The sequence below is a fragment of the Callionymus lyra genome, chromosome 1, assembly GCF_982586985.1.
Source record: "Callionymus lyra chromosome 1, fCalLyr1.hap1.1, whole genome shotgun sequence".
In the NCBI taxonomy this organism is placed as follows: domain Eukaryota; kingdom Metazoa; phylum Chordata; class Actinopteri; order Syngnathiformes; family Callionymidae; genus Callionymus; species Callionymus lyra.
Genome location: NC_141818.1, coordinates 11,437,475 through 11,581,653, shown reverse-complemented (window position 1 = coordinate 11,581,653; position 144,179 = coordinate 11,437,475). Strand labels below are relative to the sequence as shown.

Genomic DNA, 144,179 nt, shown 5'->3' with positions numbered 1-144,179 from the left:
ATACGAACAATCCAGACTGAGACGTGGACACAACAGTCGAAGCATGAAGTCGAAGAACGACTGAAAGAAGAAACCGAGTTCGTCCGAGCGACGCCTGAAACAGACACAACACCTGAAGTCGAAGACAAAACACTCGCAGCGGAACACAAAAGACAAAACACGTGTCGAAGAAAAAGAATGTTAGAAACCAAGAACACATAACAGTCGCTGAGAAAACGCTCCCTGAATAGAAGACACAACTCGCACAAAGAACACAACGTGCGAGGCAGACGACGACAATGGCATTAGGAGACACAACACCCAAAGAAAAAAGTTAAATAAAAGCTGATGGAAAAAAAGTTTGGACACACAAAGACACAACAGAGGCGTCTGAGTTGAGCTCGACTAACATCACTGAACTAAAACGAATGAAGTAGTTTTGCAGAAGAAACACTTTCTATAATTTACCAACTACAAAGTGTGACCAATCATGTTGATTTTAATGGATCAGTGGATTGATCACAAAGTCTGATCATCGAGGCGACACATTTCTTTGTGTCTCTCCAGGTTTACGTGACGAATGTCTGCTTTATCTCCAACACTTGAAGAACTCTTTCATCTTATTGATATATAAAACATGGCCCCAATTGACGGCGCCGCCTCCGCCGCTGGTTTTTATTGCACACATCTGAGACGCATCACTCGCTCCTTGTTCTCCGTCATGCAATGGTATCATGGCACCGTATTGATCCGGTCATTGATCGCGTGAAGACGGCACCTGCAGCACGCCGCCATCCCTCAGTGCCAGCAGCGCTCGTCTTTAATTGCAGACTAAGACGCTGCGTTTCTACCTCTTGTTGTTCTTTGAAAAGCCTCATTGATTTTCATCTTTCATCCTCGCTGCAGATGTTGGAAGAATGCAAACAGAAGTGTTTTGTCTTTTACAGCCGATTGTGATAAGAAAATGATCAATGAAACTACAATGACAAACTTTAACAAAAGCCTTGGACGGAGAAACTTTTTCAGTCATGAAATTATTCTTTTTTCTCTTAAAAAAAGAAAGAAAATCAACTGAAGAAGTCGAGTAGAATCATTCATTTGATTTATAGATGTTTGATATAAAATCAGAAAAATCTTTATTATAAAAGTTGCATATAGGGCTGCAGGATATATCGAAAAAATATCTATCGTGATATTGGCATGTGCGATATTCATGTCGAAAACATATTGGATAAGCATTTCTTAAATCCACACTTCGATCAATCAGTGTCAGGTTCTGTAAAGTTGTCAATTTGTACTTCTATGTCTTGTTGTCGTTTACGTCTCCGTCTGTCTGTAAACTGTGCGGCGCAGCTTGCTAGGCTCGGTTGCTATGGTGACACGTCTTGCTGGCTCGCTGACTTAGATCGGCTCAGTTTATAGACGGAAGTAAGACTAACTTATGATCTACTTAAACGCAAGTCCGTCACTCATCTCTTTCAACCCTCTTTGCTAAAGCAACATATTGTTACTTTTCATCTTGTCTCAGTTGTTTTCTTATAAGATCGCGGACCAAACAAGTGTAAACCTCAGTCCGTCTTCGCCGTATGCTAATGAGCTAAGTTGTTAGCGTCAGGTCATTTGTCAACTGTTATGTCTGCGTGTACAAGGAGGTGGATTTATTATTGATTTGGTGATATCACGACGTGCCGGCGGCTCCTCTCTGATGTCACTCAGTTGCGCGGTAAACCGATGCAAGTCCCGTGAAACTGAGCGTTATAAGTTATATTTTTCTCCGATCATGTCGGCACCGGAACATGGAAATAAACAAAAGGTAAATATCTCATCGTTCTCCTTCTCTAAACCCCGGACCTTCCCTAGAGTACTCTCTTGCATGCATGCGACTATATCTTTAGGTGAAAGGAATAAATATTGCATTAATATCGATATCGCAATTTAAGACTACAATATCGAATATTACATTTTTTTCCAATATCGAGCGGCACTATTGTATTATGTATTTGAAAACTTCATTATCGATCAATAAATGAACAATATTGGCTTTTTTCTCAAGGAAAGTGAAATAATTTCAAAAATGTATATTATTCTCAGAAAAAAATTCAATATATATATTTGAAAAACATTATTTCGAAAAAAAGCTGTTTAGTATTTAAAGAAAAAGATCTAATAATAAAAAATACAGCCAATTCTTTCTCAGTTTTCAGAAGTAAACAACAAAATGTTTAATTCAATAAAAAAAAAAAACGCTATAAGGCAAGAGTACTCAAGTGAGACGTAGTAAATATTGTTATGAAATCCATATTTGTGAAGTGAAAACCAAAGAAAATTGGAAAGATTTTTTTTTTTAAAAATCCACGAAAATGGAAGCAAAAAAAAAAGAGAAATCCTGAAATGAATTCAAGAGAAAAAGAAATCCATAACGGCAGGTACAAAAAGTTGTTTGATGATACTATGAATCATTAACCATCGTCACCGACGTGACTTTGGGCATATTTTGTAAAGTCTGTTACTAAACAGTTTTTATACTTTGTTTGTAGCACTAAGAAAACTCTCAGTGCCAACAGGATATCAGTGTTACAGTATTTACTAGATCTATATGACAAAACTGACGCCTCACTATGTTCCGAAGAAAGTTTAACAAATTTCAAATGCTGTCAAATTGTAAAGAAAAACCATGGAGAACTGGACAAGCCAGCTGTAATCCTTTCACTGTTGATTGTTGTTGAAGCTACCGACAACTAGCTATTGGAGTTTCCATGTTCTTCATGTCTCCTTCTGTCACTCTGTTATAGTCCTGTCATCCGGTATCCTCTACCTCTTCCCCTGTGTAGCTGGGACATCTGTAATGGCAGTGATCAGAAGATTACGAGTGAATTGTTGACTCTGTAATTTATATTTTGAATGCATGTGAGATTAATATACTCGTAATGCTGGCTTTGCTTCTGCATCTTGAACCAAGGAGCTATTTTAATAATCCATAAATCAAAAACGCCGCTGGAACACAACCGCACGAACACAATCGTGCGTACGAGCCGAAACGGAAATATCCTAAATGAAATTTGATTTGCATTAATTGGAGCGGCGGCTTAACTATCGCACATACTTTGAACTTAAAGCGTGGAATTAGAAATGGCTTCTCATCATTTCTCCGGGATCGCAGCCAATTCGCGGGATTCTGTTTCTTCTTCGTCAGCTGGCGCCGAGCGGAGGATGATCTCCAAAATTGTTGGTGACGGCGTTGTGATTGATGACCCATTACGACGTCGGCCAGATGTGGTTAAAGACACGGCTGTTAGGTTGATAAATCAGGCCACAAATGGAAACATAAAAAAGCTGCCGGGGTACAAACACTGTGGGTCGGACGCTCGTGCGGCTCCGTCTGCGGCTCCTGCAGTCGTGTAATTACGACGGGACAGGTAGGAGAGTTCATATTTCACTCTGCCGCGTTCAAGATAACATCTAATAATCCAAAAGCGTTGCAAAACTGCTATCTGGTTGCTCATGCATTATGAATGAGGCCCGTGATTGCTTCTTTTGCATAGATTAGCAATCATTTCACAGGAATCTTCCGTGGAAAATGCTCGAGGAGGGTTCAACCTCTTTTCTTTTTTTTTCTTTTTTTCTGATGAGTTTAGGTGCGACATCCCACCACTTTGTGAGATAAGACAGATCGGGTGATAGCACGCCCCCCCCCCCCCCACCAACCCCCCGACTCCCCCGCTGTCTCACTCTCTGATTTACTTTGTACACAATCACGAGGGAATGTGCGTAATTATGTGACCGCGCCGTAAATGATTGCTTGTTTAGTGTATATCCGCAGCGGCCTCCGTGCAGATCGCTCGACAGGATTCTCTGGGCGTCGCAGTAAACATTGGGTCGTCCAGAAGATTTGCTTGGATCTGCATGTTGGCTTCTCGTTGACCTTGGTTTTGTACTATCAAAGCGGCCTGTGTGGTCTGGTGGTTAGGAAAATAGTTGGCCCCGCAGATTCCTGCGATTTCCTGTCAGGCAAATGTCCTTTAAATGTCTCGTTTATCTTTCAGGAAATCCTCGTTTCAATTTGCTTGTCGGTGAGGCAGAGACGCTGGTTTGAATCTGAGGATGAGGCAGACGACGATTCATGAGCTTCTTTCTTTATTCACTTTAGATTTGAACACACAGGAAATAAAAACATCAGTCACACACTTTGAATTGGTGGCTGTCCAATGGTGGGTCTGGACCAGTTATGTCCCCATTTGTTACCGGCCGCAATGAAGAAGAAGAACAATTTGTAATAGTGATTATTACTGACGGAAATTTGATGAAAAGATGGCATTTTGTCCAAAGTAAAATGAGTGTTTGGCTATTGACATGTCAAGACACTTGTTGTGGTCAAGTTTATTCATTTTATTTTTACCTGTAAGCTACTGAAACTGTTAAAACACAAACTGAATGTAATTTATTTTTTAACAGTTTTCATATGAAGGTCGGACCGTGAATGTAATGCCAACATAATACCGGTGGTCCGTGCTACAAATTTTTACCAGGGGCCACATTTGATATAGTGGCTGTTGTGAGGGGCCATCAAGCAAAAAATAAAGGATCAAAATTTTAAATCAAGCTTTATATGCTAAAAGTATTATTTTATGTAACTGTTATGAAATAGTAATAAAAAAATTCAATAATTAATAAAACTAAAAAAAAATGTTTCTACATGATCTTCGACCTCTCAAGGGCCATAGAAATACAGTCAAGAGACTACACTTCGCACAGGTCTGCCCTAAACTGTGTTCAATTATTAGTTACTATTTTAATGTTCAATTAATTCAACAAAATCCAGCTACGATAACAACTTCTCTGAAGGCTATTAAATGTCAACAATTCATCTGGAAAATGATAAAAATAAAACTAATATTTGTGTAGAAAAAGTAACATTCTCTTGTGGACCTCTGACGGTACTATTTTTGCATTTATTGGAGGTAAAAAGTGTGTCTAATAATTAAATTATAGACGCATAGAATTCTGATTAAGCTCCTACTCACTGTTAAAGACCCTACAAAGCACATAAATATTTTCCAGTCAAGACTTTGAATGAGTTTTAAATGTTGGCCTCTTGCTTGGTCAAAGTTGACACGTCTGTTTTAAAGCAGGGTCATGATTTAAGAGAGTAAACATCTTTTATTTAGACAGCTCTGCAGACCAAATGAAACAAACATGGCGACCCAATCATAGTCAGTCTGTCCTTATTTACCAAGCAGCTAGCAAACAAACATCAAACTGTCAGAAATTCACATTTTTAGACACATTAGTCTGTTGGAGCCACTTACTATATATTGAATTACTTCTATAAAACATCAACTGCTTGATTTGAATCCCTTAATCATCATTTACTTTTATGTTATTACTTTTTTAACTAAAAATAGTGTAAACATGTGAGGCTAACAGTTAGCTTTTTTTTGCTAGCTCACAAAAGGTTGAGATTTTTAGGTAACATGCAACATCAGGATCATTAAAATTGTGCTAATATACTTGTTAATGTGTATTATGGGTAAAATTACAAACATTTGTGTGCTAACAGCTAGCTTGGTTAGCTTCAAAAATAACATTTTAGCTAACATTGTGAGAGGTTAACTGGAACTTAGAACTAAGTAAGTAAGTAAGTAAGTAAGTAAGTAAATGTTATTTGTAAATTGCTTTCTAGACCAGAGTCACAAAGCACTTAAACAATCAAAAACAATACACAGTTAAAATATATACTTAAAATAAGACAAACAAAGGAGTTCCAGAAAATCAAGGAAAAGTCTGCACAAATAAAAACGTCTTATAGATGTTTCTTGAAGGAGTCAGTAGATCATCAAACACAGAGGAAGATCGTTCCAAAGCTTAGGAGCAACAGTCTGGAAGGATTTCTCTCCTCTGGTCCTGAAGCGTGTTTAGGAACCATCAGTAGATTCTGATCCACAGACCTCAGAGCCCGAGCTGGGGTGTAAGGCTGGATCAGATCACTGATGTAAGGAGGAGCCTGACCATGATTAGATCTGAAAGTAAGAACCAGAATTTTAAAATTGATCCTGAAAGAAACTGGAAGCCAGTGAAGAGTTTTAAGGATCGGAGAAATGTGAGTTCTTCTACTAGAGCGTAGTGCGAGTTTTGTATTAACTGCAGGCAAGACAGATTCTTATTTAGACACTAAAATAAAATGTTACAAAAGTCTAAACGAGACACAGATATGGATTATAAGCTCCAGGTCATGTTGTGACATCAACACGAGTTCTTATTCAGTTCTTTATTCAGAATTAAGATCCTGGTTGATCGACGAAAAGGAGGATAAAAAGTGTCACCGGTGCAACTTCCCATCTCCCCGAGTGACCTTTGGCCTTTGGCCCCTCCCCGCGCCGGGCAGCCTCTCAGCCAGGGCCCTGTGGAGGCTGCTGCCCTCTGCCTGACAGGCTGTCACTGCGCTGCGCTGGTGACTTTCTTCTGCAGGAGATGGTGTCTGATTGGGAGCAGTGTGTGAATAGCCCTGTCACACTCGATAAGCCAGCAAGACGACCTGTGACGGGGACATATGGCATGTTTGACAGCGAGAGAGGGTGCGAATCGCACTGAATGATAAAATGCTGTTTTTCCCCCTTCGGCAATGTCATGCTTTCAGGCGAGCGCGCCGACCATCGCTCACTCAAGCGACTCGGACTCCGGCCCCCTCCTGGTGACATCTCCTTCAAGGTCCCCGGGATCCTCCTCGGCGGTCTGGGGCCCCGGCGCTGACGCGGGCGAGCGCTCAGCTGCTACGCTAGCGCGCGGCGGCGGCGGCGAAAGCCGACATAATTGGATATCAGTTCAGTTTAGAGATGCAAGCTGTTTTGTCGGCGCTCTCGCCCGACTCGGCGGCCGCCTGTCACCCTTCCTCACTGGGCTGATTAATGCTCGCGTCGTCTCATCAGGACTCTCTAATTGATGGGTTCAGGACCCCGATTTACTTAAACGGCCCCCGCACCAGAGGAAAGAAGGTTGAATTCTGCGAAGTGTTTGGAGTCGAACTGCACTCGTCAAGTCTCGACTCGCGGTGTCGCACTCTCGACTCTCCCCCTCCTGTCAGGAGCTACAGTGTGTTCGCGGCGGTTGACGGATAGCTCAGGTGTCACGCTCAGGCTTCAGTGCACTTTGGGGGCCACCTCTGCTCCCGGTCCCCTGTGGATCACAGCCGGAGACACAGCGCAGTCCAGTGACCCCGCCGCACCCCCGGCGTGTCTCGCTCTCCGGAGCCTCCCTGCAGCGTCGTCCGCTTCATTATCAGAGGAGTGGAATCATGTCATGGAATTAAAAAACACTCGTATATCACTTTATTTTAGTCGTCTTTTGTGTTCCATATATTTCTCCGATGATGTTCGGCCCATTTCTGACGTGTCACGAATCATTGACAATGATCATAACTCTTGATTAAACGGTTAGAAATTGAATAATAATTGGTTGTATGTTGTGGTCCATCTAAAATCTACACCTTTTTCTAATTGTTTACCTTGAGCATGGATGATTATTCAATACCACATTAAATGAACGCCGTATGTATATGGACATATACACAACATATATACACTTATATTAAGTTACACAGTACACATATTCAACAAAATAACAAAAATTAAATGATGAATAACAATTGCTATACAATGAAGAAAAGTGTACCCCCTACGGACATACCTTTTTTATCTAAAAAACGGACGATTTACTTTAAATACAATCCCAACTCTTTGTCGATATACGTTAAGGGTGAGTAGAAAGTCAGTGAAATTTTTAACTTTGGATAAACTATCACTTTAATAATTTGAGGTTTTCCATACAACACAGTAACAAAAAACACACTGTTGCTGTGTCTCAAATTGCGCACTTCTCTAAGTGCACTGCTTTACAGTACACTGGAAGTTAGTGCCCTTACTTGCGCAGTGTGCAAATTTCGACAGGGTAGTACTGTCTCAAACACTTACTGTATATAACTCGACAGCTTCTTCTTTTTATACTACTTTGCAACCAGCTGTTGCATCCCTATCGCCGACAGCACAGCACTTTTAGCCAATTGAAAAAGGCTTATTAAGTTGTGTTTCCATTGTGACGCGTCGTCAGTGACGTGGCTTCCATTTAGCGTCATCTACGTCACTAAGATGGCGGCCGCTGAGGGTGGAAAGTGTCCATCGATCCACACTTAATTTTATGGCCATTTGAGTGCTCATTATGCACTACATTTTCGCACACTGCTCATCGGGACGCACTTGTGCACTCAACATATTAAGTATTAGTGCAGAAGTGTGTGTTTAGAGGGTGCACTTTTTCTGAGAGTGATGTCACAGTTAACAGATGACATCATTAAAAAAAACTCACAGGAGCCAAGGTCTTAAACAGACGGGTAACACAAGAAATGTGAAACTGTGAAACAAAAAATACAACAACTGTAAAATGAAGTCGATTTTAAACGGAATGCTAGTTAGCTAGCTTAGCTAGTGGATAAGAGAGCTAGTCATAGGTGGAATGTACGTTACGTGAGTATATTAATGGCATTAGAATAGTGATGGTTGAATTTTTGTTGTTGAAATATTTTGAATTTTTTTCAGTCATGTGATCATCTGTGCTCTCATGATTGGTTGAAAGTACGATCAAGTAGCTCTGTACTCTTTTGGTATTGTCTGGTGGCGCTATTATACCAATATTTTTATATTGAATTTATAAAATGTATTTTCACATTTTTGGAATTATAATATTAAACTACTTAATTAATTACTTTATCTTTATTAAAAATCAACTTTTTTAATACAAATTATTGAATTTAATTGTTTAAAAAAACATTTCAGTGTCAACCATTTGAAATGTTAAATCCAACCAGTCGTTATTCTGATGCCACTGATATACTTCCATACACTAAACAAAACCTTTTTTATCTTAGTTTTGTGATAAAAACACTTCATGTTTTGAGTTAAACAAAAGCATTAGGATTAAATGGGGCGTTAAAGATGAACTATTTATAATGAATACTTCAATTAAAAGCATAATTCTATTTAAAGAGGGGGACAAAACATGAACATCCTGCTCACGGATGATTGTTTTAAAGTATAGAGTTGAAATGGCAGCAGTTTGTCGAATGACTCTTGTGACAGCAACACTCTGTGAGTCGAGCGGACGTCGACCTTCACTCATTTACCCCATTTTTCCGTTCGCTCTTCTGTCAATAAAGCCTGAGTGACAGGCCGTGTCACGCCGCCTATCTTGGATGCAAAGTGAGCCGGCACGGCCTTGCAGCGATTGATGACCTCAGCGAGTGCACTGGGTGGCAGTGACCGCGCGGTGTGTGTGTGTGTGTGTGTGTGTGTGTGTGTGTGTGTGTTTGGTGACCAGCACAACATCTGTGGTCCTCTAATCACAATGTTGTCAGCCTCTCTTGAGTCAAATGACCTTGTTGGATCTTTGTGTGTTTACCAAGATTACCGTAGAAATATTCAAGCCCGACAACGTTCATACATATGCACCAGGCTCTGTTAGGCACTAGACGCACAAAAGTGGCCACTTTGTATGATTGCAGTCACTTACGGCAGCATTGTTATGGATGCCATTTTAAACCATTGCCAAATATTCCACCTCCGTGATTCGCTGTCTATGCATCTGCTTTTTGGTCCCGCTGGCCCCCGGAATTCTGTTAAAAAAAATATCCGCTAATAAAGTCGCTGATTTAATCTGTTGATCATCATCATCATCATGGTTTTATTCGTCTTTAACAGGATTGTTTCAGTTTCAAGGACATCTAGAGGTCGTCCAGTATAGTCTGAGTGTAATCTCTCCGTCTGATCTTGTATCATTCTCACCGTCACAGTACCAGAAAAACTTGAAATCCTCCCCAGTTCTACCAGTGGTACCCACAACCATCCTATCTATTCATCTACTTTAAAAATGTTGAATAATTTAAAAAATACCATTTAATCAACAGTCAACATACAATCTTGCTGGTGGTGTAAACTCATTTTGCCACTGGGAAAACTGTAGAAGGGAACATGTGTATGATAAGATACGTATCACAATACAGGGGCAATGATTCAATATATCGTGATACTGTAGTAACAAGGATATATTTGTAGTATTGTCCAGTACTTGACTCTGGTGTTGCAGCATTTACAGACCACATGACTCTTGACAAAGCCGTAACTACTTTCATTTCTTTTGAACCAAAATATGTCCAAACGTCAGCTTTAAAAACTGCTGGAGCAGACTGTATCCTCTCATCCCCAGTCACCGCTGTTATTTCATTTCCTATTATTGGAAGGACTGACTGCTGCCATCTGTTGGCCGGACTTTTAATTGCAAAACAACAATGAACAAACTCTGAATATTTAAATCTTTACATTCATTCATTCAATCGTTCATTTTGTGTGCTACTGAATCCCTTATGCGGGTCATGGGAGGCTTGAGTCTATCGCAGTTTCATCAGGTGACATAACATATGAAAGACAAAAATGAAATGTGTATATATATTGATCGAGTATAGCTGTTGAAAAATATTTAAGTGTTTCCTTATTTTCTCACAGTCATGTGATTTAATGACAATTCTCATAAAGATGTATGGCTAATAACTGTAGTGTTGGATGATCCAACACTACACCCTTTGAACCCATGCTAGCTTCTACATTCTTGAAGCAGGAACAGAAGACGAGGTCAGTTGACAGGGCTCACACGACCAAAAGAGTCTTGGTCTTAGAAGTCAGTTTGTAGATGAGTTCAATTACGATCAGAAGGGATGGATTATTTGTAGTGTCCATGTTTACAGATGCTTTGATTCTACATCTGTGCGACTAGTGCTTTCACCAAAAGTTAATTCTAACCAGAAACAAGAAGATAAAAGACGACACAGATAGATGAATATATGCAATAATATAATATATTTCACTGGTACATAGAAGAAGTTGCTCGGTTCTAATGTTCCATGATGAGCATACACACCTGCATCAGGTTTAAATAGAGCAGATTTAATACCTGATCAGAATCAATTTGATAAAAACTAATAATAAAAACCTCTCTTGTAGCGGAAGCTACAAGAGAGGTTTTTAGTGAATATCTTGCAGATGTGACAGCGGCAGGAGGAAGAACATGTTTTGTTGCTCATGAGCACGAGGTCTGGAGGGGAAGTTGAACCTGACACTGACCTGCAGGATTGGATCAATAATTAAAGGAAGGATTTCTATGGAAGTAAAGCAGTGCCATCAGAATATTAAATACAAGTAATTATTATTTGTTAAGAACCTTTCTTAGACCGGGGTTGAACCTTTCAAATGTTTTATTTATTTATTGACATTATGTTTAGGATAATTGAATTTGATAAATAATTAAATTCCTCACTTATGGTTAAAGGATTTCTATGGAAGTAAATCAGTGCCATCAGAACATCCAATGGCAGATGTTGAATTTATTTATTGATATTATTTTTGGAATAATTTAATTTTATTATTTGTATATTTAAATATTTAATTGATTTTTTTTTCTTCAAAATTATTATTATAATAATTATTTTATCATTTATAATTTAGCACTTTAATTTCTAAATGTTTATATTTTACCTTCAAAAGAAAAAAATCACATTGGATTTACATGTTTTTTTTAAATTTCTGTGTAATTGAATTAACTTACATTTTTTTTTAATATTTTTTTTTTAAACAAAAACAAATCCAACCTTTCTGTATCGAAGTGATTCAATTTTTTTTTTTTTTATAAAAACAAAACTTTTCATGTAGTAAAGATTGTATTATTTAATTCATTCTTTATAAAAAATATTAAATTTAAATACTGAATGAATACACATTTAAACTTACCATATAGAAATGGTTGGATTGAGTTATTTAATAAAAACTAATTCAAAATTTCTTTATAAAAAATAGAAAAATTCAAATATTGAATTAAAAACAAATTAAACTTTACTTATGGAAATGATTGAATTATTCAATAAAAGCAAATTCAAACGTTCAATATACAGATTCTTGAATAAAATGATTCAAAAATAAAATTAAAAAATAAATCATTTTATTCAATAAATACAGTCAGAGTTACAACATTTGAAAACTTGAATTCAACCACTCAATGTTGAGATGCCACTAATATACTTATATACGCACAAAAAACCTTCCAACATCTTCTCTCCTTCAGCGTAGAAGATTCCTCTCTCTGTTCTGCTCCAGTGTTCCCTCCATTATCCGAGCGTGGAAAGTCTCCAGCATGAGGACGGACACAAGTATTTAGAGCTCATCTGTAGTCAGGAGGTCAGCGCCGCTGATGAGCCCGCCCGGGGTCACAGCACTTAACTCTCTAAAGGAGGGACCAGCGCCGGTAATCACGTAATACGTAGCATCGAGTGCAGCCGACATTCGGCAAATGAATCCCCGAGTCTTTGCGTGAGCGGCTCAGGTTGATAAAACCCTGACTATTATATCTAGCACGGCAGATGGATGCTGCAGTGTTTTGCATTGTTTTGCAGTTTAGGAATTGAACCCAGGGGGGCCGAGGCTGCTCCCCCCCCCCCTCTCTGTGTAATTAAGAACAACATTTAGCGTGGGATCACGAGGGGACCCTACGTGCCACCGAACCGGTCCGTCTCATTAATAAAAGACCGTTGATTTCACCGGAGGAAGGCGGGAATTCCAAAATGACTCATAATTACACATTAGAAGTGTGAAAGGCTTCGGCCTGAATCCTCTTCGGCACTAACAACCCCTCCCTGACGGAGAGAGGGGGTGTGTGGGGGTCCGGCCCACCAGCACATTAAAAGTGCTCCCAAGAGAAGCTAATTCCAGACAAACCCAACGGCACAATCAGTGGCAGATGTCAGGAATCGAAGACGATGAATTATGAATGTCCCGGAGATGTGGATAAGATACCCGTGTAGGATTCCTTCCTTTTTCCTGAGCCATTTAAAGCAGCCAAAAAATGCTGACAGATTTGAGGGGGGGGTTCAGATGGTGGGGGGGGCAGAGTGCAGCAGTTGGGGTGATTGATTCCTCATTCACTGCCATAAATGTGGTTTGCCTGAAATTAGATGTTTTAGTGGAGCTGTCAAGGACCTGGTGTGTTGGATGGGAGGCAGCTCGGGAAACTCTGCCCAACAGTGATAGCGCTAATAACTTCCTCCGGGAGGTCAACCTAAACACCCATTCAGCGGCAGAGCCACTTCCCAGCATGCAGCAGTTTCTTTCATGCGCCATCAGAGCTAAATAGTTATGAGTTCGAGGCAGCAGCTCCCGACACGCTCTCGTGCCATATATCTTAACTTAACTCCTTACCTTAACCCACCCTGGTCATGGTGTGTCGTTCATAGTGAGGCGAGAACGCTTTTAGGTCAGAACTGTCACTATTAAATCACTAATACCCATCTTTGAGACATGTTCCACAGATGGCCTGGTTATTTATTTCCTTCATTCATCAGGCCCCAGCAGAAACGGAACAACAAATGTCCTCAATTCAAGTTTAAGTTGTCAGATTGTAACTGGTTTATGATCATCGTTGACGATGAATATTTGTCTAATAATGCTAATGAGCTACTGGAACGTCTTCCTCAGTCAAGAAGCTAAAGAAAGCACGTCAATCTTCTGGGTCTAATGTCAGTGGAGAGTCAAAATGACTGAATGTTGATAGAAAGAAGTTTATTAATATCTTGGGAAAAGAAAAAAACATTAAATCTTTCATTATCAGACAGAATCGGTTCTCGATCTAAAGACTAATGATGGTTATTTCTAGACCAGGGTCACAAAGCACTTTAACAATTAAAAACAATACACGATTAAATATATATACTTAGATCAAGACACAAATGACGAACACAGGATTCACAGAAATTCAGGGTAAAGTCTGCGCAAATAAAAATGTCTTAAGAAGTAAAGTTTATATAACAGTGTAAATGTATTGTTCCCTCAAAATAACTCCATAAACAGCCATTAATGTTGAAATCACCCCTAAGAGACGACACCCCTAAATGTCCAAATTGAGAACTGCTTGTCATTTTCCCTCCAAAATGTCAATGTCAATGACTCGTTATTGTTACTAGGGCTCAGGTGGGCACAGGGAGCAGGTGTGTTCGATTTTGAAGACCGCTATACACACTATATTTGGTGTGTCCCAAATTGCGCACTTCTGCACAGACTGTAAATGTCTCGAGAAAACACTTATTTTACCACAAAACAACAATAATAACACAATGAAACACAACTTGATAACTTGTTTCTATTGGTGAAAAGTGCCGTCAAAGCGTTAAAAAGTAGTAGAAGAAGAAGAAGCTGTCGAGTCATTTGTGGTGAGTGTTTAGCTACAGAGTTTGATTTGAGACGGTACTACCCTGTTTAAATTTTTACCTAACAGGAATCAGGACCTTGATTTTTATATTACATTTGCATCAACTGAGGCTAAATATATCACTGTTTACTTTTAAAAACCAAACAAATTCCTTCAATTCAACATCATTTTCACTCTTATTTTTGACAACAATAATCTCTGTTCCTTATTTTAGAAACTGGCATCTTTAAAGATCATAATATAAACACAAACGTTAATGCCTTGAAGACATACTCGTATGTATCATCTTCAGTCTAATAACTTTTAAAAATGTTCTTCTCCTGTGTCTGGATCAAAGTGAGGCGACGACATGAGATTCGACTTCCGATGCGATGTTTGATGACAGGCCGTTGGAAATACCTCGTCAAAAAAAAAAAGAGCGAACGAGTGAACGTCCAGACTTCAACGTGGACGTCCATCAAAGGCGCTCGAGTCTCGCCGAGCGTCGGGACTGATGAGCCGAAGTGTGAATCCGCACCTGGACATCTGCAGGAGGTCACGACCGCGGCGCTAAGAAGGTGAGGCGTGCCGAGCCAGACTTCCCCCTTCATCACCTCTCACCGAGAGCACCTCGCTACACTTCCTCCTCCTTCCTGTCGTTCATCACCGCGCTCGCCATGACGGGCGAATTCATCTGAACGGGGGGGGGGGGGGGAAGAGGAGCTAATCCTCCATTTCTGAGACAGTGATGACTCTCTGCTCCACATGCTGCCGGACCCATGAAATTAGTCAGAAAATCGCCGCGGGGGCTTCACAGGAAATTGGCCTTGCCAATCATCCGCCGAGCGGAGTCAGTCCTCGACATCAGCTTTAACGTCAGTCGGCATCTGTCCGTTTATTCTGCCCTATTTTTTTTTTTCTCACAGAGCAAATGGATCCGAGCGCGTGATTGCTCTTGGCTGTAGAGCCACTAATGTGATGCAAAGATGCTCCGAATCCATTACTCTGGACCGTCGAGGTAAACAGGCGCTCGCTTTGCTCCGCACTAAAAGATCAAGTATATATTATTTTAGATGTCTCCAACTCTTTGCCGCCTCTATCGAGGTACTTTCCACCCATTTTCGCTGATGAGTGCTCGGCTCCGACGCCCACGCGGCTCCTCGTAATCGCGGCGGTCAGCATGTAAGTGGGCTCTCCAGCGGCAACTCAGCGATATTGAAAAAGTGAAAAATCTATTCATCAACTCTTTTTCCCAGTTAACAATAATCGGGGAGTGTGGAGTGGCGTCCGGGATGGGGTTGGAGTCATCGCTCTCCTCGGCGCGATAACTCCATTAAACGGCTCACCGAAGAGGGATCTTGATCCTTTTTTCGACGACGGATTCTTCTCCTCCCTGAGCCGCAGACCCTCTCCTGCCGGGTCCCGGGGCTCCCGGGTTCAGGTCCACTAATGCTGCCTGCCAGGTGGATTGGTGAGGAGACCAGAGGTGATCGTTCCTTCCTCTCTTTCTACCCCCCCCCCCCCCCCCCCCTCAGGTGACACTCTGAAATATATTTTGTGTGCCCTTTCACTTCAGACGGGCGCAGTGAGGGGAAGCCCAGAGGAGACTAATGAGCGAGTGCGGGGGTACAGCGCCGTCTGCCTGCACGCCTCATTTTTCTTGATTCCAGCCGCTCTAGCGTCGGCACGAGCTCCTGCTGGTCAGGTGATGGCGCTGCCAGCTGGTGCGTCCAGCTCAGATGGACGGCGATTCATCCCCCCCCCCCACCATCCCCCCCACACGCCGGTGATTTATGGCGAGCGCCGAGGAGCCGGCGTACGTGGCACCAGACCGCCCGAGTTAGTGATCTGTCCGGACCCCGCCGCGCTTAACCACACAGCGAGGACCCCGGACCGCCTGATTTACGTCGCCCAGACAGTAACATACATCACTGAGCGGGTCCTGGTCGATGAAGATGGGTGATCTTTGTCTGGAGGCGCAGTCGATTCTGCTCACGTGGTTCCACGGATCCCAAGCGGGTGATTCTTCAACTCTTTGTCAGATGGTGAACGTTAACTCGGGCTAGCTAGTTAGCAAGAGCGTTCAGCACAATCCACACCAAATACCAGCGATCTGTTAAAGCGGTTCTATACGACTTTAAGTCGAGCGACCCCAGTGGACTAAAGTGGTAGTGTTTAGGCCGACGGGAGACCACATTTCCCATGAGCACTCGCTAAAACGAATGACTGTTTCCAGACTTCCTTTGATGAATGAAGGATGGATATCAATGAGCTAATGAATCAGAATGTGGATAATGAAATGTGATATGCGTTATAATGGCTTTGTAAACTTTAACTTTGCTTTTGTACCGTAATTCGTGCCCCCCCCGACACAACCAGCGCGATATGTAGCATGTTCACACCATCCCCAAGAACTTTTACAGTGAAAATAAAAATCGTACAAAACACCTCAAGTCATTGTATATGAGTCATTCGGCTAGTTTTAAGTTGATTTGCAGTTATTTTAGTACAAAAATATTAAGCTACCCAAAACTACCTCGAGCTGCTTTAAGACGATCCCGAAATCTCTTTATTATTTGAGTGAAATGGCTCCATCTAGAGGAAGTAGTTCAAATAACAGACACTTCATTTGTCAAAATTCTATTTATATTTATGTATTGTTTCTGTCAATTCACTGTAACTTATAATTATTTGTAGGTGATTGAATTGCAAAATGATACAAAACGTAGTTGCTAAATGGTGGATTTCGGAATATCATTCCAAGGTCCGCAATTACCCCGCAGGCCATGAGTTTTTGTCATCTTGGTAAACAGTTGAAGGCGTCACAATAAACAGTCACAGTTGTATGTTTAATTAAATTAAATTAAATTAAATTTTATTTAAAGTGTCTTATCATAACAAAGTTATCTCAAGACACTATACAGTTGAAGTAAGACTATAGTTGATTAAGGAAAAACAGATCCCAGGCTATAGAAGGAAGTGATAATGTGGTACGAGGAAATGAGAACCAGCAACTCAATTTTATTTCCATAATACAAAAATAATAAACATTTTTGATGCTACTTTTGTGCCTGTTAAAGCTAGAACTGTATGTCTTGAGTTGAATTTCAGTTCTAGTTTATACTCTAGGATGTTGAGTTCTGCCTTTCAGAGTCAAAATAACTATCAGTCACATTTAGGGAGAATAACTGAACCATCGTGTTCTTAAAGCCCAACATTGCACACATTTTAGAGAAAACGCCATTGCAGGAATGTCAACAAAATACTTCTACAGCAGCAACTAAATGAAAAGTTGAAATTACAATCCATACATCTATCTACATAGATGACAAGAAACAAACAAACGAAGAAGGTTGATGGAGTCTACTGACTCCTTTAAGAAACATCTTAAGACGTTTCTATTTGTTCAGGCTTTTCCTTGAATTTCTCGAACTCCTGTGTTGTTCTCGGTGTTGTCTTGATCTTTGAAGTATGTACTGTTTTGAGTATTGTTTTGATTGTTAAAGCGCTTTGTGACCCTGGTCTCGAAAAGCGCTATATAAATATATATTACTTACTTACTTACTTACTTACATTTTTTGACAATTACAAAGACAAGTATGTGTAATTTAGGCTCCTAGAAATACTACAAAGACTCAAAGTATGTTGGGAGATTGAGTTGGTCAACATTGAATAATATCCGCATCTATGTCTTCAAAAAGGTCCAAGAAAAAAGAGTTTCTGTGAATCAAAACATCTCTTCAATATTTGATTTGTTTCAAAACATTACATCACTCAGGGGGTTTGATTCTGACCTCTTCAACATCCCAGATATTTTTGTTCGCATCTGCAGATGTAGCAACTCACGGAAGATGTTGCTAGGATCGACAAATCTCAACAAAAAGGCAACACAGGGACGAGCTGAGAGACAACGTTGTTTTTGTTTTGTGTTCTTGTGGATGATTTACAAAGAAAAATGTCGTGAACACGTTCATTGCTTTGTATGAATTATCGGACATCTTTTTTTTTGTCGTCTGTCGACTTTCAACATTTAATATGAAGGTTTATTTTTTTCTTTAATTTTCAATTTTAAAATATTTCCAAAGATTGTTTTTAATTGAAGGTGAAAAAAGTTAATAAGAGTTAACAAAATAATGTAAATGATAGACGATAAATTCACTTTTTATTGAAGTGAAAAGGGGTTTAAAGCCTCTTTTATCTTTTTGAATGAAAAATATTATCAATAAGAAAATGGTTGGAATGTATTTATTTATTTATTTTTACTTTCAAACCCCTTTTTTCAGTTTAAAACGTATTTCTGGGATTGAAGCATTTTTTGATTTTTATATATATATACTGTATATATATATACTGTATATATATATATATATATATATATATATATATATATATATATATATTTAAGCATATTTTTAATGGATGCATTTTTGATAAAGAATAATAAATAAACAAATCTTCTTTATTACATTATCAGGATTAGATTTTGGTGTTTTTTTTTTAGTTTTATCTTGACTGGGAAAGAGTGTTGGAGGTAAAATAGAAGAACAAGAAAATTCAAAAATCAACTAAACATTACATGCGTCTATTTTGACAGAATGATATAATTGTTGTTTTGATGTTCATAAGGTAAGACTAGGTAGAGGTTTCAGGACTGGAATGCAGAAGAGCTGATGTCAGTCGTTGTTCACACCCTGAGGCATGAGTTACAATCTCAATGGGGGAATTTTTTTTTTACCTTGAGTTACTGAAATTCTTCATTGATTAAAGTAGATTGACATTTTTATGTTTAAAGGTCATGTGAAATGATGCCTTTGGCAGAGGTTTGACTTGTTTCAAAGCTTATCTAGTAATCAAGTATTTCTCCTTTTCACAGAAAAAGCCCAAAATCCACGTTGCTGATAATAGAAACAGCTGTTATGGAACGTGATTGACGGGTCTGACTGACAGCTCGAGGAGAGGGAAATGAGTGGAGGTGGTGATTGCCAGCGAAGGGTATAGAAATGATGCTGGGAAAGCAAAACAAGAGTATATAATATAAGCCACGGCAAACATATTGAGTTTCCAAGATTAATATTTTAATTTCCTCTTCTGTATTTTTCCACTCATTACACTTTGTTGCGTTGACATTTTCCCCCTCTGAAGTGAGGCGACTCAGTTAGAGAGCGCCGGGCTCCAGAGGTCCATGCCCTTCTGTTCAGAGAGACTGAGGGAGGTCACAGTAGGTATCTCCCCGGAGCCATGGTGTATTAATGCCCGGGCTGACCTGGCTGATAAGAAGGACGCTTCAGGCACATGTTTGATTCATGAGTCCATCCTCAGTGGACCCTGGGGGCCTTTTTTCCACTGCTGTCCTTTTACCGGCGGGGTGGAAGTTTGCTGCAGGGGAGATCAGCGCTGTCTGTCACAGGCTGGATGTGATAGAGGCCTGAGAGTGGGCCCTGATCAGCCCCCGTGTCAAACACCAGCCATGACTTAATGGTGGGCGCCTATGTGACAGTTGAGGGTTGAAGGACGCTGGGATAGATACGATGGAATCTGTCAACATCGCAAGCTTGCTCCTGCCTGGAGGAGAGTGTCCAGGAGAGGGAGTTGAATGGCATGATAAACCTTTGGTTCGATTTTAACTCAGGGTTACTTAAGTGCACTCTAGGTCAAAGTTCGAGCTACGAATTGGCTTCCGTCATCTAGAACCGCCTTAGGAAAGTAAGCAAATAAGTAAGTAAAGCTTATATGTAAAGGGCCTTCCAGACCAGGGTCACAAGCGCTTTAACGACCAAAAACAATACATAGTCAAAATATATACTTTAGCCAAGACACACAAGAGTCCCAGAAATTCAGGGGAAAGCCTGAAAAAATAAAAATGTCTTCAGATGTTTCTTGAAGGAGTCAGTAGATCATCAAACAGAGAGGGAGAGGAAGATCGTTCCAAAGCTTAGGAGCAACAGTCTGGAAGGATTTCTCTCCTCTGGTCCTGAACCGTGTTCAGGAACCATCAGTAGATTCTGATCCACAGACCTCAGAGCCCGAGCTGGGGTGTAAGTCTGGATCAGATTACTGATGTAAGGAGGAGTCTGACCATGAATAGATCTGAAAGTAAGAACCAGAATTTTAAAGTTGATCCTGAAAGAAACTGGCAGCCAGTGAAGAGTTTTAAGGATCGGAGAAATGTGAGTTCTTCTACTAGAGCAGGTCAGAATTCTCGCTGCAGAGTTTTGTATCAACTGCAGGCGAGACAGATCCTTCTTGTTAAGACATTAAAATAAACTGTTGTAATAGTCTAAACAAGAAGACACAAACACATATATTATAAACTCCAGGTTATGTTGTGACAACATTTTCCTAAATTTAGAGATTTTTCTCAGTCGAAGGAAAGTTTCTGGGTTTTACTGGTGTATAAACAAACATACAAGTCACACATTTCCTACACCTTTTATTTTGTTATTACTTTATTATTTATAACATTTCTTCACATGACCAGTATAGGAAAGTTGAGCCACACAGACTAACGATGTGTGATATTTTTTAATCTTGTAATGTGTTCATAAAATACCTGCTCTTATAAATAATGATAAAAATGATGATTTACTAACATCCATTAAAATTCACCATTTTCCATTAAATAATCTATATTTAACACAAACCTACCGTGGAACTTAAAATTGTATCTATTCTAGTGCATCATTTCTGTATTTGTATTCTGTAGACATCCTTTAAATGTTTAATGTAATGATTGATCAGGAGTTTTGTTAATAGTAGTTTTAAAGTATAAATACATTATATTTATGACCATAACTCGCCATAATTCCCTTCATCAGACGCCGACGCTTGTCGCCACCGCAACAGATGATTAGACTGTGGATGGACAATTGCATTTCTGAGGGGGCCCCAGTTTGACCTGGGACCATTGTGAGGGGCTCATTAAAACAAAAGACAAAGAGAATCAATGAGAATAAGCCTTAAGGCTAGATTATTGGTTTATATTTATTTCATTTTTACTTTAGATCTTAGATTTGATATAAAATAAAAAATATAAATCAGTTAAGGTTTTCTATTCAAGGTTGTTAATAACTCGGTAACGAGAGAAAATATCTCTTTTAACAATGTTTTATACATCAATGGTTAAGAAAACTCAAACTGAAATTTGCAAGCTTAGCTTTTCTTTCGACACTTCCACATGATCCGCTCTGTAGCTCTGACTTTATTAGGGCCACATTAATCCAGACAAAGGGTTGCGTCCGGCCCCCCTGACCTCACTTGGTCCAGGTCTTCAGAGCCGTAGTTCAACCTATTTGTGGTACAAAGCCGCCTCCTACTCCTAAATGGTCCATTAATCCTGATGAAATCCATGTTCCATGCTGACACGTCGAGTTAATCTAAATTCTTGGCTGAAATAATGACCCCTTCCAATGACATCAGCGCCTTTCCATAAGCGGCGGCGTTTGGCTAGCTGGCGTGCTCGCGTCATGCTAATCTTCTCTGTCTGGATACGTTGAATTTCTCGATAGCATTGTGCGGCTGTTGGAAGAAAAAAAACAAAAAAAAAACAGGTTGCGTCCCGTCAGACACTTTAGAGCTGCTAATACCAGCTGTGTGAATATGGCTGTGTAATACATAATCCCGATTTGTGTTCCATTCAGTCAGCAAAAGCTCGGCGTACACCTCAAAGAGACTTGTCAAGGCTTTTCACTTCGCATTGCTTCACAATCAAGTCAATGCTTGTCAACGCCGCTGCTATCAAAATAGTCACAGCGGGGAGGAGCAATCCACTTTTCACATATCACGTTCCTGTCACCTCCTTCTGCCCACCACTAATCTTTATAAGCTATTTGCAGTTTTAATATAGATCTCAAATCCCGCGTCTCTCTCTCTGTGCCCGCTGTACACAGATGCACTCATTGTTCTTCTTTTGTGGTTCGCCGGGAAAGCCGGGAAGAGCATTTCATCTTCTCTCAGTGCGTTCCCATGGTCATGCTTTTGTTTTAGCTAAGCTGGTGCCCTCCAGATTAAACGGGGAGAAAAAAATAATCCTCCTTTTATTGTTAATTTTGTTTGGGCTGCTGGAAATTATCTGATGGTTCCTTCGCTCTCTGGCAATTTATTTCTCATATTTGTGAGCTCAGGTGCAGATGATTTCCAGCAGAGATTGGAGCATTAAAGAAGTATTACGTGTTTAATAAATCAGACCGGGCGGTCAATCCTCCGATTCGTGTCACATGGCTAATATTAATGAAGTCATCGCTTCAGTCAGGGAAAAATCAATAGTCACTCGAAATAGTGACCCAGTTCCCACGTGATTCTGGGTTCTGCATTGTTGGATTCTCCCAACATCTGTGGCTCCGGCACAATCATATTTATGCACCGGAGCTCAGTGGAATGCAAAGCAGCGACGATTATATGAGGAGGAATTGGGGCAGCTGTAATTTCTTTGTCTAAACGTGGCAATCAACACCGCCGCAGCGAAGTGCACACGCCGATGCCTCGCACAAGCAGCTGAAGCAACATTATTCCACGTCATTAGCCCAGGAAAATAGAGGCAGGAAGCATCCACCCCGCTGCTGCTCCGGCCAGAAGGCAGGGGCCAAGTGAGGCCAACAGGTTAACCTGGATTTGGCAGTAAACAGCTCGGCTGTTATTGTCGGGGGCCTCTCTGTGTGTGAAAGACCCCGGCGGCTTTCTGGGGTGGAGAGGGCCACGCAGAGGTCAGCAGGTCCCGGTGGTCAACAGAACCATGAGGTGATGCTCCTCCAAGCCGTTAAGTACAAACACAATCTTAAGTGGGTCTTAAACGTGACAACAATGGCACAAGCATGTAAGAGCTGAAACAAAAGAGTTGTTCTAGATGAGCCTTAAGCCCCCCAGAAATCCAACAAAAGGGGTCAAAATCCTGATGCTACATTCTTTGCTATTAAGTATTCTTTTAGGAAAATCCAGACCTAGTTTCCACGACTGTGATATGAACACAGTCACGCTTGCAGCCAGTCCTGAAAAGTAGCTGGAAAAATCTAGTTTCAGGTCCAAGGGTTGGCTTTTATTCACACATCAGACCTTTGCATGATTCGTGGGCCATACAAGGCCCTTTGAAGACTTCTAATAAGATCAGGAAGAAGAAAAAATACATCATCATCTCTCTTGCAAATTGTGGTCAATTATTATGTTGTTGTTGCTTATGACATAACAGTCCACGAACTGGCCAAGAAGTGTTAGAAATAAGTGCAAAAAAAGCCAAAGGAGTTACTTTACTTATATATTGAGCTCTTATGCCTTTATTTCCTGAGCTCCAGTAGACACAGCTATACAGTAGATGTTGGCTCTGCCTTTTATGGCTATATCTCTTTTTATTAGCATGATTTTGCTGATTTATATGCGTCTTGACCATCAATAACATCAACTACACAGAGGTTAAAATACTTTCTGACCTGTCATTTGTCATTTTTAGCCTTCTACAAAAAAATATTGATAAATAAATTGATAAAATTGGGCGAGGCATGGAAAAGCTTTCTTCATGCAGCTCCATAAATTGTCAAGACCATAGTGAACGAAACAAATAAATGTGTTACCGTACCTTTTAACAGGCAACCAATGTGAAAACCGAACTTTCCTGACTGATGTTTCAAATGTTGAAGTCTTCCTCTCCAAGATGTAGTAAGTTCCTCATCATGATGATGTTTTGAAATCTAAGAAAAACTCCTGTCTGAAATCTAGGCGAACTTGAGGTTACAAGAGCCCATTATGACATAATAATGGCGTCACTCCTCCTCCAGCCAGATGTAATCACCCCGCTTTCTTTACACAACGAGTCATTGGGGGTGAAGACTCCCGGAATTGATTACGTGCAGTGACAACCCTTGATGTTTGACCAATCACAGCAGAGTGGGTGTGTTTATGGTGAACAAGATTTAATCTCCAGAAAAACAGTGTTTTCAGTGGGCGGGGCTTAAACACATTTTCTAATGTAAATATTTCAATGAAAAGAGAGTTTTGTTTAAAAAGAAAAATACTACTGAGTACAATAGAGTCTAAGATCTACTTAAGACACACTTTAATCAAATAATTAGTTGAACTTTGAAGAATATTAAAAATAGCTTTTTTTGTTTGTTGTAGTAAGTAAACCAAAATTGGACCTAGCATGTCTGAGTGAATGCTAACTGTTAGCATAATATACACACATTAGCAAATTTAAACTGCACTTAATCGTCTTCTATCCATTCCTTCATCTTTATTTCACGTATTTGTTCATTTCTAAAGTACTTAAGTGAACTTAACACCTCGATATAAACAACATGATTCCTGAGACAGCGGCCGAGTTTTATAATTTCATCTGATGTGTTCACGACCGTCCTCGTAACGCAAGAGACGCCGCCTGTTTTGAAATGAAAGCGTCTTCATGTGTCTGCACAGAAGTGGCATTAATGAGCGCAGCTTATTAATAATGACTCTGCACAAAGCGCCTTGATCTGTCTGTGGGGCTAATGGAGGAACACTGATGCGAGTCAGCATCTCTTCTGTGGGCTGTCGAGCAGATGAAGCCAAAATACAGTTATAAGAGACAGCCTCGTCCTCGGGCCAGGCTCAAACACCCAGATGCCAGTACCCACCCCCTCAACTCCCCGTGGCAAATCTTCCACGTTCTAATCCAATAGTGGGCACACGGCTTAGGGAAATGATATTTAGAAGACAAGGATTGCCCTGCAGAGGGAGAAGATGATTGTGGCGATTAGAGTGTGTCTCTGAAGTGGTTTTAACTCCCTGACTGATGGAGAGTAATTACACTGGCCTACTGTGATCTGTTGCTCATGGGCGATGAGACGGGAGAACATCACAGCTCCTGGATTTTCTCGTCTTCGGACTCCTTTTCCCGGCTCTGAGCTAGGATCAGTTCTGTGTGGGCTGTTGTTCAACCCACTTCTGAGCGCTTTGATGAGTGTAAAGGGATGGAGGTGGACGACTGCAAGAGCTTTTCCTGCAACCAAGATGATGACTTTTCTGTCTTGAAGTTAGGACAAAGTCTCTCTTTCATACACGAGACATGTACACAGGATGACCAGAATCACCATCATCTTCTAACCACACACCTGCACCCACTCTGACAGCAGGAGAGACCCCTGACCTCACACAGTGAAGGAAACCAACCTGGATGCTACATGAAGAAACAGAATTACTTCATTGAATTATCCTTTATAATCCATACTTTTAAACTCTGGCAGGATGGTTATGAGATTTGTGAACAGATTTCAAAAGAAACTCCTTAAAAAAACGACGTACAATTGTGACAAAAAAAACATGAGATTCCATTTTTGTAATCTGGATCCAGAAATCCTTTGAAGGTTTCCTCACGTTCTCCGTAATGAACAAAGAGTTACTGTGTGTATTATTTAAGATAGTTCTGGAACCATTTAACTATAGAAGCTATGACTGGTATTTCAAGTACAATATAAAATAAATGTACGCCAGTGATTTTGGTTAGAAAGAAAACGGCAATGTAGGTTAAAAATGAGCTGCTTGGCAGAGGTCTGTGGTCTGAAAGCTTTTTTAGTTGTCACTTGACATGAGATTAATCCTTCCGTATATGCTTTTCATATAGATATAAATATTTATAGTATTGATGAACAATCTTTGAAACCAAAACGAGCTTCTGAATAATTGATTTGCTAACAAAGCTGATACTTTATTTGGATTAGATAGACTTTATTCATCTCTCTAGAGATCTCTTTCGAGAAATGAGGTTTCCAGTTCACAGCAGACGATAGAAAGTACAGCAAGTTTCATAAAAGCAAGAACAAGAACAAAGTGCAAATAAAAAGAGCAAAGTGCAAAGAGATGACAAAGTGCAAATATAAAGAGCATAGATCAAAGGAAATATCAAAGAATTTGCTCAATAGATGTCGGATATCCACAGTTACAAATACGTGTTTTTTAATTGGGTATCGGTAAAGGGGTCAGGGGTCACTAACCATTTAGATATTGTTAGATAACCTGAGAACTAAGTGATACAAAAGACAACAAGTTTTCGAATATATAACTAATGCTTTATTAAATACATCAAAGACACAATTGTTCTTTACAAAGATTCACAATTATTCAGATATGAAACTTAAAATCAAACATTATAAAACGGTTTATTAAGGGAATGCTTTGGGGTCTTACTTTCATGGTCCCTGGGTGACTACAGTATTTTGGTGACCCCTGGTATTGGTACTATAATCACATTTTCCATAATAAATAATAGTAATAATGCACTCAAGGACGCTGAAAAAATGACAAATGTTCGAGATGTATTTAAAATTTTAGAGACATGTCAGTGATCCAGGCTCTCGAACACGCATTTAAACTCGCCTTTAAATAACCTTGAAGCACACAATTTTGCCAGAAAATGGTGCTGTCAGTATTTAACTCATTCTGTTAGTAGTGACGATATCTATCCCACAAATATTACTGATTAATTCCTTTTCTTTTTTTCATAAATCAAAACTGGTTATAAGTTTTAGAGTTTCACCTTGACCACATTTGGCCCCTGGACCACACTTTGTATAGGTCTGTCATAGTCCCTGAGTCTGTTAGTGTTGCATCATGGGAGGAGCATTCGTTCACTCCATCTGCTTCTCTGCTCACTGATGACAGTGTTCAGAAGGATGACTGTCATCATCCATGATGGACAGTAGTTTGTTCAATGATCTCCTCAAAAACAACTGTCACCAGTGAGTCCAGCTTCTCCTTCTGATCAACCTGTCCGACCTGTTGACACTCCTCCTGGACACATTCCCACCCCAACACACCACAGCATAGAACAGGACACTGGTCACCACAGACTGGTAGAACATGCAGAGGAGTTTCCTGCAGATGCCATTAAACCATTTTTAACAGACTTTATGAAGTTCTGTCTTGGTGGTGTGTGATTGTGTCGTGGGCTGGGATGTGGCCTTGAGTCTGACATGGCCACCATTAAAAAAGACCAAATGATGAAAATCAGCCTCTCCTCTGCAAAAAAAGACTCTTGATTACCAGACGCAGCCTCTTGATACTTTCATGTGATTAAAAAAAAAAAGAAGAAAAATCATCAAAGATAATTAAGCATGAAAGTTTCTGCCCTTGAGCGAGACACTGATGCAGGTGGCTGCTCCACCACTTGATCTGCATACGATGTATATTCAATTTTTCTATAAAGAAAAAAAAAAAAACCCTCTTTACCATAAAAGAAAAGTGCTGAAACATATTTCAAACATTTATTCAAATGTATTCAACTGCGACGCGCGAGGCGTGTGAAGCGACTTAAAAAGGAAAATGTTCGACGAGTCTTTGGAAAAGCAGCCTCGAAACAAACACCTTTTGTTTGTGTATTAACCTGAAATATTCGCTCTGACCTGCTGACGCAAGCGTTCGCTGGCTAATCATTTATTCACGTTGACTCTCTTCTGCCGCCTTGTATATTAATGGAGCTTTGAGTCATGGTTGACAGACGTCTGTGGAGAAGGAGACCACACTCGCTCGGTCTTTTAAGAACGCCTCATCCCCGGATGAAGAACCGCGGCGGTGACACTTCCTGTCAGTGCTGCAGGTGAGAGAGAGAGAGGCGTCTCAGAATGTATTAAAATAGCAAACAACAGCTGGGCAGAGGCAGACACATGTGGATAATGAATCATTATCACTGCCGCGCTTTGACTCGGGTTCGGGGGTGTGGAGCCGGGTGAAAGGGTCAGCAGATGTTTAATGGGCCACATCATGAATACATTATGAACTATTAAAGCCACAAATGAATATGGATGCTCCGGGCGCAAACATCCGTGATCATCAGAGGACTTCTGTGTGGAGAGCGAACTTGTTTTAACGTCCACTGGTTTACAGTCAGTAAGTAAAGGGCCTTTATGATCATTTTTGAGACGACACCCAAGCTGTGTCTCAAATCACATACTTGTGTACTAAAACTTTTTTAGTGCATAAGTGCTTCTCAATTCTTAGTATGCGAAATGTAGTGCGCCATGCACACTAAATTGGTGTAAAACTTAGTATGGATCGATGGATACTACCCTAAACAGCCGCCATAATAAGTTATGTGACTACAACGCAAATGGAGGCTTCAAGAGAAAACGTTTAGAGCGACACCCCCTCGGTAAATATTTCATCTTAATAAGTTTTTAATGTCATATTTTTCGTTTCTCATATTTGTTGATCCAAACTTGCAAAACGTGCTGCCAGTAGGTGTCAGAGATAGTGTTCCTATAGCTGGTTTGTCATCGTTAAATAGTAGAAGAAGAAGCTGTAGCATAATTTCGGGTTAGTGCGTAGCAGCAGTGTTTGATTTGAGACATACTATCCGTCGCGAATTTGCGTACTAGTTAGTATGTACACTATCCTAATGCATACTAACCGCCGTTGCACTAAGAGAAGTCTGCGATTTGAGACACAGCACAGTGCTGTGTCTGCACTTACACTTAATATTTTGAGTGACCAAGTGCGTCCCGATGAGCAGTGTGCAAAAATGTAGTGCGCACTTAGCACTCAAATAGCCAAAGAATTGAGTGTGGATCAATGGACACTTTCCACTCTCAATGGCCGCCATCTTAGTGACGTAGATGACGTTAAATGGAAGCTACGATACCAGCGTAAATGTCTTGAGAAAACACACATTTTAACACAAAATGATACAACAGTAATAACAAAATTAACACAACTTAATAGCTTGTTTAAACTGGCGAAAAGCGCTGTCAAGCTGTCAAGTAATTTCCGGTGTGTAGCTGCAGTGCGCGATTTGAGGCATAAGACAAGTGATGTGTCTCAAATCGCACACTTCTCTTATTGCACTGGCGGTTAGAATGCATCAGGATAGTGTACGTACTAACTAGTACGCAAATCCTCGACAGATAGTATCAAGAAATATGAGTAACGGAATATTTGCGAGATATTTACACCGGTATCAGCACCGAAGATGTGTCATCCTCCTACTGCTGGCCGTTTGCAACGTCAACATCACTAAAAGGGTGGCCGTTCAGGGCAGAAAGGGTCCATCGATCCACACTCAGTTTTGTGGGCATTTTAGTGACAATTTAGTGTGCATAGTACGCAAGTATGTGATTTGAGAAACAGCTCTGACATTAGCATGACAGACATTACTGTAGTGTTTTATTATGTCTCTCAAATCGCGCACTCTAAGTGCACTGATTTACAGTACGCTGTAAGACAAAGTGTGTACATTTCTACAGGGTATTACTGTCTCAAATCCAACACTACCGCTACACACTTACCGGAAATGACTCGACAGCTTCTTCTTCTACTAATTTTTAACGCTTATCGCAACCGTTGGAACTCTATCGCCGACACTGTTCACACACACTGCTCTATGTGATCGCACTTGTGTACTCAAAATATTAAGTGTGAGTGCAGAAGTGCACAATTTGGAACACCATTAGTGACCCAGAGCCACCTTTAGTACATGTTATGTTTAATATGTTATGTTAATATGTGCTTTATATTTGCACTTTGTCATCCCTTGCACTTTGTTCTTATTTTTATGAAACTATCGTCTGCTGGAAACCTTCAGAGGGATTAATGAAGTCTATCTAATCTAATCTAATGGGTCAAACCAACCAGCACATGAACAATACCTCTGCCAAGTAGCTAAAAAGAAAAGAATACAGCATATGACAAAGATCAAAGTTATCATCTTAAGATCACATTATCTTAATAGTAGTGATTTACAACCTGTGGTCCTTGGACTAGTACTTGTCCGTTAGAAATGTGTTACCAGGACACATGAGTAACATTCCTAAAGTAACTGTGACTCTTGACACTAGTTTGAGTCCATTTTGCTCCAAAAATAATTAGGTAAACTACTGAAAAGGTGTGAAACACAAACTTTTGAATGATTCATTTTTACTGTATTTATCTAAATGTCGGTCTGTGAATATAGTCCAGACATTAAACTGGTCAACAGTGGGAAAAAAGGTTGGAGACCCCTGTCTTAAAGTCACTTTTGTAACGTAATGAAAGTTTCACCGTAATAAGTTTTCAGTGACATAATGATGTCATTATTACATATCCTGTTTACACTTTGTGGTACTTTTAACTACTTCTGAGGACAAGTTTTGCCAAAAATATTTACTACTTTAGTGGCATAAACCTGCAAACCTGCACCACAGGTCGTTAGCTTTTTAGAATTTCAGATTGATAAAAAAAAGTAGCAGTATTTAGGAAATACCTTTTTAAATAGATTTTTAAAAATCCATGACCCCCATGGCAGAGGTATTATGTACACAATAGGGCTGTGTATTGGTAAGATTCTGGCGATATGATACGTATCACGTGTGACGATACGATATATTGCGATATATTGCAATACTGTAGAAACAACGATATATTGTTTCTTTCCAAATAATTGAAATGTACAAAAACCATCATAGTATATGCTATGACATGAGTAACAAGTCAGATATAGAGAGAACACATTAACACAAGAAGACCAGCTGGTCCACATACTGTAGACCACATGACTCTTATGTTGTCGCCACTATCTTACTTGGTTTTGAAGCCAAAATGAGTCTAAAAGTCAGCTTTGAAATCTGCTGGAGCCTTGTTGTGTCCTTTCTTTTTCACTCATCTGCTGCCAGTTCGCCGGTTTTGTTGTTCCTTTAGCATGGAGGAAATGGCGAATGTTGCCAACTAGTGGCGGGAGGTTTAATTGCAGCACACAAATGAATACTCGCTGTAAATTTTCGAGTGTTAATTGTAAATAAAATCGACTGATTGTCTTTTATACACACACTATTAAAATATATACCATAAAATAACTATGAATTAAAATAGAAAGATTCAGAATATATAATATCAAATAGAAAAGTCAGAAAAAATTAATTGAATTAGCTGTAACACATCAGGAAAAAGCAAATCATCCCTGATACACATACAAGACTCTTATTTTGCTTTGTTAAATGAGTAAAATGTTTTTTGAGTGATGAAAATATTCATTAAATATTCTCATGCACTAACATATGTTCACGTTGCACAATTATCTAACGTCTCACAACAAACCTTGGTTCTTCGTCCTTCTTTGCCACTTGAGCTCGATGCATTCTTGGCAGAGAAAAGCATGTTGGGTTCCTTTTTTTCTTCTGGTGCTTCTTTGAAATCGGGATTTAGGCATTTAGGTCAAACTTAACCTCGGGTCTTGCAGCCATCTGCTCTCGGGATGTGGGCCAAGGCCACGGGGCAGAGTTCTAGTGGCTCAGAGAAGGCCTGGCGCCGCTCATGACGAGGCCTGACCGGGCTCAGATCTTTTCTGACTCTTTCCACCGCTTCGGCGTTTCAGGTGCTTTCCCTTTATAGCCGCGTCCTCCGGGGAGCTCGCTCTAAAATGGATGATTGCCTGCGACCGCCGCATTAAAAGCATTAATCCTGCTCTTATCAAGCAGCGAATGATGAATTAGGAGCGTCAGCTCTGGGCTCACCTTTGTTGTCATTTGAACAGAATCAAAGCCTTAAATCACAGGGCTGCACCTGGTAATGGGAGGGGGGGCGGCGTTCTAATGCTGCCTGTGTCAGAGCGCCGTGCAGCCCCTTGATTTAATAACTGCTGGCAGTGCTGGACTCCAACACATCTGAACGGTTGAAACATGTGAAAAAAAGATGTTCTTTCCCGACTCTTTCAACGCCAGAGAGACATTCTCCCATTATTAGGCTTCAAGCGATAGTTCACGCAAAACTCACTCATTTTCTACCCACCCTCATGTGGACCAAGGGTTGAGATTATTTCTAGAGTAATTTTAATGTACCTTTTGTATTGGATTAAAACAAGTTTATATTCTAACCTTGTTATTTAGCTAAAAGGCTTACATGCTACACGGACAAAAAAAATACAGTGTCTACACTGGGAGTCAATTTCCAAATAATTTTCTGAACAAGATACTCTCGTCCTGGCTTCATTACAAGAGGTGAATTACAGACGAGAAGTTTGGATGTATTTGAAGGTTTTAAGTGTGTCTTTTTGGACATACATTTCTGCCTATAACTCCAAAAAGACACAGATTACTGTGAAATTAATCCCAGCCCTTAGTCGTCATGAATTTTGAGTTTGAATTTTGGGTGAATTCTTACTTTAGGTTTAGTTTGTATTTCCACTGATACCTTTATTTATGATTTAAATGGTCGTGGTTTTTCTTTTTGTTTGTGTTTTTTTGGGGGGGTTGTTAGCATATGTAGCGTTTAGGCTAAATGTGGCAGTAATATGAGCAAACTACATCCCTGCCCCTTGATAATATATATTGTAAAACTATCTTATCATTACAAAAAAAAATGGTGTTTTCAAAACCATAATAATTCCTTCTATAAATAAAGATTCAAAGTAATGTGATGGAAATGCACACAGCGCTAACCATTCAATAGCATGAATACTGAAGAGCTCTTAACATATATGGGAAGTTATTTCAATAAAACATACAAACACAAGCAAATAAAACATGTATTGTAGTAAAACATGTATTTGTTAACATAAAAACATTTATATTAAACATAAAAGTTAGGTTTAAACGCTACTATCACTAAGCTACCAGTTAGCTTAGCGGATGATCATCCCTGTTTCAATAGTAGTTTTCCATTAAAATGAACATTAAAGGATTAAAAGTGTTAAAAAAAATGTATTAGGGAACGTAACTTGCATATACTCGTTAGAAACTTTATGTAAGGAACATATTTTACAATCTGAGTCAAACTCATATAAAAATATTTTTAAAAAGTAATAAATCATTTTACTAGCCAAGGTTATAGTTTGTACAATAAGTCATTTGACAACAAAAAAGTTACTTACTTTAATTAGTTAAAGTCTGATAAACTTGTTCAAACTAATTACTGTAAACATGATCGACACCACAGGGAGGCGTAAACGGCAACAACAAACAAGTGCACATCCGTTGCCTTGGTTACTGCTATGTCGAACGTTATCAAACGCATCATGTCGAATTGAGACGAGCATATTTTCGGCAAAAACACGAAGCGGCGTTATGATAAGTAAAGGATACGTTAAGCAGGGACGACATGAAGGCAGCTCTGAGCCGGCGTGAAGAAAGCCAGGCTTGTCTTTGGAAGCATCAGACGGATTTTAAAGAGTTTCACCTGGAAAGGTTATGATCAAAGGTGATTTCTTTTTGAAGGAGAGAGCGGGGAAGTCGCACCGCAGGGGGTCCGACAGTCGTGCTGCGCCGCGGGTGCGTCTCCATCACCGCTGGTCAAACGCTGGTGAAAATGCAGGAGAATTTGATCGCTCGGAGAAATAAATAAATAAATAAACGGAAAAAGTTGATACAGTTCTTTCTCTTTCTTCCACCCAAATAGCTGCGGTTCTGTTTGCATATTTTAATAGGATTGAATCATTTATGAGCTTCATTTAATTAGCTAACCTCTCTGGTTTATGGAGTGCCGCCATGTATTCATGATAAAAACACACATGAAATTAAGCATCCACTTTAATGAGGGAAGACAACGACGGCGCATTTCGCCAAATAATTCCAGCGCGCTCATTTCCGTACATTCACACATCAAAGCAGTTCATTACATTTTTTAATTTAGAACTTGGAATAAATGAACCTTACTTAAACATGCAGGAATAAGAGGGCTTTATTGAAATTTAGATTGGACTTTGCTTCTCCAACATCTGAGGCAATTAAAATGCGTTATTCAATTTCTCATTCATATTAGCATATTTCTCTTCTTCGCCGAACTTCTTTCACCCTTTTTTTTTATATCTTTTCCAAAGAACCCACAAGGTCTTCGGCATCTTCCCGCACGCACACTTCAAGAAGAAGAATGGGGGCCACTTTCCTTTAGAGTCAGTGAACACTGCAGAGAAATATATGTGAAAAAGGTAGTTGCCTGAGAACGAACGACTTGCTCTCTGGTAAACAGAAGGATTCAGCTGACGTGTAGCCAAAGACATAAATTAAATCTGCAGAGGTCACAGGAAACATTAGCAAATTATCTACCCAATGCCTCCCAAGATCTCGCCGCAGATAACGGGAAAGCCAATCTATTCGGCTGATCGGTATCTTATCGGCATAGGCTGAGAAAAGCTCACAGTAATTTCGCTTGATATGATGGAAGATTTCCCTTCACTTTGAGATTAAGTTTGCCTTCAGGGGGGGGGGGGGGGGCGGCGCTATAATTGTGAGTCCCTAACAAGGTGAAACTTTATTCTCCATGAAATGAAATGTGACGGCAGCGTCGAGCGAGAAACAAACAAACGTGACCCGTGATTATGCAGAGACAAGTGCTTCGGAGCTTTATAGTTGTGAACAAATTATGAAAAAAAACACACGAAAAAAAACAAACCCTGTTGTGTAATTGTCTCCGCTAGCTTACGTGCTGCCAGTATTCCACAGAGGCGGCCCGGGAACATTACCTGTGATTAATGTGGGCTCAGGTTCACCGATAAGGAGCGTCAACAATCCGCAATGTTTTTCTCAGATGAATGTAAACTATTAAAGCTCGTTATTTTGTTGTTGTTGTGTTTGTCAGTTTAACACATTCGCTGCTTCAGTGAATTTAAATTGAACCATTTTGCTAGTAACGACAACATAATACACAGTTTACACATAGTAGGGTCCCTCTGACACTCCTCTACGGTGGCCCTGAAGGGAAACTTTTAGGTGTCATATATTTTTCAACGTTAAGAAATCCTCAGGCTAGATCTTAGCGACTAACAAAGCTTCAGTACACACCTTTTTTATTATTATTCTTCGCGACAACTTACAAACACACGACAATTATTTCCGAGATGTTTTGATGGATCTCTCTCAGAAGGTGTTTTAATATCCCCGCCGTCACTCAAATGAGCGGTGCGGCACTTTTTATCTGCTTTAGTCAGTATGTCAATCAAACACGTCATCCATCAAAAACTGTCTGTGACACCAGATGTTCAGAGCAAGTGGAGGAAAATTAATAAAAAGTACAGTTTTCTTTGCTAATAGTTTGTTAAAACATGCTCAAGGTATTGTTATCATCACCGAAAACCATACTTTGTTCGTCACAATGCAAATAAAAGTGTATAATATGAAGTAATTACTAGGTACACTAACTTAACTGAAAAACGAAATATTGCTGTTTATCAACAAACAAGGAAAAAAACAAAACAAATATTGGCAGCAAAGATTAAAATCTCATTTTGACATATTCACCTTAAATAAGTGTTTGTTTGTGGTGATAAATGCTTCAAGGGCTGTTGGTTAACAAACACGATTTACCGCTCAGTGTTTGCCTTCACACCGACCCACTCAAGTCACACACACACACACACATCATCGTTGTAAACTCAATATTATTCCCCCACGCATCTTAAATTTTCCTTATTCCACTGTTTCTTCTATCGCCTTGATCCAACCTTCAACGTTCTCCGGCTCATTTCTTCTTCAAAAGTCATCGTTCTTTCCTCGGCGTCGTCGCCGGCGCAGGGTTTGATGGATGGAGGTTTGCTCGAGTAAAAACGTGTCCTTTGGTTGCGCAACATGTCGGATCAGAAGGTCTGAACGGTGATAAATGATGAATTGCCGCGTGTTGCCAGCGACCTCAAAGACGTGGAAATGAGCCACTGCTGCACGGCGAAGCCATCTGTTGCCGAGCGAGGGGTTAACCGGAGGAAGACGGGAAGAGCAAGACAGACGGAGGAATCACACACTAATCTTCTGTCTATTAACTGTGATTCCATCAGACTGGTGTCTGCCCCGGCCCCGTATCGCTCTGCCCTCTGAGGTTCTGTTCCAGTCCATCCCAGCTGAGTTACCTTCGCGGGCACGAGTCCGTCTTGACAGGAATGAATCCTGGCAGCTGCGGCTCCACGGTGGAAATAGAACTGATGTCCTGTTTGGTCTCTGGACTCCCCGTCGGATCTCCAGGGCCTTTGAAGCAATTGAACCGGGAACATTGATCCAACAACACATTGAATTCCTTTCCAGGAGTCTGACTTGTGATGAATTACAGAGAAGTTTTTCAAAGTAAAAATAGATTACTTGAAAATTATACATCTAGAAATGGTGTTTTTATACACACTTTGATAGTCCAGTGACTTGTCCAGCATGTCTCCACTTGTTGTCCCGAAAAAGCTGGGACAACCAACCCTGGTCATTTATTTTCTGTGTGGCCCCCAGACTGCCATAAAGGGGTTATATAAATATAAATTACTTACTTACTTATTATGTCAAAGAAGAAGTATCAAACTGAAGAAAACGTTTCTGACGGCTTAAAAAACATTACTATTTTTTAAATAAATAAATAATAATGCAAAGAGTTGGTAAGTAAGTCATTTTTATTTATATAGCGCTTTTCCAGACCAGGGTCACAAAGCGCTTAAACAATCAAAACAATATTCAATAAAGTATATACTTTAAAGATCAAGATAAAACTGATAACACAACAGGAGTTCCAGAAAAAAAAGGAAAAGCCTGCATGAATAAAAACGTCTTAAGATGTTTCTTGAAAGAGTCCGTTTTTATTTTTCCCGTTATAAAAACCTGAAAATGTCAAAACAGAAAGTCTATTAACTAGAGTATTTCATGAATTAAATTGGTTAAATTTTAATCAATTAATAAGCAATTACACACATCTTAGTTGAACGAGAATTCCCATCATTTGGCTCAATATAGTGTGGCCCATTAGAACAAATTAAATTGTGAACCAAATACTTGTCGGTTGTAATAAAGTTTCTCAACTGGTGGGTCACAGCCCAAATGTAAGTAAGTAAGTAAGTAATTTTTATTTGTATAGCGCTTTTCCAGACCAGTCTTAAGTCCTTACTTGGGTATAGATTTTGATCATGTAAATGGATGTTTTTTAAGGAATGGAAGATACTGCTCTATAATGGTCATTTTTGACATTAAATTTCTTCCAAATATAATATTTACCTAGTAATGTTATTATTCTTATCATTAAACTATTTAAACAAACTTTTTTCTTGATTGAAGCTTTTATTTTATGGGCAACAGTGTATCCCTAAGACATTTCAGCTAAAAAAAAAAACGACTTTTAAAGTGTTAGTTCACCTAAAATGTCAACTTCAAAACTACAAATTTTCTACTCACCGTCATGTCGACTAAGGGTTTGTATTATTTTCAAAGTTCTGTTCCTTTTTAGAGTTAAAGGCAAAAATGTATGTCTATGCTAATGTAGCTACTAGAGCTCAGTTATCTTCATCTTCATCTTCATCTTCGTCCAAAAATAAACACTTAAAAACATCCAAATACCTCCATACAGCTCGTCCGTAACGTCCATCTTGTATTGAAGCCTCGGCAAGAGGATTTGTTCCGGAAAACTTAAACAATTCTATTATTTAAACATGTTTTAGCAGACGCTGCTATCTTAGACAGACAGGAAGTGTTTGTGGTAAATAACGCAAATATCTTACAGTGAACTTTCAACACTAGACGAAGATGAAGAAAACTGAGCTCCAGTAGCTACACTACAAAGTACTTGTATTTTTGACTATAACTAAAAAAAAACATTGTTATTCTGAAAATAATCCCAACACCTAGACGACTCCGAGGTAAGTAGATATCGAGTTTTTAAATATGTGAACTATCACTTAAAGAATAGCTAACAATTATTGCTAACATTTCTTGCTAGCGGTTGGTGCTAATGCTAGTTAGCATCGAGATCTCTTAGCGGTTTTAAAAGTTTTACTTGCTAGCAGCTGTGAAAGTAAATATGCTGCTTTAAAAAAAGTGTGTTTCTCTATCTGTTAAGTGTTAAAGAAAGCAGTGATGACGGGGAGAGAAACTACCTTGACCATGACCTCAGGGTTGGGTTTGAAATCAAAAACAAAATCATGAAACAACTTTAGCTTTCTTGAGATACAAGTTTGTTCGTCCATCATTCTTTCATGGAATCTTAAAGTGCACTGAGTTTAGGTGTGACCTCCAAAAGGTTACAAAGAGTAGAATTGCGGGTTACATGTGTATATATATTTATTTATTTTCACATTTTAGACGATTCAAAGGTTGTTTCTCTTCACAACGACACAAAGACCCTGAAGTGTGCGTGAATTCAGCTACCCTTTTTTCAAGTTTTTTAGGGGTGTGTGTGTGGGGGGGAGATGTGTGAGTGTTTGAAAAGTGCACGTTTGAAGAGAGTGTCATGTTATTAAAAGCCTGCGTGCCATACGCTCTGCTCGGAGTGACCTCCTCCCACCATGCAGTGCAGCAAGTGTTCTGGGGTCACAGCTGCAGTGCGCGTGGGATGCCGGTGCAAAAACCTGGACCTGAGCGGAGAGCTTTTAATGACCATAAAAATATTTAAAAAAACACAGGCTGTCTCCCGGAGTTAGGGCTGTAGGGGATGGAAGTGGAAGTGGTATGAAAAGCAGCCGCTTGAGCGCTGACCTGTGAGGGAAAGTGTTTCATATATAAGACCCATCGGCGCCCCCTGTGCTCTGGATAAACCCCCCCCGATAAGCAAGCACGTGTCGATGTTTGAGGAATTATTAAACAATCTTTTCACTAATTGAAGCCTTTGAAAAAAATGCCACTTCAATGTTTTCACAGGGTTTTCATCGGCAGCTCGCAGCGTTTTTTTTCTTTTTCAGACAAAGTCCTTGTCATTCTTGTCGCTGAACATAAAAATGACTTTCATTCATCCGCTTTTCCCTCACATTTTACCGCAGCAGAAAGTGATCGTCACTCGTGCGTTTGAAGCCATTTATGCGCTAACAAATAGAACGTGAATGCTACGACCAGACTTAAATTGTCACGTTTTTCTTCCTTTTTCAACTCTTAGAAAAAATCTTTCCACACACACCTCGAGTTGTGATGAGCAGATTTCTCCGTCTCTCTTCCACGCTATCAAGACATAACATCATTTTAAAATTTAAAACACTACACTTGAGCGACCCCTCTAGTTAAAAGAAACATATGCCGAACAAATCTCCGGTTCATTCGGGTTCTCCGTCCTCCGCTCGCCCGGTTCCACCCTTCGGCTGTAAATCTGCCGCAGAGTGCCGGCGCTGGACGCCAGTGAAGCGCCGCTGACGGCTGGAAGCAAGTCTGCAGAAATTATGTCTTTTTGACAGCCAATTAAATAAGATGGATGGATCAATAAGATGTAATCAAGAAAAGAAAAGAAAAAAAACCCTCTTAGATGTAGCGGGCATGTCAAGGTGTAATTCAATATTTTATTTTTGGGGCTGTCCACTGTGTGTCAAAGATGGCACCTCAAATCCAGGCCTTGAAAGTACACTTTAGTTAAAACTGGATTTAACTGTCAAACTGACATTTTGGTTTTTGATTCATGTGACAGTTAAAGATATTCAGACTCTTAAAGTTCAACTAATGTGTTGATTTAAGTGTGTCTTAAATAGATGTTTTATCATCAGTTTGTGTCTGTTTCTAAATAACTCTATTTTCATTCAAATATTTACATGATAAAATGTACTTAAGCCTCGGCCACTGAAAACACTTCTTTCTGGAGATGAAATCTTTGTCACCATAACCACGCCCACTCTGCTGTGATTGGTCACTGCGCGTCAAAAATCCTGAAAGTCTCCACCTCCAATGGACTCATTTTATAAACAAAGCAGGCGTGATTACATCTGGCTGGAGGAGGAGTGAAAACCTTATTACGTCATAATGGATATCGCCCTTGTAAGACAGGCCTGAAAACAAATGTGTTTGAGGTATCCCTTGTGTTATCATAGGGTCAAGGTGACGCACACGTCCTAAAACAAATGTGTTTGTGGTATCCCTTGTGTTACCTTGACCCTTAGATAGGGGTTAATTTTTTATCTTTTTGTGACAAACACTCATTTTTGTATCGATAAACAATGTTTTAGTAAAATATAAGTTCATTCTAAGATAAACAAAATGTATTTTTAAATGTAATGTAAGATAAAGTTTGACGTTGTCTCTGGGTCAAAGTGACCCGAAGGCCAGAAAACAAATGTGTTTGTGGTATCCCTTGTCTTGTCTCTGGGTCAGGGTGACCAGGAGGCCCGGAAACAAATGTGTTTGTGGTATCCCTTGTGTTGCCTCTGGGTCAAGATGAACGACCTCCACCACTGCATATGTATTTATGGAAGCCAGGGAGGTCGTCCACTTTGACTCTGAGACAACACAAGGGATACCACAAACACATTTGTTTCCCACGCCTTTGGGTCAACTTGACCCTGAGATAACACAAGGGATGAGCCAATACCAAACAACAGAGAAAAGATGATGGAACATCTAACTTCCGTATCAGTCCCTCTCTTACTCATGAGGTTTATTTTCATTTTAGTTGGAGATGACACATGCGGCTGATTTGTTTACATCTCTGTGCTCTGCTTTACTTCCTGAAACGACATAAATCCGAATCGTCGTTGTCACTTTTACAGCCGGCGTGTGCGACGACGTCAACCGGAGACGAGGCGAGCAAACCTCTGGTGTGTGAACGCGAGCGCCCCCGAGTTATTCCGCTGCCAGAAGAGAGACGAGGACTCGGAGGGTAAATGAGGCGTGACACACACCCGGGCCCCTCACACGCCACTTGTTGCTCTGATGAATCCCAGCGCTTATGGGTCTCCAGGTGGAGAAGCGACGCCACGTTCCCCGACGTTGACTGTAAATATTCCGCCGCTGTTTACACGACAGGACTCTCTTCTTCGGGGGTGTGTGAGCAACAGCTAGATGTCTATCTTGTTGTGTCTTCGTGGGAACAATGGAGGAGATGCTCTCCGATTGTTGGTCCACCTCAAATATTTCAACTTTATCTCTGGCCGTAGATTACAAACATCTGTCCCGGTGCCGAGGCACCGGCAACAGCTGATCCGAGATATGCTTCTGCTTAAAAAAAAAAGGAAAAAGAATCACCCCGGAACACAAACATCTCGCGGATGAAAAGCACAGTTTGTTCCCAGAGAAATCAAAGAGCAACCTCTAGCCTCCCGCGACGTCGGTTCAGGCAAAGATGACATTGGTAATAAAATCAATTTGTTTTCAATCAGGTAGAACATATTGTGCAGAGATTCTTTTGTGTTGGGAGAAACGGGCCTTGATTATTGTTCTGTCCTCACCTTCAAAGGCGGCAACAATAGCGTCGCCTCGCTCGCAGATGTCAAAAGAACAAGGTCTCCGAAGCGCACTGTCACATTCTTTCTCCGGCTGTCAAATTATTCTTCTCTCTTCGTCGTTGCACTTTGTTTGCCATCAAAATAGCATCAAGCCAGGGCCACGTGTTGTTTTCCAGCCCTCTCTGTGTGTGTGTGTGTGTGTGTGAGTGTGTTTGGATGTGTGTGAATGGATGCATTTTGTGTGCACTCAAACATTCAACGGCTTGATTGATTCCTGAGATGAGGAAGTGTAGGTTCGTGGTCACGTGAACGGACGATCTCAAACCTTGTGTTGCGTCTTGTTCTTTAAAATAACTAGAGCAGCTCGAGGTTGTGTGTTTATTCCACTGTGACATGTGTCTCGACACACATTCATTATGCAGTTAAAGTAGAAAAAACAACAAGTAAGATTCACATAACGACCGTCCAGGTACTTTTGTTTTCTTCACACACACTGAGAAGTTGACGCAGAGGCGACTGTGCTTTTTTCGGGGAGTGCTGCTCACAGGGTGTCATGTGGGGTCACGTCTCCAGTCGACCTGGTGTGACACGGATGCCACATGTGGTCCTTCTTTTATGAAACTCAAACTGATCTTGAAAAAAATGTTAGTGTCAAGTTTGTTCACTATTAAAAAAGGTTCATTTTTTAATATATTTTTGTTCATTTATTTAACTGTCTACAGGCAACCAAATCAGTTTTCTCCACCGGGTTGGGGCTCTACTTTACAGATAACAGGAGTCATCTTGAAGAGCCTCAAGGATGAGCTACTGTCAGTAATATTTGCATTTTATTTCATTTTATTTGAATGAGAACTTGTTTGTTTCTATTCCATTTTTAAGATAACTTCACCACTGTATGGTGGCCCAGAAGTGCAAAACAAAAAAAAAAACATATCTACAAAGTGTGAAACAAAAATTACTATTTTCTGACACAAATATCAAAACCATTAATCAAAATAAGAATTTATTATAAGAAATTCAAAAACTCATATTTACAAACTCTTTATGAAAGAAAATCCTTAAACAAATATACAATTATTTGCACTTGTTGCAAGAGTTTTGAAATTTGTTTCAGAGTTTATGATTAGTTTTTTTCTATAGTTTACGCATTTGTTTCAGGAAAACGACATTTTATTTTCAAGAAATTTGTAAATTTGTTTCAGGAAATTGTAATTTTACTTCAGAGATTGAAGATTAGTTTCAGGAAATTGTTGTTTTGTTTCAAATATTGTACGTTTGTTTCAAAATGTCCAGGATGTTTCAGAGTTAATAACTTTTTTACAGGAAATTTTAATTTGTTTCAAGAGTTTCTAAATGTATTTTTTCACTTCTGGGCCTCCGTAGTCTACTGTACAGCGGCGGGGTTGTATTAAAAAAAGGAATATAAGCAGAAAGTTCATACTCAGATTAAGTAAACTACAAATGTCAAAGACTTTTCACAACTCAAGATGCAGTTGCTCTACTCCGGGGTTCTCCAAGATGCTCACCTTTCTTATCTTATCTCTAAGGGAGAGACCCCCTGTGGAGAAAACTAATTTGTAAACTTGTAAATTTCCATACTTACTAATGTCTTACCGTCTTTTTACATGAAACAATAACTTCAACCTCAGGATTTGACCTGCAGTTTCTCGCAGATCATTAACTTTTCGCTGTCCATCGAAGTTGACAAAACACCGGGACCAGTTTAGGAACATTCAAAGCTTTTCTTTAAACCCTCTCTAAGTGGAACTCGTGCTCACGTCTGCCACGTTGGTTTAGTTTTGGGCAAAACACAGCGACGACCTCTGTTACCTGCCTGATCTTCAACCCCCGGCGCTGAAGATTCTTCCGACACCGCCCTGATCGGATCAGTCCTCGTCAACGTCCCGGACATGAATTCTGTGCTCACTCACCGAGAGAATCATGTCTCCAGTCATTCATGCCTTGAGCTGCTCGCTGACGTGTTCAAGTCTCAGCATCAGATAAAACTCGTCAGTTACTCGTCAGTGAAAGTAATTACGAGTTAAACAAGGTACCAGTGCTGGAACCCTGCAGGTGTTTGTTGGAGACTTTTTTAGTCAACTTGTCATTAAAGATCTATTTTCAGTTGACCAAACAAGCACTTTGTTTACTGCAAACAAGTCAACGTCTCTGGGCTGATTATTGATGTGTGTGTTTTGGCTTTGGCAAGAAAAGCAGATGAAAGAGTGTCAGAACATTCTTCAGGTTACAAAACTAGCCGTGAGAGATTGTCGACTTCACAGTGGAGATTGGAATCGGTTCAATATTGGCGAGTGTTCAGTGTATGTTTGGAATGTTGAATAACAGTCGTGACAGTTCTTGATAACGTATTCGGCAAACTCCAGCTCAGGGGCCAATTCTGGTTTCAACAAGATGGTTTTGTTGTCACTCGCAAGAGCTTCAAACATCTATTTAATGCTAGTTCAACCCTTGCGTTATCTCAGGGTCAAGGTGACCCAAATGCCGAAGAAAATTGTGTTTGTCTGAGGTATTTATTCCAGAAATAGATGTGCATTGGTGGAGGTCGTTCACCTTGACCCAGAGACAACACAAGGGATACCACAAACAAATTAGTTTTTTGGGCCTCCGGGTCACCCTGACCCATAGACAAGACAAGGGATACCACAAACACATTTGTTTTCGGGTCTCCTGGTAACCCTGACCCAGAGACAAGACAAGGGATACCACAAACACATTTGTTTTCTGGCCTTCGGGTCACCTTGACCCAGAGACAACGTCAAACTTTAACTAACTTACTTTAACTTACATTTAAAAATACTTTTTGTTTATCTTAAAATGAACTGATATTTTACTAAAACATTGTTAATCGATACAAAAATGAGTGTTTGACACAAAAAAAGATAGAAAATTAACCCCTATCTAAGGGTCAAGGTAACACAAGGGATACCACAAACACATCTGTTTTCAGGCCTGTGGGTCACCTTGACCGTGACATAACACAAGGTTTGATATCCAACAAAGGTCAATCATGACCTGTCGTCAACAAAGGAATTTTAATTTTGTCGAGACCAAGAGTCATATCGGTTTTTTTTAGGAAGGTTTTGTTTCAATAAGAGGCTCAATAGTTTTTTAGGTTTACAATTGGTCGCCTTGAATTGAATTACGTTGTTGTTTATGGATTGAACTAATCATCTTTCTCCATGAAAGTTCTAATGATATTTCTCTGCACAGAAAATAAATCAGGTTCCTCTTCTTTTTTTCTTAAATTAAAAAAGCACTCACATTTCCATCTGGCTGGACTTGAAATTGAGCTCTTACCTCTCTCACCTTTTTCAAAAAACATTCTTCTCTCTTCACCACTCAGACTTTCAGTCTGAAAACCTTGACCAAGAGAGTTCATTTTCTACAATCGGTCTTTCAGGGGAGATCCTGACAGTCTACGATCCACTGAAGTGTCTTTCTCTCAGGACCAGCATCTTCAGCACATGAAACTATCTTATTCTCCAGGAGGACAACTCAGTCCTTGCCTGAGACTTCTTCATGTTACATCTTTTGTTGTTCACGTCCTGCTTTTAGAATAAAAGATCTGCTTACGTCAAACTTTCTTACTATAAAAATATAGATGTGCGTCGTAAAGCAGCGTCAATCTCTACAGCATGTCCCTGGTCTGCCCCAGGGCCTCCTCCCGATTGGATATGTCGTGAAAAGCCCAACCAGACGACAGACTACAGTCTGAATCCGTCTCACTCCATCTTCGCTCCGGCAACCCTGCAGAGGAATTACAATTCAAATGAATTTCTCTCAAACAAGGTCAGTCACATATTGAGTGATTTCCAGTCCGAGTGACTTCTGGTCGCTTTAACAACTCCGTTCAGAGGGTGTGAGAAAGAGAGTGACAGGTGTTCGGTGTAGTCTCTTCGTGTTGCCTCTTCTTCCTACATTATAATCCCCCCCTTTTTTTTCTTACTTGTTTCCTCTCCGGTAATGGCCCCGGTGTCCTCTCACCTCTCCTCCCCCTGAGGGCCTTCTCCTTTTTCTTCAGTTCCTCCCTTATCTGCCACATCAAAGGATCTCATTACACGGCGTGACACCGGCCCCGCCCTCGCCGACCTTCTCCTGCCGTCAGGTTTAAACAGCGGCACATTGTCGGCGTAATAACTAATGTCATGCACGCTGCTCTCTGATGTCTCCCTGTTCCTTCCCCTCTCTCTCTCCCTCTCTCTGCTCTCTCGCTTCTTCAAGCCGGCGCGCCGACAGACGCCCCTCTATAAAATTCCCTTTTATTTATAGCTTGTTTGCTTTTTATACGGCAGCTGCGTCGACCAAAGTCGCTCGTCTTGTTTGATGTGCACATCCCTCATCAGTGATTACCAAGTGAATCTTTTAAAGAAGGACGAGCTGTTAAAGTGGAACGACTGGAGTGGAGGCTTCCTCGCAATTTCGGGGCTCTACCCGAGCGAACATTAAACCTGTTCGTCGTGAACTATGGCTCACCTGAGTTCTGGACACCAACCAAAGAAGAAAGGGTCTTCCTTCCGCCTAGCCCCCCCCATTTAAGCACTTCATTTATTTAGCGAACACAGCGCCGTGGCTTGGCTCCAGCTCCAGTAATTCTCTCTTCATCGCCTGTTAAAGAGCCGAGCTCCGGTGCCGCCTGGTAAATAAACCCAGTGGCAGACTTTACTGGGGCGGCTCGGCTCTCGGCTGGAGGTGGATCCGATCGTAGCCGCATGACGTGGAGATTGTTGTGAACCATCGAGAGGATGGAGCTGTGAGCCAAACACGACTCTTGATGTTTTTAATGTCTGTAAGTGCAGCGTTTTATTGAGCGGCACGATGAACAAGATTATGTTGTGATCGCAACAATTATTGGGAGAGATGGCGCTTGAAATAAGTCCAGGCCTTCCTGCTGAAGATGCTGCCCCCACGACCCGACCCTGATGAAGTGGTTGAAGACCAAAGAGACTCTTTTTATCCTGTTTTATCTCAGAGAGAGAAGGTATCTTTTATTGCGGCAGTTGATTGAGCTTTAAGGTCTTCTTGGGTTCTATTTGGATTTAGGGCTTTGAAGGGATCATCATTGACTTTTATGACTCTTTAGAAACACCACTGCTATCACACTAGTGTGTTTTTCTGACCAGGATTTCTTTCTTTTTTTCACAATGAACCAAAATTGTTGATTGAAATGTGTGAGAATCATATACAGTGATTCTTAATTAATTAATTAATTAATATCTGCGAGGGTCAAGTTCTGAAAACTCCCTGCAAAAACTGCAAAATGGCGAATCTTGAGGCCTCGTAATCCCTCGTTCCATTAACAGAATGTCAAATACATTTTCCACATTCTCACACTGTTTATACACTCTCAAGAGATTAAATCTTGTTCACCATAACCACGCCCACTCTGCTGCGATTGGTCAAGAATGAAGGTTCGTCGCCGCGCATCATCTCCACCTCCAAGGGACTCGTCGTATAAAGAAAGCGGGGCGTGATTACAGCTGGCTGGAGGAGGAGTGAAGCCATTATTATGTCGTAATGGACTCCGCTCTGGTAACCTCTCGTTCGCCGAGATTTAAGTCAATGGAGAACTTTATAAAGTAACAAGTTCAAAATCATCGCCGAGAAAAGCATGTCTGTGTTTTGGCAGTTAGTAAATAAAGTTACGAAAACTAGAGACAGTTTTGGAGCCGTGTCAACACAACAACAACAAAATATTTCATTATGCAGTACAATGTGTGAAAAATAGGGGGCAGAGTGGAGCAAGAAGGTTGCAGGTTCACTTCCCAGTTGAGGGTTAGGCAACTTGTAACCTTTTCTGTGTGGAGTTTGTATGTATGCGTTGGTTTACTCCGGGCACTCCGGTTTCCTCCCACAGAAAAACATACAGAGGTTGATTGGAAACTTGGGGAAATTGTCTGTAGGTGTCTGAATGGTTGTACGTTTTAATGTGCGCTGGTGTCCTGTCCAGGGTGTCCCCTGCCTCTCGCCCGAAGAAACTGGGATAGGCTCCAGTTCCCCTGCTTCCCTAAAAAGGAATAAGGGTACAGGGAGAAGTTACCTGCTCCAAAGTGTTGCTGTAGACGGTTGATGTCTCATAACCGACAGCGTTGTCGCCATATTTGAAAAAGTACGTCCAGGAAGTGGTAACAAGATTCTGCAAGCTAGTAAAATGTTGAAAAGTAAAGGCAACAATTTCTTTTGATGGATTGGAGGAGTAACTACGAGCAACACCGGAGCAGCTTTTGTATTATTAAAGGTCATATGAATGACGCTGGAAGATGGATGGAACTTTGAGGTGGCAAAGATCCAATAAGGAATCGGACTGGAGCTACAACGGGGTTTCCACAGTAACTGATTTTCCACCGAGTTAAAGTTTTGTCCTGGACTGGAGTTTCAAGTTTGTCTCTTGTGTCAGGATGAATTACGCCAGTGTCGAGCGCGACCCAGACGACCCTCTGCGCTGACCCCCGGCTCCTGCAGGTGTGTTTAGTCGCGAGGTGAGGCCGAGCGCAGACGGAGAAAACGACGGCAAGGACGACTTCACCGTCGTCTTCTAGACATTTATTCGACGCTTGAGAGAAACAGATGAAGGTTGCAGCATTTTTGGAAGGCGATGCTCGACTTTTACTTCACAGGATGCTTTGTTTTTCCCACAGAGGATATGTTTTGGCAGGGTTGTTACTCACAAGCGCTGCTCTTTCCTCCCTACTCTCTTCTCCTCTATCTATCTCTGTCCTCTCTTCATCTCCATCCTTTATTTCTCTCTGAGGCCATGTTTTTTTTTTTTTTACTGCCATCCCGTCTGTTTGATAAACTTTGGAGATTTTGTGTAACAAAGCGCCCAAGAATCAGCAGAAAAAAAAGGACAATCAGGCTGTCAAGGTGCTTTGAAGAGCAGAGCAGCGCGGCGGCAGATTAATGTCCTCATAAAGCCGAGGAGCTGATTTTGATGGAGAACTGTATAGATTCGGTGGGTGGACCACATCCTCGGGGTGATATTTCTTCCCTTCCCGTATTGTTCTACATACTTGAGCGAGGCGGCGCAGGCTCGGTGGCGACAGTGACAATAAGCAGATCAGCGACACAGTCACTCATATATATGAAAATCTCTGCCTTGTGGGAGGACGCCGTGTTGTTGTGGTGATTGAGCGTCAGGAGATATATCGGGGTACACATCACCTCATGTTGTCACACCCTGAGCTGCAGTTTACTCACCGGCTTATCCACGCAAACACACTTGATATCATGACTGTCTATACCCCGGAATTATATTCAGACAAACAAAAACAAAGACTTTTACAACCTCGAAAAACATCTTTCGCGCCGAAGTGAGCTACCAAAATAGTATCACGACAGGTCAAATAAGAGTTTAAGAGATGGTCCTCTGAAATATCTATTTTGGTTAGACCTTCTACTTCAGTCCAGGCACTTCCTACATGATGAAGTCAGAAGCTGCACAAGCTAACGTCTTTTTTAAAAGTTTGAACAGAATTTGAACTGAGCGAGTGAAGGACACTTTCTACCACACATTAAACATTTACCGTATTTTCTGCACTATAAGGCGCACTTACAATGACTCTGTGCCGACTGAGCCGACACCCTGTGGGCGAGATTACGTCATTGCGTCATCACTGGGTGGGATAAACGACGCACGTTACATCATGGCGGACGTCTATGGAGTAAGATTACTGCCACCGTTTCGAGCGAGTGTGTCTTGGTTGTTGTACACTCAAAACATTTTTTGGTCGCAAAATCACTCTGCTGCGCGCTCAACCAGTCATACACGTGCGTTCAACATGTCATACACGCGCGCTCTAGCTGTCATACACGTGCTCAACTGCGCACTCAACATTTGTCTGCTCACAACACCAGCCTCGCGCGCTGCTGCTTGAAGCCTTTTAAACATCATTTAAACATCGTTACCATGGGACTGAACGGAGTTGTCAGAATGCTTAATAAAGTTTGACTTTATCCAACTATTTTGTTGACATTCCCTTTAGCACAGCTTTATCTAGTGGATGCATAACACAACCCCAGTCAAACGTTTGACTGTATCTTTCATTCTATGCGTTTTATAATCCGGTACAAACTATTTATGAAAACAGTTCTAATATAGGCCATTCATTGAAGGTGCGCCTTATAATCCGGTGCGCTTTATAGTGCGGAAAATATGGTATGTCAACAAATAACCATCTTCTTCAATCGGATCAATTTCCAAGCATCTGTCTGTCTGTCAATTTCTGGTCTGGTGACACAATGTGACCAGAATGCAGCATGTCACTAAAGTAACACACTTGTAGCTGTACAATGCAATATAAACATCCAAGTAACTAGCAGGGCAGATAACTGCTTTAGTTATACAACTAAAACTGTTGAAATGTAGGGTAAATCATCTAATATTTTTTAAATTAAATAATAACAACCTTTTTTCTGCTTTCTGGTGACCCATGCAGGATTAGTGACCCATGACCTTACATAATTATAATAAACCCTCTTAAATGTCTCTAAAACTTTTAACACTTTGCTACATTGAAAAATAAAAATCCAATAAAAGCCCCTTTTGTTTACTCGCCTGGGAAAAGCCCCTCACTCATTCCATCACACACAATTTCACCCCTAAATGAAACCCAAAAAAGCGTTCATGGGGAAATGTAGCTGGTGAGGTTCACAGGGGGCAGCGACTAACTCTTAAGTGACAAAGTCCATTTGCAAGTTTTGCCCACAGCAGTGCAGAATTTGGGTCAGTTTGTCACAGTCATTGTCAGTGGGATGGTAGCGTGAGGTTGTTGGACACGTGAAGCACAACGAGGACACAAGGTCTGAAGAGATTGCGGAGAACCATTGAAGCTCACTTTATTTCCCGTCTGGACATTAGATGTCATTTGATGGAGATTTATAGATTGTTTGCCTTGAATGACAAATGATTTGGTGGAGCTCGATAGTTTTCTTCCGGCAAGGAGGGAGGATTGTGACAAGGCTTATCGCAAGGTTGGGTTTGAACAATGAAACATCATTTCAAAAAGCTGACTTTTTGTGGTCGGAATCTAAATCAAGGTTTTGTCGGTTCGGGGGCAAGATTCACTCGCACCTGTGACCACATCAGCCTTGCTCATGACCAATGTCCCTTATCTGTCTATCAATGTTATCTTAAAGGGATAGTTCACCCAAAATTCAATTTTCACTCATATTCTACCCACCCTCGTGTTGACTAAGGGTTGGGAATATTTTCAGAGTAATCCTTTCATTTTTGGAGTTACAGTCAAAAATGTATTTCAACGTTAATGCTGCTACCAATGCTCAAAATCGCCATCCAAAAAACTTACTTAAACATCCAAACACCTCCATGTTGTGCGTCTAAATTGTTCCTCTTGTTTTCACTAATCAACAAGTGTAATTGTTTCGGAAAAACAGAAGCAGAAGTTTAGTTACAAACAGGAAGTACTAAGGGTAAATATCGCCAGCGCTTCCACTAGGCAGTAGTTTAGACAGTAGACTGGAAGTGCTAGTAATATTAGTACTTCCTGTTTGCAGCATGTTAGCCATTGAACTTCTGCTAAAAAAAAACAGACTTGTTTACCATTTTTCGTAAAAATTCCACATGTTAAGGCTTCGATACAAGATGGACGTTACAGACGAGCACCATGAAGGTATGTTTTTAAGTGTGTTTTTGGATGACAGTTTTCACAGCATTACAATGAACATGAACATTTTTGCTCATAACTCTTAAAAGGAACAGATTACTCTAAAAATGATACCAACACAAAGTCGACATGAGGGTGAGTAGAAAATGAGTGAAGTTTGGATTTTGGGTGAACTAACTATTTACAGTGTTTCCTCATTAACTTTGTATCTTTTTTATAGACCTCTAATGAACCCCCACAAATGTATTGTAGTCAGCTTCGAGTCTGTGACCTTTTTTTCTCCATCAACTCAAGGATTGGTAGAAGAAAGAAAAGCATCACAAAAGATGATGAAAAGAAGAGCAAAGATTTTACCTTTTCTTTTTTTTTTTTTAACATTAAAGGGGTTCACCGTTAAGGCTCAATTATTTTGGATCCTTTCAATAAGACTTCTGCTCCAAGACATGTATGCTGTCATGCGGATGAATGATAACCTCAGATGGTGTTTGCTTTTTTAGAATCAAAAGCAAACAAAAGCCTTTTTTTTCCCCTCCGACTCTGTGTGATTGCACGTTTGACTGGAGGGCGAATGGAATACAAAAGCATAATGCTATAGCTTCCCTTTTTTTTTTCTTTCTTTGCTGGAGCCCTTTGATGAAATTCAATTTGATGGCCCAAACAGCGGTGAAAAGAGAGTCTTGATGGAGCCGAGTTGAGTCGGAGCCGGTGCATGGCCCGGGTGAGGAGACCTCCCTCCAGGCCTGGCAGCCCGGGCCACTCTATCGATTTCCTGTCTGCTCCTTCAATATCTGGAATGTGGCAGGGGCCGATAGATTATGACAAACGTGCCGGCGGAGAGCAGCCGTCCTTTAATTGAACCTGATGGGGGTACAGATGAAGGATCAGAGGTTGGGAAAACCTTCGGCGGGGTCTCTTATTGTCAGACTCCGTCCAACCAACCGACCTCACTTCGCTTCACTGTGGTCGTAAAAAGATTCCGCGCATGGCTGAGCATAATGGAGTCGGTGCCTTACAATAACAACCTCCTGCCAAATGCACAAAAGACAAGGCAGCAGATAGGCTCAGTGCTCTATTTTGATGAAAGTAACAAGCACAGCTTGTTGTAAATAGGCTTTCTGAAGCCCGAGGCAGCTTTTCCTCCCCGGGGGACGTGCTTCCTGCGTCTCTCCCGGGGTTGCTGTCGCAAAAAAAACAACAAAAAGGTTCACTCTGTATGGAAAAAAACGACGCAAACAAAAGTTGCTTTAAGGTACAAGCAAATCATCCCCTGAGCGGATCGGACTGCAGCCGGCGCTCGAATGTATTCAAATCAGGGAACGCGGCGTTTTTTCGCGAAGGATCGTGTTCCGTCCGACCCAGGATGGCGGGGTCGGAGGAGTCCAGGTGTACGAACGGTACAGTGTCGAGGTTTTTTCTTTTTCCGTGACTGTGGGAGAGAGAGAGAGAGAGAGGCAGAAGCTTCCTGATCTCCGATAACTCGGATGTATGCTTATTCAAATGAATTCTGCTCCGGGCACCCTCTTGCAAATCAGGTGCCATCCGCCCTGCCATTGTCGCGCAAATTAGAAACGGATGTTTTTTAGGACCCGGGCCTCGGCTGCAGTCTATGGAAATATTTGCTTCTGCTTTCGTTGACAGAATCACGCGAGATCCTGGGAGTCGTATAAAAGTGACTCTGTCTCTGACATGCCACACACCAGTTAGAGTTTTTTCCCCTCCTTTTAATAAATCTCCTCTAACCTCTTTTCAGTTACCTTTCTCCCAAATGCCTATAAGCCCCTCTGATCCTTTCCAATAATAATGGCATTGCCAGCCAATCTCTCTGAAAATGGGTTCAGCGCATACCTAATCCCATTTAATTACTTAGACACACAGGGCTCAGGACACACTCCTCGGGCGGTGCGCCCCCCCTCTGTAAGCATGCCCTGTCTGCACCCCATCCACCTCCACTCATGAATTATGGATCCCGGTGGTGTGGGGCGATCGTTGCGCCTGCTCTGTGGCGAGGCTCAGCGCCGGGGTCTCTGTGTAAATATGGTGCCTGTCTGGGGCTGAGGTGCCCTATTGTGTGTGGTATTAAAAGCTCACCACTCTTCCCTCTCAGTAGCTCCACCGCCGCGGCGCTAGCAGCAGGGGCACCTGGGTAATCGCACAGACCTTTCTAGCATTCTGCTGCCGGGCTCACGCTGACCAGCATTATGGCTGACAGTCATCATACCTGGGCGACGGGGGCGGTGGTGGGTGAGGGGAGGGGGGGGGAAGAAAGAAAAGAAGATAGAAAGTGAAAACTGGAGAAATAGGCTGAATCAGCTCCGGTTTACTGTTGATTTGTCAGCACAACCGCCGGCTCACGCAAGTACGAAAACATCAACAATTTCAGCGTGATCAGATGTCAAAGTCCAGCCCTCTGTTCGGCTTGATATAACGCTGATATAACCCCGGCAGACAGTCCCAGAATGATAAGGGGCCTTTTTGAGTTCCAGGCAGCTGCTGTTTGCGGTTTTTCACAGGAAAAACTTTCATCATCATTTCCCGATTGCTCGGCCTCGATGAGAACCCGAAGCCTGAGTTGGTTCTTCAATGCCTTTCACGCAACGTGGTGGTGTTTGAACATCCAGCTGATAACTGAAGGCATTAGTTTCACAATTTTGCACCCTAGGAATTCCCAGTATTTTTTAATAATTTCACAACCTTCAAGATTTGTACCAAGAATGCAATCCCATGATCATGAAATACTGGGAATAAAACCGTAAATACTAAATTAATTTAAACAGAACGACAACAAATCCAGTTGTGTTCATTTAAGTGTGTCTTAAGTAGATCTTAAACCTCTATTGTACTCATCAGTATGTGTCTGTTTGTACAAAACTATCTTTTCATTGAAATATTTACGTTAGAACATTGTTCTTAAGCCCCGCCCACTAAAAAAGGCTTTGTTTTTTGTAGATGAAATCTTGTTTACCATAACCACACCCACTCTGCTGTGATTGGCATCGATGTTTATCACCGCACATCATAAATCCTGTAAGTCTCCACATCCAAGGGACTCGCTGTATAAACATAGCGGGGCATGATTAAAGCTGGCTGAAATCGGCTCTCGTAACCTCTCGTTCGCCAACATTTTGAAACAAGTTGAAAACATGGTCATGATGAGGGACTTACTGAATCTTGGAGAGGAAGACTTTATCGTTTTAAACATGTGAGTGAGTCAGGAGAGTTGGGTTTTCACATTCGTTAATCTATAAATATCTCAAATTAATTCTCATTGTACCTTTAACAATAAGCTAAACCTGATAGGTGGGAATTAAAAAAGGTGCCATTATCACGCCATAACATTATGTCGGAGGAAATGTTACATCATAATGACTGGTATTCCTATCGGAAAAAATTATGGTTTTCAACTGTTTTTCTCAATTTCTCAACAGTTTTCAGAATAACTATGTGTAATGCAGTGGTAAGTTTGGCCTTAAAGGACCATTTTTAACTACTTGACTATTTGCCTTTCTGAGATCTTGGCTCCTGCCAGAGTTTGAATGATGTCATCGGCTGTCTGTGATGTGACTCAACAAAACAGTGTCTTTGTAGTAGCCAGAAAATGCACATGTTATGGATGGATGGTGGATATCTAAAACTGTATCATTTTTTAAAAAATATTATAATAAATGCTTTAATTAAAAAAAAACTAAAAAAACATAATTCTATTGTTGATTCTATTGTGAAAGTGATTAGATCGTGGCATAAAATGTTTACTTTTTGTTGAATATATCAGCTGCTAATTCTTCGTGGGACTTTCCAGACATGGAGAATTAATCCTTTATAAAACAACATGTAGGATTCACGATGATTAACATGCATTAGTGTTATTCACGAAACAGTTTTCATTCTTTTGAATACATTTCCTGTCACCTCAGTAACAAATTATGCTCAATACTTCCAGATTTAAATACAAAACAAGTACAAAAAGTAATTTTGCAGATAAATGCATTAATATAACTATAGATATCTATTGCATAAAAGCAAAGAATATTATCATTCTTTGAAACATTTATTTGAAAATAATTATTATATGTATCAGAGAAAATGGAATTTTAGTTTGTGATTTATTTTAAATTTCTAATTAACAGCACTTCTTGATGAAGAAGTGTTTTTATCACTGATAAAATGAAAGATGAGTGCATTACAAGGAGAACAGAAGCTGCCCTAGAAAGTCCTTCAAGTTCTGAATATATCACCCGCTTCCAAGAAACTCAATTAAGTACAACATTTGAAAGAAAAATAAATAAATTTGTTTATTAAGGAAAAAATAATTTTGTTTTAAAAAGCACTTTGTACTCTTGAGAAAAGAAAAGCCTGAAATAATTGTATGAATATTTAATTTGTACGCTAATTATAACATATCACACTATTATCCCAAAATATTTGATATATATAAGTTAAAAAAATACCTATATTAAAAAAAAAGAAATATATTTCGTTTTAAAAACACGCCATCTTTCCAGCCTTTCTGGGAAATTTAATTTTGATGAAAATGAATCACAGTGCCCCCTGTGTTTCAGGAGGGTCTTAGCACTTGATGAATTTCTGTATTTAAATAATTAAACATTAGCAGGTGGAATAATTGTATTTATTTATTTAATTAATAGGTTTATTTATTTATATAATTTTTTAATTATCTTACATTTTATCTTATTTCATTTTTAAATGTAAATCTTATTTTGTTTTAATGTATTCTATTGTGTTTTATTATTATGTTTTTATTTATTTATTTCATAATATTTCATATCTATATTCTGTAATGTGTCATCACAACAAATACCAACCCTTGCAATACAAGTTTTCTGATTCTGATTCAGAATATTCTTCAGAACATTTTAATAAGTTGAATCAAATCTAAACATATATATATTGAAACGTTAGCTGTTCAACCTAAGTGTCAGGTTTGTGCAGGATAGCATTAGCAACATTTTCAGCCTCGTGAAACACAAGCTTTAATTTTCTTTATATCCACTAAGTGCTCTCTAAATGAATTTGGGTTCAAAAACAGACGGTTCTTTGGACGGAGATGCATGGAGCTGTCATCCTTTGACGGATGTTATTGAGGAGTGATGGCTGGTGTTTGGTCCCGAGAGCGAGAGAGTGCGCAGCGTCTTCTCGTGATAGATCACAGTGGTCGGGTCGAGCCTCGGCTCCGCCGACACGATCAACGCCTTTTGTGTTTCCTGCTTAAACTGCAACCGACGCCTGAACACGCCGGTCTTGATCCTGAAGGGGGGGAGGAAGAGTCGAGACATATTTATTTAGCAGCAGCTTCGGCACCTCGGCTGCTAATGAGAGCGCGGGACGACCACCTAAGAAGTTTATAATTGGCGAAGTCACAGATCTGCCCCGGGAGGATGATGTCTGTGTCAGCGCGGAGGTGGTTGGATGCTGTCTGTCAGGCCCCACATTTCCCCGAGCTTGATATAGACGGGGGCTTGTCTCGCTGCCCTCAGCAGGCAGACAGACGTCTCATCTTTATCTCCCAAGATTTCTACCTAATCTCTTTCTCTCCCCTCGGCCTCTCTTCATGAATCTGTCATAAATCTTCTTCTTTTTTTTTTAGGGATTCTGTCCCTGTTTCCACAGACGCTTTCATAAAGGCAGAGCCGGGCATCAGATATCCCGGCTAAATAGCGATCAAATTACACAGGATATGAAATGCTGTAGTTTTGGAATCCATTATATTACTCAATATAAGTCTTCTCACTGTAATATGTCAGCTCGGGCCCCGAGGCACAGAAGCACAGATGGTTCTGGATGTGTGCAATATGCATAAGAGTGAGCAGTCCAATAACTGTGCTTGACAGCTGAGGGAAGCACACATTCGAGCTAAGTGCTCACAACTTCTCCACCACGTAGCCCTGACAATGCATGCGTCTAAATAAAGCTGATGTGTTTTCCTGGAAAAGTAACCCAGTTAAGAACATCTGGATTCATCTCGCATTTCGAGATGGATCTCTGTAGTCGCTCAGTCGGGCTCTGATGAAGAGGTTTTTTTTTTGCTTTATCGTACAGAAGCTAAATTCTCAATCAATAAAAACCATTCTATCGTTTCGGTATTCGGACTCCAGCTTCTCGATGACGTCCTCTCAGCAGCACGACTTAAAGCACCGTGTGACATCCCCTCCTCGAGACCCCGACGACTGCAGTCACGCGCCTCATCTCCAGTCTGAAGCTCATAATCTGTTGATGAAGCTTTAAAAGATTTAGCATCAGCAAGTAGAAGGTCAGCATTGTTTGAAGAGAATAACTCAAATGTCAGAGAGGACTTAACGCTGAGTTCTTGACACGTGCGTCTCCTGATGGATTTTTTCCACCACCTTGAATCTCAATTCTGTTTTTTTATGTGAGCGAGAACTTCGTCTTGTGATGGTTTCATGGCGACTTTGATAGAATCTGAGACGGGTGTTCGTGTCACTGCTGACTCACTGCTTTTGAATTTAAAATGTCATTTTCGTATTAACCAAACTTCCATCAGGTTTGTGTTTCTTTATTCAAGCATGTTCTGCTTGTATTAACCCTTGTGTTACATCACTTATCATCACAATATATTTAGACGTCTCTAGTCTAACAGCAGATAAAGAGGAAATCTTTTTTCATTCTATGAAAATGTCCTCCAAACTAAAAGTTATCAATGTTGTAAAGTGAAAATATCTGTCAGTTCATTAATGTTCTTATCTTGTCTTTATGATTGAAACATGAAAACTCGGCAAACGAGAGGTTACGAGAGCAGTGGCTTCACTCCTCCTCCAGCCAGCTGTAATCATGCCCCGCTTTGTTTATACAACGAGTCCCTTGAAGGTGGAGACTCCCCGGGATCATGACGCTGTGCTAACAAGTCTCGATGTTTGACCAATCACAGCAGAGTGGGCGTGGTTATGGTAAACAAGATTTCATCTCCAGAAAAACAAAGTGTTTTCAGTGGGCGGGGCTTAAGTACATCTTCTAATGGTAATATTTCAATGAAAAGAGAGTTTTGTACAAACACACACATACTGATGATACAATAGAGTCAACATCAATTTAAGACACACTTAAATCAACACATTAGTTGTACTTTAAACATCTGTTTTTCTATAAATGTTTTCAACTCAAAGGAAAAATAATTTGAAGGCACTTTGGCATATATTGCATATGTTTTATTTTGACTAAAAAAGAAAGAAAAAACCCTAAAACCACTTTAGTAAGGTAAATAAAGAAGTGAAATGATCATTGAAATATCGCCAAATAAAGTGGTTTATAAACTGTTCTACATTACTTTTGTAGTCTTAAATAAACATGCAATCATGTGGCCCCGTGGGTGAGCTCCGTCCAGGACCTGTGGGAGGAAACCAGAGTGGCAGGAAATACAAACAGAAAGTTTCAATCCCCCCCCACACCTCCAATGTTTAATGCTTCTGATGGTTTCTCCTTCCAGACACGTGACTTTATAAACATCATCATATTTTTTGAAACGTTGAAATGAGTTTGCGGTTGTTTTTCCAGACGCCCACACCAGCTGCTCTTGACCGCAAATGAGCTCCATCGTCGCTCGGCTTTACTGCTTCTATTGATTGTGCAGGTTAATTACAATGTTTTGCTGTTGTTCCTGCACTCACACACACACACACACACACACACACACACACACACACACACACACACACACACACACACACACACACACACACACACACACACACACACTTGCCCCTCGTTTTACGGTTCACATAAAAACAGCTAATTACGCGCAGTAGCAAAAATAAAGTAATGATCTCGGTAAATGTTCCGCACCTATCTGCCTCCTTCTGTTTCGAGAGAGCACCTTTTTTTAAAAGGACTCTCTACTCCGACGAGTGTTATTGAAAGAAGGTGGTCTCCATGCCGACCGCGGACTCATTACATTTAATCCAGTAATTGCTAACTAGCGTCACAATTGGCGATAATTGCTTCGGGGACAAAGTTAACCCCGTCGGTCGGAATGCGGAGCAGAGCGGCGTCTCCCGGCGTCGGACAAAGGCCAAAGATTGAGCGATGAAGCTCCGCCTGCAGTGGAAAAAACCCCCCAAAAAAACCACTCTGTCCTAATCATCCAAGCATTCCTAAATCTCCCTGCGCAATATTAATTAATGAGGACGGTTGCCATGGTGATTGATCACCATACTCTCTGTCAGCACTATTTAGTCAAATGGGGCCTGATGTTTGTTTGTTAATGGAGCTGTAAACAATAACGCTGGAAGTCCTTTATTAGCTGGAGGCAGCTCCGGCTGCACCTGGAACCTCCTCAACCTCCCGTCCTCGCCTGGAGAAGAAACGCTCCAGATGTCGTGACGCCATGAACTGCACGGCGAGTGTCGAGGCGTGAACTCACTGTTAAGCGTGAAGCTCACGACTATGTATTCGACTCAAAGGGCAGGATGAGGATTTAATGATGGTGGATATTAGCGACTACTTTATTAGCAAACCTGGAATATGACAACGGAGTCCGTGTAGGTCGTTGTGTTCATGACCAGGATCTTTAAAACCGTTTATTCCAAGACACTATCAGAAGAAAAAGGAACAAAAACTAAAAAAATGATTAATTTGGTTTGTCTCGCACGCAGATGAAATGAATAAGAACTTTTGTTACAGAGTGAAATTTGATTTAAACAGTTGTAGCGGTTACTAAAATGGTGGCTAAAGGTCAACTAATGTCAAACTCCAACTCTCCTGACTCACTCACATGTTTTAAACATTAAAGTATTTCCCTCCAAGAGGCAGTAAGTCCCTCATCATGACCATGTTTTGAACTTATTACTTTATATAGTTCTTCCCTGTCTGAAATCCCGGCGAACGACAGGTTACGAGAGTGGAGTCCATTATGACGTAATATTGGCCTAACTCCTCCTGCAGCCAGCTGTAATCCCGCCCGCTTTGTTTATACAACAAGTCACTCAGAGGTGGATCGACAGGCGGTGACAAAACTTGACGTTTAACTGCTCAGAGCAGAGTTGGTGTGGTTATGGTAAACAAGATTTAATCTCCAGTGCTTAAGGTCATTTTCTAATGTAAATACTTCAATGACAAGAGAGGTTTGTACAAACAAACACATACTGATGATACAATAGAGGTTCAAGATCTACTTAAGACACACTTAAATCAACACATGAGTTGAACTTTAAAGTGTATTAATGAACAAACAGAAATCTGCTTTTTTTGGTTTAGTCACAACCGTTTATGTAAGAACCATTAAGGTAGCGTTCAGCAGTACATATCCACACCCATCAGTGAGGAAGTTGTTTTATGTATGTTTTGACTTTTTATTGCTCTTCAGCAAATGCTAAAACAATGAATGGACATCACGTCCATTTATCTGTAGACCTGATGCTACGTTAGCTAAGTTAGTTACGTTAGCTACGTTAGCTACCTCAGCTACGTTAGCTATTAAATTAACTCGGGCTATTAAATTGTACAATTCTGAGTTCGGGGGCAGGAGTGGAGTGAAAGTATCTGGATGTTCTGTTCTATGTTAGTCTTTGTATCCTTTGTCTTTGTTGTTTTTCTTTGATCTATGTTCTTTATCTTTAGACTTAGATTGTGTCATCTTGTTCTTTCTCTTTATGTTCTTGTTCTTCTTATTTTATTTTGATTTATTTTTTATTTTTTATTAAAAAAAATTGCTGAATGTATTGGCTATTGGAAAAAACAATTTCAATAAAGTTTTACCTTACCTTACCTTACCTTACGTTAGCTATGTTAGCTTCGTTAGCTTCTCCTTTAGCCAAACATCCAGAAATTGGCCTCCATTACTTTTACTTCAAAGTTCCACATGAGTCGAGTCAAATTAGCAGTTTACAGTTATTGTTCCAAATTTTGTGGAATTTTGAGATGGTGTTCAGAGTGAATGGTGTAGTGCAGAGTTTAAATTAAATAAAAGCATAAACATTGAACTTTTATTTAATCTGAATTTAATTAATAATTCATTTTAAAAAGACATGATTGTCTAATAAGATGAAGTAACTATCCTCACTCTTAAATATAAACAAAATTAAAATTGAATCAAAATATCAAAATAAATCAAATCAATACATGTTTTATGTTTAAATGTGACTAAAAATCTATGACTTATGTCCTTAAAACCAGTTTAGTGTTCCAGTGTGACAAGACAGAGTGTCAGAATAATCAAGATGAGTTTTAAAAAACAACTAGAGAAATGAGGGCAACACGACGGGAGAGTAGTTTGTGCTGCATTACATCATGAAAGTCCTGGTTTTTATCTTCATGTGTGGACCCTGTTGTAACTCCATCTGATGTCGGTCAGTTCAAGAGTTGTGCGTCTTCACTAACAAACCACCACACATCTAAATATTGTCACAAAGGAAGCACACATGGCCCGGGGAGGTAAAGTGCATTAAGAGGCTTTGTGTGTTTGTTCCTGTGTGTGTGTGTGTGTGTGTGTGTGTGTGTGTGTGTGTGTGTGTGTTTCACATGTGGGCGTAAGAGTATTCTTTAGTGTGTGTATGAGTCGGGGCACTGGAAAAAAAAAGAAGCAAACCCCTTTGAAGAGTGAAAGGCTCAAAGGATGGAGAGGCAATCCGAGAACTTCACAGGCACAGAGGGGAAATTGCCTTCAACCTGGAGGTGTATGAAAGTGCAATTTGTGTCCCATCTGTTCTGCTTCCCTTCCATTAGTGGGAAGGTGCTCTAAGGCCACCGAGGAGAGGGAGCGCCCCGGCGAGGGGCTCCGGGCACAGCCAGGATTTGCAGGATTTAATTTGCCAGACGACTCATTCTTCTTCCCCTCTCTGTATTATTACAGCTTGAAATTTCATTACCTCGGTAATTGTTTGTTTTTTCAGAACAAAAGGTTTTGGATTTTTTTTTTTTTTACGCAATCAAGGCAGTTCTAGTAAAAGAGAGAGTGATCGTGTGACTCGACTCCCCGGAGAGTTAGTTGTCGGCAACAGTTGAGTCAAAGTCAACGAGAAAACAAGCGATAAAGAGACGCTTTTGAGCGACTTGATGCATCTTTATTGGACAGTTTGACTTCCTTGAACGTCCATCAACAAACAGTCAAACTCAGTTGAGCAAAGATCGAAAATAGAGTCTATATAGTAGATTTATTTAGTTTTTCTATGACTGACTTACATACATTTCACTGTTATTTAAGCTTGATCTGTTGCAGTGCATTATGGGACGTGTAGTTTGAGTGTTCAGAGTGACATTTATTTTGTATGTGATATCACGATTAATTATAAATGTCTTAATTTTTGCAACTATGTCTAATTATTAATATTCATTACAGGTCGGTCCCATAATGCAGTGCAACAAAAAAGATTTTGATAAGGGAGAGTTTCACATCTGGTTTTATTGGATACAAATAACAATAAAATGTATGTATTGTGATGATGGAAGTGGTTGGACTGCAATGTGTGTGTGTCTTTGTGTGTGTCTGTGTGAATGTGTGTTTGTCTAGCAAAATCCTTATTTTTACATTTACAATAAAATACAAAAATTACATTGAATTTTCATGTTCAATTTTAAAGATATTCAACGTTTTTTGTAAAGAAAATTAAAAGAAAATTGCAGCTCCGTGGCAAAAATAGTTGCTTCCAAATATCAAATGGAGTCACAGAGGAATTCAACAGAGACACAACTAACTTGTTTGTAGTTCCTTGAAAAATGTGTTGAAAATAAAAAAACCTAAATCAAAATTCTGGCAAAATTAGTTTGTGTCAATTATTGTTTTTAAAAACAAGCCATGAAAGTTTGACATGTCAATAGACAGCCACGTGCTCTTATGGAATTGCAGTGTGCCTTGAATTTTAAACAATTTTTAAAGTGCAGTTTAAAGGACGGTCGAGTAAATGAATGAAATAAAAGTCTTCTTTCCTGTTAGTGGATGGCGAGGCAGACAAACGTGTTTGCTAGGAGTCGGCAATTACCGACTCCAATTTACACAAAGAAGAAGAAGAAGAGCATACATTTCCCACCGGCAAGTGTGAAACAAATGGCATCAAAATGGAATAATTCAGTCTGGGGGAGGAAGTAGTGGGATTTGCACACAAAGACTGACTGACAGACGGAGCGAGCGGAGAGGCAGCCAACCTTTAACAGAGTGGGAGAGAAAAGACTGTAAATGGCAAGTTAGATTAATAGATTGGCAAGGTCTCACTGAAGACAGGGATAATAATTCAGCCGGCAGAAGAAAAAAAAGGCGGCTTCTCTCCGAGGTCAGAGTTGAGTGAGGAAGCATGATGAAGATGGAAATATGAATCCTGAATAATGCAGGCGGGATCTCTCCTTGAAATAAGAAAAAGGGATTAAGGGTGCGAGGGTGGAGTCAGAGGTGAGGAGCTGCTGTGGAGACGGACAGAAGCGGGTCAGCCGGAGGAGGAACGCTGTGAGGAAAACTCATGAACAAATGTCTGAGGAACATCTGGGAAGCCAGCGAGAGGTCAAGGTGTTATTTTAATCCATATTTTTCACCTCCGTCTCCGCACAGCCGCTAATAAGCGGCACCATCTCTGACGGCTGGATCCCTGAAAGCCTCGCTGTGGCGGGATGTCTAAATATCCTTCTGAAAGTCACTTCATCCTTAATTAAATGTGAAATTGATTTCTCTTCTTTCCCCCCCCCTGCCCGTGACTAATGTGCAAGGCAGCCAGATCCTCGCCAGCGTTTTTTCATCTGAGCTCTCAGGACTTTAGGAGCTCGCCCTCCGCCCCCATGGTCCTGGTACCACAAGCTCAGGTGTCCTGCTGGGATTGTTAACGCTCTCTCACTTCCAACTCTTCTGGATTCATCGGGATGCGCCATTTCAGATTTTCTCTCATTTCAACCTGACTTCAGGAGTGCATCTGCTGCTGGTCTCCTGATGTTATGGAGCTTAATGCTGATACAAACCTGTTTGTTTTTTTCCTAGAATTCCCCTCCAGCTGTTCCTGGAAAGTTTTTTAGGACGATCGAGAGATTCCTTCACCGCGTGTTATCTTGGTTGATAATTAAACCTGAAAGGTCATTTTAAACTGGTGCGTTTAGCTTCCAAAATTTAACTACTTATTGTATGTTTGAATCTTATTGTAAATATAAATCTACACTTTTTTTGTAATCTGCTGAATAAAAACATATTATATGCTTATTTCAATTCGAAAGGTTTTAATACCACAATTGTATTTAATAATTTTACCAATTTTATATCTGGGATTAAAACCTTACTTTAAAATCATGCTGCTTTTACAAAGACACAGTTTCTTTAAAGAACATCGTAGACAGAAGATGGCATCACCCAAACCCTCAAGTTTTCAGGCAGTTTGTACATGATTTTGTTTGCTCATTATTGGCAGTTTTATTCGGTCTGTTACGAGCCCATAACAAATAATAGGTCAACTTGTTGGTTTTTTTGTATGTTTTATGTATTATTATTACATATTATTCAACATGGACCCTAACAGTAATGCTAAACCTAACAGCCATGTTCGTTAGATCAAAATCTGTTTTTCTGTCATGTTAGCATTGCAAACTAATAAGTAGATTTTCAACGTAAAAATAAGAATTTTAAATTTAAAAAATAAATAAAGATAATTTTGATAAATCTCCGTTTGACAAACAACATTTAAGCTAGCAGGTGGAAATGCTAACTGCTAATGCTAAATAGTTTTAGCTTTTATTAAGTTTGTTTTTAAAAAATAAAAAAAGTTTCTAAATAAAATGCATTTTGTAAAAACATAACATGTATATATTATACTTCCGCTAACTATTTTCTTATTTGTTTGTTTGTTTATAATGTATCTTTGAACATGGAATTCTTCAACACAATGGGCAGCCATTTTGACATGAATTCCCCACCAATTACATTATGGGATGGTCAAAATATGGCACCTGGATAAGTCACAATAAAAAGGAGATTAACAGGAACATATTCCTGATGTTGGTTTATTGTTCATTAAAGTGCAAATGTCTTAAAATATGCCGAGACTTCGGTGAGTTTTGGATAATTTGAGCCCTCAGGTGTCGCAACTCAAACAGTATTCAATAGTTCTTACCAAAACCCGGAGTTACTTGAAGTTCTCCTTAAACTGTTCCATCAACTGTACCCGCAAACTGTGTTAGCGTTGTGTTGTTTGACTGACAGATGAGTCTGTGTCGCTCTGGCGCTAATAGATGCTGATAAAAGACTGAGGGAGAAAAGCTAACGTATCTGTTCCCGCCTGTGTTCACAGTTGAGCAGCATCACAGACAATTTGATGTCATTTTAGTGCTTTGAGCAAGAATTGGAAGAGACGTTTGTGTTTTGGTGATTGCTTCCTGGAGACGGCGGCGCCGGAGCGTTCGCGAAGAGGTCGTCGCTAACGTGATTAGCTGTCTGTTTCAAATTAAACACACGCCAATAATGAAACTAGGGACAAAGTATCCCATTGTCCCCCGGCCTCTCGACAGATATCCTCGCTTCTCCCCGTCTTTCTTTGCTTTGACAGCTTTTGTTCCGCCCTTCATTCGCAGCCCTCATCCCTTTTGAAGACAGACAGTGAAGAAGAGGTGAGTGTGTCATTGTGTGTGAGTGTGTGATTTCTTTTCTTTTTTTTTTTTTTTTTTCCCTCCGAGGGGCCGGGCATGCACAGTGGGTAAAAAGAAGGCACTGTTGAAATCCCAGTGGCTCTGGGGAGCTGTCAGAACTGATAGTGCTCTATCACTTGTGAGCGGAGGTGCAAAATTGGGCAGAGCTGAGCACTGCGCAAAGCAGAGGATGATGGTCCCTCCGTCCACTGGAGCCTGACTGACTGAGATGGAGAGACAAGTGGACTGTTCAGGCAGCTGCCTCCATCTTAGAACGAACCCTCAAATCAACAAAGAGGCAAATGGATGAAGTTATTGCAAATGAAAAAAAGTATTTTTAAATATGAGATGATGGCTGTGACATACCTTAGGTCTGAAAATATTTAGGTTAAAAAGTTCCCGTCTTAATGAAATACTAGTGTGAACCTGGGGCCATTTACTGTCGTTTCTTTAGATGAAAAATGGCCGACAGCTCCGTCATCCAACGTGTTGTTTTTATCGTGTGAGTGTTTCAAACTAAAAAGTTACATTTCTATCTCGTAAAAAAAGGTTTTAACATAGAAAATCTCCCTTTGACAAGATCCCATTTAGATATAGATCATTTACATTTTAGCTAGCACTGGAAATGCTAAATGCTAATGCTAAGTACTTGCTCGTTTTGGTATACACAAATATACACCAAAGAATGCCACTTACGATATTTTGGATGTTATTACTTTATAAAGTTCTCCCCTGTCTCGGCAAACAAGATGTTACATCTGTAATAAGGCCCCGCTTTTTTTATACAGCGAGTCCCTTGGAGACTTCCGGGATTGATTTTGTTTGGATGACAAACTTCAATGCTTGACCAATTACAGCAGAGTGGGCGTGGTTATGGTAAACAACATTTCATCTCTAGAAAAAAATACAGATTCCAGTGGGTGGAGCTTATGTACATTTTCTCTAAATATATGAAGTAAAATAGAGTTTTAAGACACACTTAAATCAACACAGTTGACCCTGTAAATTAGAGATCAGGTGATCCATACATTATCTTAGCTTTAACATGGGCGTCTTTCATTGGCATACATCTACTTTTTAACCATCCGGTGAGTCACATGAAAAGATATACAATCATTCTAGTTGACTTTATGTAACTGTTGATCTACAAAATTCTCTCTGAACTTCACCGACACTTGGGAATAATCTCCATCTGCTTGTTCAGATCATGAGTCCCATGAGAGCATTAAAACAATTTAAAACCTGTTATTTGACTTCATTGTGCCGTCCTTGTTTAGCTGTATCACTTTAATACGGTTTTGTTTGCGAACACAATCATCTCCTCGTGGCCCAAACAACTGATGTTGATGAAACCTTCATCACACTTACATAATTAAACTGAATATAGTGATTAAGCCAGTTGAAAAAAAACAACTGTCACTTAGACAAACAAGTCCCGGCTGTGATGCTAGCGGCGCAGAATAATGAGCGATTCATATAGAAACGTGTGCTTTATAGTTGTAATTCCCCTCCACGTGACCGAGCTCTCCAGCAAATTATCAAAGGGAGGTGTTGAAATAAATGTATTCAGCGGCTGCTCACCTGTCACAGACACCAGTGCCGCACTGACACCGCTTTGTACGCGGAGAAAGGAGAGAAAACACGAGAAGCTCTCACACAACAGGAAGATTGTCAGTGTTCTTGGCAGACCTGCCCAAACCAGCTGCCGTGTTCCGAGCATGTGTGCCTGTTAATCCTGGTGTGTCTCCGCCAGATTCCGGAGAGTGTTTTAGAAAAACGTGGTCAGGGATGCAAGTCGTCGGATTACAGCTCAAAAGTGTTCTCGGACCGTGTTGTGAAGGCCTCGGGACATTTAGGAAAAAGAACGTTCTTGCTACGATCAGGAGTGAAAAGAAACGTGTCAAAGACAGCCGGCGATTACGTTTAAATGAGATTAGACAGGTGCCACATGAAGTCGATGGAAGTTTAAACAGCGGGGCAGAAAGATCACAAAACAAGAGGGAATTTAAATCGTCTCTTGTGGTCTCACTTGACTTTGAAAGCATCGCCACTTGTTAATAACACATTAAAGTTACCGAAAAAGAGTCAGAAGAAGTCAGTTTAAAGACATGTCGCTGTGAAGCTGCTGCTTTTTCATTAGAGCTCGAGTCAAAACATATTTTAAAAAAGATTAAAACCCTGAAACTCTAACAGCTTGTAAATACAATAATAGATTTTACGTTGTCAGTTTGAATATAAACAGCGTGAAAGTAAGTCCCAGAATTAGCATCTAACACATCAGAAGTATATATTTATATATTTTTTTTCATTATTTAAAATGGTATTAAAATCACAGTTTATGCTGGAGCCACAGATTTTACATTGGTTGACACAATCAAAGATCAATGAAATGACATTGATCAAACCTTTAATGCAATTTATAAGCTCTTTTCAGTGGGTAGATAGAGTTAATATATATCTTTAATAGCTAGCTGAAGTCATGACTTTGATCTTTGTATCGTTTCAGATAAGAGCCAAAATGATTGATCATGAATATAACTGAGATTTAAAATGATATATATGTCTTGAACACAAAATACTGATTTTTAAACGTGTCTTCAAACAAAGGGTGATGTGGTCGTGGACGTGGCACAACAGCTTGTGACAGATTTTTTTGCGAGACTTTAAGGGAGTTGACTTCTGCAGTAACGGTTATTGGCACAACATAACCTCAAGTGGAAGCTGAGAGTGTGACGATTCTGCAAACAGCTTCCTGGGTGTGTGTGTGTGTGTGTGTGTGTGTGTGTGTGTGTGTGTGTGTGTGTGTGTGTGTGTGAGTGTGTGAGTCTGCAGGCTGTGTAAGAGAAACATTCATGATTTGTCACATACAGGAAGGTGTGCTGGTGTCAGGATTGCAGCAAAAAAACAACACAACAACATTTGAGTCATGTAAAGTTGCAAAGATGCTCCAGTATCTTGAAGAAGGTAGAAGTTCAATGTTGTTATCATTTTCAAGAGATGTGTTTAGTTTTTAAATGTGTTATACATTACAGGAAATACATTAAAGAAAACTCTTTTTTTTCCCACCAGATCAATATTTATTACTTTTTGCCAATTAGAATTAAATGTCTTCATTTAATTTACCAAGTTTCTTCTCCTTAAAGCGAAGCCTGACTGACCATGAACGTCACGACAGCGAATGAAACTCTAACTTGTCCGGCAATTTAATTATAAAACACTTTGCTGATGACATCTTAGTAGTTTGGGCTGTTATCGAGGAACGCGGCTAATGTAACACATCGACTGCACTTCCATATCGATACCTTTTAATATCCAGAAAAGCACTTTGGCAGCGCAGGCCTCTGCCAAGCAGCTCATTTACGCCCACAATCATAATCCTAAATAATTGGTGAAATGAACTCTCTCCAACTACACACGGTGTCATCGAGAAGAACTGTTTGAGCTAGCATGCAGCAGTAACTAACACTTCAAATGATCTGAGGATCCAGATGGTAATCCCATTTACCGTCTTTATTTAGTTGTTTTGCTAACACCGACAATTATTATCCTAACATATTTATTTCACTTGTTTCAAGCCAGGATGAGCTGATACAGTCACATGAAAAACTTTTGAGATGACACCATCGGAGAGAGTCGGTGTCGCACCCGAGACATTATCCTCCCTTATCGCGGATTATGTCGTTTTTCCTTGATGCCCTTGCTGCATCTCCACCTCTGGCATCCCTTCCTCCACCCCCGGTGTCCTCCAGCCACTTGACACCTTTTCAGATTCATCCCCATCATTTGGCAGACAGCGTACGTTCCACCTGCAGGGCAGCGTGCAATGATCCCGCACGATCAATGCCAGATAAATCAATGCTATCTCTATTTTCCATGCCTCTGCGACCATTGATTTTTCTTTTTTTTTTCTTTCCTGTTACTTTGCTGTTTGTGAACTTTGCTCAAATAAACTGAGTTCACTTTCAGGAACATACTGTTACGGAGGGAAGTGTTCACCCCCGGATATTGACGACGGGGCAAACCACAAAGTCCGATTTTGTAGATTAAAACTGAGGCGGAATTGTTTTTGACCATCTCAGAAGGATTGAACATCCCATGTGCTCTTGCAGATGTTGAGAGTCTGACAACGACGACGACCAAAATAAGTTCTCAACCGAGTCATAGGGGCCGAGAACTGAATATCAAATGGTTAATTGACGTTGTTGTTGCCTCGTGTACAGTTTCTGTGGTTCGGGTCCTTCCACCAGAACAGCCCACTCAGTGAGTCAACAGTAAGGTAATTGGATCGTGGGTGAGTCGAAGCAAGAACCAGAATCCTGGAAGAGAAATGCATCGTAGTGAGTGTGAGATACTGAAGGATGTTAGCATAGATCCAAATGTATTGTCGTCACAAGCTTTTGTTTATACTCTTCCTGGTTTTAAATATCAGTGATAGTAGGATAGATACTCTGAAGATGTAAAAATCTCTAAAATCAACCACTATTATTACTATAGTACGGAATTGGTTCAGTTGAATCACTTTTACTGATTAAATCTCTGATTTCTCCATTAAAAATATATATTTTATTTAGACAATATTTACTTATTTAGAAGTCAAAACAAATTTATGTTAAAATAATAAGGAAGTAATTCAATTAAATTAAAGTATATGATAAGTATAATAAGAAGTATATAATAATAATAACAAAATTATCTCAAAACACTTTACGTTTTAAATATCATCATATAATATAAGAGAAAAAACAGTTCCAGTGAATCACAATGAACGACAATGCAGAAGAAAAAACAATCCTTTTATCGGGCAGAAACCTTGAGCAGAACCAGACTGTCATAAAGTATGATCATCAAAAAAACAGAATTGACAAATTAATTTAAAAAAATATATATATATAAAGGTTTCATGTGTGGTATGAAATCCTATTTAAAATAACTCGTAAAAAAAAACGTAACAACAGGATGTGACATCATCATTATGCGGCAGGGCAGACCCCTCAGGCACTTCCCCTTCCTACAACACATACGTAAAAACATTCCCATGTTCAGCCCGACAAAAGGAACGCAATGGTAACCTTATTTTCTCTTATTAATGTATAACTCTGTATCTATTTGTCTTGTAGTTTCAAAGTCGATACACACTTTGATGTCGCTGCCAGAGCCTCGCTGCGATAGAACTAGAGTGTGCCAGAGACTTAAAGTTCAGTTTTATCTCAATCAACCATTCGCATTTACATTTCTCGGAAGATAATTAGCATAATGTTTTAATTTTCCACATGAGCGAAAGTGTATTTTTGGACGGCCCTTCAACGGCTTCGGCGAAACCATTATCTTGATTACTTAGAAGTGCTGGATGAGCTGTGGTCGGAAGTGACATGATCATGCATGAGTTTCTCAGAGGGAGACGTGGAGAAGTTCGGAGACGAGATGACGGTGGAAGGAAGTCGACTGATGAGATCGATGGATGCTTAAAGAAGACGTGGATTCTACACTGAGTCTGGTTCTGCTCGAGGTTTCCGCCTTTTAAAAGGAGGTTTTTAACCCAACACTTCACTCATTGTTGATTCACTCTGAGCTGAGCTATGATCCTCCCATATAGTCTGACTTAAAAGCGTGTCATGATCGGACCATTTAAATTAAACTTTAATCGTACACAGACCTTAACAATTGATCAGCCAGTCTATTTGTGGCTGAATAAAGAGAAGGTCAGAATCAAGAGTCAGAAATATGAATCGGAGCCAAAGATTCTGAACTAAATCCCGAAACAAAGACCCGGCGATCATATGGGTAACCTGATCTCCGGTAGACTCCAGGTCACCAACAACAACATTGGGGTTTTGTCACCGGCGGCGGGCGGCGGCGATTAGTCGGAATCGCTAATTCAATATTTTGAGTCCTACACTTAATTCATCCCACAGAAAATGATCTGCTGTGATTTCCTCCACGCTCTGCCCATAAATAATTCATTGTTCTTACGTGCCCTGGCGGCGCCTCGGGGAGCACAGCAGCTGAATCTTTTCTAAGAGTATTTGCGTCCAATCATCTGCATATTGGGGTGAGCTCTAATCAAAACCTGGGTAAACACGCCATGAATGTTTGTCGAGTCATATCTGCTAATCAAACGACTCACTTGCCCGCACGGCTGCCTTTCGCTCGAGCGCCGCTCCAATGGACTGGCTTTCAATTTATTAATTTTGATTGACGACGCAGTAAAAATATGTGCTACCTTGATGTATGAGCTATAGGTTGGCGAAGGGGGGTCGAAGCTAGCGCCACACAGCGACGTATACTTTCGACACAAAAACACCGCCGGTGTACGTACTACTACGAAACAATCTTCCTGAGAGCAGAGGACGACGAGCATGAAAGTGCAAGTCATAGAGAGAGAAATTTTCAAAGGCAGACGCCAGGACGACGACATGGAGCTGCGAGGGATTGGTGAGCAATCAGATAGGGCAGAATTGATGACCTGGCTCAGGATGGATTTCTTGGAGCGGGCTGCCAGACCGAGGTAATACTTTCAGGCTCTTATCAGCGTTGGCATAAGCTGAGTGCTGCATCACCCACTTCCCGGCGTCAGCTTATTATGAGAGTTCATGATGTTTGATTGCTTGTACCGCCTTTGTGTGTGTTACCCCGCCGTGTCCGTGAGCGCCGGACAATGGCCGGCAAGACGAAGGAAAAACACCCACATCAGCTGTCACGAGCGAATCCTCCATGGTCGTGATGGGGTTTTTTCGGTAACGAGAAAAAGGTAATTGATGCGCTTGGTTAAGGAGGACAGATATGCTGACAATTTATGAATGCAATTTACTGGAGTGGTCATGAAACACGCCGCTCTGTTTGTGCTCTGACTGACGGTAAAAAGGTGCGGTTTTAGAAGCTCGCTGGAAGTTGCGAAAGCAGGCAGTTAGTGCTAATAACTGACAAGGAGTAGCTAGAAGAAGAAAAAATGTTCTTGTCGGAAATTCATTAGGAGCATTTATAAGACAGTATCATTGATCTGTTGGATTTCATGGTGGTTTATAATCAGGGTTGGGAACTTGTTTAAAAGTTTCCTAGAAGCGCTGGATGCATTCATAATGCTTTTATAATTCTAGTGACTTCACTATTTTAAAAGGAGTCTTTTGACTTTTACATGAAACTATTAAGCGGAAAATGAAGGTTGGATTAATAGTGTAGGAAGTTTTTAACAATTAAAACGTCTCCTTCTAGTGCATTTTTAAAAGATACATTTTATTGAGTTCACCCCTTACTTAATTCTCAAACTATGCTCAAATAAAGAAAAAAATCTTTCCAGGTTTTATTTAATTCTTTACCCTTTGATTTAGTATACTTTCATCACTGACTTGTATGGCTTCTCGTCGCTGCTGCTGCGCTTCAGTCAGAACTGCTCGCATGGAGAAAAATAAAATAAAATCTTGTTTGTTTAAAACACATCGTATAATCGAATGACTTTAACGGAAGACTCATAAACCCACATAGAGGGAACACGAAAGAACCTTCCTGCCTGAGTTCGTGTTATTTTAATGACATTTGGTTAAAAGCAAATATTTAAAAAAAAGCGTCTCTCGGTGGATTGATTCCTGCTCCACGGCGCTGACCTTTCCGCCAGGAGCCGGAGAAGAGCCGTGACTCGCCGCAGGAGGTTTTTAAAAAATGTTGATTAAATGTCTCCATCTGCATTCTGTCATGATAGTTTATATCGAAGCCCCTTCTTTTTTCTTTTTTTTTTAACCACTGACACAACAACGTGGTTTCAGACGTTTGGACGCCGGAGCGTCTCTATGGTAACAGCCCTTAATTAGCGCTGATTGGTCAGCCCGTGGGAATGTCTCCAGTCCCGGCGCGCTGATTGGCCGGTGGGCGGTCCGAGCGGAGCCGACAGTCCGCAGCGTTCCGGGTTATTGTCAGTCTCGGCAGCTCGGCTCAGAGGTAGGACCTGCAGCACCGGAGCTCCCCCCCCTCCCAGCGGCCACCCCGCTCCAGACCCACTCTGAACCGGCACCAACGAGATCAGATCCGGAGGATCCGACGGGTGTCGCCTGGACACGCACGACCGGAAGTCAGAGTCTGGGGTTTTGCTTTGGGAAGAACCGGGAGAAAGTGACGGACGCAGCGGAGCCTCTTCCCCGGGATTTACCATCACCTCGCGCCGCCACTGGAAATATCTTCCACCCGGTCCTTACCATCGAACATTTTTACCCACACTTTACAAAACCCTGCGTGGATTTTTTTGGGGGGGAATTTACGCTTCTCATCCGATTTGCAAAAAAAAAAAGAAAAAGATTGGAGATATTTTAAGACGGAACCGGGACGTTTTTTTTTTGTTTTTTTTCTGTGGTTTTATTCTGGAGGCAATACGCGTTAAAAAAGTGCTGCGCAGTTCTAGTTCTCCCACTCACTGACCTGCGCCTTTGCCCTCCACAAAAACACATTTTGGCAGCCGAGTGGAGAGAGAGAGAGAAAAAAAGGGCAAAAGCTTATTAACTTTGCATGCTAGAGGCGAGAGGAATCTAATTCCAGGGGTTCTATTTGCATCGGAGGAGGATAATCTACGTTTGACATCGACCGAGCAGCTGCTGCTGGATCTTCTTTTTTTATTTTTTATTTTAATTTTAATTTTTTTTTGGAAGCCCAAGAATGAATCTTTTTTAATGCGCAGCACAGAAGGAAGACCTGCGTCTCAAACTACCTGCATGGAGTTGTAGTCTGCACTCAGGAGCGATTTATGGTAAATATCCATCCCTTAAATACATTCAAAATCATGTCTTTTTATGAATAATGTTGGGGTTTTATTTTGGAGGTAGTCATGGCTGCCTGTTTCTGCTGACTTTTTATTTTTATTTTATATTTCTTCTGCTGCTTTTGATGTTGAAATGTTGGTCTTTTCAAGAATTTGCAGCCGTTAAGTGTTTTGTGGAGATGATGCTCCTCAGGCTGGTTGAAGGTGCGAGTTCCTCTGTGTGTTAAAAGAGAGAGAGAAAGAGGGGGATCATGTCTGCTGCAATTATTGCCTTTTCACCCCGGAGTGTTAATGAGATGTCTTTTTATAGTCTTCCTGCATATTACGACCCTTCTCCTCTTATCAAAGAACTCGTAAAATGCAGGGGAACTTGCGAGTGTCATGGAGGAGGAAGATGCTGCTGCTGCTGCAATGAACCCTCTGGAGGCAATTTGTCATTGTCCTGTGAATTCCTCAGCAAATTTGCCCCCCCCTGTCCCTGTCTCCCCCCCATATGTCTTGGATTGCAAATAGAACAGGATTTATGCCGGACCCCGGTGTGTTTGGTTTGAATGTTGGCTGATAAGTTCTGAGCTGCATTGTGAAGCTCCAGTGTTTTGAAGAGCGGGGTTTAATATGTGCAGCACTGAGGAGAGGAGCCTGCTGTGTGTCATTAGCTCTGACATCTCACCACATATTGAAGATGATGTCATGTTGGAGACCATTAGCTGCACTTTCTACTGGCGTTGACTTTATTCTGACTTTATTTACTTTCACGACACTTATTTAACTACTCGATAATACATCTTATGTTACAATATCGACGCATATTAAGTCATTTATTCCTTTCTTTAAAAAGTAATTTTATTTATTCAGTTAATCTACTTTGTATAATCGTTGTGTAAACATTTGACTTTTTAATCGGGGTCTTCAAATATTTAAACAGAAAATTACCTAATTTCTTAACTCATCACGTGAATTATTTATTTATGTTTTAAATTCTTAAGTCAAACTGTTTTTTTTATTACTTTTTGTAGTAAAAGGGTTTTAATATAATAATACAAACTCTCTCTTTTTTTTTAAAGCTGCCATGCTCATCATTTTTACTCAAGTTAATGGCTGAGCTGTTAAAATAAAAGTTACTAATTCAGTGTTTCTCACAGTACCATCCGGGTCAAACCAACATTGGAGCATTAATAAAACACTTGGGTGTTTTATTTTTTATTTTTTTTTAAATGTTAAGCTAGGAAGCAACAAGTCAAGCTGATGCTTCTCGACTGGGTTAAGAGAGCAAGTTTTATTTTCACCTTTAACCCAGAGGAGATGTTTTAAATGTGTTATATTGAAAAAAATGTAGTGTTAAAGTAGGTGTTTTAAGTGTGTGTAGCGTGTCACTTCTTATACAATGTGGGTGTTATCTCATCGCCTGGCTTCATTTAGAAATCCTCTTCCCCGGGGAGCCATGGAGTTGGAATGAAGAGTTTATTTCAGGCGTGATTAAACGCCACGACTCCGGCGACGCCGTCACAGTCATTAGAAAAGACCGTATTTTTTTTTTTTGCAGAGGGAAAAGGAAGTGGAGTTGACTCGGAGCCAGCAGATGAAAGTTTGCCAGAGTTTGAACTCGCTGTTGCTGAGGTTGCTCTGCTGTAGCTTCATCGCTCTCAGCTCCCATAAATGAGCCTGCATACGTGCAATATGCTGACTGTGCGCTAAACAAGGCAGATTTATCATTAAACTACAAACAAAGTGTATCTTCCAGGCTCCTGCAGTCAGTCTGTCTCTCCGGCAGACGGGGCGGCTCGCACCGAATGTAATATGGGCCCCTCCAGCAGGGCAGGCGCCCCCACAGTCGGGGCACCTGCCATAGAGCCTTCCTGCCTGTATTGAATAAAACATCCAGTGATGTATGAGGCAGGGGCTGCACCCGAGGGGGCAGAACTGCCTCATTTACTTCCTCCACTCTGCGCCTATGACCTGCTGAGCAAATTGTGCTCATATTAGCTCTGCGGCTGCTCCTCACCTAAACAAATAGTCTCCCCAGCATAATGCTTGCCTTAACTCAACATGATGGTCGGACAAGGGGGGGTAAGGGGGGGGCAGAGTGGCGGAGTCGCTTTAATATCTAGGTCACTGAATTACCTTTTTTTTTTTTTTTTGTATTTGTACTTTCGCCTCTTTTGCTGGTTTGTCGCTGTGATTTTCTTTTGTGAAAGGCAGCCTTGAAGTGCTGCTGAGCTCTGTAGCGTTTCATCTCCTTCTCTCTGTTTCCTGTTGTTGTTCACTGTCATTCCTCGCAAATGTTTGTGGGTCAAAGTGTTTTCTTGTGTGTTGCCGAACCTCGTCAGCGGTGTGTGATCCTCATGTAAGGTTTGTTTTTTATCATCATCATCATCCACCTTTCATCAAGTCATAATCCAGGATGGATCAATGAGTCTGGAAAACGTCAGTGGTTCTCCAGTTGTATTTGTACTGATAATATGTACACATGAGTTTGTACTGTAGATGTAGGTCTGAGTGACACTTGCTCTAGTAGAAATCAACAAGAGAGAAACGTTCGTTTTGAGATGGTTCTATGTCCGTTTATTTACTTGATATTTGATCATTTTTTTAATTCATTGCATCAATTTCTTTTCGATAGATGGATGAGTGGATAGATAAACTTTATTGTTTTATTCAGAATTGAAGAAACTAAAGTGAATCATCTTCCTAGAACTCTACACAGTCCAGTTGACTCGCAATCGATGCCACTTTAATATTTTCTTTAAGAGCTTCTTATAATATTGATATCACAAAATTGCATTTCAAGTCGGTTTTCTTTAATTTTGTAATGCAAATTCCACTTTATTTACAATCGCATCTTTTCCTTCCATCTGCATCATTTCTTTTTAATTCGTCATTTACTGTAGACTCCGGATGTAGAACAGCAAAACATGTAGCACTCGTTTTAATGGGTCAACATGTCACTTGCACCTGATCTACTTCCCTGTTCTATTTAAAACAAGTTTTTTAATTGAATATTTGATCCAAAAAGAAAGTGTTTAATGGTCCGGGAGCACGGTTTCTAAGAGAACCTAACAAACACATTCTTGCATCTAAAACATCCCACATAAGAGTCTCGCACCGAGACGTTGAGATCAATTTGCAATTTAACTTCATTTCACTTTGATTGATCGGTATTTGGCCGCCCTGGACTTCCTTCTTATTAAAAATGGCCGCCCGAAGTGAGCGGAATATCGTTAAAGTTGCTCGGGCTTAATTTCCTGCTCCGTGTGTATTCATCTTTTTTTTTTTTTTTTTTTTTAATCCCTGCTTGGTTTGATTGTCTTGGAACACACCCAGAGGTGGCCAAACTCATTCTGGTGTGGACTTAAAATTAGAGCTACAGGTGTGTGTCTAATGTGTGTGTGTCTAATCTCCGCCCGTCCACCCCCGCGTCTAATAATATCCTTTTTTTTTTTTTAAATCGCAAACATTCGAAGGAGGCACTTACTGTCCAAGTGTGACGTGAGGTAGAACAAACATACATGTCAGCTGTCACGGGGAAAAGACGAGACAAGACCTTTGATACGTTGCCTGCGAAAAGACCTGAAGCTTCCTGCTAAAGAAAGCGTGTCAGACACTTAAAGAAACACGGACATTTGATCTGAGAGCCTTCGTCAACAGACGCTCATTAGATTCCCCATCAAAGCGTCTCCACCAACAAACCGTCTAGAACTCCTTTCATGTGCACAGAAGGAGACGCTTTTCTTTTTTTTTTTATTTTCATTTTTTGACTTTATTATACATGATTCCATCTGAACCCTCGCGAGGTTTTTCTCAGCCGGAGACATGAAAACGCATGAAAGAAAAGTGTTGCATACAAATCATCGTCGAGGAACAAACAGACTTCAGCCGGTCCGAGAAGTTTGTCGTTTCCCGGGCGGAGACGATACGATCCGGGGGGAATGTTCTCTGTCATCTTTTCGGGACTAGATAAGCAACTCCAATGCGTCAGGTGAGGGGGATTATATGATGGACCACACCACTGTCCTCTCTGGTTATTTGTGTAGATCAAGATCTAGTAGCTGTCGAACCAACAAATGGTTTCACATTTTTTCCAGCCGCAGCAGTTGTTGTTGTGATTCAGCAGCTAGACTGAGTGATGCACTTAAAGCTAGCATGTGGCTAATTCCTTAACCAAACATTCCAACGCAGATCAAATCTTTTCGTGAACTTTATCTGTCTTTCTGGCTTCCCCCGTGATGGAATGTTGCTTATATCGAGGGTTCAGGTTTTGGTTAATCCCTAAAACAACTTTGACGAACATGACTTATCGTCTGCTGCGGCATGTTTGGAGAAGCTACTACTAGCATAGGAAGGTGTTAGCTCTGTGCTAACATGAAGAATCAAAAGTGCATTGGGAAAATGCTAAAGGTGTAGCAAGTGATACCAGTAGAAATGATTAAATCACTTATGTATACTAGTACAAAACCGGTTTACATTTTGAATTTTGGTGTATTTATTTATCAGTGACGTACTTTTAGATCCAGGAGACCAGGCATCGTCTTAACTGACTCCTAACCAACTCTATTTCATAGAATGCATACAATTTTTTTTCACAAAAAGTACCTTAACTTGACATTTTAAATTAAAGGTTTGTTATTTAGTTTCAAATTTACAAATTGTTGATTCTATTTTGAAATATGAGGCTATAAACTGTCGCCTCACTATGGCAGACGCTATAACTGTTAGCGACCAGCTAAGCTAGCAAATCTAATGTTCACTTTAAAATGTTACTTTTGTTTTACAGTTTTTTTAACACTAACAAAAAAAGGTTGAAAGAAATTGATTTTGAATATGTGCTTTTATGGTCTGTCTCAACTAAAGAAACTTGTACTTTTATAATGGCCAAAAACCAGTTATTGTTGTTAAGGGTTGGTATCAAAAAATGCTAATTTTAAACAAAGAAAATTGCACTTTTACTATATAAGTATATAGTACAATATCAGGAGCATACATATCATAATTAAAACATGTAAGTAAGTAAGTAAGTAATTTTTATTTATATAGTGCTTTTCCAGACCAGGGTCACAAAGCGCGTAAACAATCAAAACAATATTCGATAAAGTATATACTTTAAAGGTCAAGATAAAACTGATAACACAACAGGAGTTCCAGAAAATCAAGGAAAAGCCTGAACAAATAAAAACGTCTTAAGATGTTACTTAAAGGTGTATATTTGGACTTTATACTTAGTAAAATGACTAAAACTATATTTATATTTATTCAGTTTTATATATATCATTCAGTTAACAGTCTTTATTCATTGTACTAATGTAAATAATTATTATATATTATATATTTCTTTTTCATTTTCAAACATAAAATATGTAATCATTTAACATAAAAATCCAGATATCTATAACATTCATCTTGTCTTTTTGAATATATTACACAATATAACATGATATATGGATATACTAAGCAGGAATCTATACAAATACATTATATATTAACAAATGTATATAAACCTGTAAATGTATACCATACTTATACAATTGCAATATAACCATCAACACTATTATTTTCTAAATGTCTCCCTCAACATCCTCCGTTATCACACTTCCTCTTCCATACACGTATGTAAAGTTAAAGTTTTAGATTATTTTCAAGCCTCCCTTGCTTTGAAATGTGCTTGGTTCCTCCCGGACCGAGCCGGAGAGCGAGGTCTGCACCTTCCTTTTTAACATCCCGGCGTGTTCAAGGAGACGTCTCGCCGGGCGGAGATGAGTGACCCGTGTTCTTATTGGATCCGCTCAGTCAGGAATCGGGGGCGAGCAGCTTGTGTTTTCTGCCTGATGCGCTCATGACGTCTCTCGGAACAACCGGGGTCAAAGACTCTGAGGAAGTGGGAGAGATGGAAAGGCATGTTGTTGTTTTTCCTCCTCTTGTTGTTTTTGCTTATCCGACCCCCATCGTGTGATCCAATCATCTATGGCGGTCATCGCTCTCCGTCAGAAGTCACGTCTTGTGTTAATGTACAGCCTGTAACGTGGCCGGTGCGGCATTCTTGTTTGGCGAACGCTCACTTGCACGCCGTCAGCAGAAGTTCATACGTGGTTAATGAGTGTCCGCGGCCAGAGGAGCGAGCGCCGACGCCGCCCTTCCAAAGTGTTCTTGGAAGGAGAATAAAGCAGATCTGACAAGCTCTCTAGCAGCGAATTTGCTCTCCTTAAAAACAATGCCGCTCTCGCCTTCCTCATGGTCACATTGATTTGTTCTGGGTGACAGTGCAGGCTGCTGTGAAATCACTCCAGCGCCATTGATCTCAAGGAGAGGAGGAGGAGGAGGAGGACGGAAGAGTCTGGCGACAGTGAGCAACATGGGGGAAAATCCTCCGCCTGCCCTCGTCCACCTCGGCCGGTAATAAAGCAAAAAAAGGCCTGATATCAGCCCGCTATCAGAGCCGGGGCCGTACATCTGCCGCTTTGTTGCCGCCGACTTGCTTTGATTTGTGTGGCGGGCCCCGTGCAGGCTGTATGATTCTCCATTGTGCCGCTCCATGTTTCACATTATCGGCTGAACTCTTTATTGCCAGTGTTTTCCATGCCAGGAGCGCGCCTGTGTTTTATCTCATGCAGGCCCTGATTAATCTCCCCCTCCATGCTGGCGCACTTTAATCTTGAATGGGAGATATCTGATTCTCCTCGGCTATTGAGGAAGATCAAACTTTAATGGAACAAGGAGCCGCACATCATCCTAATCTCCATCTCCCTGCATTTTGGTCGACCCCCCCACCCAACCCCAGCCCCCCGAGGCTTTGTAGCTTTCTGCAGAGGCAGGAAATACATCAGTCAGATAAGATGTTTTCTCCTCATGATTCAGTCATTTATTCCCTGTTTACAAAAGCCACCACTTTACCTTCGCCGCCGCCATTATGCACTTTGACCCGGAACATCCGTCGGGTGAAGTTCCTGAAACAGATGTAACGTTTAGATATGAAAGTTGGAATGTTTCAGGTTTGGACGGAACCGCCGTCCTTTGATCCGCAACCATACCTGCTCCAGGCACGATGAAACATACATACATTTAGCGGTCAAAGAAACATGTATTTACCTAATGTATAGTAAGAAAATTATGTTGTCTATTCATTCATTAAGGCTCATTTTTTTATCTTAAATTCATCCAAATAAATACAACTTTTACTCATGTTGTTGACATCAACAATCTCCTTATCTTATCTTAGACACTAGTGTCTTCGTAGATCAACATGAACATTAATCTACTTCTAGACGACCATCCGACGGGCCACATAAAATTACATTTAATTTTTGGCCTCGGAACCTTGATTTCCAAACGGGTGTCTTTGATAGCCCTAGGTGTCCCTGAAAACAAGACAAGATAAAAATGTAATATTTATATTGGTACTGGCTGAATTACAGGTATAAAAACAACATTTTGAAAACCAAGTAATCCAATAAACTCAATGGAATGAGGAGGAAAGAAGGGAGTGAGTTCAGGTGCATTTTGGTTCTTTCAATCAACAAAAGCATCCGGAATTCTTAGTTTTCCGACGTTTCATCAAAAAAAGTTTCTTGACCAGATCGAGGTAACCTTCCCTTAAACCCATCAATCCAAGATCAGTCTACATTCTCATTTTCTGACGACTAGACCTACTTTTTTATATGAAGAGATTACTTTTGGATCGTTATTTTCTTTATATAATGATCATTACTTATGCTTCAAGTCCCTCTATAATGTTAGTAGAATAATTTATTAATGTTAAAGGGTCTAACATTCACCACAATAACAAAAATACATACAGATTTAAAAACTCCAAGACATAGGACAAACAAGGAAAAGTCTGCACAAATAAAAAAGTCTTAAGATTCTGATCCACAGACCTCAGAGCCCGAGCTGGGGTGTAAGTCTGGATCAGATCACTGATGTAAGGAGGAGTCTGACCATGAATAGATCTGAAAGTAAGAACCAGAACTTAAAAGTTGATCCTGAAAGAAACTGGCAGCCAGTGAAGAGTTTTAAGGATCGGAGAAATGTGAGTTCTTCTACTAGAGCAGGTCAGAATTATTTTGTATTAAATGCAAGCGAGACAGCCTTAGAAGAGATTCTAATGTATGTTTTTTCCCCCATTAATGTATTAATTGAATAGAGCGATAGAATAGATGGTGAAAGTTAAAAAAAAAAAAATCCAAATGAAACTATGGAAAATTCCACTTAACAAGTTATTAAAACTCGCAAAAATAACTAGATTACTAATAAATAAAGCCAACAGTCGCATGTTGGTTGCATGTAAAAAAATAAGCCAAAACCAGAAACTGGTATAAACCAGAAACCCCTGGTTTAGAGCAAAGGATGAACATAGTAAGGTCAATCCAAAACATGGAGACAATTACCTTTAAAATCAGACTGAAATTAAATGGAAAATTTTGATGCTAGTAAATAACTTTTAGACATTTGCAACCTGAATATTTTTGTTTATTATTATTATTATTATTCTGTTGATCTATAAATTCTTTTGAGTGGCATAAATATAACATGTGTAAAGTATGAAACAATCGAATAAAAAAGAAAATATCTCACAGTCACTCAACAGACAAGAAAAAAAAAGTACTTTTATTCCAACAGATTCCCAGCGTCTCTCGCGGACCCCCCTGTAGATGAAAGTGCTGGCCCCAGTTTACGAGGGTTTAATGTGCTTCCTTCACAGTTCAGTCCCCCTACAGGAAACATCGCGGGTCCCTCTGTGTTTATCGACGTGGAGTCTGTTCGACGTCATCCGTCCATAATTGCCCGAGGAGAAACGCATCGGCTGCACCGGCGCATCAGGGTTCAATGCCTTTGATTACACCAGCGCCGATCCAGGAATTAACTATTGACTCGTGTTTCCTCCGTCGCTCGCCTCCCGTACGACTGAATCACGCCGCTCATTGTGCCAGGATGTGGCCTGCCTGCATATTGTTACAAATGCACAACACTTACTGGGGTGTCTCACCTCCCACAGATGGTTGGCGTCCGTGACAAAAAGAGGCTATTACCCATTTCTATGGCCGTGGCTGTAAAGTAATGAAATTTCCACTGACTGGAGAAAACAATGTTGTCGTGGTCTGGATGGTAATTGCCGAAGCCACCTCCGCTCCCAGACGTTCCTTCGCGAGCGCAATTTAATAAAACTCGGGAGATTTCGATCATTTATTGCCCGGGACGCGGCCGCAGATAAAAACTACTTTAATTTACTTGTTGGGGTTTTTAACCCAGCCAGAACCCATTTACATGGAGCCCGGCTCGCGACCCACGGGGACGTGTTTATGGAAGCCTTTCGCAGCTGTGTTGTTCCTGGAGGAAAGAAAAAAAAGTCGCAGAATCCTTAATGTAAACGGAGACGAGGACCGGAATTTCCGTTATTTTCTCTCCCCTCTTATTATTTGTGTCAAGAAATCTGAAGCATATTAGGCCCCGAGGCCAAGAGAGCCTGTGTGAGTCTGCTCTTACTCACATGGAGGAACATAGGAACATTGACATGAGGACATGTATGAACACACACACTCTCTCTCTCTCCCTCACACACACACACACAAACACTCCTAGCCCTGTTTTATTACCTCCTGCCTGCTGCTGGAATTGCTTTCCTCCCTCGAGTGAGCCAGGCAAAGCCGGCTTTATTGTGTTAACCTATTTGTGTGTCAAGAGCGATTGCAGCGTTCTTTATCTCTGTTTGTATTCGGACGGAGAGACGGCGGAGAGAGAGAGAGAGAGAGAGAGAGGGGGTTTACAGGGGAGCAGAGTTAGACGTATGGCCGGTCACCTCACTCCACTCTGGAGGATAATGACTGGTTGCTTAGCAATAACCTCCCCATCCCTCCCGCTTCCCAACCTGCATCCAGAGTAATCACTTTTTCCCTCTGAAAGAAGTCATATATAATTATGAGCTCGCTTTCCTGTCGCTCTTAAACACGCCTAATGGCTCGATTCATTTGTTCAACAGACTCTCCCTCAACTAGCATCTTCCTTTAGTTGGTTTGGAAACTTAACTGACTCTAGAGTTTGAACTGAATTCACATGCAACCCTTTGTCTGTTTGTATGTGGTCCTAATGAAGACTATTTTATTATTAATTTAACACTTAATACAACTTTCTTATGTCATTTTGTTTCTTTGTCTTTTTTCGTAAACATTTCCTGCCCTTAAGAATTTCAGTAAATATTAAGATCTTGTCTTATTTAAAAATATATATATTATTATTGTTTTTTAAAAATCACATTTAAATAAATGTTTTATTGGCATATTTAGCTTAATTTAAAATGTTAAAATTATTTTAATTATTGGCATATTAGGTGTTTTTTTTTTTTTGTTTTATTTTAATTATTGGAATATTTAGGTTAATGTATTTAGGTTAATTATTGGCATAATAAGGTTAATTTAAAAAAATTAAATTCTTTAAATTATTGACATATTTATCTTAAATTATTAAGGTTAATTATTGGCATATTTAGCTTAAATTATTAAGGTTAATTATTGGCATATTTAGCTTAAATTAATGAAGTTAATTATTGGAATATTTAGGTTATTTTTTTATTTTTAAATTCTTTAAATTATTGGCATATTTAGCTTAATTTCTTTGTTGATGTGGCTCCTGAGGAAATATTTTTCATAAAAATAGTTTTTTTTTTTGTATAGTTGTGTAGAAAAGTGCAACTTCGTTTCCACTTTGAATTGACTTTTGGTTTTGTTCTGTCATTGTGGATTCAAGAAGGTTCACATGTCGAACTGCTTTACAAAAAATCCTGACCAAGAATTTGACTTCTTTATTCTATCAGGATTTTTATTAAGTCATGTGAACTAAGCTGGTGGTGCCCAAACCTTTTTTTTTGAAGTGAAAACAATTGGGGGCAAAATGTGATAAATGACACCAAAGTAAAAGTTTCTTCATTCTGAACTTTAAAATAATAAGCACCTATCTCTAGCCAGTTAAACTCAAAACTGAAAGGAGAAACTAAACAAAAAACAATTTAGAAGTCGGCAAAAAGCTTGTTTGACATTTAAAAACTTTTATTTTTACAATGAAAGATATTTTGTATTTTTCCCTCTGGTTGAATGATGATCACACTTTTAACTGAGACCAAAGGGTAGTAACTTCTTGTTGTGTGTCTCACTCATTAATCTGACAGTTGTCTTGTAAAAGACAAACCCCAAAGTTAAGTTGTTTTTTCCCGTAATGTGTCAGATATGTGTGTATGCGATTGAACGATACAAACCTTCTCTTCTTAGGGTCTCGAACACGGTCAGGAGTGCAAATGTATTTTACCTGTTGCAGTACATTTTGGAGATCATATAGAGTGAGTCTTGAGTTTCACATCCTGATCTTTCATGTTGTGTAGAGTTTGTGCTCAGGTCAGGTTGTGTTTACTTGTTACTGAGGTCACCTTAACTGGAGAACTGCATGTTTCTAAGTATATCCATGTGTGGCTCACAATCACAGTAGATGTTACATGATCTCTAATGACTCCCATACCAGGAACATTCATGTAGAAATAATCAATGTTCTGCTTGTTCCAATTGATCTGAGGAAAATATATCTTACTCTGAAAGAACCAAAGGACACAACCAAGATGGACGAAATCACAAGTACTAAAAGAAAAATGGATTCAAATCAGAATTCATCACAACAACATGTGATAAAACGTGTTGAATGTCAGTGCTGAAAATCTCACATATTTCCTCCATAATATGTTCTAGAGTTGCAGCTTATCTCCTCTGTACTTATGTGACTCGGAGGTGATGGCTGCGGCTCCGTGACCTTTGACCTGCGCAGTGCTGCAGTGCTGCCGCTGCCTCCACGCTCCCGGTCCTCCCTCTGATGGAGGCCGCGGCGCCGTAAGTGCCTCCTCCTGTGGGCTCTTAGTTTTATTAACATTTTTATTGACTTGAACAAATTGCTGACCTTTCGCGACATAATGAATGAGCTGACGGGGAAAAATGAGAGTTGTGGCCGAAGGGGGGGGGGGGGGAGCGTCGCGGACTCGTGTTGCTGATTTGTTTTTCCGTTTGTTCAGCAGGTGACAACTTTTGATTGTTTTATGGAAGATTATTTCACTTTTTTAAATCTCCTCGTGTCCAGGCTTGGGTTTGATCACCGCGGCGTACATTTATCTTTTTTTTTTTTAAGCTGGTGGATAAAGATACAACATCTGAACATGACCCCAATTTAAAGTGCCTTTCATGCCTGGCAGTCACTGATGTTGGCACAAAGTCCACAGTCGATTTCGTGCTCAGCCAATTACCCTCCCTGCTTTTGAAAATAGATTTTTCTTTTTTCTCCCCCGTTTTGCTTCTTCTTCATAAGGAAGTTCAAAAATTAATTTGTAATTCCCTTTGACGTCCGTGTTAAAGTCTCACTTGTTTACGCCCGCGATCAAACTAAACACCGTGAATTATGAATGCTGACCAGATCGACTCCGGGAAAAAAAAAAACGGTTTGTTATTAGAGATTCCTTAAATAGCGGCGGCCATGTTTTTTTTTTGTGTGTGTGTGTTTACCCATCTGTGCTCGCTGTCTGGATCCCGCTCATTGCCATCTTTCCTGATCCAGCCTCATGCACCATTGGCGAATGTGACAGCTCCCCACGTCCTGGGAACTTCATACGGAAAGACTAAACACCCAGTGGCGTCCCCCCCGCCCCCCCATCTCCGCCGGCATGCTTCTGTGGCTGCGTCTATAGGAACAGCTGTCCAGCTGTCACCGCAGCCAGCCAGTCAGTCAGACGCTCTCGAAGGCAACATCTGTAGAGAGCGAGGGGCAGCCAGCGTGGCCCGCTCATCCCTGAAGACCACAGAAGTGTGTCAGGCTGAACATTATCAGTGACCACATCAAGCGTGTGACTGGCTTTGGATTGAACATCATCTGCTGCTTTGTCGCGTTCAAAAAAAAAAGAGACTGTTTCTGTCATCGTCGCACAAAAATCAGGAGAGTTTACTAGAGACACACATGGAGGTTCTTTTATTGAACCCTGGTCTGTTCTGTCAACGCTTTCTTCACTGCTGGTGAACTCTGGTTTCCTCCCACAGCGATTATATACTTCATTTTTGAGTCGCTGGTTTTAATGTGTCCATGGTGGACTGGTGAGCTGTCCAGGGTGTCCCCTGCCTTTCACCCGTTGTAGCTAAGAGTGTTTCAACCCCATGCGATGACCCTGGCATACCGGGAATAGGCAAAAAATGTTTTTTATGTAGAGGCGTGAAACAAGTACTTAAATGATATGGGTATCAATAGTAAATGTTTGGTACTGGTACTAGTACCTAAACCTTTATTTTGATACCGGTTCCTGAACTTTTTTTCCATACCAATGAACTCATTTGATGCAAAAATACAATGACATTACACATAGTACAAATAAATCACAAATAATTTCCAGTTCAAACAGACACTTGCTAACAAGTGACCAATCGAATCCGATGTCGCAATATCCAAACATTATCAAGTTTTTGATCATGCTTTGGTTCCGACACAAAAGTGTCAAAAAGAACTGAAGCCCGACGCCCAGCCCGAAAGAATAGTGATAACAGAAACAAAACAGACTCTTTAAGTACTCATCAACTTCATTTAAATGACATTAGTCAATGTTATCTCATTAAAGGTAGGCTTGTTTTCCTTGTAAAGCTTTAAACCATATTGTTTTTACACCAAGTATTAAAATGTTTCCACACAAAAATCACGAAAATCATAGTTAAGTTCAAGGCAATTTGTTATCCTATTAAATAATTGAAAACGTATTTAGTTTATATTTTTATATATTAGCAGTTTATTATGAAGTGAAAACTCATATTTGATGTATTATTAATTGCTATTTTACTATCTTAAAATACAGAGACTGGAGGGTTCTGGTGTCTACCTGATTGGTCGCTTTGACCGAAGTTAAACCACCAGATTTTAAATATTGAAACAAAAAATTTGAAAGTCCATCAGAAGATGTGTAGAATCAACAGGAACGTGGAGCGTCTGGATAGGTTTAAACGGCCAAATTGTTGTGATGTTGTGTTGTAATCACACCTTTTATCCTCGGCAAGGAGAGTTTTTGTTTTGCAAAAAGTCACTTGTGTTGTCCCAAAAAACGAACTACCTCAATTTTAGATCATCATCTTTAATGGTTAATTAAGTTAAGGTCTTGAAATTAATTAGTTTATATGAATAACGTTATAGAAAAACCTTCTTTCTTGTGACAAACTGAGCGTGATTGATGAACAGTTGCCGGTGTTTTGATTTAAATTCTTAATGAAAACATTGTGATGAATCGATCCGTGTTGCAGGTAAACACAGATTCCAAGAAGCCAAACCACATTATCACCTCCATTAGTGGCCATTTGCCTTACAATAGAATTGTGTGTGTGCAGGTGTGCACCTGTTTTTGTGTGTGTGTGTGTTTCCAAAGAAAATCCCAGCGAGCGAGATGCAATGGCCTGGAACTGACGAGAACCCACTGGGAGAGTCTCTCCTTGATGTACCCCCCTCCACTTCTCCTCCATCTCTTCCTCCTGGCAGAGAAGCAACATGAAGCTAGTGTGTGTGTGAGTGTGTGTGTGTGTGTGTGTGCCAGCCCTGCTAGTGCAGAGTTGAACAGCGCTCCCGTCCCCTCTGTCAGCCACAAACGTAGATCAGGGAAAAACACATGGGACTGTGTTTGGGGATGAGCAAAGGGAAAGAAGAGAGCAGCTGTTGTGAGTACTTCACCAGCTCTTGTTTTTATTTTTTATATATATATACTTTCTGTTGTCTTCTTCTGTGAGTCTTCACTTTACCTTCTGTCCTGCTGCAGTTTTGCTGGATCTTTAAAATAGAACTCAGAAACAAACAAAAGAAAAAACCTGCAACATCCATATTATTCTCAAACCACATGCTGCCTCCCACACTCGTTTTTTAAGACGGCTGACATGTTTACGCTTCTCCTCTGAGTCTCTCACGCGTGACCCGGCTTCTTTCAGTCCTCCCACCCAGCGCTGAACCTTCGGTCGCTTCCCAAACTTAGACGATACTTAGCGCCGGGTATGTAACTTCGGTTCTTTTGAGGCTCCGACCAAGATGGTTTGGTAGTACCGAGTATCAGAACATGCTTCTTCTGCAACATGGTCTTATAGAGGGAGCGATATTTAAGTGAAGGTAACGTTATCGCGGTATCGGTACCGAAAAATGTGATCCATATCCATCCCTACTCAAGTACATGATCACATAATACTTGATCTTCCTACAACTTTTTTTTAATTATCTGATCTCCATCGAGAAAATGTTTTTACTTTAAAATATGTAATATTATATATTGAATATGAAGTCAGGGGTGTGATCTGACGGTACGATACGGGATCTGACGGTACGATACGGGATCTGACGGTACGATACGTGATCTCGCCGTACGATACGTGATCTCGCGGTACGATACGTGATCTCGCCGTACGATACGTGATCTCGCCGTACGATACGTGATCTCGCGGTACGATACGTGATCTCGCGGTACGATAGGCGATCTCACGGTACGATACGTGTTCTCACGTTACAGGGACAACCATACGATACATTGTGATACTGTAGTAACAAGGATATATCTGTAGTATTGTCGAGTACTTGACTCTGGTGTTGCAAAATTTACAAACCATATGACTCTTGACGAAGTCGTAACTTCTTTCTTATTTGTTTTGAAACCAAAATATTTCCAAACATCAGGTTTAAAAGCTGCTGGAGTCGAATGTATCCTCTTGTCCACGGTTATAACCATGATCTTGTTATTAGGATTTTTTTTTTTAGAACTGTAATTAAAAGCAAAATGTGTTTTCAAAGACCAAATGGGAAAAAAAATGTTGATTCATTGCTGTTGCATATCAATACTTAATCATGAGGAAAAAAAAAATCACAATTTTTAGGTGTATTGATATTTTCTTTTCCTGCTTCAATTCTTAAGTCTAAATCAATTTAACAGCTCGCTATAAATTTTTTCCTCTGAAGTCTCAAAAAGATGCTTCACTGCTAATAGGTCGGTTGTGCTCTTATGTTGTGTTTCATTTCCACCAGTGTCTCCGCAGCATTGAAACCTCAGACAGATGCCGCTGCAGGCGAGGTTTTGACGGATCCTGTTGAGGACGTCTCGAATGAATTGTCACTTAAAGCGAAGTCTGTTAGTTCCATTTTGTCCCAACAGCGGCACGTACAGTACTTGATATCACGCGTCCTGCCGTGATTGAAGGCTGAAGTCTGCGACTCCAAGACAAGAGAGAACTCCATATGGCTCCCCGAAATAATGGCTCCTCCCATCGTAAATACACTCCAGCAGCCGATGACAGAGGAGCTCGCCTGCACATGACTTATCATTTTATCATTTAAATTCGCCCCATTGATGCCTGGCGGCTGTGATTGGCAGGCGGGGTTTTTTTTTGAAAGCCGGTCGCTATCTCAATTGAGCGGCGGCAGCCGGTCGGTAACCGTGACAATGGTTTCTCCTCTTCGCCTTGTTTCCACACTTTTTTCCGCTGTCACATAAAACCTCGCTGATTGCTTTTCTGCCAAGCCAGCATCCTATTAATCTTTTAAATAAGAGCCGGAGCAGCATTGTTTGCAGGGAAAAACCACGAGGACCTCGTGAGACCACAGCGAAGGGGAAAAAAAAGGGGGGGCGACCAGGAGCGCCGAGCCTCCTTAAAGCCAACAATATTAGAAATCTAATAGCGGCGGCGGAGACGGATGATGCGTCTGAATAGCGCCGCCACTCTCCTGGCCCTTGAAAACTCTCAGTGCTCTGTTGTCTTCTGCCACTCGGTTCTGCTCTGCAGGTGTTTTCTTGCTTTCTAGTAAAAAAAAAAGGCGCTCACGGCAATTTTCTTTCCCATGTACTTATTGATGGCCTTTTCTCCGGCTGGTCTACACTTACACTTCCTTTTCATTTGCGAAAGGACAAATCATTTATGTATTGTTCTGTGACTGACTGCGCTTGTGTTGCCTTTGCTTTCTCCAGCCTTTGTGTTTAATTAGCGGCAATTTGTCAACACTCCCCATGTTGGTCGCCACGGAGACGTGTCTTAATCCAGCCCTTTTTTATTTTTGTTTTATTCCTGCTGCTTTCTAAAGAAGAGGTCTATAAAGACGGAGCAATTTCAGGCGTCCCGGCCAAAACCATGCCAGGCTCGTGATGCCCTTGTAAACGAATAATAAAATGGATTGCAGTTCTGATGATGAAATGTGCAGACTAATCCACAAAATGGATATTGTGGCCCCAAGAATGGCCCTTAGAATTTCAAACTTGAATTGCTATTTAACTTTGGGTGTGGATTGGCAAGAATAAGCTGATACTATACGTATCACGGCACAGTGGAAACGATACGATATTTCGCGATACATAACGATACTGTAGAAACAAGGATATATTTGATACGTGATCTGACGGTACGATACGTATCACGATACAGGGACAACGATATGATACATTGTTTTACTGTAGAAACAAGGATATATTTGATACTTGATCTGACGGGACGATACGTGATCTGATGGTACGGTATGTGATCGGACAGTACCATACGTATCACGATACAGGGACAACGATACGATACATTGTTTTACTGTAGAAACAAGGATATATTTGATACTTGATCTGACGGTACGGTACTTGATCTGATGGTACGGTATGTGATCTGACAGTACCATACGTTTCACGATACAAGGACAACGTTATGATACATTGTGATACAGTAGTAACAAGGATATATTTGATACGTGATCTGATGGTACGATACGTGATCTTGACGGTACGATACGTATCACGATACAGGGACAACCATACAATACATTATTTTAATGTAGAAACAAGGATATATTTGATACTTGATCTAACGGTACGTTACGTGATCTGACAGTACCATACGTATCACGATACAGGGACAACGTTATGATATATTTGATACGTGATCTGACGGTACGATACTTGATCTGACAGTACAGGACAACGATACGAAACATTGTGATACTGTAGGATCAAGGATATATTTGTAGTATTGTCGAGTACTTGACTCTCGTGTTGCAGAATTTACAGACCAAATAACTCTTGACAAAGTTGTACTTTTTTATTTGTTTTGAAACCAAAATGTGTCCAAACGTCAGCTTTAAAAGCGGTTGGAGTCGACTGTATCCTCTCGTCCCCGGTCATCGCTCCGATCTTGCAGTATTTTATTGTTCCTTTAGCTGCTGGAAGTCTACAAAATAAGTATAAACCAATACAGTGATGCTGAATATCCACACAATATCGTGAAAAAAAAACAATATCGCAATATTCAAGCATGGATACTTTCTTAAACAATTGTAATATACATCTTTAAAGTGTGCAGAAAGCGTTGAACAGTATGTGGAGCTACGGGGACCTGATATAGACTTTACAAATTCAAGTTATTGTTTGATTCTTCTTGAAAAGTTTTCACCAAATATCACGCCAAGAACTAAGACATCAGACTTCAGTAGGTGTGAAGCATCCTTAGCTTTATTCTGCTGTGATAATAAAAGACGTTTGATGAACATATTACTTTGCGCAGACGCTCTTTGTGATCGTTCCAGTATTCTTCAGGCATTACCTCGAAGCTAGTCGTACATGTGAACATGTCGCCACTGGTTAAAGCGTCTGCTGTCACAAGAGAATAAAAGGGATCTGTTTCAAAATTGCCACTTTTACAATATATTTAATACCCCGATTATAATCAAATGAACTTGTATTTCTTCGTTGAGCAACTTTTCTGTCTGTGTTTCACATGACGTCGTCATCGTCAGAGAGTTGAGGTTTGATCATGGAGACGGCAGCGTAAAACTGGATGAAGAATTCATTTTGAAAAAGTTTAAATAGCTGGTGTTCGTCTTTATATATGGAACAACCTCATCCAACCTTTTTGACGTCAGATGAAAGTTTTCTCCAGTGATTGCATTTGAAATAGTGAAGTCACGGGATCATTGCACACCTTTTGTTTCTTTGTCTTGCGGCCGGTCAGGGAAATCCAACCTGGCCGTGCAAACTGGATGACTAATTGACTCGGGTCAGAGCCATGTGATAGCTGGTCAATAGAAATGGATATACTTTGCTCTATAGAGGGTGAAGAGATGATCTGTGTGCGGCTGTTTATCTCCATCTCTCTGTGTGTGTGGCTGCTTGAAAATATATGAACGGGTTCATTGAGCGAGTCGGGAGGCTATAGTACAAATTCAACATCTTGAGTTACAGCCTCGTTTCAAAACAGCCGGTTCCACCTCCCTTCTTCGGTTGAGAGAGGACCTGGGACCGTGTAAAAAAAAGGGCAGGACTCTTCAGGCGGGACCCCTCCTCTCTGAGACGGCACTCTTGACCCGCCGCCTCATTGTTTCCAGCGTGGATGGATGTCGAGGCCCGGCGCGATCCTTCACTCAATGGCGGCTCCATCTGTTGACTGCGTGACTCGAGGTTACAAGCAGGGATTTCGCCTCCGTCTGCGGCGCGAGGGTGTGAAAGGAGGCGTCTCGGGGAGGGGTCGGTTCTTTTGAAAAGATTTCGCACATCGCCCGGTGTCGGACCGCCTACCCCCCCCTCCATCCACCACCACACCCAGTTCCAACACACAGAGAGCGAGGGGCCTTCATTGTGCCTGTTCACAGGGCCCCCGGGCAACAGGGTCACCTTGTCCCTACACAAACGCTGCCCTCGGCAGGGATTGTTGCGACGTTGTGCGTCTGTGTGTGCGTCTGTGTGTGCGTACGCGAGCGAGGAGAGAGTATTTAAGTGTAAGAATGCACCATCAGGAGGAGGGCAAGGGGCCTTCCAATGCGAGGTCATTTATCTCAAATCTTTGCCTTTCAAATGGAGGCCTATTCAGAGCGGCTCGTCTGCATGAGGATTTTACAAAAAGACATCAGAGATGGATCAGCGCCGCGGGCTGTTTCACAGGTCAAACTGCTCTCGGTAAGTGTTTCCAACAACAAGGCGCCGCTGTTGGGATTTACAATTCCTCTTCAGCTATTAACTGGCAAAGAAAAATCATTATCCTTGTTTTGACTTTCATGAGAGTCGTGATTTCCTGTCTCTCAGAACCGCGGAGGAGGTTTCTCTCGCTGCTGAAAGCTCCTGAGCCGCCTGTGGTATGAGTCCACTTGAACGAGATATTAGTGAGTCGACACGAGATGCTTCAAAAGATGGCTTATGTTCCATAATGAGGGTTGAAAGCTTGAGTCGCGGCGGGTTTTTTATTTTCTGCTCAGACGCCTTGTTAAGACGCTCCGGTCATGTGAGTGCTTGCGATGGAGAACGCAACGTAAAACTACATTAGTATGTCTATTGAAGTAGACATCTGTGCATCAGTATTTTCATTAAAAGTCTATTTTCAAGTTGATTATAGTAAATCCAATTTGGTAGAATCCCTCTGAATAGCTATGAAAAAGGGCTATAAGTTAGCGCAGCACGTAAGCTTATCACGTGTGTATCAGTACTATCATTAAAAGTCTATTTTTAAGTTGTAGAATGTATAAAAAACATTAGTAATGTTCGAGCGATTAAGTTGTTTACTCGGATTGTAATGTGGTACTGTGTCTTGCAAGTGTGTCAACTGTACACTAGTAATATCATTAAAAGTATATTTAACTTTAAGTTATTTAATGTAGAATATGATGGATGGATGGATAGATAAAACTTTATTGATCCTTCTGGATGTTTCCTTCGGGAAATTGTTTATTTGTAAAGTCACTCTTAAGAGCAATGAAATATAGCTAATAGTTAGCTTAGCACTGTATAAGAGTTTTAAGTCGATCACTTTGGATAAGACAACATAGATGTGTAATTTGAAAACAGTATTCTAGCAACCGATCAGCCATCACTAAATGGAGCAGTAACAGTGACTTGAACATCGACTGTAATGCTTTGCCGCCCAGCTTAGCACTGGATAAGAGTTTTATGCTAGAGATTACTCAAGTGTTAATGTGTCTTTTAAAGTCTTCACTTGTGTATCAGTACTGTCTTTAAAAGTCTTCCTTTAACCTCGAAAATGTTAGCTATTACTTGTAAAATCCCTCTGAAGAGCGCTGGTACATAGCTAGAAGTTAGCATAGCGCTGCAGAATATTAGAGTGTAGTGTTAGAAATAGTTGGAGTGATGAAGTTGTGAACTCATTTAGTCACTATCTAACTACATGAGAAACCTATTTTCACAAACCTACTTCAGACACGAAGATGTCATCTGGACATGTGTGTAAGAAGCTAAAAAGGGATGATCGCTAACTGCTGAAATGACTCCATCATTGGGTTAGTGATGTAGCGCTATGCTAACTCCAGACAGTTTTAAAACTGATGTAAAGGCTAAAGAGGGGATGTTTTCATATTGGCTCCCTGTGTTCCGCTCAATAATGAGGTTCAGTGTTTCGTTTGATTCGAGTCCATTAGCTTCTTTGTCTCTCCTGAGTCTCGCCAAACGCCGCCGCCAAGATTCCTCGTCCCTCCGTCCGTGCTTTATCGACGCCACACAGTCAACTTCAGCTTCACCCCCGGATCCTTCGGCTGTCACCAGGCGTCCCCGGCACACCTTCCCTTTAAGATGATTAAGTTCAGGGGGTCTCGCTCCGAGCAGCTACTCCCCGACTCCACCTCTGCCGCCGAAGAAAGTGACAGACGGAGACTCGGGCGCTCGTGGATCATCGCGCGAGGTCGCGGCCGGGAATGAGTGGAGGTGAAAAACTGCAGTGACGGCAGAATGAATACGTCGAAAATTGTCTTTTCGCTCGGTGACAAACGATCTGATAGGCGAGCGGACGGGATCTTTTTTTTTCGTCCCTCCCGGTAGAGCCGTGAATAACCGGTCTATCTCCACGCTGCTTAGCACTGGACCCGCACTTAATAATTCATACAGTGTGAAATATATTTTCCCCCTGTACAGATATGCCAAAGGAGCCGCCGCCGCCGCCGGCAGGGGTGGCGAGGGGGGTGTCCCTGCGGTGCTAATTTGGGGGATGGTGACGTGCATGGATTTCTGAGGGGGCTAGAGTTTAGGCAAGATGCCTTCCGTCTGTTATTGGAAAGAGGGAGTGAGAGAGTGCCGGTGACATTTAACTGCTGGTGCAGCTGGAACTGAGAGAGGAAATACATTTCCATTTACGCTGACACTTATCAGTGACTGCAGGGACAAAGGAAAGCCGCTAACCTGCTAAGTAGTTTTCGCTGTTTGCCCTGCTGGGTTGTGTAGATCTTGGCGCCGCGGAACGCCGTGGGACGCCGGGAGAGTCGCCGCCACCTCGTGCACTTTTTATGCGCTAGCTAGTAAGCTAACGGGTAAACCACGATGACCCGGCACTTCAAACCCTTCCTTTCTGACACGTTTGGAAAAAGTGTGAGTTTAAGTGGTCCCACGTTCATTGTGGGGTCACGTTCTTAAAACACAATACGTGAAGTAGTGACAACTACATTTTTCACTTAACATCATCTACAAAACCACCAACCTTTTTTTTTTTTAACTTGAAACTCGAGGTGTCATACCTCTCTAAACATCGACTGTAATGCTTTGCCGCCCAGCCAACCAATCACTTCGGATAAGACAACATAGATGTGTTACTTGAAAACAGTATTGTAGCAACCAATGAGCCATCACTAAATAGAGCAGTAACGGTGACCTGAACATCGACTGTGATGCTTTGCCGCCCAGTCAACCAATCACAGCTGTCGATCACTTGGGATAAGACAACATAGATGTTCATTTAAAAACAGTATTCTAGCAACCGATCAGCCATCACTAAATAGAGCAGTAACAGTGACCTGTACAACGACTGTGATGCTTTGCCGCCCAGCCAACCAATCACAGTTGTCGATCACCTCGGATAAGAAAACATAGATGTGTAATTTGAAAACAGTATGATAGCGACCGATCAGCCATCACTAAATAGAGCAGTAACAGTGACTTGAGCATCGACTGTGATGCTTTGCCGCCCAGTCAACCAATCACAGTTGTCGATCACCTCGGATAAGAAAACAAAGATGTGTAATTTAAAATCAGTATTATAGCAACAGATCAGCCATCACTAAATAGAGCAGTAACAGTGACCTGAACATCGACTGTGATGCTTTGCCGCCCAGCCAAACCAATCACAGCAGTCGATCACTTCAGATAAAACAACATAAATGTGTAATTTGAAAACAGTATTGTAGCGACCGATCAGCCATCACTAAATAGAGCATCATGGTAGTTCATGGTTTGTTGGCACCGTAAGTAAGGTGGGTGTGGTACTGAAATAAACTTCCTCCCAGTAAGTTGTGTGGTTTTGTTGTATCTGCTGTTCAAAGTTTGTAAGAGTGTGAGAAATGACAATTCTGTTTGGTTTCACACCAGTCGCTAGTTGATATTTTCTGACTTCCAGTCTCCATATTTAAGGCGCTGGCTTGACACTGTCCCAGCTACAAAGGGCAATAGGCAGGGGCATCTGACACATGTTGCTAAACCTGGCCATAGGCAATGGATTGTGGGTATTTAAGGGGAAATGTTAGGAATTCAAGTTCTTATCAAACAAGGTTGCATCCAAATGGAACTGACCTTGAGCTTCTTTTTTTTTTCTTTAAAGCAACCTTGTTGCTTCCATTTGGAAGTGTGCCCCACGTGAGTCGTGCATGTGATCTGTGCATGTGATCTGTGCATGTGATCCGTGCATGTGATCCGTGCATGTGTGCATGTTCCGCTCCTCAGTCCTGTACAAACTGGGTTTTTTTTTTTTTTTTACGGTTCGCATTCAGACCCTGATACCAATTATGCAAACTATAAAAAATTTAAGGAGGACAGTCTTTTATAATTTAATCCTAAAGTAATAGATTCTATTAAAAATGCATGAGCGGAGCTTTATAGATGGAGCTAGAATTAGTGTCTATCAAAGACTCCAGTCAAGGATGCAGCGGGAGCGGGTCTGCTGCCTCATTATTCAAATGGGATATGATTACCATGGACGCCCCGGAGACGAGTGGACGCTCCCATCACGGACACACCGAGGGCGAACTCCCCAGAGCGAGGACCCCCCACCACCCCACCGTCCACCACCACCCTCCTCCTCCTCCTCCTCCTCCGCATTTCATCGTAATGAAAGTGTGTTTTCTATTTCCTGTTCCATAAATGGCACCTGAAGTGATGTTTGATTTGTTGGTGGGTTGAGCCGCGGCTCTTTGTTCTCCGGATTGTTTAGTTTGGTGGGCTCTGGAAGCGTGTTGAAGGTGTTCAGGCGTGAAAGCAGGAAGCTTGCACTCTTGTAACTTAATGGCTCATGCAGGCGAGAGAGAGTCTTTTTACCTTCCTCGCCGTGAGCTTCCCGGACAGGTGGAATTAGAGTGCTGAGGTCTGACTGCTGCACACTAACACCCTCCGACACTCGTGGACTTTAATTTTCGAGCCTCCAGATGTTGCTCCGTCACCGCAGGACTACGCTGTTAATGTCTCGCGATCGCAGAAACACTCAATCCTTAATGAATCATTCATCGTACTGTGAATTTAATTGGCTTTTGTTCACACGGAACACATAGTAAAAGAAAGGTTATGATTAGATTATAAAATGTATGTTTTAGATTTCCTAACAAATAAGAAAGAATGGATGATGATTCCCATTTTTTCCAATTTCCTAAGTAAAATTTGATTAGCAAAACGGTGATTGTGTTGTTATATGTTGCGTGTTAAAGCACATGTATGTAGAATTTAAAACTGTGATCGACAGACATCAGAGCCCGAGCTGGGGTGTAAAGGCTGGATCAGATCACTGATGTAAGGAGGAGCTGCTCTAGTAGAAGAACTCACATTTCTCCACTCTTTAAATACTTTTTTTTTACTCTACATTTAACTTTCGAAATGTACATATTAGTTATTTTTAAATGTAGTTAAAAAAAGATTCAAAAATGAAAGAAAAAAAGAAAAACGTTATGTGTGTGAGATGAATAATGTACTCATAACGCGACCCATGGCTTTTTGGTTTACGCTAGCTGTCGAAGTCTTTCAAAAATGATGTCTTGATGTATTTAAAGGATCAGAACCGTTTACCGGAATATACTTAATTCACAAAATGCATAAAAGTCTACACTTTTCAGTATTTTTTACCAATAAATTGGACAATTCCCCTACATTTGTGAGTGTAAAATTACAGTGTATTTAAAAAAAACATCGTTGTTGTTATTATTAAAACTATGCCCTTAATACGATACTTGAATTGAAAAATAAATCTCCAAAAATGAATCCCCAATGTCTATTGTGAAGACACTGTTTTTTTTAGATGATACCCAAATGAATGAATCTACATATAATAAAAAAATAATTAAATTGGTCACAATAATAAGTAAGGAAGTGATATAAATCTTTCTATAGAATACATTTATTATTTCGTAAATTCATCTGATGATGTGAAACTCCATCACAGCGCCATCCAGTGTTGTGGAGTTCTAAACATTTTTTTTTAAATTCTCATGACCGTTCCAAAGTGCTTAAAAATGTGATTTTTTTTTTCCTTCACAAGGACAAGAAAGTACATTTCAGCATTTCAATTATTGCAGCCCTCAACACGATAATAAAGACTCTGAAGTCATCGGTCGTCCACACATTTGTACTTTCTTGGGGAAAAAAAAAACTTTGCAGTCAATTTGTTCGCGGCGTTATCCTCATCCGGCAGCAGAGCCAGCTTAACAACTTTTCTGCATCACAGGTTTTATGGACTACAGATAGCAGTTAAATTTCACTCTGTTGTCATTGTGATTTGCTTGAATAATCACAGGGAGAGAAGTGCACGGATTCATCCGCCGAAGTGTCTCGGCGCTTATTAATGTGCTGCCAGAGATGGATTGAAAAAGCCAATAATAATATAAAAAAAAAGATTATATGGATTTGGAGTTCTTCCTTCTGAGGTGAATTCCTTCGCCTTTTTTTTTTTTTTTTGATGTAATGGCCGCATGTTTGTGGAATAAATCCAGTGGGTTTAATCGATCATCTCCCCCCCGGAAAAGGTCAAGAAGAGCAGCTTCGGCCCGTTTGAAGCGCTTATCCCGTGGAAGGGCGCCAGAAATGTGACACCTCTTTATGAGTGGGCGGCGGCGGCGGCAGATTAGTGACAGACAGGGTGGCCCACGGGGATGATTTAGGGAGATTCGCTGCTAAATACTCAACCGCTCGGATATATAACACAAAAACAAACCTGAGAGCGACTTTTATCCGAAGAGAAAAGCTGTATTAACGGATGAAAAATATATATTCTAGATCAACGAGGTGGAGGAAGCGACAGCCGGGCGGTGCGAGGCGAATAAAAAGTTTATTGCTTTTAACCTTCCTGACCAGGCTTTTATGGTTAATGTTGCCTGAAGTTACCAGAGGGTTTCATCCCAGCGCCGTCTAATCTAATCTGGAGTGGGTGGCTGTGGGCAGCATCTGTGCTCCGAGTGGAAGCAGGGCTTTCTCTCGCCGACTTAATCCTCTATCCAGGGATCACTCAGTAGGGTGAAGACAATTACCAGCGCCGCTTTTCTCATGCTAATGGAATCTCTAACCAGATCTTACGGAGAAAAAGAGGAAGAAATGGAGTCGCGGAAAGATGACCCCCGACTTGAAATGGCTTTTTAAGATGACTCCTTAATTATTGATGGCGACTCGGTCGTGAAGCCCCGAAGGTCAGGATTTTTTTTGGAAGCGTGACGGTGACGTCGGCCACTCGCCCTCTTATCACCCGCAGCGGGGCGTCTGGAGTGGCTTTTTTTAAATTGCATTAATATGCAGGAATTTATAGATTTTTCTTTCCTCCCCTGGCATGCCGGGGAGAGGACGAGCATATTACAGTCTTCAGCCGCACTAATTACCAGGTCTTGGCAGCGTTACCTGTCTCTTGTGAAGGACAAACCCAGTCACGGGGCGAGAACACGCAGAAGAAGAAGAAGAAGAAGAGGGCGCTCAGGCGGGCGTCTTAAAGTGCATGTTCGACCTGGTATGTTTGATATGTTCGTGTTGGCAAACGTGACATCAACAGACAATACAGTAAATGACTTTCACCTTCGTACGAAGAACAAGTAGCTGAACTGTTGCTGGTGTCTGTAAACACGTCCTTTTTCTACCCATGATTCAATGCAGCTTAAAAACTGTGAGCAGGCTTAGGCTAACTCCATTAGCGCTCAAGCTAACGGTACGGTTTGTTTTTATTCCAAGTTATGAACTATTTATTCATAGTCCTCCATAAATGTTTAGTTTATACATTACCAGTTGTTATAAAGATTTAACACATACTTGACCGATTTATGTAAAAATTAATGTTCTAAAGAAAAATTAACTTTAAAACGTAAATATGACTGAAATATTTAAGTATGAATATATTTAGTCATGAATCTGACTAATATATAAATGTATAGTTATTATTTGTATTCTTTCTACATTGGACACATTTATATGAATATAATATCAGTTACTCGTGTACCTCAAGGCATACAGAGACAAAACAACTGATTTTGTTTACCTCCATAAAACTTTAAATAGACAAAAAAGTTAAAAAGGTTCATATATTAATATAAAACAAAGGGTGACACTTGAAGCATGTGAAATGAATGATATAAAATAAAGTAAAATACCTTTGGCTGCATGTGATCTAAGGGGTTCTTTACTTTTCATAACTCGTCTTTTTACTTAAAACTATTGTGTACTTTTAACTTGTTTTTTCACTTTTATTTAGCTGTGGTGCGTTGTCTTCTTGTAGCAATATATTAATCCTGTGAGAGATCTCAAGAACACATTAGATAAGCTTATATTACATATAAACTTATACTAAAAAGTCCAATTGTACATGTTAAACCTGAATGTTTTAACTTGGAGAAACAAAATAAAAGGATTTATGCAAGAAAAACCCTCAGTTTCAACTCATCCATAGTTATTAATTCAAATTGTGTTTGCAGAAATGCCAGAAATGGAAAACATTTCTGTGTAAATATCGAGTTCAGTTATCGAGGTGAAGGATTGTGGTTCTTAAAATGTGAAATTACGCGTTAATATAGACCGAACTGAAAGCTGTTGCTTTGTAATGAAGCTCGATATGGAGATCCCTCAAAAATATAGATATTCTTTAAGTAAAAACATTTTGATATCCTCACGTCACAGAAGAAGAATCGCTTCCGTCCCCCACCTTGTCTATCAAATAAATCACAGAGGCAGCACTTTTGAAAATCCTTGAGCAGGAAAAAGATAATCATTCCTCACATATGCCGTTATCTCCGGGATGACCTTCTTAATTCCCTTCATGGCAGGTCGTGCAGGTTGATAATGGCCGCCCCCTTATCAGGCGGCCTTTGTCATGGAAAGCATCTTCCATTTTAAAGTCATTACGACCTGCGCACTTTTCTCGCCCGCGACTCTGGAAACCCGGGAGAGATCGATGGTTTTACTGTAGGTGTTGCATATTTTTGCATCTCTCCGTAGATTTATGGCGCCGCGTCTCCGGTGCAACAACAGAATCCGTAATGTTATTGAGTCGTCGCTTCAAATGACTTGTCAGCGTTTAGCGTTTTTTTCCACGCGGCTCACGTGTTAGCGACCGACTGTAAGAAAATCGTCTCCTTCCTGCTGGTTGTTTTTTGGCCCCGTCAGGTGTTTGTCAGGGTCCTCTTGGATGGCTGCTGCAGGGGGAACATCTTGGAAGTGTTTGTGCCATCTGTGCCTGTAGCCAGCAGGTGATTACCAACCGCCGCCTCACCTCCCACTCTGGCCAATTAGATTCCCAGTGTATGATCAGGGCCAGCTTTTGGGGGAGCGAGCGGGACAACAACAGCTGGATGGGGAGCTCCGAGAGAGAGAGAGAGGCTGTTGATTCCCACTGACAGAAAAAAACGCAATCTGTGGAATAAAACTTCCCCCTTCGGATAGCTTAGCCCGGAGCATTTGTGTCATCCTGTCGTGTATAGTCTTAAAAAAAAAAAAAATCTGGCTGAGAAAAGGGGCTTTGTCACTCTTTAAATATATCAAAAGAGATCAGTGTCAACATTTCACCGGCGCACTGTTTGATTGCCTTTTGGGTTTCACGACTCATTAATGTTATGCATGACTGGATATTGGATCCATGACACCCCGGAGTGGGAGCGTCGTTGCTTTGGACCACGGGAATTGGGGTCAGCGTAGACGAGGCGGAGCGACGTGTGCAAGTCCTGGCCTCGGCATTTTGGGGGCGAAAAAAATGTCCTTTGAATTTAATTATATCCCATTGATTTATTGAAGGAAACCCTTTATAATATACCTATATTTCCGATGCCTTTTTATCCTATTCTCCTCCACCGTTCCCTCCATTCCTATGTTAACTGACATAAGCTGCTCTTTGAAGTTCAGGAGGCGAACGCAGGAATGACAGCATAACAAACAACGAACAAAACAGGGAGACAATGAAAAGTGTTGGAATATTCAAGGGAGACCCAGCAGGAAAAAGAAGCCTTGTTTTATTGCAGCGTTAAGCCGTGAACGGACCCGTCTGGAACAATAAAGGCTCTTGTCACGTTGTGGTGAAGATGTTTGTAATATTAACGACTCTTTCACACACATTGTGTTGCAGTGAAAACAGGCAAATATTAAAGTTATAAAACTGTCTTTTTATTTTTTTTGTTGTGGTCATTTTTGAGATGAAAAAAAACGGATCTTTATTTAGATGGCTCCACTTTCTGAACAAGACGGCAAAGACACCAGCCTCCATTAAAGTTGGTCCCGACTCAGCCCACACATCCTATTTTAATATTTCCGGCTCTATATTGCACTTTCATGATCCCATTAATCCTCCAAAATGCTCCTTTCACTTTTGATTTGCTGCGACTTTCATCAAATCTGGGACTCCAAGAATGGTTCTCTGTATTTCTTACAAACTAAATGACAAATCTTTGAGGTGTCCGGTGATCAATTTTGGCTTATGACAAAGTGTACTTCAGAAAAGCAATAGTGATACAGAAACAGGAACAAAAATAGGTGAGGAAAAAAGAAAAACAATTAAAGATAAAGTTTCAGTTCATCTTCTCTATAGTACAATCATGTTTCTAGTTTACTCCCACAGTCCTAGAGGTCTTCTGTTAGCCTATAGCCCTATGTAGCTGGGACATACCTCCCTCCCAGAGTGAAATAAAAAAAAGAATGAACAAATTATACTTATGTCTCTTTAGTTATAAACAGTTTATTTGGACTATGTATATGTGGGGGACTCCCTGGACAGAACTAATGGAATTTAACTGAAGGCAAGGATAGAACATCACACAACATTTTGGATAAATATTTCATGCCTTTATTTAACAGGGTTCTCTTAAAAAAATACTGACAACAAACATACCATAAACATCCTTCAGTCAATCCACAGATTGGTAACACTGGCATTTCCACAACTTTTCTAACGTGTGCAAACTCTTGTCGTTCACGATGTGTAGGTGACTTATCACAAGGATTGTGTTGTTTAGTTCATTTTTTTGTTTTTGCCTCCAGAGCTTGTGAATTTCCAACACAACTTTAGGAAGTATAATCGATATCTTGCCAAGTAGCCCGTGGTTCCGATCTCGATAAATGAGACGGAGGTTAAATCCCACGTCTTTTCACTTTCCAAATGAACTCTTGAAATGTTTAATTTTCGAATACAATACACAAAAGTTTCTGATTATAATACTCCTTATTATGCCATGAACCTTGGGTTGGGAACCAATGAACTACTTTGTAATTTTCTAAGAAAAACAAAGTGTCAATTGATGTTATTATCTGCTGCTAGGTTTTATTGTATCTGTGAGTTATACATGATTATTATTATTGTTTTTTTTAAGGTGATCTGATCTTAAAAAATCATTTAACCAACTGCAACGGAGTAGGCGTGGTGAGAGTCTTCAAATTGAGATTGTTAAGACAGAGATTTTATATTGAATAAAGCCCATCTGGGTCCAGTCTGGTTTAAAAAAAAAAAGCTGAACGTAGCAGTAAAGAGCCGACTTGTTTGCCGTCAGCCTTTCATGTCCAGTGTTTAATCCAAAGCAACTTTCATGTGTCCTTGTGTGTTTTAACATTAAACAGGATTCCGTCCGCCCTTCAGCAAAGGCAATCAAAGGCAGAATCTCAATAATCCCAAAGAATGTTCCGATCATAAACCATCTGTAACATCCATCTGTACCATAAACTGCTCGGGTTTGTTTGTCAGGCTCTTCCCTCTGATCCGCCTCGGGGCCTCGGCCAATAACAAATCCCATTCTCGCGGCTATATATCGGCGCCGCGTTCCTCCGCCTTTTTTCCTTCGCGATTAATGAGAGTTATCCGGCTATAAAGATGCCGCGGTTGAATTTGAAGTCAATTAGTCCTCATTGCTGTTACGGGCTTGACATTAGTTTTTAGGCAGGCGTGTTTTGATTAGAGATGACAGACGACTCGCTGCTATTGGACTGCCAGACATTCCTCACCCTTCACACGATGGATGAAGCTATTCATGCTGACTGGAATACGGAAACTTAACAGCTGCGTGTTTTTGCCAAGATGCCCTTCATCTGCAGAAGAAAAAAAAAAAAAGAGTCTAATAAACACGACTGCACAGAATTCTGGGCCGTAAAAAGCTCCGTAACGGCAACATTCCGCTCCGTATATATAAGGCCGTTATCCCGAAACACTGTATATCATGGGCGATAATGGCTAAACTGTAGGCTTTAACACACAATAGCCTTTTGTTGTGCAGGTTATTTATTGTGCGAGTGTGAGGTTGTGCGGAGCTGGTGGGTGAGTGCATCCAGACCTTGTATTGTTAGGGAATCAGTGGCTCGTGTTCGTGGAGCTGGGAGGGTTGGTTAACAATGGCTTTTTTATGTCCCAGAGTGCGTGCCTGTCGACAAACGTCCCCGCAGAATTTTTATTTGTGTGTCGTCTCCTTGTTTGTGTCAGGGCGTGCTTGTGTGTGTGTGTGGTTCGGGGTCAGCAAGCACACAACCCTCCCCATTGTGGGGCCGCCGTCTAATCGGACAACTTGTATGCAGGTACATGCGAGCATTAGTGTGTGTTTTCTCTGAATATACAGTTTGCAAACGAGCCGGCGTGGAAGTGCAAGAGGGAGCTGAGGGGGGGGTTTTTACTGCCAGACCCTTCTAATGGAGCCTTTCACTCGGCCTCCATTCATGTGACGGTATGGTGAGATGGCGGGGGGTGTGTGTGGGGTGGGGGGGGCGAGTCGGGGATTAACGGGGTAGAGGCAGTGCCTTGTTAAAGAAAAGGAAAAGGGTTTGAGTGTGTCGATTGGATTAACTTGTTTTGGCTTATTAAGAGTGGAGACACAGCAGCTTGTTAAGAGCACGGCATGGGGTGTCCCACAGTGAGACGGCAGGGTCACCATTCAATTAGTTTTAAAGCCCCACCCCTCCTCATTGTGGTGGCTGTCTGCCAGGCCCCTGGACCAACTACTTCTGCACTAAATGGGGGCACTTAAAGCCCCAGACATTAACAAAGCAGGCCTAATATAACAAAAAAAAACTACAATATGGAAATGTGGAGGTGGTCAGGCTTCTTTTTTTCGGAATACATTGTCCTTTTGTCGAGATCCAATTATAAAATTTGAAATTCTCCCCAACGGAGAAGCCCAAAGGCCCCAAGCCTTGTTTTTAAGCCTTCTTCACTGGCACATATAAACCAGGATTAGGGAAATTGTTGGGGTCACAAGCATGAATTAAATGTAATGGTAAGAAAAAGTGAGTTTATGAGTTCATTGGATTTCATTCGTTTGTCCCATAAACGATGAATACATCAGTTTTTCACTCTCGTTCCATCTGAAGGTAGCTAGGTAGCATCCTTACCAGATCCCCGGTCACCAATACTACTACTAGTCTACGCATCCAACACATCTCCTATCTCTGGTGACCAGTTACTGGTATGAATCTAGAAGCTACACTGTGAATTGTTTTTTGTTTTTTTAAACTTCCTCAAACAGTGGACAATTCATGGCCGTAGAATGTATTTTATAAGTGTCAAAGCAGAAACCACGATAGAACCAGACCCCTTGTGGCTGACCTATAAAGAGACAAAGATAGATTTAGTTGTAAGGATGGAATAAAGTAGCAAGTAACAAAGCAGCACACCCTTACAGATCAACTAATATGTTGATTTGAGTGTGTCTTGAATTGATCTTGATCTCTGGTAACCTCTTGTTCGCTGAGAATTCAGTATAACTTTATAAAGGAATAACTTCAAAACAATGCCAATTACTGCATCTTGGAGAGGAAGACTTGAACATTTGAAACATGGTAGTAAGTCAGTTGCCCTTTAGAGGTAGAAATACTTTTGTTGGCAAAAGACTAGGCTAGTGACGTGACACCAGGATGTCTAGACTTACTGTATGTGGTGGAACAAGAGTCATCTATCTTGTACTTAACTAAATGACCCACAAGTACTTCTGAAAAAGCGCACTCACACTTGGTGTGTTCACCCGTGACCACCCCCCGGTTCTCACCGCTCTTGGCCGGATGCTTATCTGGTCAGACAGCTTTTTGGTTTTCGAGGATCCATCTCCTCTGATCTTCCCTTCCAATTTAAGAACCTTTTAACTAAGAAATAGCACTTTGCCAAACCCACAGCCTCGTGATTCCAGTTTATATCCTCATCTCATGAGACCCACCCTTCGTCGCCCCCCCATCTCAGACCCAGCTGTGGAGCCGGGCAGAACTGGGCCAAGCCAAATGACGGCCTGGCTTTCCGCGATATATCCACGCGTCGGTGTAATCGGAGATCCGTGAGTGGATTTGATGAGTGCAGATGGAAGCGTGTGGATGTCCGGACACCTCCTCGTATGGAGGTTCGGCGGACGGATGTTGCCGACTCTTATCGGGGCAGCTGGCGTGTCGGGTCAGCGCTTCGTTTTTTCTTGCCACATCTGGAAGACACAATAGCCTAATGGTAGGAGACGAGGCAAAGAGGGGAACATGACAAACAAGCTAAAGACCGGCTCCTTCTGCTTCGCTCTTAAAGGCAATAATGGGAGAAAATTGCTTCTTGAAATTGAATTGAAAAAAAGTGGGTCTCTTTCAGCAAAGCATAATGCCTCGGAATACATTTGTTGAACGGCAAATGGAGAAAAATGGAAGGTAGTTACGCTATTGTCTTACATTTCAGAGAGGGGGGGAGAAAAACTGGGAAGCTTCAACCCTCGCACTCCCTTTTTTTCCACAAGACTTTTAGTGTCTATGTACGCCAGTCGTTCCCCCGAACCAACCACTATCTTTGTACAAATGGGCTGTGAGGACGGTCTTGTTGTGAAATTAGTATCCTCATAGAGAGGACACAGAGAAAGGATTATGTGAATAGCCAGTAATGAGCTCAAAGTGCCAGTGTGTTTGGGCCAGGCCCGCCTGTGAGCGAGAGGAAATGGCACCATGAGCGACCTTTTCTGCTCAAGCACCTGGCGCAAAATAGAGACTGGCCTCGCTCATCCATCTGCAGTGTGTGTGTGCATGTGTGTGTGTGTGTGTGTGTGTGTGCCCTTTTCTTTTCTCTAACAGGAAAGGGTTGACATATAGGCTGAAGGAGACAGTCTCAGCATTCATATATATCTTTTTTATTTTGTACCACAAACCATTTCTTCTTCCTCTTTATATATTTATTTTATTGCATTATAAAATGTTACCATTTTATCTTACTTTTTTCAGTATTTATTCAATATTCTTATTTTTTTTAATCAATTCCTTTGATCCTTAGCTTGACTGGTAAATTTGCCTTTTGGCTTAGCTCTTTTTTTTAAGCTTAACTCATGATATTGACCCCAATATATTCATTTTTCTGTCTCCAAAGTCACTTCTTAGATAGAAAATGAGACAATCCTTGACCAGTTTCACTGCAAGGATCGTGCTGACTCAATGAAAAGATCTTAATGTCAGGGACTCCCTCGACATGCCACCAGTCCAAAGCCAGACAGACCAGCAAACTCCTACAGAAATGGAAGTCCTTGTGTAGATATTTCCAGGCATTCTGGTCTCTCGTCTGCACAAAAAACGCCATTGTTATCACTGAAAGCCATTCTTGTAAGGAGGGATTTCTGAAAAGACAATTTCTGTTTCTGTGAAGGAAAAACTGAGTTCTTTGGGTCCTCTAGAGTCGCATAATGGGTAGAAGACGGGACGGGAAGGTCTTCATAGAGACGTCGGCTTTTCTTTGACCAACAGGGTTACCAGATCTGACCGATGGTTTTCATCCCAAACACAATATAACCCTGACACCAACAGAATAAAAACCCATGATAAACCAAAACACAGCTGCCAGAGTTAACAATAGACACGACAAAACATGTTTAAAAGAAGCCCACCTGGATGGAAATCTCACCAACCTGGCAACGAGACAAAGGTGTATTGCTTGCTGAAGGCGCGGCTGATATAGTGGTTGTTAGAGGAGATTTAAAAAAAAAAAAAGATGCACAATACTTTTTTAACTACACGTTCAGGATGATTATTTAGGTTTTTTCTGTGTACATAGGGTACTAGGTATGTCACAAAAAGACACAAATAAACGGAACAAATGTATCTTATTTTTTTTTTACAAGTTAAAGCTTAATTTAAAGCTTGTCTCTAGGCTTCTGTCGGCATCTGTCATTTTCAAATACTTTTTAATGACGGAAAGTGAAAGCTGGTGTTTTACAGACCGTTGTTCTCATCTGCTAATCAATGTAATAGCTTTCCTTTGTATTGAGAAGATAATCTATAAAACAAAGTAATGGACGGATGGCAGGTGGCTAAATGCTCTTGTGATGATTCATCGAAGGAATAAATAACCGGGGACATGTCAGCGACAGGTGCGAGACAAACCCTTTTTTTTTTTCCAATAATCTGCAGACGACAGCAGTGGCAGCAAAAAAAAAAAATAATATATCCATCTCCTTGTTTTAATATGGGACTGACCTGGATGGACAGACAATGGTGTTGCGGTGCATTTTTGGGACCCATGCAGAGTGAAGATTAAGGCCAGAGTGTTTCTGCTTTGTAGGTGCCTGAAGGCTGAGTGGTTAAACCAGCACAATGAGCATGTGTGTGTTTTTCCTGGAAGCCAAACAATATTGGACACGGCGAGGGCTGAGTATCTCTCTTTTGAAATCAACCGTCTTTATCCATCTGATGCCGAAGAACAATTCCTTCCCGTCATAAACAGTGAGGAAACCTCATATATGTGTGTTGATTCTATGGAAACTGTTTCCTCGGAGGCTTTTTTTTGGAAGGAAATTTGCTCCAGACTGAAGGTGGATGTGTGGAGGAGAGTTGAGCCGGAGATTTATGGCCTGGAGGGAGATTGATTAGTGCCGTCACTAGCCGTGATGTGCGGTTGGCAGACTCCCCCTCCCAAAAACCGTCAGACCCGCATACACATGGCGGAGGCCCACGGTACAGTACCGCCGCTACACATACATCCAGACACTTCTGAGTCCCCCAGGCCTTTTTTTCGCTGACAGTCCCTCGGAGCTCTTGCATGTTAAGTCGCCGCGCACCGACTGCTGTTTTCTCAGCATTAGCATTTCTCCCCGTCCACAGATAACGCCATCAATCACCGCATTCCTCACTTGAAAAAAAAACGTGCCAATATTCTCCGCCGGTGACACCTAGTGTATGTTCCCCGGGTACGGTTTCATGGTCAGGAGATGGCGGGGTTTTTTTCGGGGGGGTTGACGTGTGCACGGTGGCGTGATGTGCGAGTGACTGGTCCGGACCGGGCCGTGAAGCGGGCCCGAGCTGCTCCGGTGCAGGTGCGTGTTTATCATTCCGCGCACACGAGTCGAGAGGCAGGCAGTAGCGGGGCATGCTTTCCCAATTACATCCTGGGTGAAAAAACCTTGGCGATTTTTACCCCGGAGGCACCTCCTGACGGCTCGGCGGACAAATCCGCGGGGCATTGACCTCAAATCATTCTGGTTAACTAACTCCACTTGCTCTCTCTCTTTCTCCATCTTTTTTTTTTCCCCATTCCAGGTTGTCCGCAGAACTCCCCCGGCTGTCGTACCGTGCCCGCCCCGCCATGCTGGCCTGTCTGCAGAGGAGGCAGAACCCTCCACCCCAGCACCCGGTGTGTGTCAGCAAGACCCTGGAGCCGCCACAGTCCCTGGGACGAAAATGTAAGTCGAGTATGAAAGAGTGCAAGAATGTCAAACAGGCGGTTAAGTGTGGAAGCAGGTGAGTGCGGTGGACACGACATCGCTACGTTTTGCGCTGGGCGGCAAAGCATTACATGAGCTACTGAGAGGTTTGTTCAAATAAATGTTGTTCATTTAAAGAAGCAAATGGTTGCTAATTTAGTTCAGAACGTCATGCATTAAACGAGGGAACAGTGTCGCTGTAAACGAGAGGGAATAGACTTGATATTGTCCACCCCTGTGTTGCCTCCACTGCCGCGAGGAATTCTAAACAGTTTCGCTCATACTCGCCCCGGTTGTTTGGCCACTCATTGTGAGGGAGGCTGTTTAGCGCCGCTGATTGTGCAGTCGTGGCAACAAGGCCAGAACAGACAGCGTTTAACGTGCCTCGCCGGCCCCGGGTGACCCTGAGGGTCTGTAAACATTTACAGTGTCTGGCCCTGGCTCTGCTGTAAAGCCTGACATCTGCTCCGTTCGCCCCCTGAACACCACCCACCATCCCTCGAGTGGTGGAGAGGGACAGAGATAAGGCCCGCTTCAGAAAACATTACTTTTGCGGTTAAAAAAAAAACTAGAGCAAACCGGTGTGTGTGTGAGTTTCCACAGTGTCACTCGGGTCATTGTCATCGTTATTGGTTTATAAAATGGATATAAAGCATCGTTAATATGCAAGGCCCGGGGGCAAAATTCTGCCCACTTAGTCATTTTATGTGGCCCGCGAGACAAATCCTGCAATATTAAAATAATGTTCATGTTGATATGTTGAGCTGTGAAAGTGATTAAACCAGACATGAGCAAAGTGGGGCCACATCTGACCCTCCTGAGGTCGGACTAAAACTACAATACTGATCCTTGAGAAATGTTGTCCATAGTTATGATAGTTAGGATTGAAATAAAAAAGAAAGTAGTGATCATTTCATAATATTGTCCTTTATTTCTTTTTTATCTTTTGTATTAGTAGCTTTTCCAAGTCTTCCCATCCTAATAGAATTTTTTTTCCTCTCTCTCATCTTTCATTTGACCCGAAAGCCCCTAATACAGAAACAATAACCATGTTTAAAGTGGCCCTTTAGGTCAATCGATTGCCAACCCCTGGTTTAATAAAATTTAAGGAACCTAGATTTTAATGTCAACAATTATATGGAAACTTCCAAAAGTGGGAACCTTCATGTAAAAGAAAAGTGTTGAACAACAAACATAATAGAAATATATTGTATATTTATTGGTTTTATCTGATAATAATGCCTTATGTTGATTGTATCCAATCATTTTGATGGGGTTTTTTTTCAATAAAAACGTCTTCGAACAACACACGCAGTAGATGCGAGCAAGAACAGGAGCTTGTGCAAATATAACTTTTGTCTTATTAGCCTTTAAGATGCTTTAAAAGACTGTTTGCCCTGCTTTTAGCAGTTAGTAAACATTTAAATCCATTTAACAGTCACCTACATAGAACGTGGGAGCAAATATGAATTGAAAGTCCTAAGCGGGTCCTAGCACGTTTACATGCTAAATGTCTCACGTGGGCGGGGTAATTAAATCCAAGGGGCCCCTAAACCACAATTTGTCTTCGCCTCTATAGAAGAGGCTCCGTGTTGATTTTGAGTCCCAGCGTTTCCTCCCAACAAACCACAACACTGTAAATCTTCAACCAACCAATGCACGGAGTGTTCTTATCGAGTATATCGGTTGAGTTGGCAGTTTAGTCTTCACTTCCTCATTTGTATGAACGAAGAAGAGAATATTTGTGTCTATAGAAAGATTGTTCCTTGACCTGATGATTGTAACGAATACTTGAAGGAAGGTAAACATGTAACAATTGTACAAAAGCTACTAGGGCTTTAAGAAATTATCGATACACTTAAGTATCGTAATGTTCTTTTTTTTAACGTTACCTTATTGATATTCAACAGCAATGTACTGTATATGTCAAAGTACAGATTGGATTCTAGTTGTATCTGGAATCATACTAGTACAAATTGGAATCCAGTAAGATCTGGAATCCTACTAGTAAAGATTAGAATCCAGTAGGATCTGGAATCCTACTAGTAAAGATTAGAATCTAGTAGGATCTGGAATCCTTCTAGTACAGATTGGAATCCAGTAGGATCTGGAATCCTACTAGTACAGATTGGAATCTAGTACGATCTGGAATCCTACTAGCACAGATTGGAATCCAGTACGATCTGGAATCCTACTAGTACAGATTGGAATCTCGTAGGATCTGGAATCCTACTAGTACACATTGGAATCTAGTACGATCTGGAATCATACTAGCACAGATTGGAATCCAGTACGATTTGGAATCCTACTAGTACAGATTGGAATCTCGTAGGATCTGGAATCCTACTAGTACAGATTAGAATCTAGTACGATCTGGAATCCTTCTAGTACAGATTGAAATCTAGTAGGATTTGGAATCCTACTAGTACAGATTGGAATCTAGTAGGATTTGGAATCCTACTAGTACAGATTGGAATCTAGTAGGATTTGGAATCCTACTAGTACGGATTGGAATCTAGTAGGATTTGGAATCCTACTAGTACACATTGGAATCTGTACAGATTGGAATCTAGTCGGATCTGGAATCCTACTAGTACAGATTGGAATTCCAGTGTGTATTGACAGAAGGGTTATCAGATATCTAAAATATGAAGTAATTCACCTAGAATAATAATGGTAAATGTAGGTTTACCTATGCTGACATTTTAGGTGTAAAATGATTCAGTCTATTTTCCAAAACATTTGTCTGAGATTGTCCTGGTAGAATTCGCATTTGTCCTAGGAAAGATTGGAATTCCAATATTCAGATCCCAATACAGAAGTAGGATTCCAGTTTCTCCTAGTAGAAATTGGAATTCACCAGTAGAATCTGGAATCCTCCTAGGACAGGTTGGAATTCCAATATTCAGATCCCAGTTCAGTAGTAGGATTCCAATCTATGCTAGTAAAGATTTGTACTAGTACAGATAAGATGAATTCCAATCTCTGCTAGTAGATATAGGATAGTAGGACATATACATGTTTTCAACATGCAAATATTCCCTTGATTTTGCTTGCTTATTATTTTTCTTCTCTTGGGAAATTCAAAGTATAGATAGGAATAGTTTGAATTCAGCAGGTGATTCTGCTGATTGTTAGCATTTCGTTTAACTATGCTATGATGGTTTTCCTGCAACTAGGTAGCATTGTTTCCCCTGTATCTTCCTCTTCACTACACACCCCTAGAAGCTGCATCTGGGAAGTAAGTTTCATTATAGTATGTAGGACTCACTTCAAATCATCCACTGAAGAAGTGCAAGAGGAAGAGCTGGCTGTATCTAAAGAGACATGTTAAAATCCTTCAGCTACTCTCTTGATCAATTCTCTGCTAAATTAGCAGGATTATCCAACTTCCTCAAGGGAACTTCCACAGAGGAAGTCAAGATTTGAATCAATTGAAAAAGAACACTTACCTTTTATCCCCGCACTTGTTCTCCGTCCCTCTTGGCGTTCTCTCTCTCCACCTGTTCCAGCCTTTGATTGGACAACCACCCCTGTGACAGACCTCAGGTTTATAATGAGGATGTTTGAACATAATAGCCTCTATTCTGTCCTCCGAGAGGGGCCGGTGGGGGGGCCGGTGGTGGGGGGGAGCGAGTGTTGGATTTCCAGCGCTCTGTAGTTCTTGGATTCAATATGGCGATTGTTTGTCTGAGCCCAGAAGGGGTGCAAGGAGGCCAACAGTGGGACTAAGTGAGGAGAAGGGAAAGGAGCCGGGTCACCCCGGAGAGCCGGTCGACTTGATTGATGGGTCGTGGCCCAGTTTGTGCCAACGCTGAAGAATACAGTGACCTGGGCTCTCACCGGGAGGCTCCATACATGAATATAGCCCTGAAAGAGACGGAGTGAGTGACAGCGCAGGAGGATTATTACCTGCCACAGAGCGTTGCCATTTGCATCTGCTGTCCTTTTACACAAATCTGGAGCATGAATAGCAGAACAGTTGGAAAGGAAGAGGGTGAGGAGGGTTTTTTTTTTTTTTAGAAAGAGACCCTGCATGCAGATGCAGAGTGGCTGCACAGTTCATTGATGCGACTCCCATTAAAAATCCCTCATACCCTCAATAAAAAAGGACTTAACTGGCTCTACCATCAGCTGGAAGCGTTCAGATCGGCTCGCCAGACAATCAATTTCCCCCGAGCGCACAGAGCTTAGCGGGAGAAACGGGAGGCGGAGAGCAGGATGTTTCCATTATCACAGGCTGGGCTTGGGGGGGGGGGGGGACGAGGAAGAGGGGGCGCAGGGAGAAAGAGGAGGCAGCAGCCGAGGGAGATGGGGAAAGACGGACGAGTCCAGAAGAAGGAGACGGAGAAGCTGGCTTTTCAAAGAAAGCCATTGACCGCCTGCCCTTAAAAATATCATATTGGATTAGCTTCACGAGGGCGGGCTTTTGATATTTCCTTTACTTGAGCCATGAATTAAAAGGAGCGCGCAGCATTACTTGAATTATAAATCACAGGCACTTGCTTCCACTGCACCCAAATTCCACGCATATGCGGCTGCACTCTCCAGAGCCAGCCCCTGTCATTTTTAATTAAATCCCCCTTATGGGTGACATTTGTAGTCTGCCCCCTCCTTCATCCTCCCCTCCACGTCTCTCTTCCACTGCCCTAGATGGAGACATGAAAGGCGGGGAGAGGCGCTGGAGCTCAGGCCTCTCATCATGTAGTGCCCCAGAGAGAGGGCACCCATCCAGAGAGATGAGAGGGAGAATGCCCTGCAGGGGGAGAAGGGCTGAATGGATGCCGCTGACCCCGGACCCTCGTGCCCAGCGGCTTCTTCCCCTTTTCCACCTATTCCTCTCTCTTCTTTTATTCTCATTGCTTCTTCGGTCGGGCCAGAGAGAAGGGGTCGGACTCATGGGTCTAGTGATGGTTGGACAGAAGATGAGTTTGCTGGCCAAGACGGGTACTACACTTCATGGCAAAAGTCGGTTTATTACAGAAATTGTTCAAAATTGTAATGTTCAAAAGTATAAACACTCACAAATGTATTAACGGATGAACTGTTGAAGTAATACTTTTATTTTTTGGAGCAATATTCTGGAGTGGACGCCATCATTTTGTTGAAAACTGTTGTTTATTGTCGAAGCTTGGGCTCTTTAAATATATAAGTAAGTAAGCAAGTAATGAGTATTTATAGAGCGCTTTTCAAGACCAGGGTCACAAAGCGCTTAAAAAATCAAAAAATACCCAATAAAATATATACCTAAAAGGTCAAGATAACACAGAGACAAACACAGAGTGTCAGAAAATCAAGGAAAAGCCTGCACGAATAAAAGTGTAAAGTGTATGCTATACTTTGAGTGTTGTTAGGGTAAATGGCCCCATATCATGCTAAAACTGAAGGTATTAATGTTGTTAATAAGGATATAGAATTGTTTTTATTATGCCTTAATGTTAAAAGGCTGAGTTGCAATAGTTATTTGATTGAATCTTGTATAGCTTTTATTTAAAAACAACAGTAGACAAAACATGAACAGTGTTCCCTTGTTTATTGCAGGGATTAAAATAATCTAATACAACAAAATAGTGACGGTTTTTCCATGTATTATTATTCAAATACATTCATAATCCCTCCTTGAACTCTTTATCAACCTGTTCCAAACTGTCAATAACATTTTCCACATTCTCACACTCAATAAAAAAGTGAATACACTAAAATTAAATTCTTAAACTTTGTTATTTTTATGTCTAAAGTTTAGGATTTTACACAGGTCAGTGAAGGGGTCCTGAGGTTGACCGTGATTGGCTGAGCTTGAGGAAGTGGATGTTTTTGTTTACGGGGGTTAAAATAAAGTTAGGTAAAACTACAGATCGCCTCGTAGCCTTGTCAGTCTGGGACGCCGCGGTACGGGTGTATATTACTTGGTAATATCACATATTTTCCTTCTTTGTTATATACTTTTGGGCAGTCAAGACACAACACCGGGCTCTGATGTTCACCGACCGAATGAGGATAAAAAACTATCGTGAGAATTCCTGGAAACTGTGAAACAGCAGAAGGTGAACCGTGATTTACTGAGGGACCACTGTATACATATATTTTTTTATTGTGAGGGGCGAGAAGTACTTGTAAAAGAGATCCAATTAAAAAAGAAAAGAATCAAAGCACATACAAGTTATATAAACATGTTTATTGCGTAGATTTGTCTTTGCTAGCAGCTGCTGTTTCATGGTATGTTCTTCTCCTGTATAATATTTTTTTAGCTTTTCAAAGCCTAAACAAATGTACCGGGAGATTATTAACAGAACACACACACACATGTGGAACCAGGCGACGCACACATGCAGCAGTAACCTTTGGCGACACACCTCCGAGGCTCGCGGTGCCAATCAGTCCGGTGTAGATGAGAAGTTCCCCTAAGGCTGGATATCCCTGGTTCCCTCCGTGTCAGTCCGCGTTCAACTCTGCTCCTGATTGATGGACGGAAACAAGTTGGTCTTGTCAGTTTTAGCCCCGGGACATGACATAGTGGTTCACCTGGGGATTGTAGTTTCCTTAATAGCGAGCGAGCCTCACCACACAGACCCGCTCCAGTCATTAGCCTGGCTTCGGGTTCTTTTTTTGTGGAGCTCCACGCCGATCGGACCGCGGCTCTGTAAGCGAGCTCAAAAGCATCAATTCTCATAAAAACACGGTTGAAAAGTTGAAGCTTTTCTCGGGAGGAATATTTAAATTTGTCCGACCACATGCAGTCAGAAACAACCTTTGCCTTGATTGCCCGAGTGCTCGGAGAAGCAGGGGCTGGAAGGGAAGCTGAGGGAAAGCGGACGAATGCAGGAAATCTACATGCGCTTGACCTTTCCCTCTGATTGAACCTGCGCCATTCCAGCTCCCAATTTGGAATTCCACGGAGTACCCACTGAGCCTGTCATTATTCCACTGTGTGGATCCGGGAATACAGAGGTCAGGAAGTAGTTTTGGTGGTTGACGGGTGTCAATGGCTTTCCAAACTTTACATTGAATTCTGGCAGACATCATAGAGCTATTTAAACTAAGAAAAATGAATCGATCCATAACAATATATTTTTAAAATAATATCAATTTTATTCTGTAATTTTTAGTAGATAAATTCATCTTAATCACAAAGTACCAATTCCCCCTTCATAGGATATTTGTCTATCATTAAAATAGCCTTATTTTTTAAATGGAAATATTAGATTTGTTATTTAATTGGAGATTTACAGCATTTAGATATTCCCTGTGTTACGCAAAATTTCTTAGAATTGTCTTAAGTGGCTAATCTAAGAAATACAAAATCCAGTTTGAAAGACTAATTATCTTAAATTTAATAGTATCACTATCTAACGCACAGGTGTCAAACTGGTCCAGAAAAGAGCCGAGACGTTGCAGGTTTTGGATCCAACCAGTCCAGCACATATAGTTGAACCAGTCAGGCGTCTGTAATCAATTAATTGTCCGTCAGGTGTTGCTTGTTTAAGCCGACACCTGATTGGTTAACTCATGTGTGCTTGACTGGTTGGAACAAAAACCTGCACCGTCTCGGCTCTTTTCTGGACAAGTTTGACACCCTATTGTAACGTGTAAAAATGGCAAATTTTTATGTGCCTGCTTAAGACTCCAGCGAGGATCTGAATAATAACGTATGTAAACGTATAAACAAATTCATAGTATCAAAAGAACGCATTTTAAGAACCAAAGAATAAAAATTGTGTTTGAAAAATGATAATGTCACACTCCAATTAATCCTTTCAAGTACATTTTGATGATTCTATTTACATTTTAAGAGCCTATGAAATGGACAAAAATATTTGAAAAATAATGCCCCTAAATCTATGTCTGCCTCATGAGAGTTCGGTTAACCTCGTATGTACTGGGGCCTGGTCTGTCATGTTGGTGTCTCAGCGCTGGCACACGGAGGATCATTTCCGGATACAGGCGTCCCTCAGAGCCCTGCCTTTCCGCTGCCCTCTGCCTTCTGCTGTGACCACGGGGGTCCGTGGCAATCTAGTCGCCTCGGGCGGGTCAGCGTGAGGAACTAGGGCTTCAGTTTCAGGCACAGAAGGATTTGGGTGGAAAAAAAAAGAAGAAAAAAAGCTGAGTTCCTGCTTCCAAAGCGTCGGAGTTGGCATTTGGGCATCCCAGGTGCAAAGCCTGGACGCCCTCTGTCTTCACAGAGTGTGGGGCTGAGTTGGCGGATGTGGGCGAGAGGCACAGAGCGTCCGCTGTCCTGCAGGAAACCTCTGACTGCGAGAGCTATCTCAACGCCCGCGAGCTGAAAGAAGCATTCAGGAAGTGGTTGCACGGTGGTGTTGTGGTGAAGGTCCTCTATTTGAAAACCTTCATTTCTTTTCTTCTTTTATGTTGTGACTGTTGCCCATGACACCTGCAACGATTGTTTTCAACAAATACCAAGAATATTTTGTTCAGCTGAAAAACAGATTCCTCTTTGTTTATTAAAATATAAAAACCGTCCCTGGACTACTATTTTTTCTCGAGCTAAACTGAGGTGCATAAATACATTTGTTAAATTTAGATTAGATAAACGATCAGGGTGTTGTATAGTAAATAAACTAGCATCACTTTCGTAGAATCATACCATCTACTACTTAATCAAGAAGTTAAAACTCTCAACTATGAAGACTGTAGCTATTTTTTTACTTGATGATGTCAACTATTTTACTATATTGTATCATTTAATTTTAGGATTTATATTATTGTTGTTTAAGACTAGTGTTTGTGCAAAATCAGCTCTGCTAAAAACACATAAACAGTGAAAATCAAAATACAATATAATAAAGAAAAGTTTTAGGACCTGAAGAACATCTTTTTGCAGGTTTTAGCCTCACTTGATTTTTCACACAAAAATACTATATATATACCTTATATTGGTGGGTTAGGGATTCACATAATGCAGTTTACTTTAAGAGAATGTAAGAGAGCAGATAACGTATAAATAAATAACGTTACAGGGAGTTTGGAATACAAAGCTAATCGGCTAACGTTAGCACCATTGCTCTAATAGTCAACAAATGTAAAATCTAAGGTGTAGTTTTTTTTGTGTTGCACTAATTGTACCTTATAAATACATTTTAATTGTATTACTTTGTCGTTTTACTTTTCATTTTTTTCTCATCATAGGATTGACACAAACTGCACTGAGTCATGAAAAAGGTTTAACTCCAGTCATGAATATATTGTTTCCAACGAGTGGAAAACTCTTCAGCTTCTGTGAAACATTAGCTAGAGCGGAAAACTAAAACTTGTTAAATGGGTAAAATTAGTGAGCTCATGAAGATGAAGGTCAAAGGGGGGCAGGTTAGAGAACTCTAGTATTGAATTAAATGAAGCCAAATGTTGTCAAAGTGAAGTGATTACGTTCTTTCATTTATTTAAAACTTGGATTTATTCATTTTTTTTGATGAAATGAAATCCAAACGTTTGAGTGAAGGAAGGTTCAAGGTCTCTCTCTCTCTCTCGCCGGCATGTGCGTTGCAGTCGACTGCCTTGTTTTCTATGCAGCGTTAAATATTAATTGTGAATCAGTGAAGGACTTGTCTCCTAAATGATAGAACAGAAGGGCTCAGGCTCGCCTCAGGCAGCCTGCGGGCGTCTTTCTTCTTCCATTTACCTGCAGGCCTGTGCACCAGCACTTCCTGGAGTCTGACAGGCCGGGCCAGACGCCTCCAGCCTCTTCTCTTCCCACTTTTCCCTTCTTTCTTTCCAAGTGTACAATCCCCACCGCCGAGGTTCCTCGACTTTAAAAACCGGAGTGTATGTTTGTGCTGCTGCTGCGTCGTCCGGGTGAGTGTGTGCATGTCAGCGAGCGCTGCTCTCGGCTCTACATGTTAGGACTTTCATCCCTTTTCTCCGGGAAGAATTGAACCGTCTTTTTTCTTGGCAGTGTGTCCTGCTCTGCTCTCTGCCTCATCAATAGATGTTTTAATCTTGGATTTCCTCCCGTTGCTCCGTCACAGAACGGCCGTCTTTCTTCAGCGAGCCTCCTTTTGTTGCCTTCTATCAGACTTGTCATCGCAGGAAAAAAGGAAGCAAAAAAACAAAACAGCTTCTTCTCTTAATGACCTGCTTTCTCTCCGGGATTGGACGACGCTCGTGCGTCACATGACCTAGACGCCACTGCGGCACTTTCACAGACTTTGTTGCGTTTGTTGATTAGATTTCTAAGCCGTCTTGATTGGCGGGTAACCACTGTGATTAGAGATGATTGAAGAAGATGACGGAAGAGTCGAGGAGAAATCCTGTGGCGATGATGGATCCTGAGCACAGGAAGTATAGAAGCGCTGCACAATATATGTGGACGTTGTTGGCAATTTCGTCGTCCACAAAACAAAAACGCTCACCACTGGGAGTCGTCATCCCATCTACCGATATAAAACTATCTGTCCGAATACCCAGAGAGACGTGATCAAAATGTATATGTTTTGTCACTTCTTTAACAAGAAATAAACACCGAAAACTAGCAATATCATAACTTATAAAAGTAAGGCTTCTTTACCACCAACTTACTTACGACATCTTTAACATTTTTAAAAGCTATTCATGGTCAGACTCCTCCTTACATCACTGATCTGATCCAGACTTACACCCCAGCTCGGGCTCTGAGGTCTGTGGATCAGAATCTACTTATGGTTCCACGCACACGGTTCAGGACCAGAGGAGAGAAATCTTTTCAGACTGTTGCTCCTAAGCTTTGGAACGATCTTCTTCTCTCTTTGTGTTTGATGATCTACTGACTCCTTCAAGAAACATCTTAAGACGTTTTTATTTGGTCAGGCTTTTCCTTGATTTTCTGGAACTCCTGTTGTGTTATCAGTTTAATTTGCCCTTTAAAGTATATACTTTATTGAATATTGTTTTGATTGTTTAAGCGCTTTGTGACCCTGGTCTAGAAAAGCGCTATACAAATAAAAATTACTTACTTACTTACTTACTTTAGAAATCAGTTTTTTCTCTACGACTTTGGTAGCAGCACGGGCCCCTCCAAGATCTCTTTCTTTAAAGGGGAACATTAAAGATGTAGTATATGGTACCATCTGATATTTTAAACTAAATAGAATAGTTACCGAAAATTGTTTTTAATTAATATCTATTGTAAGTAATGGCCCATTTTTTAGCTCACTTTTTACCACCCATTTAAACATAGAAATCTCAGCAAAAGACTTCTAAAAGAAGTGGATTCCAAATAAACAGTTGAGATATTCCACTGAATTCAAGTCAATTGACCCACATTCTTGTTCTACTGGTCACTTTAGGTAGTCCTTGAGTAAGGTTTGACTTAATCCATCCTCTCTCGCGAACAAACCCTCCATCTGCAAAACGCCATGTTTCTTAAATGTGCAAAAAACGTTTTGTCTTGGGAAGCCTGTTTCTCCACAGGGTTGGGAGGAGGTTTATCGTGAGCCAACAGGGTGGAATATGAAATGAAAGTGCCCAGAGGAGCAGAGGAGGGCAGCGGAGATATCAACGGGGGTGGGTGTGGAAAGGACGGTGGGTTTGACTTTGATGCCACAGGAATGAGTTCACAGGCTCATGAGCACAGGCCTAATCGCACATGACAATATCGGCTGGTGTGCCAGTCGCACTGCATAACAACTCTGGCCGCATGTGCTGACTCGGGTGTTTGCTGATAAAGCTCTGTTTTCTAGAGTCTGCTGTATGCACTGTGACAGTGGCCCGGGACTGGACTCGCATCAGATACTAGGGCTGTAGCGATACACTTAACTCAAAATACAATTCGTTACGATACATTCAGCCAGAGATATAATATATATTCAACTTCATATCAATACAGCTTACAATGCGATATATTTAGCTCCTGATACGATATATTCAGCTCATGATACGATATATACAGTTCACGATAGATTAAATATACAGCTCACCATACAATATAAACAGCTCACCGTACGATATACATACCAGCTCCTGATACGATATATTCAGCTCACGATACGATATATACAGCTCGTGATAAAATATATACAGCTTACGATACGATATATACAGCTCACGATATGATATATACAGTTCACCATACGATATATACAGCTGATGATACAATATGTGCAGTTCACGGTACGATATATATATATACAGCTCATGATACGATATATACAGCTCACCATACGATATGTACAGTTCACGGTACGATATATATATACAGCTCATGATACGATATGTACAGCTCACCATACGATATATATACAGCTCGTGATACAATATATACAGCTTACGATACGATATATACAGCGCCTGATACGATATATACAGCTCATGATACGATATATACAGCTCACCATACGATATGTACAGTTCACGGTACGATATATATATACAGCTAATGATACGATATATACAATTCACCATACGATATGTACAGCTCATGATACAATATGTACAGTTCACGGTACGATATATATATACAGCTAATGATACGATATATACAGCTCATGATACAATATGTACAGTTCACGGTACGATATATATATACAGCTCATGATACGATATATACAGCTCACCATATGATATGTACAGTTCACGGTACGATATATATATACAGCTCATGATACGATATATACAGCTCATCATACGATATATATACAGCTCATCATACGATATATACAGCTCATCATACGATAAATTCAGCTCAATATAATATTCGATTTGATTATATTCAGGTCATAGTAAAGTAAACCTATGTCACAGTACGATACGATACACTATTCTCTTGGTAAGATTCAATACAATCTAGTTTTCTCTCAGTACGATAAATTCTGCTCACAATATGATACGATACAGTTTATCCCAATATAGTTTTCGGTCACACTGAAAAAAAATCACCTTAAAAAGCAGCTGGAGTTCGCTGTATCCTCTCGTCCTCAGTCTCTGTGGGGATCTCATTGTTCCTTCAAGATGGAAGACGTTGCCAACAAGCAGCAAGGGTTTAAATTGCGGCGCAAAAATTGACTAATAAAATACTTGAACATAGATACAGTGCTGTTAAATAATAATACGATATTGTTACACTTAAATATCAATATATCAATATTTTGCTAAACCTCTGCCACACAACCTGAACATGCTGCCTCCTCACTCTCATTATCTTAACTTTATTTTGTCAGACAATAACCAGGACGCTTTTGTTTCAGCGTTCGCTGCGCTGGTGTTGAGTCGCTTTGTTGATGCACTGCAGTGTGAGGTAGACATGTCCCCCGTGTTTGTTCGGGACACGGGTGTCCCACAAAAGGCCTGACATGGTTGCTGCTAGTTCACATTCCTCAGCAGCTCAAAGAGGACATAAACCAGTATTGTTTTTGCCAGACACTCGGCTAGATCATCAGTAATTAACACATGCATGGATCCTCGGGGAGCTTCTGTTTAGCTCCCTTTTTTTTTTTTTTTTTCACACGTGCTGTGATTTCATGTATTAGACCCAACATAAAAGAGTGAGATAATGAGATTCCGGGTCTTTTCTGCAGTTTTCCAAAGCTATTTTCACAGCTAATTCAAAGGTTAGTGCTGATAATATTGTTTTTAATTCCCCGGAGAAGGCGGCATGACAGCCGTGCTGGTGCCAGTGGTGTTAATGGGGCAGGAATGCAGGACGAGTGCTTTCCCACGCTGTTGGTTTTCTTCTGCCGGGCGCGTTTGAGACGAGGCTCTGAGCTGCCGAGGCTCGGCTAATGCAGCCAGAGTGCAGACAAATGGAAAGTGACACTTGTGTGTGTAGAATGGTATTTGTGGTGACGCTTTGACTACAGATAATAAAGTGTTTGCCCTGAGGTGATTTTGCCCGGCAAGCACCCCAGATGAAACTCACTTACTGGCGCAGGGAGATGGGAGACAAGGAGGATGGAAGGGAAAAAGAAAAAAAAGGGAAAAGAAGATCAAGAGTATTTCTATGGCTCTTAATTTAAAAGCTTCACAGGTCAGAGGAAACTATTGTGCATAATCACGACTAGAGGTCGGCGTGTTCGGTGGCAGATGCTTTTACTTCAGAGCCTTTTGATGAAAGGAATTATTGTCAAGTTGGAAATCAGGCTTGATGATGTTTCACTCTTCATCCTGTTCCTAATAATAGCACAGATTTGTTTTGTCCTTTATCAACCTTTAAAGTAATCCAAACAGTCACGCTCAGAGGAGACGGATTATCTTTACCAGAGTTTCCATTAAAACAGGGAATGTTTCAGCTGCTTGTTAAGCTTCAATGCTATATATCTTTGGCATTTAAGTTCCTTCTGAAGACATGTTATTAGATATAGTTTGTTTGTTAGGTTTACTTATGATGCAGTGATGTGTCCATGTGTTGATGGAAGTGAAATTGTCAACCCTTTAGGAAAGAGAAAGTGTATTTATCCGCTTGTTTTTAGCCTTAAAAGGACTCTGACTAAACAGATTTTTCTTTTTTATTTGAGAAAAGTATGAGTTGTACTTGTTTTGTCATGAGGAACACATTCTCTTTCCCCTAATTGTGTATTGCTTTTGTCAATTAAATCGAAAACCATTACTGTTTGCCCTCCTAAGATGTCCGTTAATGCAGGGGTTCCTCAAGGACCAGTTTGATGTCCTCATTATATTCCGGGACCAAACTTTAAAAATGCATAATAATAGCGTTTATATTTCGTTAATTTTCACTAGTATATATCAGTCTACTTAAATGAGACTCTTGATGTTTCAAAAGACACATGCTAATACTACTTGAACGAAAACGCCATCTTTTTTCGTAACATCTTTAATCATTTAACAACAACAGCAAATGCTTCAGGACCAGGGTTGAGGACCAGTGTTTTAATGTATTATAACTTCTTAAATTGTGTTTGTGTTTTTGTTTAATTTAAACCCAGAGATATATAGATGTATTATTCTTCTTATTGGACAGAATTCTTACTATTTTTCCATGTCCATCATGGATGAAGACAGTCGTCCTCTGAACACTGTCATCAGTGCACAGAGAAGTGCACAAATGATCCTCCCATGATGCAACACTAATAGACTCAGGGACTCATTCATTCCTCTTGCTATTAGACTGTTTAATTCTGAGTTTGAAGGCAGGAGTGGAGTGAAAAGATGAGATCTTTGTATCCTTTATCTTTCTCGCACTTTCTTTTTAGTTTAGTTTAGTTTAGTTTATTTATTTAAAAGGACAATGAACAGTTACATTTAAAAGATGGCTGCACCAGATTTAGCACAATGCTACTTTCCATCTGTAGTCCTCAAATATCAAATAAAATGTATTGCACTTTGTTCTTGTATTTGTTTCATGAATCTATGTTGCTGTGTGCTGGAAAAACAATTTCGCGAAGTAGACCTCCAGAGGGATCAATAAAGTGTATCTATCCATCCATCTATGTTAGCATCCCACTTGTGATACCATATGTCCAAAAAATCTCAATGTTATTAAACCTACAGACAAAATTGTACCTGGTTATTAATCAATCATAGAAGCAGCAGATATTTACTTATATTGTGTATTCATTATAGTCGACAAGAAACATTTCTTGTCGTGAATCTAATTAAAAGGGAGAAGATGTAATTAACCCCAAAGGTTTGATGAGAGCAGCAATAATGTAGCGTCTGTAGCGCTAGTAAAGTCATGGTTCATTTCTCCTCGTGGTTTGTGATCAGTTTAATGTTCATGCTTTAATGTTACTTTGGATCAACAATAACATTTTCAAATCTAATAAACATCATGTGTGTCACCGACGCTAAGAAGACCCGTTTTGATATTGACCGGCGTATTGACGACGCTGGATGTTAATTAAATGTCAGCAGAATCCTCGGGTGGGTCGCGCACACGAAGGGGTCCTTCAGGATCAATCACGGCTCCGTAACTCCCGCCTCGGCCCATAAAAGCCCAGTCTGTCAGGAGGAGAACATGAGGTTGCCACATCAAAACCCGCTCATTAATTTCCGCCGCCGATCCGGTAACATCTGGCCTCGGAGATAAATTTCTAATGAGGAAACGTAAACATTGTGGCGAGCCAGCGCCGTGGCGTTCGCACATCTCATCAAAAGAAACCCGGCTTGACCTGATTAGTCCGTCATGCAAATAGTCCGTGCAAAAATAGGATTCCGGACCAGATTTATATCCCTCCGCTTTAGTGATACCTGCCTTCTTTCGCCGCGATCTGGCTGACTGCACGCCGCCATCTGTGAGAAGAGGAAGCCCAAGTCACCCCCCGACCCGGGTCTTCCTCCCATCTGCCTGTGCAGGAATAGATCAATGAGATTGGATTTGACGAAATGAAAGATTAGTTTCAGGGAGTTTTTGTCCCAAGTTTTTTTTGGGGAAAATCTCATTTAATGATTGAATCCATTTCTCTGACACGATGCCACGTCTGCGTGCCGGGCTCGGATCAGTGCCGGAAAGGTGTCGTTACGGTGAAACATGGCGTCAGGTTAGAAGAGCCATATGTCCCTGCAATATGGCCGACTCACTTGAAGGTGGAGCTCAAGAAGATTTACTTTCTCACGTTAAGCGCAGAGAAGTGCATTGAATTCATGCTTTGTGTAACTACTCTCGAAACCAGTCTTTGCATATAGAATGGATTTGATCCAGAAGTAAACACATTAATTTCATAGAAATGGCTACAGTTTATTTGAACAATAATTACATTAAAATAGGTAAAACTGATAAAACAAGCAATAATTGTTTTATGGGAATTATAACATGATCTTTTTGACAGTATTTCATTTTAAAGTGGTATAGATGTGTTAAGTTTGACGACTATTTAAAGATCTGAACATAAGGAAGGACATTTATAGAAAGACCATAAATGACTCTTTTTATATCTGACAAAGAAGTCGCTCTGTTCAGCGTTTGAAAGCAGTAGCTTCGCAGTATTGTGCGATAGAATACTGCCCGAGGCAGAAACCTCAATAGAACGAGAGACATCTATTCATAATAGCGTTGGAAGGCTCTGGAAGCGGATGTTAAGTGATTATATAATATCTTAAGACATTTTTATTTGTTCAGGCTTTTCCTTGATTTTCTCGAACTCCTGTTGTGTTATCAGTGTTATCTTGATCTTTAAAGTATATACTTTATTGAATATTGTTTTGATTGTTTAAGCGCTTTGTGACCCTGGTCTGGAAAAGCGCTATACAAATAAAAATGACTTACTTACTTATATTATAGACACCGTTTTATCTAACATGATTTACAACTGCAGAATCTAAACTATCTCAGTATGTACAGCGTTGATTTAAAAAGAACATTTTTATGCTCGAGCCCTACCTGTAAACAAAAAAAACTTGTTTCTGTCCACTATCTTCCAATTATCTAAGTCAATGTGATCACAAAGCTAATTGCTAATGACGACCCACCCAGCTAAAATCATCCATTTCCTTACAATTCCAAAGGGATGTTTTGAAGGTGCAAGTGTAAATTCACACGAAGCACTTCCAAGATCGACTTTTCCTTAGCACTTACAAAGACGACCGGAGACATATTGTTAGCGCTTTTACCGGCCGTGTAAATGGAGCACTTCAACACTAAAACCAGGGGGAAACAGCACAGGCGAAAAGCTAACCGTTCTAGCTATTGCTGCAACAAACGAGTGATAAAACGTGCATTTTACTTTTTTTTTTTCTCCAAGTGCTGACTTTTTGAATGCTTCTGAAGCTGTGGTTAAGAATGGTGTATTTTTAAAGTGGTGTTGGCGGTCACACGCTGGGATAATGAATATGCTGAGGCTAAGTTGTCTTGTGCAGATGCAGGGTGGAGTGAGGTGACAACAAAACACCAGCGTTTGTTTAAAGATTATGATGACACAAGCAGCTGCAAAAAAAAACGCAGGCGGCTCTATCCTCGGAGAAATCGTGGCGGTTTGATTTTTATCTTTGCAATTATAGATAGCGAAAGCCCGGGAAATAATTGCCTTGTATTTTTTTTTTTTTTCGGCTGCTTTGTTAGATGGAAAAAAAAAATCAAGCCTAAGTTGAACAGAGGGAGACGAGCGTTCCTAAAAGTGGCTTTTTCTGATATCAAGCGAGCAGCAGGGTTTCTTCATGTGCACTCGAATTGATTAGTACTTTGACTGAAGGCATATTCAACATGTCTGCCCCCCTGTGAGGCGGCTCCACTCTGTTGATCACCGCCTCATACATGTGCTTCCTCCGCTCTCTCCGGGCTCCTCGGGAAGCTCCTGTGGGGCATCCACGCTTTGATTGACTGGCGGCCGAGTCGACAGGACACCTCTATTATTATCATCTCCACCTCGGCGGAGGGGCGGGGCCCATGTCCAGGGGGTCCGGCCGACAGCCCCTGCTTTGTGCGGCTGATAGTCAATTAGAGACGGCGCTCCGCCGGAGACGAATGGGGATGTAGGGTTAATTGCGGAGGACCAAACAGCTGGCTGTATCAGGGCCCATTGTGTTTGCGGTAGTTGTCACGGCAATTGAGGCCCAGGCTGTAATCGCTGACTAATCAGGCCTGTGCCAGATGACACCTCCATTAGCACAAGGCAGGTATTGTTGAGGAGACTCTTGTCTGTCCTTGCACCGCGGAGAGCGTCATACAACCAGCGTCCTTCTTTTTTTCACAAAACATATATTATCTTCTCAGGTCCTCTCCCCATTTCTGGACCGTTCACGGAACTCAATCTGCAATCTTTTGACAAGCCAGCGCTTCTCGATAGCGAGCGTGATCGACTAAATGATTCTGCGTCTGGATGCTGTCGGGATTGATTTGAGTCGTGGTGTTTAAAAAATGTTCCGACATTTACATCAATGAGGTTCATTGAGTGGTTGACAGGGTTTGATATTTATGGAGGACTTTTGAAGAAGACGTGACAGACGCATCAGTCTTTTTGCACTTTTGTGTGCGTTGTTGTTGTTGTTGTTGTTGATGATGCTCTGTGAGTGATAGCGACACATTTATGTATAGTTTCTTCTGCACACTTATTAAACTCATAGTCATCATCTTAAAATATCCCTCAGTGTTTAAGTTACCCCTTTTACTGTGGAACTACTAGTTACTCCTTAAAATGTCAACTGCAGGCTATATTCTGAAGCTAACTTGCTATTTAGGTAAAAAAACAAACAAAATACAACACAATACATTGCTAATGTAGAAAATACCTCTCATTAAAACACATTACATGTGGCTTGACATTTTGTTATAGAGGTTATTTGGTCAAAATAACAAAAAACATTACTTTTATGAGTGTTTTCCTTATATGTTTATAGCTCATTTTGTCGGGGTCAGGATTAACCATCTTGATCCATTAATATTTTGAAGAATTCATCATTTCCCACAGTGGAGAAATCTACCTATTTTGTTTGCATCTCTTAGTGCAAGTGAGTTCTGATACCTGATGCTATTGAACGTCTATCTTGAACTATATAATGTAGATATAATACATAAAATACTGCATAAAATACATTACAAAACAGTTAAGCACATTAATTCATTTTCTATGCCGCTTAATCTCTTATAGCGGTTGCAGGGTTTGGGGCTTATCCCAGTTTCTTCAGGCGAGAGGCGGGGGACACCCTGGAGAGGACACCAGGCTGTCACAGGGCACACAAAGACACACAACCATTCAAACACACACTCATACCTACGGACAATATCCACAAAGTTCCCAATAAACCTGGTGACAAATTTAATATTTTTTTTATACAAATGTATATTTCAACTCGGGCACATTTGTAGGTCATGATATCAACATGAACATTTATCTAACTGGATATGAAACAACCATTAGAACGGCCACATAAAATGACTTGGCAGGCTTCGGACCCCGGGGGCCCCGAATGAAGCACATGTAGCAGCGGGAGAGGACGCCACGCCAACTCGTCACTCGTCTCTTCATACTTCCTCTTCACATGTCAGGATAGTCGAATTCGAAACCAAAACAATTGTTCTGTCCAGCATGTGTTAAACCTTGATAGTGGAAGATAAATAAAATGTTTTGGGGAACTTCTATGAACTTGTAGGTGGGGAGCGTCAACCTTTGATCCGCGAGAACGCCAGCTAGCTAGGCGCGACCTGCAGTGACCCTGGCACAGTTTTGTTTTGTCCACGGTTCTTCTCCTTTCCTCTGTTGGTTTTAATCTTGACCACGGTTAAAACGGAAATCTCGCCCGGTCAGAAAAACAAACCCGCCCGCTCGCAGATGAACATGTGATCAAAGGCGCTGGTTAAGTGGAGATACAAGCTTTTTTTCGCAGAAGTGACTGAGAAACGTTGCTTTTTGATGTGCCGAAGCCGTTCCTCCGCTAATAAGTGGAAAAACTTCTTCGACCTGCTCTGATAAATGAGCGAGGGCATCTGAGGCGCTCCTTCTCTGATTTTTTCTTATTCATTTTCAAACCTCCCCCCCCTGATTAATAGGCAGAGCTTTTCTGGTGGTCCTTTGAATGTGGCGGTTTCTTCTTCTCTTCCTCCCATCACACCTCCAGCTCCTCACACACTCCTGTAATCTCGCTGTCGGGGCGCTCGCTTCATGTGATCAACACAATTTGACCTCTCACTCGGAGGGAGTGTGAAGAATATAATGGATTTTTTACAGTCTAATCTAACCAGTTCCCTCTTTATTGCTGTTTGGTACCCAGCGGACCTCGTCTTCGCCAGGCCTCTCCCCCTCCCCCCGCCTTCCTCACACCAAGAAAATTAGTTCATCAGGATTGGAAATGGGCCGCTAGCTAATTAAAGGAGTGTTAATTGAGTGTTCAGAATTTGGTAGCCCCCGTCTCCACACACACACACACACACACACACACACACACACACACACACACACACACACACTCGTGTCGTGACAGCGCCCCGGGTACGCCAAGGACGTCGTGCTCGGGGAGTTTCACGCCAATCAAAAAAAAAATGAGGAGAGAAGGCGTCCTCCCGACCGGAATAGGATTTTCTAGATCATATCGTGGCCTACTGCGGATTCGTCCGCCCGCCATGTTATCCCGTCCTAGCGCCCGCTATCTCCACCCACTGGAGAGAGGAGCAAAGCGCAGATAGCCCCGGCGCCTGCATGCGTGGCGCTAATGAGGGTTGGCATTTAGAGATGTGCTGCTCTGACACATGGGCATTGTGTACCAGGAAACCGGATTATTAAGGAACGAAGGTCAGCACATTAATTGCCTTCCGTCCAACTCTCTCCAACACCCTGAACTCTTCTGGAAAACTTTTATCTCGCCCTGTTTCTTTTTGGAGCATCTCAAGTTTTCTCCAATTCAAAATGGATTCCTGTTTGCTATAAGCTGTTTTCACGAGCTCGTCTCAGGAAAGGAAAACACATTCTTTCCATCCTCGGGGGGAATAATTAATCCTTACAAGGCTGTCGCATGTCGAAATGAAGCGAGTGTGAAGCATTTAGCCCAGGAGGCATCGCAGGCTGTCGCCGCACAGGCACCTGTTGTTGTCCCTGCCCTACATTTCATGAGCAAGAGGATAACAACATGCTCCGCTGGCAGATGAGACACACCGTCGCAGATACAGATGCCACAGTCTATAGGCAATGTTTAAAAAAAAAAAAAAAAAAAGGGTCTAATTTCTGTTTTCATGCATTGTGCCCACGATCTGAGAGTGTGCACAGGTGCATGAACCCCCCCCCCCCCACACACACTGTACCAGAAAGGTGAAGGAACAAAAGAGCGACTACTGTCTAGCTCTCAGGATGTTTATCAGGCCGGGCCATCTGTGTGCCGCTTGCGCTTAGCTGTGATCTACAGCCGCCTAAACCAATAAGTTGCAGAGTGGCAGCCTTTAAAAAAAGCCGGCGCCTCCTTCACCCTCAGTTATAGACTTACCAGCGTGGCCGTGAACGATGCGCAGAGAGACCTGGCACATCAAACACAAAGTGATGCTCGGAGTGAAATATTTTTTCTCGCAGTAATCAACTTTGCCATAGAGTTTATACCATGCAAGAGTTTTTTTTTAAATTTAAATAGGGAGAAGCTTGAATCACAAGCATCCAGATGCTCATTTGCCTCCTCCTCCTCTTCTTTTTTTGCTTTATGCCTGTGGGTTCTAATAACCGGAAGCCTTTGTGGAGCTGAGATGGGTTTTGTAGGCCTGAAAGGCCTCTAATCCCTGTGGCCTGTGAAGTGTGAAACCCTTTGATGCCAGGTTGGTGTGCCAAAGGCTCTGCCTATTGACAAACAAGGGGCCGAGCTGGAAAAAAGACGGAGAAAGACAGTTTTTTTCCTCTCCTTCAGAAGAAATGCATGCTCAGGCGAGAAAAATATGGATTCAGCCACCGAGAAGGGAGAAGTATTCGCTGTCCTTTAATGAATTCGATGGCGGGTTTTCAAGCGTTTTCCATGGTGTGGCGGTAATTAGGAGGCATTGATGGACATATTGCAGCGATGAGAGGGCGGAGGGCACGGAACCCTCGTGCGCCCCGGAAAGCCAAGTATCTCCCTCATTTACGCCGTGTGATGATCAAAGGTGTTTTCAGGCCCGTGTGTGGGTAAAAAGAAAAAAAAGATCAGAAAACAACATTGCCATTCCACTTACATGCAGACCAGCACTGTGCCTTGAGTGTTTTCCCCTCTTCCAAAGCAAATGAAACGAGTCCTCCGTCAGTTTCCAAATGTCAGAACATCAAAGCAAAAGTCACTGCTGTCACAGGATGAGCGGTGCCTTTGGAAAAGGTTGGTTTGATCTCACATGGGCTGGTCTGGCGCACTCGGAGGGGCCCATTAGCGAGGCACGGTTCACGTAAACATTCGTCTAAATTAGTCGACCAATTAGATTAGATCAGCGTCGGACGCTAGGTTTGCTCTTTTGGAAGAGAGTCATTGGACAGTTGTTGTGAATCGTCAAATAAAAAGTACAAAGAAGACAGATATTCTGGAGGTTTTAACATGGAATTCAATGTTGAGCTAACAAATTGAAGATGGATGTCATTAAAATCTCATCTTTACGTTGGAATTAACAGTAGCAACAGAAACATTGATTCCTGTCTTCACCACTTAAAGGTTGATCTCAACATGAATACACAACACATGTCACCCCAAAACAATATTTTTAGGGAACTATTATGTAGTGATTTTGGTAGACGGTGGGAGTCTCTCATTTAAATTTATATATAACTTTTTTTCAAAGTAAACTACACTGTGTTAAAGAAAAATAACTTAGTTTCCACTCAATTTTGCCAACGTTTTCTTTGTCTTGTCCTTTCTATTCATTCTTCTTTCATTCATAATTGCATTATTGTTCCATATTTTCTATTCAAATGGCATTATTGTGGATAAAAAAAATACACTGTTGATTGATTCCTACGACAGTCTCCAAAATAGTCAATAATCTCTTTGGTTCTTCATCGCCTCGCTCATGTAGCATCAAAAAAAAAATATCATTAGATTCAGAAGATTTAAAAGATTCAGTAGCTTTGATTTCATACTGACAGGAAATTACACAGCGAACATATATGAGCATTTCTAGGGAGATAAAGTACAAACAGACAGGATAATAAACAAGGCAACCTTGTGCTAGCTTGTTAGCATGATGCTAACAATCACATCAGTGTGCTAATGTTTTTAGCATTCTTGATTTTCTGAATCAGGTTCATATTAAAATTTGAAAAATAAAAAAGTTATTGAAACAAGTCTTAAAGCTAAACAAAAATACAATTTTACTAACAATTGCACTATATTTCATGTTTTTCCATGTTTTGTTTTGGTCGGATTAAGTTTTGATTGACAGTACTACATGAAAGTCTTCAGTCTCCACTTCCACAAACAAAAATGTGAGGCCATTTCACGAACGACTTCTTCGAATTAGTTTTCAATTGTCAAGGAAATGAAGTGAGTCGTCACAGTCGGTGGGACTCTCGGGGTTGCCAAGACGTTTGCTGACGCCACAAGATTCCTGCCTCCATTTTGTTAGCTTTTGCATAAAAATGACATTTTCCAGAAGAGGTTGCAAGTCATTTGCCGCAGCTGATATATTGCTTGTAAATTGAGTCCTCGCCCACCCTGGCTCCTCGCGAACGCACACACATGCACACGCACACACTTTTTGTTGCACCGAGCTAAGTAGCCATGAAATTGCATGAATAATGTCGTTTAAATCCAATCTCACCGTGGCCCCTCACCTCCGTGCCCGGGCCCCCAAACAATGACACATGGTGGGGTTTTTAGAAAATTGCCATTTTCCTGTTTGCCACCTCAATTCACAATGGCCAAGTGTTGGCTCATTGAGCGAGGAACATTGCTATTCTCACTTGCTGCCTTTGCTGCTGAATTGAATTTTCGGGATTGGAGTGGATTCATTTTTTGCAATGAGAGCAGAGCATTTACATGTGCATTTACATTTCAATCTCGGTAATGGAGGGCCGTACCTGCCCGTCATTCTGTTCTAGCATGAGTTACATTCTAGTGAAGTACGTGTCAAATCAGGTCACGTTTCCAGTCGCACAAGATGGAGATAAGAAGAAATATCTGGTAACGTTAACCAGGGAATTGTTTGATTCCGTCTTGTTAAGTCGCTGCGAATTCATTTCATGTGTAAACTGTTTGATGAGGGGCGTCAGTGGCCGCTCTCCTCCATCGCAGTTAAACAGGTCTTTATCTCATCCCTTTTTTTTTCTCTCACCATCCAAACTTAACCTAATTCAATGCTAAAGAGACTCTGGATTAATTTCACAATGCTCCGATTTAACAGCGCCTAAGGTACTAGGCTTTGACAGAATGAGTTTTTTAAAAGATCCATTTGTCTAGGGATGAACTTCAACTGGAGGGAGTGAAAAGAAGATGGAAGGAATAGCTTAAGCGAAAGCAGCAGAGGGATGGAAATTGGATTTTTGTTCCAACGTTTCCTAAACTGGGAGATTGTTGAAGGTCGCGATGAGATTTGAAGTGAGCCAGTGAGGAAGATGCATCGTTGTTATCCTCGTCTTTCAGGTCATACTAATTTATTTTTTAAATATTCCTACTAGTATCACGATACAGGGGCTACGTTACCATATATTGCTATTTATTGCGATACTGTACGAACGACAATATATTGTGTTTTTTAATAAAAACGCTCATAAAAACGGTCATAGCATAGTTTACACATATATTTTTCTATCTTAGTTTGTATTTCAAAGGAGAAGAAATACAAGCAAAAACTAGTGAATATTTGCACGTTAATTGTCCATAAACATATCAATACAGTTCTGTTGAATATTAATGCGATATTGTGGGAAGTTTAGATATTTAAGTGAATGGATATTTTTTACACCCCTAGTTCCTACACATCCTGTCCTTCTACCTCCAAGCAATCATTTGACTCACGTTTTACTGCTTGTCTTTCAGGTGACCTGGTGGTCCCGACGCACTCCCCCCGCTATCCAAGCGCAGCGGACCTGGATGCCTACGCTCAGAAGACTGCCAACAACCCCCTGTCCATCAAGATATTCCCCACTAATATCAGGGTCCCCCAGCACAAGCACCTTAACCGGACTGTGAATGGATACGACACCACCGGCCAGCGCTACGCCCCCTACCCGCACCTCCACACCGGGGGCTACAACGGCCTCCTCGCTATCTTCAAGGCCTGTGCTTCGTCGTCACCATCGTTAACCTCCACCTTCGTCCCTTCAAAAGGGGTCCTCAAGAACTCAGAAGGCAGACGGACTAAGCTCTCTCCAGCCCACAAAGCTGTCGCACCGTACCCACCCCCATGTAATAGCACTTTAGCTAATGGCCATGGCCAAGCGGTATTCCACACTGGGCCTTCAAAGCCTCCCGAAGGCCCCGGGTTGTCGGTTCCTCCCAACGTCACTGTAGCTGGCTCAGTGATTCCAGTAACCGGAGGTCGTGGCCTGACCCTCCCCGCACAGTCCAACCTCCCTTCGATCCAGAGCATCATCTACCAGATCAACCAGCATTGCCAGGCGCAGGCTCTGCAGCAGGTATGTCAGGGGTCCGCCGCCGTACCCTCAAACTCCAGCCCCTCCAAACAGACCACGACCGTCATGGGGATCTCCTCCAGCTCCTCGGGCGGAGGGTACGTGGTGGGCGTGGGTCCGCAGGCCAACATGGTGTACGCGGGTCACGGCATCCCGGCTCAGAGTGCGGAATCGATGAAGGCCGGCGTGTACACGGACAGTATGGACTACATTCTCTGGCAGAAGCAGCAGCAGCAGCAGCAACAACAACAGGCCGTGCTCCGCATGTACAGCGGAGGCAGCGGCGGCGGCGGCGTGATCAGCAAGTCCCCCGAAACATGTATCCCGGGCGGAGGTATCATGGCCGCGCAGGTTTCCTCGTCCTCCTCCAGACCTTACCACCTGACGGCCAGCGCGAGCGGCAGCGGCCTGGACAAGGTCAGCTCGTCCCCCTTGAACTGCGTGGGCATGCACGGGAACTTCTCCGTGGGCCAGTACTTCGCGCCGCCGTGGAACAGCGTGCTGGTGACGCCCGACAGTGACTGCTACAACCCCCAGGAGCTCATGGGCACGTCGGCGGGCGGGGGCGGCGGGGGGCCGGCCACGGCGCACCGAGAGATGGGCTACCCTCACCCGCACCACCACCCCTACCACCACCACCACCACCACCACCCGCACCACCACCACCCCGCCATGGACAGCGGGGGGTTCTGCTGCAGCCTCCCCAGCAAGAGCATGTGCAACACGTCGGTGCTGAGCAGCAGCCTGCAGTCTCTGGAGTACCTAATCAACGACATCCACCCTCCCTGCATCAAGGAGCAGATGCTCGGCAAAGGCTACGAGACTGTGTCTGTACCGCGGCTGCTCGACCACCAGCATGCACACATCCGCCTCCCTGTTTACAGATAGATGGGGCAGGGAACGAGCAGAGAGAGAATCAAGATGTTCATTTTTTTGGAATCAAAGTTTAATAAAGACATGTTTTTTTGGGGTTTTTTTTCCAGGGGATTTGTGGAGAAGTGGCACTGCTTTAACTCGGTCGAGATCAGTTGTTATGTGCTGTGTTACTGGCGGTATCGACCCAGGGGGGCTGTGTGGATCCCACACATGCGAGGGATGGAGGGGGGTGTTGTGAGTTCCAGTGGGAGTGAAAAAGGGATTTCAAGATTCTCCAGATGTTCCAACGTGTGGTTTGCCAATAGGAATTTCAGATTGATTTTATTTTACGCTTCTTTTTTTTCATTTTTTTTTCATTGTTGTTGTTTTAATTGCTTGAACATTTTCGGACGAGAATCAGAAAGAGTGAGACGCCACATGACCCCAACCCCCCAAACCCACCCCCTTACTGATGCTTAATATGAAGCTACTGTGTAGGTTGTCACTGAAGCGGCCTTGAAAGGCCAAAGGTTTAGGGCTGGACACACACACGGACACACACACACACACACACAGACACACACACACACACACACACACACACACACACAGGCGAGTGGACTGACACGTGACAATAACAGTGATAAGCAGTACTGTGGTGGTAAAGAGTGAGGAGTAGTACATCATAGTTAATATTGATGTTAAAAGTTTGATACATAAATTGCACTGCTTAAATCTTCTTAACCTTGAGGTTTGGAATTGGGTAGTTTGGTTATAATATATTTAAAAAAAAAAAAACTTGAAAAACTTGAACCTATTTTTGTTGTTTTATATATTTGTAGGTATATTATATGCATTGGCTGCTACTGGGAAGTGTCTGAAATGTTTTATTTGATTTTTTTCATTTTTTGTTTGATTTTAACTACTCTTCTCTAAGCCAGTGTGCGGCGTCATGGACGCCGTCGGGTTCTACGAGAGTTTTTCTTTTCTTTTTTTTTTCTTTCTCCTAACCAACACTGGAATTTACAATAAATCTTGAATTATTGAAAATCTTGCTTATTTAAAGAAAAAAAAAAAATCTTGTCAATAAATACAAGAAACAGAAATGTTACAATGAAGAATGTGACTCATAGGTTATCGCTGTAACCTTACATGTATGTTTATGTGTGTATGTTGCTGAGTGCATGTGTGCATTTTTTCTAGTTTATGTTCCTCAAAATCCTCAGACTTTTTTTCTTTTTTTTTTTCTTCTGATTCCGAATTTTCTGATTCAGCGTAAGAACCATATCTGCTGTGTACAGGAGATGGTACCGACATCTCTCCTTGATGGACTCTCAAGTCCCAGTCGCAGCAGAGAAAGAGATGAAAAGAAATCCCTTATTCCGGGGCGAATGCTAATTCCTAATCCTGCAAATAAAAAAAAGAAAACAATCATGGCCTCTCCTGTGGCATCACATGAATTAAGACGAGGGTCAGCGCCCTTTTCCTTGTTCACTGTAGCCGCTGGTCTGGACACATTTAGCCCGCGCCGGTCTTAACTTGATGATTCAGAGCAGTGAAATATTTATCATGACTGTGAGATTCCCTTGAATGTACTGCACTTAAAAATCCTGGGATGTTTTATTGCCTTGTGTGATTCAAGTGAAAGAGGAAGAATTGGATCAGTGCAGCAGTCCTCTGGTCTTAAATTAGCATTTCTTTTGTCAGACCAATTTCAATGGTAAATTGAATTTATTAACCAGAGAGAGAGACGGGGTTGTGGGGCGGGTGGGGTTGGAGGGCGGGGTGGGCAGGGTTGAGGAGAAATACTGGCATCAGTCAAGATTTATGAAGTGCAATTATTATAACTGTATTAACATTTTTTCCTCTGAGCTTACACCAAAAAAAAATGTAAACTACAGTTGTCAATACATTCCCAATGTACCACATCCCTGATCCCTACTATTCTTTTTGTTTTGAGGTGTAAAATAAATTTCTTTAAGAATAACCTGTGACGCCACGGTCTGTTTTTGTTGTTCTTTTCGGAAGCCCTTTGTGTCTTAACTATTGCCATTTGAATCACTGGTGAGTGAAGGTGTTTGTATTTGACATTTTAAATACATTTATAATGTTGTAGGATGAGTGGTAAAAACTTTTTTTATGATATAATCTAACTGTCCATTAGCATTCATGATTGGATTTCAACGTAACTTTACCAACCAAAAACAATGCTAGAGATGACTGAGCTCCTGTGTTTTTGGAGTTTTTCGTTGTTAGATGGAATCAACAGGCTTCTAGTTTCAGCATTGATTCTAAACTTAGGACAAAAACAATGCATTTCCTGTTTTGCCCAATGTGTGCATGCTACGCTAATTGATTAGCTCTTTAGCCAAACCTGAAAATACTTGATAGAAATTTAATTATAAATAAGGAATAATGAAAGATAATCACACATTCTTGCTGCGTAGTTGATGCAAACTCGCTCGTTTTTTATCTTTGGCTTCTTCTACAGTACAAGTGCTTTAATAGTTAACCTGAATTTCATAAATCCAAACATACGAACCGTTTTACTCAATTCCAATACAGCGGCAGGTTGAGTATAATTCTGAGCTGACATCAGGAAAACTAAACATTTGCTTCGTCCAGTTTTACATTTAACCCTTTATATGACAACTGCACCTTTAATATTCATTGGACCTGACCTTCAAAAAAATCCAACCAATTAACCTCAACCATACAATACATATATATATATATATATATATATAAATATGAATTTTGCAGATGCTTTTCCCCAAAGCAACCTATGACAATTATGATGCACACTGATGGCAGTAGGCTGAGACGCAGCTCCCCTTCAGGAGCCATCAGGGTTAAGTGTCTTGCTCAGGGACACAATCTATTTCCTGAACTGGGATTGAACTCTACAGTCTTAACTGCATAGTGTGTTTGATATTTATTTATATATACAGAAACTGTAATCTTTTCATAAAAAATTGATTGTTTTTTTAAAAAAGAAACCTGTGAAAGACTTTCACTGGACCCGTTTTTCATTAAACCTCCTTCCCTCCGATGGTGTTTGCTTAGATGCCGGTGTCTCCCGAGATTCTGGGAATCTGAAGCCCCCCCCTCGCTTTAAATTTGCACCGTAAGCCTCCTTAACATTCCGGCCCTTTTTTTTCCATGTTGTTTCAACAGCTTTAATACCCGCCACCGTCTGATTCCAGCACATTTCCTGTCTTGTAGAAATATTTTGACAGATTTGCAGATACATCCCGTCCCTAAAATCCCCTCCCGTTTTTGGCTTCTGCATCCGAAGCATTAAACCCTGTCACATGACGTCGGAGTCAAGAGGAGACACTTGAGGCAGTGGAAGTTTTCTGGTGTCTGGCCCCTCCAGAGGAAGGTCCACCCGGTCTGATCGACTAATGGGAATATTGGGTGACGGCCGTCTGTGTGCCGGAGAGTCTTCTCTCTATAGGCTTGAAATTAAATCTTGGTTAAGAGTTCAAACAGTAAAGCGTGTATTCTTGGCACAATTACTGTTGCTGGTACCGCTTTGTTCTACCGTCCAGGCTCCCAAAAGTCTGCCCTTCCCTTCCCGCCCCCCCACATTACCGTGATCCTATTGATGGGAAGCATCTTAGTCCTGTAACTCGGACCCATTCCGGCGATTCCCGATTTGGACAATAGATGCTTAGCCCATATTAGGATAATAGAATTAAATTGGAAATAGATTTGTGGCCGAGGCTGATCCATGCGCTGCTCACTCAGCCACGCAGGCGGAGTGGCATATGGCGTGTCATTATACAAGCCCGTCCTCCCCCCCCGGTCCAGGGCCAACAGGGTTCATCAGTATTTAAACAAACTGAAGGTTAGGCCTCGCTGGTGCTTGGAGGGGAGGACAGAGAGAGAGAGAGAGGGGGAGAGGGGGAGAGTCTCAGAGGCCCTCGGCGGCTCACCATGCCACCGAGGCTCAGAGACCTGCTCTGAAAATCTGCCCCGTGTTTGATGGAGGGGATTTGTTTTCTGCTGGATTATATATGGCTGCTCCCCTGCCCGGCTGAGAGGCCACTGCAATGTGACAGATCCCTGCAGAGGAGAGAGGGAGGGCGAGATAGAGGGAGGGATTTTTGGGGGGGTCAAAGAAGCCTGGAAGCATCAGTGATCAAGATCATTGTTTCTGCTGGAGGTGAAGCCTCTGGTTTCATAATAACGCTCCTCCCATGATGCAACACTAATAGACTCAGGGACTCTATCTATTCCTATTCCTCAAGCTATTTGAGTTATTTCCTTTCGATCTATGCTCTTTATTTAAGACGTTTCCATTTGTTCAGGTTTTTCCTTGATTTTCTGGAACTCCTGTTGTGTTATCAGTTGTATCTCGACCTTTAAAGTATATACTTTATTGAATATTGTTTTGATTGTTTAAGCGCTTTGTGACCCTGGTCTGGAAAAGCGCTATACAAATAAAAATGACTTACTTACTTACTTACTATGTTCTATATTTTGATCTTTGTTCTTTATACTTGCCCTTAGTTCTTTTGTTTGCACTTTGTTCTTGTTCTATTTCTATAGGTCTTGCTGTGAATCTAATTAATGAAATCCATCTATCCATCTATTGAACTCACCGTTCTCGTCGAAAATACTGTTTTTCTGGAGCAGATCTGGAGGCGGTCTCGGGCTGGATCTATAAGACTATTGACTCACAAGGGATGACCTCGGGCCGGCGTGGAGGGGAATTGACTTACGTGGTTTGTAAATATCCCTCGGTAAATCCCAATAAGTCCATGAAGACCTTTTACCTGGTGCAAAAGGTTCTGGTTGCGCGTTAGGCAACAAGACCGGGGGGGAGAAGTCGGGGTCGCCGTCGCAGGAGGGGAAAATAACAGCAGCTGTCTGCTCCGTGGAGTCTTGGCTCTAGGTCTCACACAGATGACATATAGGAGGAGGTCTGGTCAGTGGTGTCCCCTGGCTGCCCTTGCACCCCGCAAGAGGTCTTAGGAATCACTCTGTAGTCCAGGCTGTCGTCGATGAATCCATCGAGGAAGCCGAACACGCGGTGTTGAACGCCAGCAGAAATATGAAACGCAATCTACATTTTTATTTTAATGTTTCATGAAGAGCAACAAAGAGTCAAATCTGGCTCTTGTTCCACAGGCTCAACCTCAGTGCTTTTGGCCTCCAGCGTTGTTATTTCCTCGCCTCCGCTTCAAACGTTCAACAGTTTTAGGATTCAATCTACATAAAAGTCTGGGGATTTTGCTTTTTTTTCCTCCTGTTTCCGTGTCTCTGTTTGTATGGCTCAGATTGTTCCCGTGGTTTTTCCCCGACTCTTCTCAAACGCTGCCGACGCTGCCAAAGTCTGAGGGTGCTCCAACCTTGAGAAAATAATATATATGGAAATGGGAAATCTATAAAGCATCTCTTTTATTGTTCTCCCTGCAGTCTTGTGTTTATGTTTAAATGATTTTGTCTCCTCAGGATGGGGGGAAAAAAAACTAGATTTTTTTTTCTGAAACAATAATATAAGTCATAGATTTTGAAATAACAAGTCTTGATATGAAAGGAGAAGCTGTGAAAATCCTTTTAGCCGTCGGGTTTTTCAACTTCTGAATGTGCCCAAAGCCGAGCATCAAAGTAATTGCTTACTTTCTCTCCTGCTCCAGTCCGGCAATTTCCTCCTAATCTCCCCACTACCATCATCTTCAATTTGCTGAAACTGCCACCGTTCCCCCTGCATCCCTGGGCCAGATCTTTTTTTCCGCCTGTTCCCTGCTTCTTGTCAATCTCAGGTCTTGATTCCATGTAGATGTTGGGTTGTTCCCTCGTCTCTGTCTTTGTTCTACATAAGTAAATAAAGCCGATGACCTCTCTGCGTGTCCTGTGGCTATACTGGTGCAGCACTAAGTCTTCCCGCCGCCCCCTCTTCTTCTGACTGTAAACAACCTCTTAAACAATTTTAAAGACGTCCACGACGTGATGAAGGTTAAGCATATTAGACTTAGGAGCCTCTCGGCACAATCGCTGCCATATGTTTGTGTCTTCTATCCCGCCTGACCTTTCGCCATCTTTGAGGTCATGCTATAGTTGTATTATGAATCTTAACAAGCGTTGTTTTTCAATTTTAAACAAAACAAGATATTGTCGGTAAAATGAGCAAAAAAGCCAGTAATAACAGCCATAAAAAGTTAACATATACAGGCAATAACTTT

At 41.2% G+C, this 144,179-nt stretch overlaps 1 protein-coding gene across 2 annotated transcripts; it reads left to right on the top strand.

The window, feature by feature from the left end:
• The first annotated feature begins 73,373 nt into the window (after positions 1-73,373).
• Positions 73,374-139,972, top strand: fam222aa (family with sequence similarity 222 member Aa). Of its 2 annotated transcripts, XM_087793407.1 has the most exons (4): positions 73,374-74,173; positions 111,090-111,232; positions 136,535-139,743; positions 139,779-139,972. In XM_087793407.1, the coding sequence occupies exons 2-3, from the start codon at positions 111,136-111,138 to the stop codon at positions 138,016-138,018; spliced, it is 1,581 nt and encodes a 526-aa protein (XP_087649533.1). In that variant the 5' UTR covers positions 73,374-74,173; positions 111,090-111,135; the 3' UTR covers positions 138,019-139,743; positions 139,779-139,972. The 2 variants fall into 2 exon arrangements, with proteins under 2 accessions (XP_087649533.1, XP_087649541.1); XM_087793415.1 differs by lacking the exon at positions 73,374-74,173 and having other exon boundaries at positions 111,037-111,232.
• The last annotated feature ends 4,207 nt before the right edge of the window (positions 139,973-144,179 follow it).

Excerpts from the sequence above, each read along its gene's own strand:
- fam222aa (XM_087793407.1), top strand. The coding sequence starts at position 111,136 with ATGCTGGCCTGTCTGCAGAGGAGGCAGAACCCTCCACCCCAGCACCCG. Across the intron at positions 111,233-136,534 it reads ACAGTCCCTGGGACGAAAAT|GTGACCTGGTGGTCCCGACG; the intron begins GTAAGTCGAGTA and ends CTTGTCTTTCAG.